Source organism: Anser brachyrhynchus (assembly GCF_964034855.1).
Source record: "Anser brachyrhynchus genome assembly, contig: SCAFFOLD_188, whole genome shotgun sequence".
Lineage (NCBI taxonomy): Eukaryota > Metazoa > Chordata > Aves > Anseriformes > Anatidae > Anser > Anser brachyrhynchus.
Genome location: NW_027663707.1, coordinates 146,847 through 269,376, shown reverse-complemented (window position 1 = coordinate 269,376; position 122,530 = coordinate 146,847). Strand labels below are relative to the sequence as shown.

The window sequence follows — 122,530 nt, the reverse complement described above, 5'->3', positions numbered from 1 at the left end:
AAGCTTAAGGAAAATTCCCTTATCATAGAACCTGTACCAAAACAGATTTATTTATCGGACCCAGAACTTAAAAAAAGTATCAGGAGGAACTTAAAAAAAGTGAACAGGAGGCAGCGCCCAGACCAAAAAAACAACCCGTGAGAAGAGGCACGGACTTGAAGCCAAGGCTCTGAACAAGCACAGGAATACTTGAGCAAGGAGTGCATGCTCACTGCCCCAGCTGTGGTCTGACACTGGAGAAAACAATCCGCACCCCATTCTTCTTCATTTCCAGGAAGTTTAAAGCACATCGTGCTTTCTCAACACTCAGACATTAATAATGACTGTGGAAATGATTTAATTTGGGTGCCAAATGCCTCATTCAGCTGAGCAGAAGTGCATCAATTCATTGATCAATCAATGCAATTGTTGCTGCGTTTGTTTATTTAGCCAGGAAAACGCAGATACTTTGGCGGTTTTCTGAAAATGTTTTCCTTATTAATTGTTCTTGAAAGAATTACTTCATTGATCATTTAATCTTCAAAAAGAAAATGAATGCACTTCAGGGCAATAAGAGGGTACAACAGTAAAGAATTTGAGCAGCAATTATAATTTGTTTCTTAGCAACTAATAGCAAAAATTATGGGATTTGCTCGGGTGCAAGATATAACAGGAATTATTCCAGCAATGGGAATATGGAAAAAAATCCTTTTCAGTGTAATGTTGGGAGTAATTTTCTTTTTCTACCATCATAACGAAATTATTTTGGGACGGTAGGTCAAAGCCCCAAAGTATTCTCATTACAACCGCATTATTATTGTATTTTCTGCTACCATTTGCACTGCACAGTGCTGAGTCCTATCTGCTAATTCATGCATAACAATTATTTCCGCAGAAACACTTCTACTAAACAAATCCCTTTAATAAAGTGTGGGAAGAAACAGTTCTCAGAAACAATAGTTTGATTCCCTGCAGTTAAAGATGTATTCAGGGCAACAAAGAAAGTTAAAGCTTCTATAAACGATTTGAACGATTCAAGAGAAAAACGTATGAAGGCAGCGCTGGGGCTGCTGCCCCAGTCAGCACTGGGGGACGGCCACCTCCAAGCCCATCCCTGTAGGCACAGGGTAATCTTCAAACACAGGAGAACAGCCTGAGCTAAATTCCACACGCAAACTCAGCCTTCTTGCCTGACCTGGGGGAGGTGGCTGCTCCCTTTCCATTTTGTCTCCTCTCCCCTCTCTGCAGCCCGGGGAAAGCCCTGCGCCTGTGTGCTGCTGCTGGTCCAGTCCAGCACCCCCAGGGCAGGACTCGGCTGGCTGCTCCCCGGTCCTGGGGTCTCATTTCTGCTCCCCCCTGCACAATGCAATATTATTTTGCCAACTGCAGAAAATAGCTGCTGCATTAGGGTGGACCTGTGTAGTTACAGGATCAAAGGAAACTCCACGTTAGTAACTTCCTTGGAATAAAACCTCAGGTTTGATTAACATTTAAAATACAAAGTCCTATCAAAAAAGTTTCAACAACATGTCTGTCCCAACTGTAAAAAAAAAAAAAAAAAAAAAAGACTTTCAGAAAATTTCCTTGCAAGCTCCATTTCCAGGTAAGCTGAGAAGTAGTTCCTGTTTTCCTTCCCTAAGTGAAACAGGGATACCAGGCAAGTCACAAGCCACATGGAACTTGCAATTTTCCACGGTCGCTGACACACGGTGGTAGGTCAGGGACTTCTGCAAAGAGATTTCTGGTGGGAAGACACTGTGACTTGGTGTCCCAAGAGCACACTCCTCCGGACAGCTCTCACACGCAGTGGCCAAGAGAAGCAGGGAGGAACGGACTCAGAAGCCCTTAGGTCATTACCTGCACAGCGCATGGAGCACACGTGTCCTCCAGACAATCGGCAGTAGCTGCTCAGCAGGTAAGATGGGCAATGGTGGAGTCCACCAAAATAAATGAAATCTTAACGAGTATTCCTTTGCACAGTCTTCCAAACACATACGTCTGAGAATGGCCTGCAACTACCGCGCAGAACAAGCTCAGAGCTGCTCCGAGGAAGGCGTTGATGCTGCCTCACATCGGGATGGTCAAATCTTGCAGCCTTTCCCAGCAATTTATTTGTGAGTTCGTGTCTATGTAGATGTGGGCATAAATGCAACTTTCAGCACCTGTGTGCACTGATGTTCCATTCTGTAAATTATTTCACAGTCAGGAGAAATAATTTGGCAGGGACATTCACTGGGAGCACGTCCTGCCTACCACACACTGCTCTGCAAGCGGCTGCACCAGGCTCCTGCCCACAGCTAAGAGCTGCTCAGCACCTTCAAGCTGTGCCAGAGAAAATGAGGAACAACTTGCCCATTCATCACTTTCTGAGAGGTATGGTCCAACTCTGGTGCCACTAAAAATCAATACGAGTTTTATCTTCAACTTAAACGGAAGCAGGATCTGGGCCATAGTAAACAGCTTTAATCATGTGTCTGAACGAGCAGGTACGTCTCTGAAATGCAGCCTGAGAGCTGCACTTCTTCCCAGGCATAACTTCCTATTGATTTCAGTGTTATTTCCAAACAGAAACCACTGTACAGTGAATAAAATTGTCAAGCTAAGTTCCATACCCTAAAATAAAAAGCACATAATTTAATCTAGTTCAGCTGTGTTTTCGTGTATCATTTTGGAAAAGCCATTATTAGAATCCATACTCCGAGTATAAAGCTTTTTTTTTTTTTTTTTTTTTTTTTGTTGTGGTGAGAGCCTGTACTGGTATAAGCACAGCGTTTAGGGTATCATTAATCCATATTCTGTTACCGTGGCACAGCAGATTCCTCCCTTTTTCAAAATATGTTCTATTTCAGATGCAAATAACACTGGAGGAAAAAAAAAAAAAACAAATTTGAAATGTAAATGATATATCACAAAGCAAGTACTGGAGGAAAATATTAGCACTTTTATCGTAATGAGTTTGTAACCTAAATACATATTTCAGGGATTAAATTGCTGACCCTCTCTGACCTGCACACGAGGTTGAATAGCTGGATCACAGTTTAATCTTCAGTGAAGATGCCAGAGAAGAATAATATAGCCCTCGAAGAACGAACGAACATATATTAATGATGCCCCAGGACTGAGAATTTAACCCCCTGAGAGAAAAAAAAGAAAAAGCTCAAAACCCCAGACACCAGTCTCAGAAGAACCTGCAGCAACTTTCCTCAGGAACAAAACCGAGAAAACAAAAATCACACAATACACGGGTCAGGCTGGAAAATAACAGCTCACTCGGATGAATGGGGAAGCTACGGACTGGTAAAACACAGTCGTGAGTCTCTAACGAAATGGCTTTCCAGAGCTAAACCATAACGTGCAACAGAATGGGGATTACAAGACCCCAGCTGCAGTGCTGGAGCCAAAGGTGGGGCAGAGCCTGCGTGTGCAGCCACAGGCTTTCAGCAGATGCAGGTGCTGCACAAGGGGGCAAATTCAGAGAAAATAACTTGATAAAAGGGAAAAATCCTGAGAGAGCATCTGAGGGCAAACAGGCTTAACAGAGCTGTGCAGTGGCTAGAAAGGGTTTTCCCCACACACATTATTTTAGGTTGTTCCACCCAGAACCTACAAAAGGCAATGCAAAAATAGTAATATTTGGAATAAAAACACTCGGGCAAGCAGCTCTATCAAGCAGTGCTACTGCATCTAGATGTCTTGGATGTCAAGGCTGAAAAACAAGCATTACGAACACATGTGCCTAATTTTATTGGTTCTTAGAGGCAGAGCTTTTGGAATATGCTCTGCATATTTCATAATTCAGCTAATTCTGGCTGAAGTCCCTTTGATTACACACCTTAAAATGTCTAAGCTGTTTTGTCAAAGCATAGAATCTAGTTTGATAAATGCTATTTTATTTTTAATTTAATCCAAATGTTTCTAATCTGATTATAGTTTTAGTAACGTAAAAGAAATTTCAGGAATTGAACATTTATTGAGGTTTGCCATCATTATTTTAACTAGAAAAGAACAAGCTTTGTTTTTGAATTCAATCTTAATTAAGAATCAGTCAAACCAGATTTGGTTTTGGTCAACTAGAAAACTTGCAAGATTATTGCCAGATGTACCATTCATCAAGACAGATAAATTAATTGGAACTTAATAAACATTCTGTATCTGAAGCAAAGTTAAAATGTTGAAGGTTGATTTTCTTTCTCCCCCCCCCCCGGATCCTCTGTGTTTGCAAGCTCCTAGTTAATTAGTTCATTTAAGCATGCAAGGAAATTAATGTATTGCCACTGAGTCACACAGCGTCAGGATCCTCTCTCCTGGTCCCACACCCTGGACTTTGAAACCCATGACCAGGGTCTACAGAGCTGGAACCTGGTACCTGGCTTGTCCTTACATGACTGACTTTTTTTGAGAGTATGATCCCAGCAAAAGGGGTGCTGAAGTGCTTAGCTCTAAATGATGCTTCAAAAGCTTGCCCTGATAGCCAACAGAAGGCCACAATGAGCAAGAGGGGACCTGCCAAGAAAATGTAGTCTCTCGAGACGTAGACCAAGGCGGTATTTATGAAGCAATCACCTTGACATACTGAAATCTGGAGTTACCAGACTGGTATTGAGGAGGCTGTTCATTACCCACCCACAGTGAAAATGCATCTTCAGTCATGGACAAACACAAGCAGGTCAAAAGCAAACTGACAATATATTGTAAATTATGCGTGCAGACGGAGGACTTGACTTTATGCACTGTAATATTTCTTGTTACAAATCACTTTTCAATGTTGTGTGAATCTGGCGTTTATTGGCATCTTTATCCTTTTTTTTTTTTTTTTTTTTTTTTTGAGATGGAGCACATAAGCTCCTTTTACTAGTTCATCAAAACCATCTTTGGGATTAAACTCAACACCCAGTTCACCACCACTTTATGTCTGCAAGTGCATGCCTTGAACTCCTGCACTCTGAGCACAGATATTCCATAGTAGGTCCTGCTGTAACTATTGAGCTGCTGTGTATGCCCCACCCAGGACAATGGCACAGAGGCATCGCACAGATGACAGACGAATAAGCCCTTGTGTCTGTTCTCTGCCTTTCCTTTCATGACTAGGTGAGAAAAAAGATGGTTTTCATTTGCCCATTTTGCTATCATTTGCCCATTCTTATGGACTCTATCCTGTACCCCAAAACAGCTTTTCCTAATTTCATATAATGCTAATTCACATTAAGAACTATGTCTTTTGTTATCTTCAGCTTTTGGCGAGAAGGTGTAATGCTGAATTTAACCTCAAATAAATATGAAGCAGCCTCTGATATCCTTTTTACGTACACAGGTATAAATATCACTTGTACCTCCAAGTATTTGTACCAAACTACTAAAACTTAAAGAGTTATGAAAAATGTCACAGTGAATTTGTTCTTTACAAAGAGCACGCCCCTTTAAAACGTTTGAAGTATTAATTCTCCATGGAGTGAAAAATCAGTGGTGAAACCCCATTTACCAGCTACTTTGCCAGGTGGTCCCTTTCTCAAGAAATAAAGACACTGCACCCCGCATACTACAGCTAAGCAAGCATAAAACAAGACACCCATTCCTCACACACATTTACCCTCTCGATCCAGGTGTTTTCTGTTCCATGAACAGCTCAGAGCATAATACGTAACGGATCAGAACGGGTTAGAAAGGCAGGCATTGCTCTCATACTTCTTGTAGGAAGCCACAAGAACCGAGGCTGCGATGCAGTTGGTACTTACAGGCAAACTGCAGCTTTGCTTCTCTGCTAACGATCCTTCCAAATGGGTTTGTTGCTACACATTGGTACGTTCCACTGTCTTGGGTTTTGTTGGGATTATTGATCAACAGGTTGCCTTCCACTGCACTGTAGCGGTAATCCATACCGATGTCAATATTGGTCCCATTTAATTTCCACCTATAGTACAAAATGCCAAAGTTAAATCCTGCTAATATTAATGGGTACTCTTGTGTATTTGAAAATACCACATGTAGGAAATAAAGATTTAAAACATCTTTGACTACTCAAGGAAAAAAAAAGCATGAAAATTTAAGTTTCTTGCACAGTATTGAAATATTCTAGTATGTAACTGAAAAAGCAATATCCTCGACATATATTTCAGTCCCTGATATGATTAATGTTTCTGTAGTTATTGCAAGTGCTGCTGCTCTTTGGAATTAATCATTTTGCAAGAGGAAGTCCCAGAAACAGAATCTTTAAACTGTTCAAGCCCACAGAGGCTTCTTTCCCTCTCCTGACTTAAGCTGGCTGTTTGTTTTTAAATTTAAGAAAATTCACTCACAGCAGATGTTTTCACTAACTGGGGCACTGAGAATTTCTAACACCACATTGTCCCAATTACAGCAACTGTCATCCCCACTGCTTGCCGTGGAGCGTGCGAGGGAGCCGCAGCCTCGGAGCAGCTCCCTCTACCTGAACCTATGCAGAAAAAAATGGAATATTTTTGCATGAGCAAATCAACAGTCTGCTACATCAAGTAGTCACGGCAGAAGGCAGCAGGTGGGATGAGGTCTTATGACTCCCACAGGTTTCAAAGCGCCCTTTACTTTGGTTAAAAACGATAAGAAAGGTACCAAAGGGTGGGGGGGGGGGGGGGAAGGGGGGATCAACCAAAATGATTTACATCAGCCCAAGTGGATGTGTGGAACAAGAACAGCAGCATTGCCACAGAAATAGAACATCTTTTTTCATGAGGATCTCAAAGCAGTTAATAAAGCTGAAAAACTTTAAGAGCTTTGCCATGTGTGTGGACAAATGAAGAAGCCAACATGATTTATAATCCTTGCATAACCTTTTTGAACCAAATTTTGCAATTGCGTTGCAGCACATTCTGATTTCCTGGTGCCTTTTTCTTTGGTATCAGCACTGAGAGAACCCCAGGGGCACTGCTGAGTTAGACTGGGTGACATGTGCAGGAGAAAGGCTGCAGGGGGACACGACCGTAACGCGGTGATGGTGCTAAGGAACAGTAAAGCATTCAACAAACCCAACAGTTGGTCTGGGATTTCCTTTCACTTCACAGTTCAGCTTCACTTTCTTTTCCTCTGAATCCAACGGGAAGATCACGCTGCTGGGTTCCTGCAGGAAAACCGGCCCGTGCAGTGTGTTGTCGTCTGCATTAATGAGAAGAAAAACATGAGAGACTTGCAGGAATCTCCATGCATCAGAAGCTAAAACAGCACCTTGTCAGAAAGAGACCAGCTACCACTCACCCTAAAAAGAAGCTGTAACAACACTCGATTTTAGAGAAGCCAGATGTGTGTTTTGTTTTTTTTTCCTCAAAAGCCAATGAACATTGCATGGACTCAACATTCATGAAAACGTTTGCACACTAACTAGAGGACAGATTGGGATTCTACCCGAAGCTCAATGAATGGGAACAGGCACAATCTTATGGTTGTAACATAGCTCAAGTAAAATTGGAATGCTTAAGCTTCACTTTTAAAAATTGAAATTTTTTCTCTGTAAATTATAAAAAAAAAAAACAAAAAAAACCACATTATTAAATACAGCCACACAGCATATTATCTGGATGTTGACCAGCAGGTACAGCTCCCCAGAAACTCCCTCAGCGGGGCTGGATCTGCCATCCAAGAGCTGAGCGCTCTTTGCAGTCGGTGGCTGTAGCCGCACAGCAGCAGCTCAGAGGGGCCACGTGGCCTCGCTCAGCATCCTGGCTTTCGCCACCTCAAGCACACAGCTGCCACGTTACACAATGCTATTGATTTTATTCCTCCGGTCACCCAGTACAGCATTATTATAACCGTAAGTAACAAGAAGATAAGCAGCAGCACCAACAGGGTTTGTACCTGGCAATAGCGCTTGCACCGGGTTGCAGTGCAGCAGCCAAGCACCAGGTGGGCACGGCTCCTGCTTCTGCCCCCCTCCAATCTAAACAGTAACTGGAAGCACATAAAAGCTTCAAAATACTTTAATTTGTTTTTCATCTCCTGCTGTATTTGGCATCTCTGCTTCTGAGAGCAAAACTAGCACAGAAGAGGCAGAATCCAACTGTGGGAAGAAACCCAAGTAGTTGGTACTTCTGATTCCTCTGACACCAGAAAAAAAAAAAAAGCTCAACAAAACCCCTTTTCTTGTAAGACTTTCATGCCAAAAACGTTCTCTGACCTAAAAATGTATTGATAAAGGACTTGAAATGCATATCTGCATTTGAACTTATTTCCTAGGAATTACATTAGACAGAGATGAATAAAGCCCAGTGGGCCACACTCCAGATGCTGCTCGTTTCTCCTGCATATGCATCGAAGACCACCAGAAAGCCTGGCTCACAGCATACTCCACAAGTACAAATGATGATTGACATCAATCCACCCATGGTGCAAGGTAGCTGGAAAATGCCCACCCGTGCCATGATCCAACCTAACGCGGACTGGAGCGACCTGAGCCCATGGCACTACGGGCTGCTGTGGGGCCATGAGTCCGTCGGGATGGACATGCAGGGAATTTGTCCATATAGGAGGTCAGAGGAGAAAGAATAAATAAAATATAAAATAAAGATGATAGGATATACCAAAAAGTAAGAAAGAAAAGTGAAAGAACAGAAGAAGATGCGTCTTCCTGACCGAAGGAGGGTGAGGATGACTGGGAACAGCCCTCGCAGCCCTGCGATGCTCGGGGAGCCAGCCGGGTGTATCGGGAGATGGAACAACAGCTCTGCACTCCGGGGAGAAAATTCTGCCTTTTCCACAGAGTGATTTCAGAGAGACTCTGCCAGGAAGATTATAACAGAGCAACCTTTCCCATGTCTCCTCCCTCAGGTACTGCCACAAAACAATCCTTAATGCAACATAGGGACATCAAAGGGCAACAACTACCAAACAACGCAGTCCAAGGACAAAGCTGGGTTTCGTTGTTTATGGAGACTTCTGGATCCTCACCTGGAGGACAGCGACGCTCCAAACACAAGCACTACGCACAACGCAGCGACTGGTGATCAGCTACTTCAGACTAGACCTTGACCTGTTAGAAATAACATTTTCTCCACAATGGTTTGCCAACCAGCACCGCTGTGAGTGAGGGGTCGCGCTACCAAACCTCCCAAGGCCGTTCCACCACCGTGGTGCCATCCCAGGACTCGCAGGGGTGGCAGCAGCAGCACAGACACATCTCGGTGCTTCAGGAGGTTTGTGCGAGCCTGCGTGGTGCTCGCAGAGAAGTCGTCCCTCTGCACCGCGACACCCTGGGGCATTGCGGATAAACACGGAGTAATTGTGCCTCAGGAGATGAAATGGAGCTGGCTGCCTCCCCAGCCCCAGGAGGCTCTTGTTTTGATGCTAGACAAAGGACGTTAGGAAAAGCTCCGGAGAAGTGCACTACGATAAAACGATCGCAGAGATACCGAAAAAATAAATACCAATAAATATCATCAGTTGAATGGAAGGGAGATGAAGTGTTTTTCTTTCGGAGAAAGTCATCTGACTGAGGCCTATCACTTTACAATTATAAACAGATTTATTTCATTGTTCTACAAGAAATTATATGTGTTACTGTGGTGATGTGATCCAGTGCAGTAAATCAGTCACTATATAATATCTGCTTATGTTGAACCTGCAAGTCGCTAAAGCCTTTACAAAAGCCATAGGTCGGAACTCCAGTGCAAATTAATAAACGTTATACCTTGCTGTATTTTACTATAAATAACCCCAAACCTCAGGAAGGCACCAGGAGTTGATGCACATTACTTGTCTGGACGCTGTGACCATGTGCAGCACTCCAGCAACTGGAAGACAACTAATGCCAGGAGAGGTTTATTTTTAAATTATTATTATTATTATTATTTTTGTAATTTACCAAAAACAAAACAAAACAAGTTAGAAGTTAAAAGCATGAAAATCATCAAAACCCACATAATTTCATTCTAGTGGAGGGAGGGCTTAATGGGCAATCAAAATAATGTGCACTGCTTCAGCAATTTTTTCATTACAATTACAAAAAATAATGGGTTTCTTGGTTTTGAAAATTAAGGATTATGCTGGATTAAGAACTGCACTACAAAGAACCTACTGACTGGTTTGGTTAGCTGCCTCGCAGACAAATAAGGACTCCTGCAAGCAGGCTTTACTCTGGAAATAAGAGCTTGGCTTTTCACTTCAAGAAATATGCCACCGCACACCATAATGAAGAAGACGCAGACAAAGTAATTAAACTGCGAGTAACTTTCTGGGATGCTTTGGTAGCACTCTGCTGCCTCTGTCTCTGGGAGCAGCAAAAAATCAAAGCAGCGAAGGAAGTTTCTCTTGACCTGTTCGCTTCAACCTGCTGTGCTGAGAGTGCTTCAAGTGTGAAGTGCTTGAAGCCTTCGCTTGCAGGGCTTGGAGGGAGCACCTAGGAGGTGGCCAAAAATAGTTCATGACATAAATAGACATGAGAACGAACGCCTTTAAAAAAAAAAAAAAAACTATCTTTTAAATATGGAAGAGATGGAAATGATAATGCATAATTAATCCATCAGAGAACATACAACCAGAATAGTGCTGTCCTGTTTGCTGACGCACGTTAGTGGCAGCGTTACTGCCTAATAACAGGGGGGTGGGTGAAAAGGGAAGCACGCAGCCAGGTGCGTGAACAGGGTGGTTTCTGTCACCTGGGTTTGATACAGCAGCGGTTTCTTGGTACAAGCACATTTGTTACACCCTCAGACCTTAAAGATACACATCCTTCATTCTTCAATCACCATCCGTCTTAGGCAGTAAAAGATCTTTACAAATGCTGCAAAAACAAAGCATCGCTCACGCCCGGCCCTGCTTATTCTGCAGCATCCCAGAAGCCGGCCCCAGCCCCGCAGGCAGCAGCGTGCCCGCACCCCATGGTGCAGGGGGGCTTCAGAGCCTGCCCCCCACCAGGGCACCCACCGTGGGGGAGCCCAGGACCAGGAACTGGGCTCAGGGTCTTCAGCTGTGGGACTCGCACCTCTGCCACCCGTCAGAAGGCCAGCACGGACTCCAACCGCAACCAGCTCGTGGAGCGAAGGGCGCGCGACTCCAAGGGGGTTGTGCAATTCAAACAACATGCCCAAGCCGTGCAATGCAAAATGAAAAGAATGTATTTGATATCGAAATACAGCCACTTGCAGCCCAGTTACAACAGCGATGGCATGGTACAGTATGAATGAAAATACAGCCCTATAATTAGAACAGGAATTAACTGCACAACAGTCAAGCTGTTAAAGTCATGTGTTAAATGCTGACTTTGCTGGCACTTTAGCAGGTTTCTGGTCCTTGCAATTAACATCTTCTAATTAAGCAGATGTGTCCCTATATTAAATTAGCTACCAATTAATTACTATATCCTCCAACGAACAGACTTGGAAGCTGGTAAGATTTTTTTTGTTGTTGTTAGCACTGCTACAACTTTCTTTGTCCTTTGAACTTTTGCATAAACTTTTTCTCAACTTTTCATCCAGCAGGAATTTACCCGCAGCCTCTCCCGTGTAAGCAAAAGCGTGCTGCCTGATTGCCGAGGAGGCACGGCTCTGCCCACCTCCAGGCAAGAATTACAGGTCCAGGAACACCAAGGAACAAATGTGCCTATAGCAAAACCGCGCTAAGACTGGCACGGAGAGGTGCTGACCCCTTTCCCTAACACACAGGCCGTTTTTCCACCTGCTGGACTGGTCCCCACGCCTGCCCCTTGTCCCGCCATGGCTGGGGGCAGTCAGAGCCCCGGGAAGGCTGCTGCGCCCCTGCCCTTCCCTGCCGCCCCTCCCATGGCTGCTCTGGCTCCAATTCACAAAAGCAAAACCTCTTTAGAACCAAAATAAATACTAATCTTAAATTCAATGTACCCTGACAGCAAATAAGTTTGCTGTGCTTACTTCAGCATGAATAAAAAGCCCGCAAGGAGACTCCTACATAAGAGTATATTTACAAGTTCCATTACCCACTGGAGAGATTGATGTAATAAACCTATAATAAAAAGCCTGATGTTATGGATTTCTCTAATGTTTCTTATCAAACAGCCTGTATTATCTTGGCTTGTGTATTCAATTTAAAATAGGTTTTCAATAAGTGCCTTAGAGCTAGAGGTCATTCTCACTTAGTTTCCTGCCACGCAGGGATGTGTACTGTCTTTTCCTGCCCTCAGAAACTAAAAGCTGTTTGTAGCTTGCTCGAGTGCAGTTTACAAAGTAGGCAGACAGATTAGAGAGAACAAGAGAGGGAATATATTATCTGCACATCTATTCATATCGTGCAGCAACAGCCAAGGCTGGCAGGGCGCGGGCTCTGTGCCGGCATTTATTTTTATTACCGAGCAGTGAGGTGTAGTTGTTCCTCATGAGAAAACCAGTGCGCAGGAATTGTTTTGCCACCAGTTGTCTCCTCCTTTGTATTTTGTGGCTGCCACACAACGGAGGTGGTTCCCGTGACCTGCTGGCTGCCTGCAGCTTCTGCAGGAGTGGCTTCGCCTTTTAGGTAGGAACGGCACAGAACAGCGCTGCAAACGCAGTGTTTGGAGATGCAGGCCATAGCTAAGTACTTCTACCCATTTAATTTTTATTTCTTGGCACTGGGTTTAGCTAACAACCGATGGCTGCTACTTGGGACCCAATGCAATTTATCTTAGGACATATTTTAAATGAGTGCAACATAATTTAGCAGTATTCCCCTCATTTATTAAATCATTTAAATGCATTGTTTTTAATTTTGGGTCTCAAGCCCTCACTCTGCAACACCCCCTGCTCATTTTGCAGCCTCGTTGTGGATCTATGTCCACCAACTCCTTCGTAATCCCCTTCTCATGGACACAACAACTGCTAAAGCCACCTGAAGTCAAACACTGAGCGAAGGAAGCCCCCAGACAGTTTTCCAGGCTTTGTGCATCAACCCTTTGCCATGACTCTTTCCCTTTGTAATTAAATCCTTTCATTAACCATCCAATAATAATAAAAGACCATAACTCCAAGCCCTGCTTTTTACACCAAATGAATAAAGCAGTGTTTTTCTGGTAGCATTTCGTATATTCACTTGCAGTGATTTCCCGCAGACAGTTAACAATTTGCAGAACAAGCTGCTCAAAATGTTGGAATCAAATAAAAGCAGAGAGCTACTTCTAGGCAAACGTGCAATCAAGTGGTTGGAAATTAAATTGAAATCAAGGCCCTTAACTTTTAGGGGAGTGGCAGGTCCCTCTGCCACTGATCTCACTGTGACAAGGGCAAAGGGTACCCAGAGGCGAGCAGCAAGCTCATCATCAGGAAAGGGTGAAGATGGGTAGCTTATAGCACCAGCCCACTCGAGCTCATGCAGTGGGTGCTTCGGGACGTTTAATGCCAGCACTGTGGCACTTATCTTTTTAGATAGATTTGTCTACCCCTTTCTTTTTTCCTCTATGCCTAACAGATCTCTTTTCCCAAATTTCGGCATAATGAGCCATAAGGACAAGTGGGAAACAGGACTACGATCTGCACGCCTCACACGCACTGGGAACACGCTGCCTTCTGCACGTCTATATAAATACATCACTTGCTGACTTCTCAGCCCTGATAGAAGTTCCAGAGACACTTGCTGAGGGTTTGTAGCACTTAAAGAGCCTAAATTCCCAACACATTCGCTTTGGTCAGCTCAAATAGACCCTCATTGCTTCTGCACCAGAGGTTAGTTTTCTTTTGATTGCTTTTTTCCGTGGTATTTAGTGGCCTCTAAAAGGAAAAAAATACTGAGGACCATGCTTTAAAGCAACATCTCGCACAAATTATAGTAAAGGAAAATTTGAATCCTCGCTAATTTAAGTGTTATTTTTACTACTAATGTGAATCCAACCCTAACAAATTAAAACAGGAAGAATTAATTGGATATGCAAATGAGATTATTCAGTATATAAATCTAATTACATACCAATTTGCTTTAACAGCATGAAAAGTAAAAAAATGTTCTTTGTAAATTGATTGTTTTAAGTAACCACCTGTAGCAGCACCAAGCAGAACGGCTGCATCCTGAAGGTGCTCATTGTCAGCAGCAGCGAGACGACGACTTCCAAAGGCTGTCACAAGCCCCACGCTAACGGGCACCCTGCTTACTCCTCTGATTTACGATATTGCTTCATTAGTTCCCAAACGCACTAAACCAGACTTCATTTCTCTCCAGCAAGGGACAGATGCAAACAAACCAGGCTGATTTTAGGGAGCTGATGTGATTTCCATCACAAGCCCTGATTTCCCTGTGCTGGTGTAGTTTTATTTGTGCCGGGCCACAAAAAAACCCAGCAGCAGTAAGTGGGTGCACGGGGTGGTGCAGAGCAAGAGCAGCCGGGGCTGCATGGAGCACACCGAGCCCATTCAGGTGTCGCTGTCACCTTTAGGAAACAAAAGGGGACAAAGGCACAATTAGCAGAACAGCAAACTGCAGGGAGGAAAGATTTCTCCAGGGGAAAAAAACCCTGTTAATTTTGAACCTTTTGTGTCCAAGAACCAAATTACACAGATAGTCAATTTACTTCTTTGAATAACTACCCGTCGGTAAGAGCAAAAATTATAAATGAGATCGCTGAAATTGATTAAGATACAGAATAGCTGACACCGTAATTAGTGCCCACTGTGGCATCTCTGACAAAGGATCCCAATCACCTGCTTTCATTGACTGTACACCGAATTTTTTCATACAGCTCTGGCTCTGATTCACAAATTGAGTATCTGAAACCACCTGGAACAAATAGTATTAAAAATATCCTCCAAAAGAAAAGAATATATGGTGCTTTCGCTGGAACATCGAGCAGGTATCAAAACCACCTTCTCAAAAGCACGGCGTTATTACAGAAAACTAAATACAACCCATAGGAAATCTGTTCTCAGAAGGGTGTTTATACTACAAAATATTTACAAACATTAAAAAAAAATAACTTAAGGCCACAAATGGCCAAGGGAGCATGAGTTTTCATGAGAAAAAAACCCTTGGAAATGAGCAGGGGCAAGGGGCCAACTCACAAGCCCCTGTGAGCTTCCAGGCTGCTCTGCAGCACAGCATCTTCCAGCTTCCCGAGTGTTTTCCCAAGCACTGGGGTTTTGCTGTGTCCAGTTTAAGTCAGACGAGGTTCCCAGTACCTGGCTACCGGTGGGGAAGGCAGATAGTGTCGGCTGGCACCTGCAGGTTTTGGAAGCAGCAGCTGTATCCGCACACATTACGGGCATGTTGCAGAGGCAGCGTGTCAGGGCTCGTGGCTGGAAGTTGAAGAATCACCGCGCACACACGCTGCAGCCTTACTTATGTGGTCTGTAATATGTCTGATCCTCCCCTGAAGGATGCCCACCGCAGAGGATTACGTTTTATCACTATATCATAGCTTCTTTAGGGAAATCAAATGGCTTTCTAATTAAGCAGCCCGCACGCACACACCCCGACACTCCTGCTTTGGATGCACGTGCTGAACCACGAACACTTTGTTTACTGAGTGGCGTTATCAAGCCGGCTGCGGCTCTGCTTAGCCTCCCGTGCATTCTGGTTGTTCTCCAATACAACACAAAAAACAACGGCTTGCTGACATCCCCCTGCTTGCTGCTACCTGCTGCATCCTTTCTATGTGGGGTTTATTTGCAGCATTTATTGGATGTTTTAGATTGTATTAACAAGGAAGGATAGCTGAAGTCAAGCACTACAGAGTACAGGCACCCCGGTAATACGTTCCGATGGCTTAGCTACCACACTTTTCATTTAAGTACAGACTGGGTGCTAATACATTTGTATAGTGAAACCAATACATTTTTTATTACTTTAAATGCTATGTGGGCAGCTGCAGAGCACCTGATGAATTTACATGAGATCGTCTGAAGTCCTCAGAAAGAATGTAAATAGTTTTTAAACTACGATGCTCTCCTGTTCACCAGCTGCAACAATTTCAAGAGACAAAGTCCACCTCCTGCACAACAAGTGTCTTCCTTTGTGTCCCAAGTACAGCTAAGCAAAGAAGCCACAAACACTTTGTATTTTCTCCCATTTCCCCTCTTTCCCAGTGCAGAGCAGGCAGCGGGGACCAGCGGCCCCGTGCCCGCAGCCAGCTGCTGGGTGCTTCCTGTGGGACCTGCCTTCCTACAGGAGCCCATGTCCAAATCCCCATCCTGCAAACTATTAAGCACAGGAAGATCTTCCTTCTTGTAATTCCACTGGTTTGGACTGGCACATCTTACCAGCTGATACACGTTAAAAATGCACTCTCCTTCATTTTTTTTTTAAAGCTCTGTTATGATCTCCACCAAATTACATAAAATCCTTGCTAACTGCCGTGCTTCTAACTGTTGTATTTTCATGCATCCTCTCCTAAATACTTCTAGAAGCAGTAAAACACCAGAGAATATCTACACTTAAAAATAAGATGAGGTGGTTAAGTTTTACCAGTAATGGATGTGACAATAAGGAAAGTTAAATTAGAGAGGAACCATTAAAAGCCTCCAACATAATTTTAAACACAACACCTTGCAGGAGCTGTGAACTCTGCTGCTGACTCCAGCGTGTAAGACCTCACAGGCTAACAGCCTTCCACAAATCAATCTTGCAAAACACTGACAGGCACATTTAGCTTGTATCACCAAGAAAAACCAACACTATAAGCACATTTTATACACAGCAAGCATGTTTCAGAAACAGCACAGCCACAACCGAACAGAAACACCGAGCCTGACAGCTGCTGAAATGAACTGAAATGGCAACTTCAAGTAAAATTTTATAAGTTTGGTTTGACAACACTCAAAAAAATAATTAAGGAGAAACATTAATTGAGCTATTACTGACTGCAGTGATGCCACTGGAACATCCTTCATGATGGAGTATCTACCAGCACGCCAAGGCTAGGGTGAAGATTTCCCTTCCCCAAATCCACAGCTCAGGTCCTCACCTCCCATGCATTTTTTCAGTGTGGTTCAGAAGTTCTCGACCTTTTCAAGCTGTCCAAGCACTGCTCAGCACCAGGACTTCACCCTACAGATATGCGGCCGTCCACGGGCACATGCTACAGATGTTCCCAGCTGCGGACTTGCATGAAGTCAGTCACAAGCTCTTGCAGCCCTGTCCATGGTTTCTTTACTCTTATCTCTGGGCTGTGCTGAGTCCTGGATCTGCTGGGAATGGTCTAAACTCTAAATGCTACTGTAACCCGATGGCAAACTCCTCTGCCTTCCTCTTGCTCTAGGTTTGACCTGATTCCTGAGGTCACTCAGAGGGAGAAAGTATATTTTGCTTCTTTTTAAAGCAGTGTCTCACTGATTTTCAATGTCATTTCTGCTCCAAAATCAAATTCACTGTTTTTGGATAAGAAGACACAGAGTAGCTTGGCCCAGCAAATCAGCACCCAGCTACCAATAGGGACAATTCCCCGTGCCATCTCCTGCCAACAAAACCCTTTGGTTATACGAATAAGCTCTAAATCCTTCACTGACACAACATCCAAGTGCCCCATTTCTTGCACCCTGCAGGGGTTTAATTAACGTGACTAATGCCTGTCAAATGTTGTTCTTTCATGATGAGGGAGACAACCCTATGCTTTGCCTCACACAAAGATTTGCTGTCCTTAATATCTGCTTGCATGCTTTTACATTAAAAAAAGAGGCATTAGCCACGTGCTTTAAACATGCTCCGGATTATGAAGTTGCAGCTAAAACCAGGCACCGAATGCCTCTGGTCAGCGCTTTTTGGCCATGGGCATAACATTAAATAGTTCCACGCTTTCTTACCCAGATCACACTTCACATGTAGTAGCCCTAACTGTACCTTTTAATTCCACTTTGCTTTAAGTAGTTTTGGTCGGGTTTGCAGAGCTCCTCTTTGCATGCTGCATCAGCACTGACACCCACTCTGTGCCTCGTGCTCCCTGTCCCCAGGGCTCGCGGTGCAAGCCCTGCGCACTCCTGCTGCTTCGCTCTTGTTGCCGCTCCACAGGGGGAGAGCTCCTGTAATTTATCATTCATACACCGCTCCTGCAGCCGGAGCTGCAGAAAAGGACGTGTTTGTAAACAAACATCCATCACGGGGGTTTGCGCACGCCTGTATTTTCTTGCCCTTTCACCTTTGTTGCTCATTGTTCTTTTGATAAATATGACTGTGGCTGAGTAACCAACACCTAGCGCTGCACTGCCGCTGGCACCAAAAGGGGTGCTGACTAATTACAGAATTGCACGCTGATTCGCGCTCTGTAAAAAAGATTTAGCTAGTGGTGAAATACAGGAATCATACAAAAGATCAGTAGGACAGAGGGAATGAGGAGCAGGATGGCAGAACATGAAAATCCTGGGTCATTACAACAAAACGAGACAGCTCCTGGGATGATTTAAACTGGCGTTCTTTGACAGACGTCAGTGTAAGGACTCTAGCTATCGGAAGACCCCCGCTATTTGTCAAGAGGGACCAACCTTTGCTTTGTGGGGCAGCACAGAGGATGCAGCAGCACTGGCAGGGCTCTGTGCTGCTCAGCGTAACCAACGGTACCAACCCAGGGCTCTGCCCAAAGGCACTGTGATGACCAAATCTTTGTTCCATGCATTGGTGCTGATGCCACGCAGCAAACTCGGCATTTACCTACCTGGCTGGAGCTCTGACAAATTATAAATTCATATTACAAAGGCACTTCCTAGTTTTGGAGAGCTTGGGAGACAGGCGTATTAAATGAGCAATAAAATGCAACTTAATAGGGTCGATGTTAAATTAGTTTCAATTATCAAACCCCATTTTAACCAAATGAATGCCTGGCTTACATCCAGGATTCACATAATTTACACGGGGAAGTGCTAGGTTCTCTCCCTTCCTGCTAACTGATGACCTGTCACTGCTTTGCCTTCCATTAGGGAAGAAATTCCATATTCTCTACTAAGTACGGGAACGTACCAAAAAATAGAGATAAAACAAACATGCAAGTTCAAGAAGAAATGCAGTAAAAAACACACAATCAAGAAATGTAAGTCAACTGTTAAACTTTTTTTTTTGAAGAAAAGTCAATATTAATAAAGTTTGGAAAATTCTACGTAGATTGTTTTCCAATTAGATGTCTGAAGAGCACTATCATGAGGATATTCTGACAACTAAGAAAAGACATAGAGAACCTCTGTTATCACTAAGAAGCAGGACTTTATAACATATACTAAGTTATTTAGATCTTGAAAATAGGAAAATAGCTTGCATCTGTACCTTGCATATGCTGGAAATTAGCTATCATATTTTGAAATGAGGAGCTAACATTAGTGAGCACAGAGGAATGAACACCTGGAAGGGAGTTTTGCCAACTGGTAGCACAAGAGAGAAGTAGCCTTTACTGATAACTGTTCTTGGCCACAGTTGAGGAACATCTTTCATTAACAGATGATGTGCTGAATACTTCAGTGTTCCTAACCTGCAGGGACTGAAGGGAGGCAACAGAGGCAAACGTGCATGGCTGAAAAAGCAGCTTCCATCTTGCTCTTCCCGGGTGCCCTGGCTACGGCTGCACCCCACAGCCCCGTCAGAAAACCCAGACTCTGTGCTTTGGTGCACATAAGAGCTTTTTTAGGGTCTTCTGCAACTATTGTTTCAGCATGGTAGCCATCATTTCTATGCTCTGCCACTCAGCCTATGGTCTGGTCTCACACCTCCAACTCTTCCAAAGTCTTCTTCCCTAACTCAGGAGGAAAACAGCAAGAACAAAGTTTCTTCCTCCTTAAGCTGTTTGTCTTACTTTGCTGTTAACTGGCAGTGTCACCCCTCTCAGCAGCACTTCCCTATATTTACCTTCTCCGGGTATGGCCACCAGAATACCTGCGCATCAATCACAGAGGAGGCTGGAGACCTTTTCGCTGGCGTACTACAAGCATCAGACCTGTGATATGCGTTCAGGGGATCACAAACTCATGACAAATGTGCGAGGAGAAGGATCACAGTGCTTGAAGTTATTGCCAAATCACAACCGGGACTTCAGCAGTAGAGCTCAGAAATATGACAACGCCGTTATTTGTTCTAGATATAATTCCCCTTGCAAGGGACATTATAAAAGAAAAAAAAAATCTGAAGAGGATGATTTGACACCAAGAATTTTGCAGCAATTTTTCCGTGGCTGAGGAAGCGTGCTTCTCATCTTCATTCCACCCGTGCAGCTGACTGCCTCCAGCCCCTTTTTATCTTGCTGTCTTCTGCATCACTCCCTGGCTTCACATCTCAGACAGCCCAACCATCAACCTGCCTTCTTTCAAGTCCCTCTTCAAATGTTTGCCAGTAAAGCCACACAGTGTGAACCTAGAGAAAATGCCATTTCACATGGAGCATCCTAAAAACGGAAGGAGAGCGAGTGCTACAGGAATAAAGCTTGATCCGGCTCTCAGCGAGTGTTTCATCTTGTCTGTTTACAGACAGCAGGCTTGCAGGGGCAGAAATAATTTATTCTTCCAAGTCTCACAGAACACCCATTATCTTATTTGCTTTTCACAAGTAAAAACAACAATAGCATTTTGAACTTCGTTTGGGATCTTTTTAGCATCGATGAAATATTTAGATGGTACGAATCAAATAATGACGTGGCAGAAATTTCAGCCACAATAAAGAGGAAGCAATCTGAAACATGCTGCACTCCATATGTTCAAACAAAGCCTTCTAATACGTATGACTTTTTAGCTATGCAATACGGATAAGGGATGTTTTATAAATGACAATTTCTCTTAAAATTGATGCACTCTTCATCAGTTTCAACTCAGAAAAGTGGAAATAAGGTACATTAAGATAGATATATTTTTCATATTTTTACTGACACCTGGAAAGCTTAATTAAGTTGAAAGTCACCAACTTCAGCTGAAGATGTCGAGTGCTGGATGGTTAATTAGTTGCCTGTCTCATTGATTATCAACTTCAGCAGTACTTGATTATAAATGGTTGTAATGCTTGCCTTGCTTCGCAGCCTAATTAATGGGATATAGACTATTTAACAATTGTGTCTTGGTTTGATTATGAAGCTAAATACATACATTTTATTGCTAAATAAACATTCAAATACATAAGGAAAAATAAATTGAAGCACCATGGTGATAACATGCAAATTTTGATTTTTCAGCATAATACTGGGGAGAACTTCTCTAGAACTTGCAACAAGAAGTCTGTGCAGCCTGTCACGAGAACACCCTTGATTTCAGAGCACAGACCATCACAGCACTTCACAAACGCTCCGATAAACCAGCATTAAACAACGTGCAGATGAGCGAGCTGCAACACAACTTTCTGTGCTCTATCCAAAGCAGCACTTACTGGGAGCAGCGCCCACTTACTGGCCATGCACTGACCTGGAGCACAAACTCCCCTGCACACAAGCACCCGAAATGTTTCATGGCCCCAGTGCTGCACGACCCAGAGCCCTCGCAACAACCAGTGCCTAGGTGGCAGAAAGCAACACGCATTTCTGTCAGACCCTACCAAATCACGCAAACAGAAATAGTCTTACTTTCTGCTAGGGAGAGCATCAGCCAGCAATGCTCTGCCAGCCTGTTTACACACTTCGCTGTCACTAAAGGGTAATTCTGTTATTCCCCACACTTACAGTGCTATAATTATCAAAGTTTAATTGACCCTCTCCCCTTTTATTCCGTTTGGATGATCACCCTTGATTGCTGCTTAGCTGAAAGACCTTTATCCAAATAATAATGATCACCATCAACATCTTTTTCCATCAGCTAATGCTCAGCTGCATGAGATCAGGGCAGGAGGCAAAAGCAAGAGATTTAACCCCACCAGTCACAACTGGAAACTAATCGTTCCTCCAGCAACTCCTGCTGCTATTCTAAAGGAAGAAAATGCCCACAGAACTGTGGAGAAAAGGGATTTTTTTGTGTCTGTGCGAGGCAGTGTCAGGGGATGACAAGCTGACAGCGTCCACATGGATGCAGGTTTCTGCGTGCTTACGCCAGACTTTCCCCAGCAACTCAGGACGAACACAGCTCGTGAAATATGAGCTCCAACCCAAGATCTCAGAAGGTGTGCGAACTGTTTTACATGCAATGAATACATACATCATTATTTCTAGCTATGCACTGTAGCCCAGGATTGCAGCTCTCAGGCTGTGCAAAGGTGTCGTCTAAATCAAAGCCCAGAGATGGAGCCAGCCGACAGCCACGGGATGCAGTCAGCAGCAAACCCCAGCGCCCGACCTGGCAGCCTTCCTGCTGCATCTCTTACCTTCTCGTTCTTCTCAATGACCACATAAGAATTGCAAAACGAGGTCCCTTTCCAATAATGTTTAGATTTGCTAAGAAACATACAAGACATTGTACCTATAAAGCAATAGACTAAGCACCTCACTTTTTTCCATAAAACTTCATTCTTATTGGCAATAAAGAAGCATTTGGGGTCCATATTCTTCCTAATTTGATAGATGCTTGGAAAAGTAGGTATTTCTGTAACTCCCTGAGTGAGATTTAATTTCAATACGTACCTACTAATTTAAATGCAAAGAAGCTAAATTGAAAAGAGGCATCATATAAAATGCACAGGGGATCAATACACAGACAGATAGTCAGAACATCTGCTTATAAAAATGTCTGTGTATTCTCCGTTTTATTCAAAGTGCATCATGTTACCTCAGTAATTTTTCTTTGAGAAAGATGTAATTAAACTTGCCCAGATGGACTTGAGAGTTAAATAGAGAAAAAAATATAATGTACCTAATGATCTCCATGTAAAAAAAAAATGAGTGAATTGCATTGATACTGTCTCTAACTTTATAAATTGTAAAATTATGGCCTAGATCAGAGCCAGGTCACATCTAGCGAGGGCTTCGCTGCTGACAGATCAGGAGCATGAAATGGGTACAGACCCCTTGTGAGGCTGAGTCCAATCCTCTGCAATCACAGAAAAACTTGTCATATAATCCCTATACAAGAATACATTACACATAATCACATACATTTTCTAACCTCTCCTCTACAGCAACGCACAGCTGAGTGATACCACAGAATCCCATTTGGTGTCTAAAAGAGTTCTGGTTTCAATTTAAATTAATTGTTGCTCACTTCAGATTTAATTGTTCTTATCCCAGTGCCCTCTTAGCTCTTCCCCTCTCTCCTCTATTTTCCTAGTTTAAAATGAACCTTTTTTCATCTCCAGCTCTCCAGATTGCTGTAGCAGTTCCTCGTCCTGGCTTGAACACCTCCCTAACACAGTCAGGACTGCACATAGTACCCCATCTAAGACAGTATCAAGGTGTGAGCTTTCCCCATTTCTGTTGGACATCCCTCCCTGAAGCATGCTAGGACCCTGTTTCCTTTTTGACAGCCACATCACCTTGCTGGATCCAGGTCACGCGATGGCTACTGACAGGAGTAAATTACACTCAATTTTATTAAAAATATAATTCAGTCAAAGAAATTCCCAAAAGCCACTCATGAAACTGTTGTTCATCATATTGATGTACTGAAAAACACAATCTTGCTGGGCTCGCAGCCCCGGCGCACTGCAGCAATCACAGCTTCTGCCGTGGTGGTGGGTGCCCAGAGTTTTGTGAAGACCAGTGCACTCACAGCGCTAATCTCCAGTAATACATTTGCTCGGATGGAAAGGATATACGATAAATGCCAGTAAGTATTTAACCTTCAGTAGAAAACCCATGCTCACAGCTGGCACGCACGGCTCTGCGTGACTTCGTTCTAAACCATTTGAAAGTACAGGAGCTTTAAGTGTGCAACAAACCTCAAATAATTCAGAAAAAAAAACCCTGAAGTATTAAGTATAAGTATCAGATCTCATCTGTATAAACCTTCTCCCGTGAACTTCAGTGACATCTTACTGACAGCCACGAAGCCAAGGGCTCTGTCACAGTGGAGAAGCGATGATCTTAATAGGAGTCTTTCAGTGCTTTATCTATTCCAAGTGCTGTGCAAACAGTAATTAGGCAGCCGGGTACAGAAATGCAAAGTGTTGCAGAACTGACCAAAATATAAATTAATTAATTATAGAACTGCAACAGATTAATCGCTTTCTAGCTACCCACTAAAATCAAAGCACTAGGCATGGGAACTACAGAGCACCAGGAAAAAAAAAAAGCTGAACAAATTGAATTGCTGCATCATTTACAGAGGACCATCATTTAATATGTACTACTCTTCTTGGTTTAATTATTTATATTCAGACATGAAATTAGTAGAATTTCTTTTGTACATAACCTACATCTGTTTGGATAGAAGCTTGCATTTAAATTGGCCTGTGAATATTCATCTTTGTATGAATTTTGAATTTGTAACAGAGCTGGATGCCCAGATCTCATTGGAATTCAACGGGAGCTGGGAAAGAAATGTCCACATTTCTTGAAAAATCACCCTTCGTTTGATGTAGACTGCCATTACTGATTACGTTATTTTATGCTTCCTATTCATGTAGCAAATGTTCAGTGTTTAAACTAAGGCCTTGTATTATTCTGAAATTTCAAAGTCTAAAAATACAGTACTTTGTCAGTAAGACACCATGTGAATATGCAATATACAGTAAGTTTTCTTATACACAGATTTGCTCATTAAAGCCAGTTCTTTTCACAAGCTGCATTGATGTAAATTACCATCATTTTTGTGTAACAGTGGAACACACTTTATATATATATATATATATATTTTTTATTTTTTCCCAAGGAATTACATAACCATGCTTTAAATATTCTGCCCTGAACCACTGCTGAGCTATTTGGCTATGCTGTATCAGAATCTGACAAAAGGAGAAAGAATGTCAGGACAGGCATTTATGAGAATATTTTCCTATTAAAATACAGTTCTGAAAAAGTACATTGAAATTAAGCTCTGCAGAAATGTTTTTGTCTTCCCAACTTTTGCTCTCTTGTGCATATTTCTAGATTAGAAAATGGTATTTTCCAGTGGAAAATAGGTGAAACAATGCTTTTGTTTTGCTCCAATGAAAAATATGATAGAATTTGATATTGAAAAACATGATGCTGTGGCTGGATCTGCAGAACGAAGCTGGGTGTTGCTGGGCCACCCCGACACCATCTGAGAGCCAGCCAGGAGCCCATAGCAAACGCTGCTATATCTAATTCTGGATACCCAGAGAGTGGTGAAACTCCAGCTTTTCATGTAACAGAGCATAGCACAGAAATTTCAGAGTGACCCATAAACCACCCTGGAGGCAATGAAGAAATTTGTCCGTGTTCAGCATCAGCGTCAATGTCTTGTCGAGCTGCCAGCTCTCCCGGCGCAGCCCACGCGATCTGCTGCAAAACCAGGGCCTCCGCAGCATGAAGCCATGCTAGCAAGTACAGTGTTTACTTATGAATTCAAATAAATAAATAAAACAAACACTCCATCCTGTATTTTGGCTTTCTGAAGCCACTTCCATCGGCCCGGTCGGAGCAGACAGAGCTGCCACAGCACCTTCCCTTTGACAAAACAAACTTGTGGAAACAGAAGCATCATTACAGAGCTGCAGGATGAATTTGTTTATTGAAGCTATTGTGTTTATAAGGTGCTTGCTAAGGAGAAAGGAGGGCCGGCCTTGCTTGTTTTGAGCAGAGATCTTTTTGTTTAAAGGGCAAGAACAAGCACAAGGGCAGAAACCAGAGCCTGCGAGGCTGGGGGCAGGCGAGCAAGCCAGGTGAGCAAAGGAAAAGCACTGCTCAAGAGCTGCCAGCCTGCTCCATCCTTCTGCCAAAACCCGTACGGATCTTCAGAGGTTAAGTAACATTATAAAATATGCATATGCACATTCACACGGGTAATGCGACTAGGACTGCAGCTCATTAACATGCAAATAAGACTTCAACAGTGAAACTCATTGCCACAGGAAGGTAATGAGGCAAAGAATTGCGTAAGAGTCACGCAAACATGGGAAGGCTCCGTTCAGGCCTGCACGGCCTATCCCAGCCACCCCACTACAGGCCGTGGGCACCGCCATGCTGCTCCTCACGGCCTGTCCTGCCTCTCCGCCCACCCTCTGAACTTCAAAACTGTCACCATCACAACTGATACCTAAGGAATTTGACAGCCCTAACAAATCTGAGTTATCTGGGACCAAAGGAATAATTTGCAGTTGCTGCTTCCCAGAGCTGACACCTGAGGAAAAGACTCCTGAAAAGAAAACCAGAAACCCTGGTTTATACATCAGCTATCAAGTCAAAGCAAGCACGTTAGTTTTTATCAATGCATCTCCAAACAATGCAGAAAATTACCCAGAAAGACACAATCCCCAGTTGGGTGATGGATGAAAGGGGGCATCAAGCTCAGAAAGACCTTTAGCAATGCTGCCGCCTCTCCAAGTGCCAGATAGCTCCCAAAATTATGAGATTTGCACTTCTCCATAACTGGTTTAAGCTACGTCCTGGGATTGATCTAGCTTTCTTACCTTAGCCTGTTATCCTGCAGTGAATAACTAACGTCTGAGCCCCCAGCACATAAAATCAATAGCAGCATCCCTTGGAGTGCAGCAGCTCCAGCAGCTAGTAGCTGGTAGCTCCACAGCACGTTTGGGTACTCTGTGCCACAGATCTAACAGCTGTTTAATGACGCAAAAGAGAAGGGTTTGGAAGTTCTCGTGCCATTTTCAGGGAACAGATGTTAATTTTAGAAACACGCAGAAAGCCCAAGCGGCTGCTGGAGCCCTGCAGCAGTCCCCAATGTCCCTTGCCTCCACGGGGAGTTGGGACAGCGCAAAGCACAAAAAGCCCACCCTGAAACAACATTCACCTACTCTGGAACAGCACAAAAAGGTCTGTGGACAAACTGGAGGCTTTGAAAGAAAAAAAAAAAAAAAAGGAGGCTTTGCAAGAAAAGGAAAAAACAGATGTAAAAGATGAAGACAACCCCTGAACACATTCTGCTGAAACTTTCATTTTGCTGACCTTAGACTTTATGTAACAGGTGCCTTAAATATGGAAATCATGGTACAAAACTATTCTGTATGCTTTTGTTTTTCCAAAATTTTTCTTATTTGCTTATAATAAAGGATCCTATTTTCTTTACTCCTGCAGCATAACTTCTAGAGGGTTACAGTTCCTGACACAGGGACGGCACTGCATTGCAGAATCTCTCTGCATCCAATTTTCTGCCAGCTCAGAAACTGTCATAGCACATTTAGGAAGACTTGGAACCAAATTTCAAAAATAGGGACCAATAAGTACCGGAATAAAAGTGGCTTTGTGTTCAGTAGAGCTAAGCAGAAGAAAGTAAACACTATTTAAGCAGCTTGTTGTTACCTAATGCTTAAAAAGTACCCTGACAACGTACACATATAAAATAGAAGAAAGCACAAGTTACTAAACAAAACTGAGCACTGAGCAACAGATAAATTAGAGCAATCAAAAACACCAAGGTGACAAACAGCAATTAAAATCTAACAGCCCCCACCCAGAACAAAACACATGTTAGTGAACCATGCCGACTGCACAGTTTGCAGGAGCAGAGGCACTCGCTTGGTGCGAGCTTTTCTGGTCCTTTGTAAATGTGAAGGATCTTCAAGAACTGTTTTTGCTCCAGGAAAATGGTATACTCAGAAATTTCATTTTGCTCAAAACAGTGCAACTCTCAGAAAAAAAAAAAAGTTAAATAAGGACAGTTACAGAAGATGGTTTTATTACTGAAATATGTTATTCTAATTATTTGTTAAATGGAGCAGGGTCTTAGCTATAACACTCCTCATAACACCATTTTAATGGGATTTAAAGCTATATTCCACGTAGGTTTAATTGAGCATTGAAACACTTAGCACTGAGCATGGGAAAACAACGTTTGTCAACAGCAACTCAGAACAGGAGATGGGGAGAGCAGAGCTCTGAAACACGGAGCTTTTGCTGTGCTGATACCAATCAGCAGGAGAAGCAGCTTGCTAAGAGCATCAGTGTGATCTGCGCAGCAACCTTTGGTAACACCAGACATGGAGCAAGGGCTTATTTTGCTGTTTTATCATTAGCATATAAAACGCAGTACGCTTTTGCCTCGGTGTGAAATACAGCAGCATCCTTGAAACAAAAGTTTTGAAATGACACTTTACCTGCAAGGCACACCATGAACGATTGCAGCACGAGCAGCTCCCATAGCAACCTCATCTTTAGCTTCCCAGGTCAGAGGAGACAAATTCAGGAACTGCAGGAGAGAATGGGTCCTCCTTGGAAATTTTAGGCAACCTTTATTCTGCAAAAGAGAAAAAAGAGATTATAAGGAGATTTAGGATTGCTGCTCCTTCCATTTGTTGAAGGCTTACTTTTCTTTTCAGAGAAGTTGCATCTTAAAACCAAAAGAAAGTTTTTAAAACATTACATTTAAAATCATTCTGAGAAGTAGTAAGACTAAAGAGACTACATTGATCTGAAGAAGAGGAGAAGATGATTGTCAGGAGAGATGCACAGAAACTTGCAGAGGAAACCAAATCTGCAAAAGCAAGGCTCTATGTACGCTGGGAGCCAGCTCAGGATGATGATGTAGCCCCGGATCTGCATCTTTCACCAGGATGTGGTGAGATTTCTGCAGGCTCTCCATTTTCTCACCAGCAGACTTGCTCAGTGCCTCTCCAGGGTAATCTTACATGTAATTCATTAACTCTGTAAACTATGGTTAAGAAAAAAGCCATGAGAATTACTCTTGCTCCTCTCAACAAATGCCCTCCGTGGGTGAAAGATCACCTCTGCAAGGCACTGCTCTCTAGGAAGCGTTCTCACCCTGCTCGGGAGAGGGGGATGTGTTTCCCTTCTCACTCCCATTCTCATTGCCCTGGAAATCTTTTTTTTTTCTTTTTTTTTTCTTTCTTTTTTTCCTTAAAAAAAAAGGAAAATAACCTTTCAAACATCTCCAGGTGAAAAACAATCTTTTAATTGCAGTCTATATTACAATTTGTACGTAGTTAAAGTTTCCAAGCAGGCAATCTGAAGACACACTCTGCGTATCACTGCAGCATATCCCCCCCCAGTGAAATCCCAGGGTGAAAAAATGCCTCCTTTCATGAAAAAAAAACAAACAACACCCTTTTCCAGCATAGGAATTTAAATATTAAAAAATAAATATATCAAGTCAGACACACATTGTTATAATTTATTCATATCACTGAGGGCTGGAAGTTAAGGAGCCTTCGTGCTTGCAAGACAAACTGCATGACTAATAGCATGTGAAGGGCCATCATTAGAGGTCTCCGCTTGCTTTTGTGAGGTAAAATTGATAGGATTCTTCTAATAAAGTCAGGTTCGATGCACTGAGAAGACTAAGAATCTATCTTCCGATCTGAAGATGCAATTTTGAAGGGGGTAGAGATTAATTGAATATATTTATCTGCTCTCATGCAGACTGATTAGGCTAGCTGGGGTTAGCAGGAAGGCCTAATCAATGGAAACTAATAACACCTTAAGTGAGTGATTAGAGCATTAATTATTAATTTTTGTAGGAAAATGTCATCATAGACCTTTACATTGATTTACAAAGTTAAACAGTTTCTCTGTGTTTGTAGTGATCTCGAGAAATGTATTTGTTTCCACTGCGGGGCCTGCATACACAGACAAGCACTGGCTTTCCTCTCCGCACCAAATTCCGTTGGATATAATCGTACCCGGAGATTTCTGCCAAAGGCAAGGAGCTCTCGCTTTTACACTGGTTTAAGTGAGACGGGAGATAAATCCTATATTCACCAGCAGCTGCTGAAATTCTTTCATGCTCTTGTTTCCCCACGTATTAGTACCATCAATAAGACCATCGTGTCACTTATAAAGCTCCTCTTCATTACACTGCTGTGCAATGCTTTACAGTTACTCTCCTCACTGCAATAAGCTACGTGGGACTGAAACAGAACAATCACTTACAGCCACCGATACCTAATTAAAAACACAAGAGGTACGGCACTTATCAACTTAACCTACTGCCAGGAACCCGGAGCAAGCGGCCGCAGACCTGCCCGCGAGCTGCCGGCCTACAGGAGGGCCGCAGCACCCCCTCCGCCCTGGGGGTTAATAGCAGCACCAAGCTTCCCGCCTGCAAACAGTGCCAGTGGGGGGAAAAAAAGCATTATATCTGCCTCTTGGTTAAAACACTTGCAATATAAAGCCCTGGATCTGCCCAAAGTCAAGCAAAATGCCCCTGTTTATTCCATGGGCTTTGAGGATGGAGATGAGGAACCACTCTTCAGGGAGGGCCGCAGAGACGGCAGTCCTCTTTGCAGTTTCCTGACACTCCCTTCTCACTTTTATTCCCTATTTTTCAATAGATTCAATAAAATTCTCAGTCTTAACTCATTTCTCTTCCCTACTGCAGCTTCTCTTAGCAGAGCTCCCCCTAGCCCACCAGCCCTTCGGGAGAAGGCTGGAATATTCTGCTTACAATTTTTCTACTTACAGCTTTTTCATTTTTTTTCTTCTTCTACTCAGGAAATCATGCTTCTCTAAGCATTTTAAAAACTAATACATTTCAAAATTATTAATGTAAATTAGTTGTTAGCTTATAAGGGCATTAAAACCAGCAGGCTCTTTCTTTCCTACCATGATGATTTCACACAGTCATTGGGTCTTACTTTCAGCCAAAAATAAAAGCTACGTTAAAAATGTACCTTTTTAGTACTCAGAAGAGTTAATACTCAAGTCCAATGAAAAACCTGTAAGTCTTCCCTATCATTCAGCTATTCAATACATACTCCACAGAACCAGCAAGTATCAGAGGGTCATGGATGCCCTTTGAAGCAAAAACAAATCAGATATTTGAACGGAAACAAATGCCTCTGATAGTAACAAATTACCTGTCCACGGCAGCTGGACAGCCATTGGCATCTCCATCAGCGTTAATGGCTATAAGTGCGTGGAGTTTCCAAAGTCTATAGCCTGTAACAATTAGAATACATTCCTAGAAGAGGCTCTAGCATATTCAATTTTCTAAATATATGGAATAATACCACATCCTCTGGTCATTCCCAGGATTGCTACCACAGGATTACTGTTGAGGCTGAAGGGACACCAGCTCCCCAGAGCTAGGAGCAGCCTGCCAGGAGCAGCACTGGAAACCAGCACAGAGCCCTGCCTCTGCCCAGTATTCCCCAGCAAGAGCCCTGGCTTTTACTGATACATCTCATAACACACATAGCATGCCATGGAAAGTTTCCTGAAGAGAAACGATGCCTGTCCTATCATAAAAAAATAGTGAAAAGGAAATTAGATGATTACCATTACAAATATTTTCCTAGGGTTAAAATATGGTGGTATTCAAGATGCTGTTGCTTTTTCGTTTCTCATGATAGTTCCTTATTTCACATGTGAATGACTCCAATCTCAAAAATGTTTTCCTGTAAACATAGCTGCTATTCATATCAGTATGCCCATTGTTCAGAGCCGTGTAAAAATTGTTAAAACACGTTGATTTTTTTATGGCAACAACTTCAGGAAAGGCAACATTTGTGCATGAGCAAAAGATATATAATTGAACAGATCCTTCCCATTTCTAAATGTTTTCTGACTATAAAATCTCAGGGGGGGTTGCTCTGCTTCTAAAGTGCCTGGAATGGGCCTGAAAACTAGCAAAGTTTAATATTTTATTTCCAGAAGGGAGTGTGTGTAGTTTCAGCCCTGTTCAAGTTATTTTTTAAAAAGATGAAAATGAGATAGGGGTGCTGTAGTTTGGAAGTGCATCCCATTAGAAAGTATAATGCCAATACACAGGTGCAGATGTCTTTTTAACTTTACTTTTGACAATGTATCCACTGCAAATTCTTTTGAAAGGCATCTTTGTTTGTAATTGGATTTTGACGGAGAAAAGTTGACTCTAAGAGCTCTGAGTGTAACTGGGTGGGAAAAATGGATGCATGCAGTGGGAATACTTGTCGTTAACTCCTCTGAGTGGGCATGGCTTTTTATCAGCAATTTCATGTGGATTCTTAATGATTAGCACTTTTGAAAAAAATAAAATAGAAAAAAATAAGGCTAAGGTATATGAATACATTCAGCATGTGAAAAATGACTTTTTGGCTGGAACTCCCTTTTCTCACTCTTTTGTAGCCTTTAGTAGAAGCGTCAAAGCTCAGTTTGGACTAAATGAACTCCCAGAATGATCCGAAGGAAAATTTGCAAAACATGTCTCAGACCCCTAAGCATTGCAGCAACAGCAAGAAGCCTTAGCAATCATCTCACGTTTTCCTTCTGCACACCGGTGTGCTACACAGTGCCAATCCTGCTAAACTCCAAAATAAATCACTGTTAATGAAGCATGCTGCACATACAGACAGCAACAGGCATCTTTTAATCACCTAAACAAAGAAGAGCTAGAGGTAAGCACAAACCACTCTGAGCACGAGCGCGGGAGCTGTCAGGAGGTACAGCAGTGCCTGCCCCGTGATTCAGGGTGCAGAAACTTCCAAAGGATCACCTTTTTTTTTTTATTTTTTTTATTTTTTAAAACTGAAGTATAGTGTTGTAAAAATAACCTTGAGACTTGGGTGCAAAAGAGAGAGCAGAGCTATGGGTTGCCCCGACCGCTGTGGTGACAGACAGAGCCTGGGGCCACGCAGCTTCCCGGCAGCACCAAGCGTTGGAGATCCCAAGCAGACAGGCACACTCAGACGAGTGCAAGAGCGCCCACACTGAATGCATATTGCTGGTCAAGTCTCGAGAGACTAGTCTCAGCAAGACCCACGCACAAAGGCTGAATATAAAATCAAATTCATCTTGTCTACACAAGAAAAAAAAAAAAGGTAGAAAATAAGTCATAGAAAGCCGAGATCAAAATAAATAAATAAAAAACTCACCATCCAACCCTTCCCACTGAAATAAAAATACCTCCTTCTAATAAAAACATATAGCACCTATGTCCGCTAAAGACGTGTTTGCTTCGTGCTTTCCATGTCTTATGAACAGAACTAAAATTGATCAGTGAACCTACACCAAAATGCTGTTTTCCATTTCCTTCCCTTCAAATCCACCAGCACCTTCCATAAGTTTCCTGGCTTCACAGACCCAGCAGTGCAGGAGAATAAGTTTTTTTTGACAACTCTTCATTTAAGCAGACAGAATTATCTGTTTATTTTTAAAAACAGACACGTACACAGACCCCGCTGCATGCAAGTCCACATGTGCTCACAGCCCTATTCTCAGCACAGGTGTTTCATCTATTTAATCACAGGAAATTTTGAGTTTAGAGTTCACTGGAGTTACTGAAGGGCACGTATAACTGAGAAGTCATAGCTGGAGGGTAATTACTGGAAGCTCATTTTCACAGTGTGTCTGTCCTTGGTTTCATGTTTTCCAGCATTTTTGCTAATAGCAAGGATGGAAAAGGGGTGTGCTTATTCGGCCTGCTGGTGCCACAAAGATGAAGCAGATACCTGTGAGGATGTGAATGCAATTCAGGTTCATCTTGACCAACTGGACTAATTGCAGACCGAGACAGAAGGATGAAGTTGGGTAACAGACAAGTGCTGTGCACTGCGGTAAGCAGGATGCTGAGTCAAATAGCACAAACATGCCAGGGGGTAAGCAGCAAGGTGACAGCTCTGGACAGACCCACGCGTGGCTGGATGCCTGTGAACGATGCCACGTGGCTGCGAAAGCAGCAGAAACCCTGTCTGGGATGCACAAACCAGGCGTGCAGGTCCTCCTCATCTGCAACTCCCCGTTAGGTAGGAAACCTCCAGCACTGACAGGTCTCAGAGGCAGAACTGCCCCCAGGTTTGGTGCTGCCTGGCGAGGAAGGTTTGCCCCAAGCAGAAGCATGCAAAGGAGAATGCCACAAAGGCGTGAAGGTCTGCAAAACACCTCCTGCAAATAGGAAGCGAATGGAGCTGCTTAGCATAAAACATATTGAAGAGAAAAATGCTAATGGTGCTAAAATCTGTAAAAGACTGCTGGAAGTAGAAGAAAATAACGTTCTCACGTGCAAAAGGGATGCAACAAGAATCAATATGCACAAGGGATTAAGGTTTAGACTTTAAGAATTTTGGTGATGTTAGGGCCAGCTCAAGCACAGCAATGGGCTGAGTAGGGTGCAGAATATCCATTGCTGATGTTCCTTAACAATTTGTAAGATAAACTTATGAATGATGTAGATCTTGAGGAGAGACAGAGTATGTATTTTGCCTTCAGAGACACCAGTATCTGGAAGGGGAAGGGGAGAATTCCAGTCCGGGTCCCTGAGCCTCTGACTCCTCCAAGGCACCGTTGGGAGACGGCACAGGCTCACTTTAACAGATGCAGCCAGTGACCTACAAAATTGAGTGTCCCAAAATAGAAGGCGCCTTAAAGATGTGTCTGCAAAAGTCCAAATCTTCACAGTAAGACTGTTTTTTTCATGTACGCATCCCTGATTTTTTTCAGCACTCAGGACACCGTTCTTTTCTGCTGTGGGAGCTGCTGTTATGAGTCCTGAGATTAATGTTGGCCTTCCAAAAGCAGCCCTTTTGCATCGACAAAAGAAAAGGGAATTCAAAAGGACGTCTGGGGGAGATGAAGGGTAGCGGGAGCGTGCCAGTGGCATCTCTCACCGAGCACTCCTCAAGTCACAGCACGTCTGTCAGATCCTGATCCATCTCAAGCTTCTTTGCTGAAATTATCCCTTCTGGAGTTGTGCTTATACACAATTCATATATTATGAAATATATATAGGCGCATTGTGCCTGATAAAACAAATGACACACACACCATGTTTCTGAGACGTGCTTATGATGAATGGGAATGAAACGCTTCAAAAAATTAATTATCTAAAAAAAAAAAGAATGAGAAGAGCAATGTCACTTGTTACATTTTGTTTCTTCCTTTGGGCATTCATTCCCACTCACGCGATAGAGATTTCATTTCACTCTATCACGGAAGCTACAGCACCTCAACAGATGCAAGTTCCCAACTCACTCCTGTCGTTTGTATCTGTCAGGCTCGTCGGGGCGCGCTGTGCCTGAGCCTTCAGCTCCCAGGTAGGCGCCTGCCAAAGCTCAGCTGTCACCTGGGGAAGGTGACAAGGCGTGGGGAAGCAGTACAGTTATACAAACACCTGCCAGACCTAGCCAGGCCACTCACGGGTGCTTGTACACGGCAATCGGATTACATCAACTGGACTCTGACAGTAAACGTAGTGCTAACCACGTTAGCAAAGATCACTGAAGAAATAACTCAGTAATCGGCCACTGCAGCGAATCGTGACCTCTAGCATTTAAATACAGCTTCTGCTGCCTTGCCAGGACATCAGTGCTCCTCGACTCCTGCTGATGCTGTATCCCCAGGGAGCTGGCTGCTGGGCAGCTCTGCCAGGCATGGGGCAGAGGGAAGCCCTCCCCACTCACACAGCAGAAGGTGCAGACAGACACCCATCACTGCCACCACCCCTTTCCCACCAGCTACCTTACAAACTCTTAGAAGCTATATGCCTCCTGTCCTTATGCAGAGATGCATAACGTGGCTTGCATGTTGTTTAGGAACTCTGGATTATACTAAAACAGACAATAATTCAGACACTCTCAACATTTTACTGTGCTACAGCATTCCTGTACACCCCTAGCATGAGCAGCAGCAACGTTACAGATGCAATGATCCATGCCCAACGCTGGTGTTCCCAGCTGCACAGCACCTCCGTCCCCTGCTGCTCCAGCCAACCAGAGTGCAAATCACCACTGAAGAAAAAAAATGACAGTAATTAAAGCCTTTTAATTACTACCTACTAACTACCACACATGACGCTCTTAGAGCCCTCGCTATTTGTCCCTTGCCCCCGCGCATTGCCCTGTAAAACCTGAATCATTTGTAAGCACAAATCACTTCAAGCTAAGGAGATCTGGGTGACTAAAGGCAAGCCTAAATTAAAGCTATCGGTGTTAATTAGGGGTCACTTTGTATTGTTCTGCCTTTACCATGGAAGTGATATACCAAAACCACCCACCAGGTGAACAGGCAGTACCGTTCCTGGACAGTGCCTCACTCAGTGACCTTGCAGCTCACCAACCTAAAAACCCCTCCTGACCTCATGCAGGGTAAGATTTTCAATGCAGGATTCGGCAAGTTCAAAAGGAATGGCTATCTTCTGCACCCAAGGAATAAATAATCAGCTCTGCATAGGATGCCAGCTTTAGGGATGGCAACACTTTGGTTTTATACCTCGAAGAGCAGAAGAAACTTGGCTTTGTATTCAGCAAGCCCAGCTCATCTCTCCTGGCCACATCAGTACAAGTGGTACGAAGCCTATGACACATTCAGCTTTTGTTGCTGATAGCAGAAGACTGTGGGTGAGAGACCTGAGCGCCGCACAGCCTCCTCCTGGTCCCTCTGCAGCTTCCAGGAGAGAACGGGGACGCTCTGCCCAGCTCCGGGATGTAGCACCACAAAGATACACTGGTAGGCCAAGTGAGGTGTTCACCTCCATCTGACTTTTTATCATAAATTTCCCAAGGGAATAAGGGTTAATTTATTACTACCTCAGCTAGACAGAACATTGCCCCGAAGAAACAGGGCTCAGGGGACTCCGCCTGACAATGAAAAGCTTTTTATCCCTAGGTGACTGCGCCGCGGTAATGAATCAAGGCAGTCACTCTCTGAACAAAGACAGACAAGTAACGTTCAAAGTTAAATCCAAGCATATTGTTCACTTTTGAATGAGTCCACTTCAAAATAGACTTTATAAGAGAGCATAATCTGGTCTAGAACATAAAAAACAATGTAAAAATATTAAAAGATCTTTCTATGATGTTTCTAAAATCAGCATCTTAATGACATCTTATTTTTGACTTCTGGAGCTTGTAGAATAATCTATTTTATTTTAAAAACTAAAAAACCCTGTGTCTGTAGGAATTCCAGGAGGGGAATCAAGCACACTGGACATGCACACACAATGATGCGTGCTTTGCCTGGCGTGCCGCCCACCTGATTGCTTGGGGTGCTTTTTACAATATCAAATCCCGGTGATTTTATTTTCATGTTTCCAAACGCAGTGCTGATGCCCCTGCCCTGTGTGTTTGGGCTGCTCTCAGCGGTTCCCATCAGCGCATGGCTGCAGCCTATTTTCAGTGCTCAATTTCTCACCATGGTTGCGTAAGAAGGCACAGTTCATGGTGCAAAGCCAAATGCTCGGCTGTTTATACAAAATTAAGGAACCCATGCAAGGAGGTAATACAGAAAAATATGTGTATTTAGAATTCCAACCAATTTTCCTCCTGGTACCAGTGCGGTATTCCTAGCAGTGAGGACCGCATGCAGGATGTCCAGCAAAGGCACAGCGCCCCTGTTGCATGCCCTTTAGGGCTTTTCTTACTGCAGAAATAAATGGTGGTGCCACCATTTCCCTTTGAAATCTAAAGATGCTTCTGAGTCAAAACCTTGTTTGTGGTATTTTGCTATCAAATAGTCTGCTTTTACACCTAAACATGTTTGTTTCTAAATAAGAGCAAATCCCCCAAACCAACCAACCAAGCATCCAAGAGAAGACAACTGAAGGCTGGAAGGAGCCATTCACCACGGTGGCACTACCATCTGGGAGCAGCTCGGGAAGCAGAGATTCAAGAACCATGACTGAGCCCTGGGCGACTTGCCATCAGGTAAAGGGAGGGCAGCAGAGCTCGGCCACTGGGCGAGTTGACCCTCCCCAGAGCTGGCCCAGGCGCTGGCAGCCCCAGCCCAGCCAAGCAACACGAGGTGGCTCCGACGACACCTCCGTGTAATCGCTGCTGTTAGTTGGTACACTCCGCAACACAATCCTTTTGCTCTGATTTAATTACTAAACATAAAAGGAAATAAACTTCAGAATGAAAACAACGAAATTGCACTGCATGTAATTTATGGGAGCTATTCTTCAGCTGAATGCCATAAAACCCTGCATGTTTATGATACCCTATTAGAGGGCTGAAAACACGCTTGCATTTGCCTATATTGACTATGCAGATTATGTGATATTACTGCCTTTTTCTGCCTCTGCTATTTTTCATAGAAGCAGTGTATTTGTTTAAAGACATCCTTGCACTAAGTATTGGCTGCTGCTAGGAAAAAAAAAAAAGACTGGCTGCATGCTCCCTCGTAGCCACAGGCTATCAAGCTGGGAAGCGGCGAGCAGCTGGCGGAGGTACACAGAGGAAGAGGGCATTGCACATGGTTTTGTTCTCAATCTGGAATATCAATTACTGAGGAAGCAACCCCACGGCCAGACAAAACAAGAACCATCTCCGCAGTGGATAAGTATGTCAAATGATCTGAGCTGCGTGGCATTTCAGGAATGGCGGGATGGTAGCATGAGGATTTATTGAGATATCACATTAATCCCCTGGTTTTCTTGTCATAAGAAACAGATGAAAGGAAATAAGGTTTGCAAACTTGACTGGAGCATTGATTTATGTATAACAGCTTCAAAACACATGGACAGAAAAGCGTGTTCCTGTTATCCTCAGCTTAGGGCTCTGTGCAGCCTTCACTCTGCAGCGGAAGAGCTGGGGATTGTGCCTGCCGGCAGCAGGGCTGGCTCCTGGCTCCTCTCCTGAGCTTCTTTCCCCTTCCCCAGCCACCAAACAGCCCTGGAGGAGCTGTCCTCAGCTGTGCTCCTCGCCTGGGGACAGAGCACAGAACCAAGGGGAGGACCCATGAGAAAAGCAAGGGGCTGGGGGATGTCGAGACCAGGTTTCAATGCATACACAACAGTTTTTGACGCTGAAGACGTCTCTAGTGTAGAGATTTTCAAGCCATTCCCTGAACAGCAGATTCTTCTTCCACCTTGCACAGATGGAGTCAGAATGAAAAACAGGATGAATTCACACCAAATTTAGTCTATTCTCTGAAGAGGTGGCAAGAGTTCATCTCTTGCCAGCTTGCAGATAGTCCCAACTATCTATTGATTTAAATATAAGCCGTATATCCTAGTGCTGCAGTCACAACATTCCTTTTTACTGCCTATTAAACCCTCTTTTAATATCTCCTCAAGCACTAATTGTCAACATTTCAACCTTCATCTACGCCTTATCTTTACGTGCCAACTCTTTGCCAGCCGCAGTCAATATCTTCCACTTCTTGTTTTGCATAGATGGATCTGTCAACGCAAATTTAATACACTCAATATTTGACAACTTCTTAGGGGTTTCTGGGACAACTTCTCTTAACACATCTTGAATTGAAAATAAATAGTTCAAAAAACCAAGGAGGAGTATGAAATTAGAAAACTAAGACTGAGAAAGACATGAAAAACATGTCTGAGGAAAAATATCATCTACTTTAGCTTCATAGACTGGAAGTTAGGAATCCATCTTGCTGAAACTGTCATCTTAATCATTGCCCTGGATCACTTCTGAAGGGAGAGACAGATCCCCCAAAGCTCAGCCTACTGTTTAAGGCTTTTCCTATTTAGCCTTTTCAGAATATTACCATAACACCAGGACTGAAAGCGGGATGAAAAACAAGGGTAACAGCTCAGGGATGTTCTTTTTGGTTTTCCGGCCTGCAACCAAGGGTCCTAACGCGTGGCTTCAGTTCTGTCCTTCAAGGAGTCCTTCTGGAGAATGACATCTGGCACTGTGTCATAGCCCCTTGGCAAGCCTCAGCAAGGCGAGCAGTCCCTCGGCGACCTGGGGATGTCGATGTGTAAGAGAGCAGAACAGCCACAGCACCAGAGGCAAAACCACCCCTACAGCTGGTGGGAGACATCAAAAACAACAAGAGCCAGCTCAGAGGGGTGGGTTGGGCAAGGAGGACAGACGCGGATTTCATTAGGGCTCTCCTCTGCCACACAATTAAAGTGATCTTTGGAATAGCTAGATAAGAATTTAGTGCACACGATAAAACTTAAACTGTACAATTTCAGTTACAACAGTAGTATGTTAATTTATCTCCTGTTAAGACAGTTAAAACAATGACAAGTGGCCATAACCAGAGAGCAGAAATAGCCCATTTTACGGCCCGACTTACAGATCGTTGCTGTAATAGGAGCCTATTAGCTCCAATGGCTTTGGATAAGACCACACTGGAAATAAAAATGGTGCTGGACAAGAAATACTGCAATGTGATAAATACCCGCATCATAGACCCTGTCAGTTACATCAGTTCTATGTATAGGATAACTTGTGAGAAACTATTTACGTTATAAACCTTCACCAAAATTTAACAAGGAGCCCTTAATCATTTTTCTTTAATTAAAGCAACAGCTAAAGGCACAACCATTACATTCCCCGGTATTTTACAACAACCATATTGCCAAGGGAAACACTATGAAATACCCAAAGTGAGCTAGAAGTTGCAGATAAAACAGGAGAAAGATAAATATTTCAATCAAAGCGATGCTTGTAAGAGAACTCGCTCAATGGCACGACGTGAGCCAGACTCCGGGTGGCAGGAGATAAGCCAAGATACAGCTCAGGCTCACGGAGATGTTATAAGCAATGCACATATGCTGATTTTAGCCTCCACAGTGGAAGGATGAGTGCAAGAAAGCTGTAGTTTCCCTGAAAATATGAGACAGAAGGCAAAGTACCAGAGCTGATAGTTTCAAACACAGCGGGAAAAATCCTATTTCTTTTTTTTTTAATCACTATGCATGAGAAAAAATCAGAATAAAGGCACAGCAGGCACTGCTATTGAGTGCTAATCACAAGACTGAATTGCTTTGAGTTTGGAGATATAAAAATATTTAATTTCAGCTTATAAAGTTACTATTTTTAAATGTCCCTCGGTTTATCTGTCTGTGCCTTCTGTCTGCTCACTTCTGCAGAACTTCTCAAGCCAAGCACTCCTCAGACTTTTAAGGCTTGTAAGAATATTAAACTCTGTACAAAGAGCAATTAATACTACTGAGCTCTGCCTTCTTTTAAACTCAGATGGGAAATTACTGCTGTTTATGACGAACACGACTGTGGGTTCCTTTCACGTCTTCATTCACAGAAACATTCAGCTAAGAAGTTCAGAAAAACAATTTAAAAAAATCCACACAGAGGATAATATCAATGAGGATATTTAAAAAATCAGGCAACTCCTGAGCTGCAGTTTAAATTTATCACAAAGACTACCACCAGGAAAATCTTCTCCTGCGTGGAAGCGACGCTGATGTTTTGCGCCGTGACAAGGAGCGCGCTGGCTCCAAGCGGGGACCGAAGCGCGATGCTGCCCACAGTGCTGCTCGCCACCAGCACGCACTGCTAAAGAGTGCACGTACCAGACGGGGAAAGGAACTGAATTCATGGTGGCATTAAATACTTACGCATACTTGCACTGGGGGAGAGGCGGCTAACCTAAAATGCTGACCTTCCAATCAGTGCAGAAGTGTTTAAATATACTCAAACAACAACAAAACCAGCAACTGGCATGCTCGTATAAAATAGAAGAGCCAGGTTCATCTCCTAAGCTCACATCATTAAACAGCATTAATGTGTGCTCATTAACAACTCTAGCAAGCTATATTCCCTGACAGAGTACTCCTTCCTTGCAGGAAGGAATCATGTCACAGCTGGGACAGGACTGCATGAGCCGTGCAAGTTATTGCAACACTTCTCCCTCTAGTGTCTTCCTTTGGCCTACATTTCTATGGAACGAGTTTAAATATGATAAATGATAAGAATTTCACCCTTGGCTGGGAATTCAAATTATCATATTGATTAGCTTTGCCACATATAACGGAAAATATTCACAAAATTGGCAGGCTTTAAAGAATAAAAGTTGTCGCCTTGCAGATGCAGAACAGCAAGGCAGAGCAGAGCAGAGCTGAGTGGCAAAAACAACTTTCTTCTAACCAAGGAATAAAATCCCAACCTCAGATTATTCTACTGCAATACTTTGAGTATTGACCCATTTCCTGTGCGAAACGTGCCCTCAAATCTCATAGACAAAAAGTCAATTCCGCCGATTTCATTTTCTGAACCACAAGTGCATTTGTTAGGGACAAATTTTATTAGAGAGGAATCTCCAAGTAGCCTGGGAACAGGAGGTGCACAAGCAGGGAGAATTCAGAATGGCTAAACATTCGGTGGGATGTAAAGAACATTAGCTTTGTACAGCGTAACTGAACTCAAAAACCACTGAATTTTCCCCATCTGATAGGCACTGGCATCATACAGGGATAGTGGAGAAAAGCGGATGTCCTTCCCACAGCCGTCACTTGCAGCAAAGAAATGTGCAAAGCTGCGAAAGAAAAATAAGCCTTTTCTTGGGGGATATCCTCCTAGCAGTACCCAGTCAGCTCCCAAAAAACACGGTGCCAAGGAGAATATAGGTTCTGTTCCAGATGGAACGTCTGTGTAGAAGCAACTTGAAATCCAAAATTTTGTGTTTCCACCATGAAGTGGGAAAGTGCAGTTTTTTTCTGACCCCTCCAGTAAATCTAAGGGTGTACTGCAGCCTGAGGTCAGAGCGAATAATAAAGACTAGATGACTTCTAAAGACATCAACATTTGGAACATGAACCCAGTGGTTATGTTGGGCTTTTCAGCCACATTTCCCTTTACTTCTCTTTGAAGGACATCTTTCCTGCTGCCCCCAGGGCTGGAACGTGGCACGGAGGGCACGGGGCTGCACATACGGCAGGGGCAGGACGTGCAGGCTGTGCTCTGCACTGTTTCAGACCGACCCTCAACAGCAACACAAAATTCCTCACAACCAAAATTTTAGCTGATTAAATACAAATGGGAAATCTCCTTATTGCCTCCCTCAACATCAGCCTCCAACAACTCATTAAACTTAACTGTACAAAACTTTGGAGAAAGGAAATAGCTAATATATGTTGCTTACATGATGCTGAACTGCTGTAATACACAGAGCACATTAAATTTGACATCCTGGGAAAATGAAAATCTATACTCAGGTGTGCATAACTCAGCAAATTGATGAAAAACTTAATTCACAAAAATTATATCTTTAGCTATGATGGAACGTAAGAAAATATACCTCAACCCTGAGATTTTAAGACCAAATATTTTTTTCTGTGTCTCCAGCTAAGACAATTTATTTACTTGTCATCCTGTTGATTCATTCCTAAGAAATATCATATGCATATAGAGAGGAAATAGATTTTTTTTTTTTTTTTATTTCTAGTAGTATAAAAAATGTTTCAAGCTGTCCACAGACTTGGAACAGGGGAGGCAGCGTGTGATGGATTAGTGAGCAGAGTGCAGGTGAAATGGTCAAACTTGCATGCCAAAGACAATTTATCATGGGACTTCCACAGCTCTGCAGCACCTCTCTCTCACATGGCTCTTAGCCGTACACCGTTTGCAGTATTTGCTTTATCAATATTTTTCACTGCAAACTACCGCCTCTTTTCAAAATCAAAGGGCTGCTCAAGTCATTTTTTCTTTCCCGGTTTCTCTCGGTGCTTGCTCACCCCCGCCTGTCCTCTGGGCACTCCCAAGGATCCAGTGTAACGTTTTCACCCATCCCCATGCAGGATGGATTCTCCATGCGTCTCCCAAGAATGGTCATAGCCAATAAAAAGCAGTAATTAGACAGGGCCAAAATTAATTCATAGTGATTTTGATGACTTGCCTTAAATGTTACGTGTCATTTTGTGACAAGAACATGTCATTATGCTTATATATAGCTTAGCACATGTAATATCTAGGGAACACGTTGAAATAAACAGCAGTTAAGCGGTGCCTAATATCAAGTACGGAGATCAGTCTGTAGATTTCTTGTGGGAGCATTACACTAAACCCTAATATTGATGTAAGGTTAAAATATATTCTAAATCAATTGATATTTAAAGCTGCATCACTGTTAGTGTGTCTGGGTAATGCAAAAACCTTGTTAACCCTCATGTATGGATATTTAACTTGAAAACGTTACCTCAATTTGATACTAGGAGAAGACATTTAGTATTATCAGCAGTCTTTTAGGCTACTAAAAACCAGCCATATAGCGTATTTTCATCTTGAATAGCATGGGCTGGAACTCAACACAAACTAACCAACTTCTGTTATTTTCAGTGGAATATGTTAACATTGGCAGAGAACCTAACTCTATAGGGAACACAATAGTTTTGGGAAAAAAGGAAATAATTTTCTCTATTTCATTACGTTTTGTCTTGATTCTTCACTTAGATCACAAGAGTTCAGCTTCGCCTGGAAAGGTTAACCCTGACATAGCTGTAACCATAAAGGAGAAAATGCTGTGGCTCAGGCAATGGAAAGCCATGAGGGAAGGGCCGGTCTTAGTGGTTATCAGCACAGAAAGGGGCAGATGGTTTGGTTTCATTCTTTCTGCCCTCTCTTGTTCCACCCGTCCCCTTCCCTGTGATGAGCTGGGGGCAGCAAGGATGCTCACTGCCCTCAGCTGCCCCATCAGTCACTCCTTCTGCCACTCGTTTGCCCCTGGTACCTTTGATTTCTCCTCGGGGGAACAGCAGCCTACCTGCGGTTCTTGCTGATCCAGAGGGGGCTGGAAGGACTCAGAGGAGGAACAACTTCATTGTGCCACCCCAGTTTTCTTTCAAGGTCCCCAGCTATTTGCTATTTTCCCTCCCTGGCTGCGTTTGAGATCTGCAGCACACCCTACCTCCTCTGCTGCTTCACGTGGTGTTTACACTTCCCAGCCTCCGAAGAGGGTTTAAATTATTTCCTGTTTCTTCAGTCTGGGATGTGGTCACCCGGCTGTCTCCGATGCTTCCACTCCAGTAAATACCATTATGGTTTAATGACCCTCTACCATCCCTCTCTTGAGGGCAGATAGTGAGTCCGCACGCACGGAGACAGCTAAAGATACACAGCTTCATCAAATCTCCTCAAATCCATAATTTATACACAGGGAAAATCACCAGCCATCTAACCTGATTAGGTTCTCATGCCCCGCTTGCAGGAGACAGAGATATTTTGAGAACTATTCGTAAAAATCAGTGAGAGGTGAACCAGGCACCTGCCTTATAAAGGGGACTGTACCTGAAACAATCAGATGAGCCTTGAGGTGCTCGGGAATCTCAGAGCCGTGCCTAAATGTCTTTCTGTGGAAGAGCTAATATGGTGTGGAGCCTTTTGCTCTGTAACACAAACCTGATTTTATTAACTTTTTTTCTAAATTCAGTATTGAAAACATATCTCAAGCATTTTAGAAACAAATCCTTCGCTTTGAGGACGACTGGACCAAATGCTGAACTTCATAATTTAAGGCCTACAACAAACTCATCATTATGAAGGTACCATGATTCATTGGTGAAGCCAGGTCTCCTGCCCTTTTAACTAAGGATAGAAGCTTTGTGTGTAAACCAGAAACTGCATTTGTCAGGATAAGAAGATACGTGAAACTTTGCATGTTTAAATATACACACTGCGCTTGCAGTGTTTTTAAAATCAATACTGCTTGAGCTCCACAGTTCATGTCATTTTCAACTCAATTCATAACATTTTTTCAACACACAAGAAAACATTATTGCAGCTGAATACAGAATACCGTACGTTTGACTTACTTTGTACTATGCTCTTAAAGACATCATCTTGCATGAAAGGGAAAGCCCTGCAATATTGCTAGCACCAGTGCAAGGCACGCTGCTGATTCTGCACAGCTCAGCAACTCTCCTGTCGCCTTCCCTCCAATGTCATTTCTGAACGCTCCCAGACAGTTGTGGGACTTGGCATTAACTGCAACTGCAGTTGCTCCATTTTACTTGAACAAAGAATTAGAAAACTCTTTGTAGGCTTTATCCGGTCTTTCACACATTAGACCAGTTCTGTCCCATGAACAACTTGCAGGTGACTACATCAGACAGTCTCAAGTCAATGTTCCTGATAGAAATCTAGGTCTGTGTATTAGCTTCATCCCATATTTCACGCTATAGCCCATAAAGATGAAAACTGCAGAAAACCAAGTTTTATAACACCTGCTATCACAAATGCAACATCTGACACATCCACTCAAATTTAGTTATTGACTAGTATCTCATAGTCCAGAAGATCTGAAAGGGAATAGTTTTATCATCACTACAGCTAACTAGTAGCCTTGCTTAGTATTAACCTTGCATACAGCAACCAGAGACATTTTGTTAACTACCTGCAACACTGAGACACTGCTTGGGCTCCGATTCCTCAGCTGGGAGTCGGAAGCCCAAGGTGTGGTGCAAAGAAAGGTCTCCGCTCAACACATCTACCTACCTATGGCCATGCAGTCATGATCTGTGCACAGAGATGTCCTTGTTTGTTAGGACCCCACTTTTCCCTTATCGCCATAAGGGTAAGTTGCCATGCCAAACCTACTTTGTGTATGTAATTTCATGTCATGTACTGAAATCTACCAAGCAAATAACTCCACAGAAAAAAAGCAAAGATCAGTACCATCCTAGTACCCTTCCAGGCTGAACATTGCCACTTACTACAAAACTATTTTTTTTTAGCTTATGCAGAGATTTTATTAACATGCTTAGGCATCAACAGCAGATAAATGCGACTTTTAAATCTCTCTTCGTGCTATGAACTACTCAAGTTCCATAATCATTCATACAGTAACTTACCGGTGCATGTGACAGCTGCTCCCAAATTCCTCCCCGTGGTCTTACACTTGATATTTTTCCACGTCCAGCACATCTTCCCTCCTCAGCATGAAGCTGTTTCTCTATTTGACCACAGTCCTCTTAGACATCTACTGCCTTATTTACATTTCTTTTGCAGAGCACTTGAATTTCATTCCCCTGATATAGGGTTTCCTTCTGGCAAGCCTTAAATTTGTCTTCTTTAGTCCGTTTGCCAACTGCCTGGGCTAGTCAGCTTCTGTAAATTCTGCCATCTCCTTTAAAGTCTACAACACTGCATTTTATACCTTGCCATAAGACATACTTTATTTCTTTGGTATCCTTCTGACGCTACCCTTTCAACATTAAATCACTGGTTTTCCCTACCCAAAACCAGGCTGATACTGGTGCAGCCCGTGGCTTTATAGGCAAAACTACTTTATAGGTTCCTTGAGAATACGTATCTTTTAATTGTAGTGAAACAGAGCTCTAACAAAGGCTTTCTGTGCAATAAATACAGGCAGGGCTTACCTGTGATTTACAGCTTGCCTCCTACCATACAATAAAGCTGTCTGGTGCACCATCAGAACTATTAACTAAGCAGCATTGAGCTGAACATTCAAAAATCCTCTGATTCATTGGTTCAAAGCCAAATGTATGATGTCGAAGTCAATACATAAAATTGCAGCTAAGGAATTAACAGCTTACAGAAATCAAAGATCCCTGTCACCTCCACACTCCGCACAGCAGAGCCCGGGTAGCTGAAGGTATGCTTTGCTTTAACACGGATATACATTTCTTAGGGAAAAAGACTGCAGTAAAATAGGGCAGATCTTGCATCAGTGCTTTCTCTTAGCTGAGTCCTTCAGCTCATTTATTGATACTTTGAAACCCAAAAGCAATAGGACTTTCATTCAGCTCATAAAAACTTAACTATTTCATGGTTCAGCGTTATTCCATATAAGCTTAATCAGAAGTGACATCAAAAGTAAACTAAAGCAAAGCAAACTTGAAACGATATCTGTCGCTGGACAGTAAAAGATTCAAATGATGTGCAATAAAGCCTTTAAAGCACACAGAAAACACTGCTTCCCTATTACGTTCCTCAGTAGCTCAAGAGTACCAGTGATTACTCCGTGCATTCTTTAAAGAAACCTCTCGTTAAATCATTCTTACTTTGAGTACAAAACCGATCATTTCACACTTCATTCCACCTGTTGGGTGCTCCCACCCAACTCTCTCCCCTTCTCAATTTCTGCACCTGTAGAAGAAGAGCACCAGCACGACGAACCCCACACCAGGCATCGGAGACGTGTGACCGCTCACTGGAGACGACAGAGCTTTACGCAATGAATGCTGAAGCATTCACTGAACTCCAGGCCTGTAAAAGCATTTTCTTTCAGGAAAAAGGAGCCATGTGCCTACATCACACTCACATTTCCATACTTTACCTAATTTGGTGTCTCGCTCTATGTAACAGCAGACAAGCCACTCCTTCGCTGGATCTTGCCATGCTGCCAGCAAGAGCAGTTGTGGTCTTGTTGCTAACAGCACTGCTGTCACCGGGTTTCTCTCCCAATTCCTCATTGTCCCTAGCACACTTTTATGCAGTTTCAGATCCAACCCAAACTGGCTTTCAAATGTGCTTGTACGTGCTGGGTTTGCTAAGAGCTTCGTGAGCCACCATGTGCTCAGCACATGGAGCACTGTCAAGGGATTCAACTGGTGTTTTCAATAAAGCCAGGCTGTTTTACAAGGGGCTTGCAACTGCTTTACTCCAAGGTTTTCAATCATCTTTAAACTTTTTCCTCCACACACAATAGCACAAGGCTACAACAATTCACTATTTTTGTTCTTTAGCTAACTAGGAAGGGAGGAGATACTACCCTATAGCTCATTCTAGCATCAAAACCAACTTGGATTCCCTGTTGAAAGTAAAGCAAGGTGAAGTGATGGATAGAAAAAGAGTATTCAGAACTCAAACTATTTATAGTGGCAAAATGATACCAGTAATTCTGCTAGATAAGTTTGGCAATGGGGTCATTTCACTATCAAAATGAGAAACTTATAACGTAAAAGCAAGACCTCTGCATGAGTTTATTTTTGTGCTATTAAAGGGAAATGTACATACTTTCCAAAGCCTGACACATTACTAAGTATGCTGTTTCTTTTGTTAATGTGATGCATGTTGAAGCAGTACCACATTTTTTTTTCCTGCATCTGCTTATAATCGTTACAGAAATGCTGAAATTACAACATTCCTAAGGAAATACATTATCATCATAATGTTCACATCAGCCCTTTCACAACTGGCACTCATCGGGGATGCCTTTTATTCTGAAATGAGGGCAAGTTCTTCTTTCAATTAAGAAAAAATGCTGAAAACAAGAAACCTAAACATATTTATTGCACATGCTTAATTCGAGCTTACATTTTCCCATGAAAGCAGGAAGATCCATAATGAAACCCCAGCGTACCTTCGAAGGGTAAGATGCTAATTCCTTGGGGTATGGACCTAATATGCACTGATATTTCATCATCTCTTCTTGCTGTATGTTACACTTGTCTTATTCTTCTCCCTTTTACTCCTTGGCTGCAGAAATACCCCGAGTACCTGGGTAATCCACTATTGCTGATTTTTCCTATGCTGTTCTCCTCCGACAAACCTAGTGAGAATATCCTCTGTCCTCGCTAGTGAGACACTTCCATAGTTCACAGCCTGTGGTTTTCTCTGCTTTGGGACTTTTTGCTTATTCAGGAAAAAAAAAAGGTAGTTGTTTTTTTGTACGTACCACCCGCACCACAGAACATGCGACTCCTGCAGCTGCTCTGGCCCTCAAATAACAGCAGTTCTTTGTGACTTCAGAGCACTCCGGGGCTTTGAGCTCTAACCCAAAAAAAAACAAAGTCCAAGGACAGCACATTTAAACCAGTGTGCTACAAAAGCATATGCAACTAGAGTGGCATTTCCTAACGTGCTACAATGCCCTCAAATCCATACACCTGGATACAGGCTGTTGTCAATCTAAAATGTCACTATGACTCGGAAAATGCTTGGCCTTGCAAAAATCACAGCAGTACCCAAATGTGAGGTTAGTATTCGAGGTATTATTGACTCCTGCTCTTGGCCAAACATACTTCGGCAGAGCGAGGTGAGGATCAGTGCAAATCTGAAGTAAGCAGATGGGAACAGCCCAGCCCTCAGCCACTGCAGAAGTGCAGTGCCAACTCCTTCTGCACAGCATTAGCTTAACGCATCTTTATAAAGAATTTAAGTCGCTCCGAGTTTACAGTGATAGTAAGTGTTTGCAAGAAGTATTTGTAAGACCAAAAGCAAATAGCTAATTTTTCATGCAACTCTAATTTCAGTCTTTGTAATCCTCCTAGAAAGCACAGTGAGGTCTCCCTGAGCAAAGCGCAGGCTTCTCTTAACTCACTTCTCAACATTTAAATGAAGTAAATCAATGCTGCTGACAGTCTGTCAATGAGCCACAGACAAACCAAAAAGTTTTAAGCCCAGTGCAAGGTATCAGATGCTTTGCTTTCCCACACCCTCCGTCCCAGCTCCGTGCAGATCACACAGCTGATGGCTGCAGCAAACAGCTGTTATGTCAACAAGTAATTTCTACATCCTAGCACAGCATGCAACAGACAAAAATTCTGCTTGTACTAAATAATTTTTGTCCTACTTTTCTCCCTGATACACCTGGCTGAATGGCTCAGGCTTCCTCTTAGAGAGTTTTATTGACGCTTGGCTCTGAGGCCACGCAGCGCTACGCTATGCAACAAGATCTTTAACTTTTACAGAAAGCATTTGGTCTAAAGAACAGATACCATGCTTAAATTAATCAATTATATGCCTGGAAGAAAAAAAAAAGGCAAAGGAAAGAGCAAGCTCTGAGCACTGCTCCATCTCACCAGTTTGATCCGTCGGCGAGCAGCAGGACAGAGGCTGGAGGCAGCCGGCAGAGCCACATCCAGGACAGCCCGCGCCGGCAGGACCACGCAGCGCACCGCCGTGCCGCCCGCTCCTGCTGCAGCACAGCTGAACCGGGCTCCGCAGCACCAGCAGGGACACAGCCTCACGGCTCTGTCCCTGGGGACCCCAAGGAGCAGCTCATGGTGCCAGCTGCACCCTGCGAGCCAGCCCCATCCGCTGCTCTCCACCTTTTAAAATTCAGAGGGGGAAAAAAAAACAACCACACACAACACACGTACTTGGTCACAGGCCGCAGCGAGGGCTATAGCCTGCTGTGCCAACAGCGAGATGATTATAGAAACCCCTAAAATTGACTGAGATGCAGGCCAGCAAGCCCAAGCCACAGCTCTGCCACCCATTCGTCATGCCCAGGCTGCACCCGCTGGCTCATCGCCCCGCTGCCCTCTGCCCAGCTCCTTCCCTTCTCTGCTGGGTTAATTTTTGGGGAGCAGCCTTCCTGAAGTCTCCCTCTCAAAGGCACTAACAGAAAATACCTTCATGTATCATTACAATAATTCATTTCTCTCTTTTTTTCCTTTTTTTTAAATTTCAGTAAGGGCAGCTATGTAGCTGCATCTTTCTCCTGTATCTACTGCAGGTTTATTGCTTCATACATGTTTTATTTAAGCATCAAATCCAGTAGCTCATAAGGTCAATGTAACAAGCATGTAATTTCCACATTTATTATTAAGTAAACAGATTCCTTCCCCATGGCCACTTATGAATCAGTAAAGACTGCAATTGAACCTTCTAAACACAGTCCACGGCACAAACCGCTGTATTAGAAGTGTAATAACTGCGCAAACACATACAACAAATGGATGCTGAGAAATATTTACAGAAAAGTAGGAAGTAGATTTGCTGCAGGGCAATACCTGGAGGACACCTGCAGCACTTGACCCCAGGTCTGTGGATGCCCAAGGACGCAGATCCCAAGCTCCATCCAACCCCTCCCTGGTGGCTGGTGGAAGCAGGGCCATCCGTGTTTATGGAAACAACTTCCAGGGCTTGAGCAAAAGCTGTATTTCCTTAATGCAATATTTACTACAGTAAACCAGAGCCTTGAGATACAGGAAAAGATTGGGACTAAGACTGTCAAAAGAAATGGGCAATGGACCAACATCTAGCTTCCGTACAATATGCATAGCCAGCGTGTTGCCTGGGATTTATTGCATATCGCATATCAAATTCTTTGTAATGGAGACTAGAATACGTTTCAATTTTGTTTGCATGTCAATTATATATTTCTGCATTCAGTTATTATAAAGTAAAAATTATATTATTCCATTAAAAAAAAAATTTTGCTGTTAGTCTGCAAGGACTAGTAAACAGAGCCTTCAGCTGGTCTACCTTGACTGCTGGGATGAAAATACCATAGGCATAAATCTGGGCTCTCAGAAAGCTGCTTTACAGAAAAGGCCACTATCCTTAGATATTTATTTTTAAAATTTACTTATGAATTTATTTATTCACCCATTTTCTTATCACAGCCCACCCCAGGGAATTACTGTACTGTCTATATGAGGTGATGGCTCATTTCATCCTGGTCCCATCCTGTATAAGACAAGAAGGTAAAGACATAGAGCATGCAAACAGGAGGATAAGATACTTGCAGAATATTGAGCACTTTTTATGGCAATAATGGATTTAAAATCAGATTTTAAAAGCAAAAGGAGACAAAAGCTTTTTGCAATGCTATGATACACAAGCACCTTATGATATATAAATATATTTTCTAAGTGAAGAATCTACCACGTATCACTTCACCTTGGTGAAGCTGAGGATGCGGAAAAAGGAACAACTCAAGTGTCAGATTCCCTTCTAGAATTTTTTTTTTGTATATGCCATTAAGGAATTACTTGTTAGGAGCACCATATGCAGAAAAAACATTCGAAGTACAATCCTTATTGTTTTTATGGTTTAGCTAAGTCATCCCCAGTAAACAAGAGAAGTAAAGAATAACTTTAATTACTCAACTTCAGCAAGTTCTCCCATAAAAGATGAGAGCTATCAACTGAAAGTATAAGCTGTATGATTAAAAAAAATCATACTGCAAGATCCACAGAAAAGCACTTAGGTTTAGAATAAGTAGGAAAATTACCCTATGTGTTATTTCAGACTCTATAAAGATGACGGTCATGAAAGGGTAGATTTATTTTCTCTTACATCTTTGATGACTTACCAAATGGATCAAAGTCATCAAAGACAGAATAGTGATGCTTGGCAACACTCGTTCTTTTAATGCTATCCATATTTTTCTTCCATTAAGACTTGAACAAACAACATTTCTAAGATTATCAGTAAATATTGAACAGTTAGGATAACCTGTTCATCATCCCACCAAGACAGAAGTGTATATTTTCAATCTGCAGTTGATATGCAGAATGTTCCATTCGTTAACTGGAAAATAATCTGCAAACCAAAACAAAGCTGCATGCCAAACAAAAGCTAATGTAAGTCAGCAAGCCTCAAGATGTCAATGCTAAGATGAATAGCTTGTCCCTTTTTTATTTATTGTCTTTTTTTTTTTTTTATCTACAGTTTCCAAACTACTAACAGAGATGGTGCCCACACTCAATTTAAACAATATTGTGACAGTGAGTTGTTTCCATCATTCCTAAAAGCCACTTCTACTGAAGCTGAAGTTAATGAGCTCATATCAAAGGTAGGTTTTATGCTGCCTCCCACATACTCTGTAATTGTGTATGAAAGGAATGTCACTATGCTATGGAATTACTCTTGCTCATTTTCTCAAGCAAACAAGACCTTGAATTGCTAATTGTTAAGACCATGCATTTTAGATAATTGCTGATTACGGTATTTGAAGTATAAGTGATTGTTAAATGTGCTGTTTGGCTAATGCCCAGAAAGCCAATGTGATATCATGGATAATTATAGACAGTTTAATTGCTTTGGGTCTTTTAATTGTCGAAGTACACGGATGATGAGAGATCAGATGAAACTGAAAGGGTCAGCTGAGCCAAGGTGGTGTCCAAAACTGAATGCCATGAGCTGACCCTCTGTGTTTTGCATTCACTGTTTAGGGAAGAAAGTAGAATAAAAGGACAATGTCATTTTAAATAGAAAGATCTAACCAGTCCTACCTGTACAGTTAGTCTTCACTTGTGAGAAATTCCTCTGTTACCTGCCAAAAGCTGCCTCCTATTTTCTTTTCAGCCACATATGTGTTCTGCAGACATGCATTCCTGATGAGACATTGCCACTTGTATTACCTAACTTTCTTTTGGTGAGCTCTCATTTATTCTGGTAGGAAGGGTTCCTAAGAAGAACGGGTTTGAGTCATGGCTGTGGTTAGATGTAGAAAAGCAAGAACTCACCGTTTTCGTACATCCAAATTTTCCTAGATGGTAATGAGATTTGAGTAAGAATTACAGATTTTGGCTCATGAAGCAACTCAAGCCAGCAGATGGAGTGAAACAGCCTTTGTGATGTGGAGAACTTGATTCCAGCATTCATGACAATTCATGAATCTCCACCCCCCAAAATGTAAAATGTAGTGTTTATGAAATAAGTCATGTTGGCAGCTGTGAAAATACAAGTCCTCCTTTTACCCACAGAGAGGTAACAGTGCAAAATTAAGCCATGCAAATGTTGGCAGACATCAGATATTTAGTTTTTAAAACTTCACAATGACATTTTTATTTAAGGAATAAGTGGTCAAATTACATCATCCCTGATGACATTAAAAATGATTGTGTTACTCAGAATGAGTCCATTGGAAGTTCTTGCTACTGCTAGTTCCAATCTTGCAATATTTTTGCTGTAACATACCTGTAATCACTTCATTATAGGTGTTACTTTTTAGGAAGATAGTGAAAAGATGTTGCATTTTCAGGTCTTGAAGTTTGAAGAATCTGTGCTTTTTAGATGTCAGAACTCCCTGTGACTTCGTTTCTACTCGTAAAAGATAGACTCACCCACCTTTACTACTACCAGATTTAATTCTAGCATCTCTAAATTCAAGATGTTAGCAGTACTGCAGTAAATGTACCCAACAGGACGCATGCAAAAAGACAACTGAAGTATTCTAGCCTAGCATCCAGCCAAGATGTCCTCACATGGGTTAAAGGATCACTAAGTGGGGGCTTGGTGCTCTGCTGCTCAGGGACACATTCCCCCCAGGCATTCCTGCTGGAACGTTCCTTCCTTTGGCATTTCTTATCGCACTGCATGTCTGATAAGTCAAGGAACTTTGGAATATTGTGTTCTGGGAAGAAAACATCAAAGAAAGGGGAACAAAGAGTTGTCCTACTTCAAAAAATCCTAGGAGAGTTTAAAGTACAGTAAACGTATGACTTTTTAAAATCACTGTTTCCCAAATGCCTGAATTATCTCCAGCTATGATGAATTATGTCTTCTTGCCACCCTTTCACTGAAAATATCCAAGCAACAGACCTGTCACCACCCCCTCGAGATAACATCCTTCAGTTCTGCAAATCCTCCTCAGAAAACTTTATCCATTGTCATGTTTTCTTAATTACGTTTTCACCTCTCGCTCAGTTATACTCCTCTTTGTATGAGCCTAAATGGCTGTTTTTCCATCTAGCAGCTTTTCTCTGATGGTTCTTGTCCTTTTGATTCTCAAAGGGGCTGCTATTCCCTGCTTAGTTTTGCCTATGAAATCCTGGAAGATCGTGGGGTTTCGCAGGTGTAACTAAGAAGAATTCATCCTGCGGATTCTTTATTACTGATGGAAATGTACAAGCCAGAAAGATCACAGCTTGAGCTTCAGAGCTCATGTAGTGTTGGCAAAGCTAGCAGCTAGGAGAATGAAAAATACCTTTTCCTTGTAAACTGAACAGATTGAGGAACAATAAAGCATGAAATCACACACTGTACCACTTACAGAAAATCCTTAGAAGCACATTTTGATATAAAATACAATATAGCTATTTTTCAATTGTCCTGGCTTGGACATTTTGTTTACAGCCGATGATACATAAAAGACTCTGAGCCTTGTTTACTTTGCCTGCAACAGTCTGTGGCAAAGCTAAAATTCTCTTCTTCATATTAAAGCAGATTTCCTATGGAAGCACTGGTGCTTCAAGCCTGATGACGGAAAGACAGGCTCCATACAGTTGTTAGAAACATTATTTGGAGATGAAAAGAAGGTATGGTCAACGCTGTAGGCTTGGGTCGACCTTGACCCACCTGTATCTGAATTGCTCAGTTCTCAGACCCAGACCTCAGCCTCTTGACTCTGAATTTTGAAAACCCTTTGCCACCCCAGGATCAGCAGCTTGTCTGTACAAGTTGAAAGCTTAAACGTAGCATATTTCAGGTATCTCCAAGCTGCTTTTGCTGTGAATTTTCACAGCTTTTTTCCAAATACACTTACCCTTAGACACCACCTACTTCCCAACCTCAGCAGAGCTCATCTTCCACTTTGCAGGTTGTCAAGTGACTGCTCAGAGACTTGGAAAAAACAGTCTCTGCAGAGTTTTAATATAAATGTTAGTGGGTAGCTAAGAATTAGTAATGGTCTATGGTTATGCAAAAGAATGAGAATTAACCCCTTACTGAGACTGCAAGCCTCCTAAAACCTTGCTCCTCTAGGTCGTTTCCTGTTCACTGCTACTTACCTAGCCATAGTTCCTACAGGCACTGTGTCTGTTAAAACAGCAATTCGTTATAAAAATGGGCAGAACTGATGCTACATGTGGGCAGAGTTGGTGAACGGGACTCTGTGACAATATCTGGACAGTAAGTCTACTTCTACCATCCACTACTAGTAGTACTGGTCTATTCCATAAACAGTCACCCAACCTGTGTGTGTCTTCAACGCTGTTTTTTTCAAGCCTGAAGTTGAATACAGGACCACAAATTTATTTTTTTTTTTTCAATTCATAAAGCTGAATGCAACATCTCTGGATATAAACAGGCTGATGAGAGGAATTTAAAAAAATACCATAACAAGCAAACATACAATATAGAACCAGAGAAGCAACATGAAAAGCTTGCGTTAATTTACTACAAAGGAAAGAATGTAGGAGCTGAGTACTACTGTTTGGGTAGGTCAAATGCAATGTAATTAGCACAGAAGTTAACATAAATACTGTGACCTATGTGACACTTCAAATTAATGTATTTAATCTGCATTTAGGTAAAGAAATGATTAAGAGATCTATTCTTCACAGTGTACTGAATAGGAATAAAAACAGTCAGTGGAAAAAATGGGTTTGGCAGAAAGTGTCTATCACTGGCAGCAGAAAGATGGGAGGGAAGGTAATATCAGAGCAAATGGAAAGCAGAAAAATACATCTTCTAGAAAAAACATGTGGGGCAAGCAAACCAACCACCCAAATCCTAAACAATGCACAACCTAAAAACCTAACTTATTTTGAGATCTTACTTAAAAATACTTTCTGTAATGTCACAAAGTCCCCGAATGGCAATATGTACCTAATTAATCGAAAAAAAAAAATCACTGAAAACATTTAAGTTCATCAAGTGACTAATGCCCATTTGATAGGAGCATGGCACACCTGCAATAATTACCAGGAAGATATTAGCGAGCCTTTTCTATGCTCTGATGGCTTCATGGAGCATCAGTTTAGTGCACCAAAGTGCGTGTAATAGAGTGAATTCCCCAGTGTTTTTTGCAGACAGCCAATTACAAGCTACCTGCACACTCGATGTTTTTGACCTTGCCCATAAGAACGCCTGAACTGATGCACCGAGCCACTTCCAAGGGAGAAAATTTTTCAACAACCCACCCAACACTCAGCCCTCGAAAGAGCATGCAAACATTAATATTGTAAGGAGCATTAGGAAATTTAGACTAGAATATTTTAATTAATCCCTTAAACCTATACTCTTTAATTTAAATCCTTCTATCCCATTTACCCTCACTGTACTAGAAATTAAGAATGGGAAGGTATCAAGTAATTTCTTTAAATGCAAAAAACCCCTGCAGAGTGAAATTTACTTCTTTGGAGCCAAAATGTTAGCATTTCCAAATAGCTACGTTCATACTCAGTGCCAAATTATACCTATGGCTTCAGCACAAACTAGACCAAAATAGACTCACTTTACCCACAGTCACACATTTCTGTGGGTTATTACCGTCTGATGCAGACTGCGCTTCTTTTTAGAAGCAGATGGGAGCTATGTGGGTCGCTAACATTTCTTTCAGCATATTGTCTTCAGAAAGCCTTCATTAGCTTTAAGACTGAGTACTGAAAGCCAGGCTTTCAGACAGTACTCAAAGAAAACACTATTTTTGTTTTATCCAAGTTGGCGTGTTTGACTGCCGTACCTGCATACAATTTCTGTTCTGGTCATATGTAGGAAAATGAATTGCAATACATTTATTCAGAAACATTCCCTTCCCTCCTCATTTTTCATTTTCCTCCTGTCAAATGTCTTCTAAATGGGAGTTATTATTGCCTTTATAATTTGTGACTTCTAAGATCCCTCAAGGTTAAACAGGAAAATTTATTTTCCGGTTATTATTATTGTGCCTTAGCTATTGTGCCTTTTGAGAACAATATTTCCTAAAGATGACTGCCTAAAATAAAAATAAGTAATAAAAATAAATAAAAGTACAAATAAAAAATAAGTCCTTCAATGGACAACCCAGTTATGCAGTCAGACTGGGCGATTGCTACGGTAGGGCTTTACGCAAAAGCAGGTTTGTGATACCTTACTGGGTGCCTTATATTCCTTAAAATCACACAGTGCAAGGTGGCGGCACTTTTACCCATCTGCACATATTGATTTGAGGGTTAGTCCTCTAAATTCTGTACTTACCTGCTATTACGTTTCTTTTTAGGAAAAGGAGCAGGACCAGAACCTCAGCAGAGCTGCCCACAGGGAGCATTGGTCTAGGCAGTGGCCCCGGCTCTCCCACTCGGCCGCCCCAGGTCCCCAAAAACAAATGTCCAATTTTGCTTTCCCTTGCAGGGGCCCCACACCCTCAGGGGAGTCTGCACCACTGCTCTCAGACCCAGACAAGCTGCCCCTGTGGGCGATGTGTCCCTAGCAAGCCCACTGTACTGCCAGTTTTGGCTGGGCTACCCTAAATTTCTTTACCAGAGTCATCGCTGGATCCTCACACGTGTCCATCAAAAGCCAGTGGGCATCCCATTTGTAGCCTGTGAAAACACTGTGCACACAACAAGTACCCAAGAAAAGAAGTGACATCACTGAGCACTACCCTGACACTTTCCACATTTTGGGATCAGAATCTTTCCGAGTTTTTCCTGTTTTGCCTACAATTAAGAAAAAAGCCAACAAAACTACTTTTTTCACCCCTTCCCTGTTTGGTTTCTCCAGCAGGTAACAATGCTTAACATTAAAGCAACAAATTCTTTTATGTTTGAACCTGTCTTAAAAATGACTTTTGTATTGTGCCTTTCTCCAAAGGCACAGCACCACACAGCCTCCAAAGCCTTCACAGGGAATTACACTGGCTGCTGCAATGAATTTGGTCTGCAGCACGCAGCACAGCCTTTGTTCAAGGTTCACTTTCTTAAAAACCACAGCGCACAAACACTCTTGTTAACAGCTGAAACCCTAAAAGCCCACGGCAGCGAGCCAGGGGCTTACTGCATCCAGCATCCACGTGCTACACAGCTGATGAACTCCTGGAAAAACAAAAGAGCCAACATAGGCCACTCTTCCAAATATTTCCCACTCCTACTAACTGGACAGAGCCAGCACAGGGCTCTCCCAGGGCGCAAACACATCAGGCACGATGCATGCTTGCAGGTCCGGAAGGTCGAATGAACGCAGCAGTAAGTGTCAAACTTTCTTATTTTTCACTTGAAAATAATGACATGGCCTTGGTGATGTGGCAAATGCAGTAACAGGGTGCCTTGAGAATGAATTGCATTTGAATGGAGATCACAATTACTGAAATTAACATCCAGACCCATGTAAACATGAGTACTTCTGGTATCCAAATTTTGTTAAAACTGCACGGACTAGCACAGTTTTACCTATATTAATTTATTTAAACAAGCACATTCTTAAGAGCTACACCAGAAGTTACCTGGTGTGGGATTTCAAACCTCTGTAAATACATGGAGACACTGAAGACAACTCCCTCCCACTGCAGGTGAAAGGAAAGCGTTAATGCACCTTTTTCCTTGAACGATAATCCCGCTCCTTTTAGGCTCTTTTGCTGAGATTGCAACTCACTTGCCTTAGGTACTAAGCCTATGTAATTTTCTTAACCATGGGGTATCCATTTATCAGATTTGATGCTGATACCTTTTAGTTGTTTCAGCCGGAAAAAAGCGTTCTTTTCCAGAAAGGTTATTTAAATGTGACTAGGAATAACCAGAAAAAAAGCCACCTAAAGCTATCAATAGATCTAATGCAATAAAATTGGGTGACAACTGGAAAGACAATAGCCTAAACCAAGGCATTATTAGCTGGATTTGGCAATTTGTGCTCGTCCCCATGAGTTTATTTGCAATCAGTTAGTAGAGCCTCTAACGAAAAAGGCCACAAGAAAAGTACTTTTAATTCCACAAAATAAAGTCAAGGAAGTTATGCTTTCTTTTAGTCCTAGTCCTCATAAGATAATTACTAGTACTTATTGATGCTGTTTTAGTGGGAAAAAAAAAATGTGGAAAATTCATTAACAAACTTCATTGGTTTGCTAGCATGGCCACAGCAAATGGCCACAGACTGCTAGGAAGAAGAGAAAAGGACAACAGCCAAATTTTTATTTATCCTCTTTTTTTTTTTTTATCCTTAGTTTTAATGAAACCAGCACATCAAGGCCATGCTTGACTATTAAGTTTTAAAAAATTATTTTAATTATAAAATAAATAGCATAGTAGACTTAAAGGAAAGATCTCCTTATAATGAAAAGCGTGCATTGCTGGACTGCTGGCCAGCTCAGCCTGGGTGTAATTCCACTACCCTGAACTTTATTTTAATAAACATATACAGTCAGCAATATATTATGTAAATCAAATTCTTGATATTAAAAAGGCATTGCACGTTTCAGTGCATCAGCTCGCACAGGTTAATTACCTGTCTACAATTTGTACGGTTAGATCACCATGGATACACAAGCACTACCAATCCCCAGGACAGCACCTCCGTCATTTGTTTGTCTTAAAAGAACCTTGGGTCCTCCTCGGCTGGAGGTGCCATGGTGGTAAGGGAAGGTGCTCAGGAGCCCTGCCCAGCTTCCCAGTCCAGTTACAGAGCTGGCAGAAGACAGAGCAAGAGATCTTATTGTCTGAATAGTCCTTGCACTGGGCCCGGGTCCCAGAATAAATGCATGCTCTCATTCAGGAGAACATCAACACTCTTCGTTTTATCCCAGTCAGATCTCTAGGACAGGCATAAACAATACCTCTGGTATAGATTCAGTTATTTACACTTTAAGGAAAGTGATATTTCACATTTGCTGTGAATATTAGTTATAGTGTTAAGAGCAATTCCCTTCAAGATCTTCCCTGACATTATTTTCTATGCATAATGTGTGATTTATGTCTATTAACATAAATAGGCACTGGAAATGCATTTTGACATTACACTTTGCAGAAAGGAATTTCCAATGCATTTTCAGCATGCATTCCTGCCAAAGGTTTTGCGTGTGTGTTTTTAAACTGGATTTGAGATTACTCAATTAGCAAAGAAATCATGAATGATAACCAATAGGAACTGTGCAATGCTATGAAAAATTGAATCAAGAATAAGTGATATAGAGAGGTCACTGAGTCATTTTGAATAAGTACATTTGAGATAATTATGTGCTTTAAAGACTTTTTGAGAAAGAGGCAAAATTAATCAGATACATTAAATTATGAATTATTAACTCAGCTCTATTAAATATCAAATAGAAAAGCTTTTTAGGATTAACCATGTTTTTAGACATTCTACTAACTACAGAGTAGATTTCTTTGATTTAAAAATGATTTTTATTTAGACTTGAAGCACAGAGGAGTCCCTCTAGGGTGAGCGAAGCTTTCCAGAAGTGGCAGATCCCTGCTGGGACTGGGGCTTACTCTGAAGCTACGTAGATAACGACCTTAATCCTGCCACACCGAACCTCTTCAGGTTATGAATGGCAAAAGCACACAGAAAACAAAGTTTAGGAGTACCTGAGAACATGGGCAGACAGGCTCACAATCTCGCAAGTGCTGAAGAACTATTTTGAATAAGACTTTTGCTGAATCTGCCGACCCCTAAGTGAGCAGTGGCAGCTCAAGTATTGCTGTATTCATCTCAAAATACCTGCGGGACTTGTTTCACATCTCCCATACTGCTGCGGGTATTTCCACCAGCAGATGCATGGTGGTTTTTTTATTTTTATTTTTTTTTTTTCCAAATAACAGATTCCTTGGCAAAGCTTCACATGGAATTGTGCCAAAACTACTCATGAAACAAGTAGCCGTGGCCTTCAGTGAAATCAATAGCATTGAAGGAATAGTGGTTGTCACTGGATGCTGACTTTTCCTGGCTAATAAATACCTGAGCCACCAGAGCAGCTCCAGCATAACGAAAGGCAAAATTCGTTCCTCCAGCTGAACAGCCTGCTTCAGGTCCTTCGTTGTGCCACAGCCTCTCGCTTCCATGCCATCTATCAATGAGGTTGGCTTCTGTTTCTGCAACTGCCAGCAGATGCAAGGCAGATAATGTTGAGCAGTGCAGCCACTCTTAGATATCTATGGTGAAATGCACTGAAAACTACCCGCCTGTCCATTTCTAAATGGTTTACAGAATTACAACAATAGCAAATTTTGACCAAAGTTCAGCAGTACTGTTTTTGTTAGTTATTTAAAGGTGGTATTTCTATAAGAAGGAAATTCCTGGTGGTTAAATGCCTCGTCTCTCAATTATTTTGGTTTCTCCCTGCCTGTGACACGGAAAGGCAGGCTGAGCAACAGCACACCGTGGTGTCAGCTACCCGGAGTGTTCTCAGCCACCCGGCTCCTCCCTAGCATCGGCCCCGCTCCGCCCACCCCTCACCATATGGAAACCCTTCAGCCAACGCACCCTTCATCCTTCTCCTTCAAAGCTTAGAAATAACTTCTTACACATCAGACACTTTCCTCGCCCATTCTCCAGTTAGCACTGACATTAAATAATTAGGCTGTTGCCCTCTGAATTTTCATCTTAATTTTCAGCACTGAATTCCTGCGTGGAGTTTGATGGAGGCAGTAAGAGTATTTTCACAGCACTCCAGACACTATTGCAAAACTTGCAGCAATTTTTTATATTGTTTGATGATTCTGACACAACTGATTCTCAGTGAGTTAATCATATAATTACATATTAGTGAATTATTCTGTACTAGAAAATTGTTTCATAAATTAGGTCACTGTCATTTATCATTATAATTTCTTTAACACATCTTATCCTTTGATCCGTTAACATTGCTGCTCTGCCACATCAATACATGCTCTCAGTCATCACCATGACGCAGCGAAGAAGTAAGCTCAGGGTTTACCAAGCCAGCAAAATGCACTTTGCCTTCCTTCTGAGCAGGCACATGAGAACAGGCAACAGTCAGCACCAAACGTTTCCAAATCTAACCCCGAGAAACCACAGGTTTTACCCTGCGACTGCAGCTCCCCCTGCCTGGTACCTCTCCTCCTACCCATCAGCTCATCATCAGATTTTTGATCATCCCCACTCCTCCCCTCCATCTGCTTTCAAATTTCTCTGTGTCTTTCCTTGTTCCACACCCTTCACCTCTGAGTCACGTCCCAGCAGCAGAAACCTTGTTTGAAAGCTGCACTCCTCCAGCCAAAGACACCTTGCCTTAAAAGACAGCCCTGGCCGGATCCACATGCCCAGTGCAAAGTAACCACCCATAGCTACGCTCTTAAAAATCAAGGGTAATTTACAGATTTACAGGTTGAGACCTATTCTATATTTATTTAGGGAAGACTTACGAAGCTCATTCATGCATAATTAAAAAATAATTGAATCAACAAGTCAGGGAGGTTTACCTGCTGTACATGACAGAAAATACAAGAATTTCTGTCAAAGTACTGAAGACACTGGAAGTTGTATGCATGCAGATGAAAACCAGATGTAGAACGAAATACCTCAGACACTTAAAATTATTTCCTATTGCTTTTCCATGCATAAAATTATCATATCTCTCAGAGAGAAGGTAAGGTGGTCACACGAATGGAGATTTGCACACAATTTCAGTGAGCATATCCGAGTACACAAACCAACTCCAGCCTGAGCAATGCCAAAGTGTGCAGCTCTTCATTTGTCCTTCACACAATGCAAACTACAGATATCAGCCTATAACTTGTAATTAAAAAAAAGTGTATTTTGCAAGGATATCTTGGAAACATGTCACCAATGTGCCAAATTTCTGTCAGTGGCTTATTCTGGATAGCCTCTTGTACACGCCAGATAGAAGACAGACATCCCTGGCATGGGTGTTACATCTCTATTGTTTGACCCTGCTTAGTCTGAATTAAATTAGTCTGGGGATATTATCTCTACACTTCTCAGCTGAGATTTGTTTCAATGCCTGATACTGGATGAACTCCAATGCCTTTATTCCAGCCCCACCACAGCTGGTTCTTCAGAAAGTTCTGCTGAAGAAAATGAAAAAACACTGCTCCTAGTGAATTTCTACTTACATTTTTGACAGACAGGACAATAAAAAACCCACTACTTCTCTTTTACAATGGAAACAAAACAGTAGGACCCACTTTCCTGCAGTGGCACAGAGATGCACCGGGTGTGCAGCAGGTGGCTGTGAGCTGGCGAGGGGAGGTGGGACAGAGGCTGCCTGGATTGACCTGAGAAAGGGCTTCTTTCACATCATAACTGACTCCAAGTGTTTGGTCCAAAGCTTGTCTAACAAATGGAGAAACAAACATCCTAATCCTAAAAAGCTTTTAAAAATATTTTCAAGAAAACATTTTTCTCCCCGTGATTTAGCATGTGACAAACTGCATGACAACGGGCAGCTGCGATGGCATTTATTTATCCTATGAGAACGGCTCACGAGTTCGAGATAGCATTGTAGACAAAAATACCTCATTTCAGTTTGTTTTCAGAGCCTACTGAAATGAAATGGATGAAGCTTGCTGACGTTGCCACTGAATTATATAATCCTAGAGAAGACATTAATGGCTGCTCTAAAAATCTAATTAAATTTTAGGGCACTAGTAATGCAGCCATAAGGCCCATGTAAGCCATTATCTACATTAATAAAAATTAAAGTCAAACAGTATCTATACAGTAATAATGTACCTGGATTCAAGGTCACTTAATTCGCTTACTCCCATCTTTTTCTTTAGTGTTGCTATAAATATTATTATTTAATCAAGACTTCAAATTTATGTACGTTTGTTACCCCGAATGCTCTCTTAATACATAGTATTAAGACAGGAATCAATCTAATCGTTTTTCTCAATTGTTTATTTTCTTGCCTTCTACATAATATAACTCTTGCCTTCAACCTTTTAAGCAGTTGGCATACCTGGGCACAGGTTCAGTGCCAGGGGCTGTCTGTCAGAGACAGTGGGGATGAGCAGGGGGGCGATGGGGATAACAGCTATTCACTGAGCCCTGCTGAAAGAAAGGAGAGAGAACAATAGCTTTTTACCCGGGATAAATACTGAGAAAGTTTTTCTCATATCGCTTACTTACTTCCAATTCTAATCTTGGCTGGCACCAAGGGAAATTAAAAAAACTCCCTCACATTTATTCACTAGGAACCTCGCCTTGTGCAGCTGCAGTCCTGAGGGTAAATACTCCAGGGAAGGAGCGAAGAGCAAGGGGAAGACAGAGCTGAAGGACAGTGTGCTACTTTCTGCAATAGTTCATTCATTTCCGGCAAACATGTCACTTTCTACATTGCTTTATAACTATTTCTAAGCTATGGATAAAATTCAGTTTACACATCGGAATGATCTATGCCTTGCATATATTCTTATTGTTTGCTTTTTCAGAAGTGACACTGCAGAAACTCATGCCCAACCAGAAATATCAGCTCACCAGGGAAAAGGCATTCTCTGCTTTGAATTTCTCTCTAGCTTAAATAAATTAGTTAACTGCACAACAGCTTTTTATTTTTAATGAATGCAGCCCAAAGACCTTTCCCATTTGAAGAGAAAAATTCTGCCAGTGTTATTTCCTTCAGGCAATCGTTTCACCACAGGGTGTGTTAGGGAGGCAAGTTTTTTCTGCTATCAGTGACAAAGTATGTTTTCTAAGCTTCAACTCTTAGAAAAGATGCTGTGAAATTTATATTTAGAAATTTTTAGAATTGTTCTTTTGGCCCAAAATGTTTTGGCTGATGAACATGAAGTTTAATTTTGGTTTCTAACATCTCATTTATGGCTGGCCCTGGTGTGTGTGGGGGGATGCAGGGGATGAACAGGTCCCACCCGCACCGGCAGCATCGCAATGCTCCTACAGGTACGGCCCAGGAGCGATGATGTGAGAAACACTGAAACTGCAGACACAGTTTAGAGTGCATCCATCGTGAATTCTTACTTGCCTAATTGTCCTGAGTTTTGTCTGAAATGTACCACTAGCATGAATCCATAAACATTTAAGATAAAGAATTACTTTTAGAAGTTTCACGTGAAGCAATCTCTGTGATGCACTATTGTATTTCTAAGCTCAAACCCCACTGAAGCACTCTTTGTTACACAGGGAGCTTTTTAAAATTATCATTCACCTTTTATTTTTCCCTCACTTAATTCCTCATCCTTCATCCTTGCAGACCTCGGCCGGCTGCCAGCAGCACAGGGGACACAGTGGGGACCGAGAGCAGAGGAACCCCGCAGGTGGTCGTTGTTATTCCCTGCATTGCGCCATCTCATCCTGCCTTCGGGATGGGCTGCTGGTAGCTAGAAAAGAGCCTATAAATCAACTGCAGTGAATGGAGAGGTCCCCAAATAACATTTCCTTTGCATTGCACCAGCAGGGATTGGCCACTCGTTATTTATGTTCCTACTTCAAGCTATGTTACAACTTAGGCGAATAAATTGCTTCAGTAACTTTTTGGAAGAAAGCATTTAACTAAAACCCATACCTCCCGTGGTGCTGCACTTCTCAGTCTCCTTTCAGCCTCGCTGGAGGTTGGTTTTGAATCCCACTTTGGGATTTTAAAAAATAAAGGTAACAAAATAAATCCTGTGTGGTTGTGTTGTGAACTTCAGAGACGCAGACCTAAGCACCTGGGTACCTGAGGGGGCCTCCAAAATTGCGTGTGTGTGTGGGTTGAACTACGCTGCTGTGGGCTCCTGTGACTCTCAACTTCACAAAGGGGCTGGCTGGAAGCAGCAGGTATTTTCAGGCACACACGTTATTACGGGTCTTTAGTAAATTAGCAAATTTCAGGGTAATGATGGAAGAGTGCCTTAGTCACAACAGGTAATGCCTTTGATCCAGAATGTCCTCAAACTGCTTCCAGCTATTTCAGACCAATTTCATTATCATCTCAGGCTCAACCCTATGTTTTTGGCTATTATAACATGAATCTGTCAATACAAAAGTGACCAGCATTGAACCCCAGCTGGCAAAGACCTGGGAGGGAAACAGACAAATAAACCCATGGTCAACGTTGGGTCTTGCTGGAAGCCACAGCAGCCATCAGGTCACCCCTGCGGGGACAGGAGGGACCTCGTGGCAGGGCAGGACGGTGGCACAGCCCATGGCACTGCCACCACAGTCCGTGGCACCACAGAGCCTCACCGGGGCCAGCCGGGAGCGGGCAGCACAGCCTCCATCTCCCTCCTCTCTCCAGCAGCCCAACGAGCCCTGCCTCGAGCCACAGAACAGTGCTGAAGTGTCAAGGGATTCCCTGTTCGTTTGTAGCTGAGGTATAAAACCAAATCGGAGATCAGGAGATTACCTCAAACCTGTCTTCAGTGCTATTCATGACAGAATAAAATTAGCATAATTTCACCTGAAAAGAAAATTCTGAATTACCTCCAAATGAGCTGTTAAAGAAAAGAGATTGAAAGATCTCCTAAAGCTGCACTGTAACTCCTCGACAAGCTGCACCTCGGAGCCACCACCAACCCCATGGTGCCCATGTGGGCACTAAAGCTAACACGCTGAGGACACAACTGTGACCTGGCAATTTATTTTTATTAAATAAGTTTCCAACTTTATATCTGACAGGCTCCCTGTAATATTCCCTATTTGAAATAGATAGTAATGTACCAAAGGCATTTCGAGCACTCCAGATATAGGCTATTTTCCCTTTAGCAAATGTAAAACTCTTTGAAAAATAGGGAAAAATACCTTCAGCTGTTTCAAGATGCGTGCTTCTGTACCTGAGATCCAGATTGGGGAATAGTTACGTTATTCCCCAGAGACTACAAAAACAGAGCAAGGTTTATTTCTGAGCAATCATCCTCCTTGCCCCCACCAACACTCCTACGTGAGCTGAGCCCAGGCCTGCTTTCAAAGCAGGGCTCAGAGCCGAGGGCGGTTTGCAGGAGGCCAGACCCGCTCCCGCAGGCCGAGGACCGACCCGTGCAGGCTCCGAGCACTCCTGCAGGACGGTCCCACATCTTCCACCACAAGAACTGCCCCACATCGCTCCCTGTGCCTTGGTTCTGCCATGAGCCGCCAGCAGGGCCTGAGAGCCAGGTTAGGCGCTGGCAGCGCGTGAGAGAAATGCTCGGCGTGACTCGCTCTGTAAAACTCGTGTTTCTGGGAAGACATGCTACGCTTCGTCTGCCACATCAGCGGGGCTATTTGCATTTCAGGCCTCTCTCTCAGCCCTCTATTAGTCAGATAAGAAATGGAACATGTAATGTATTACACACACACCACACATCTTTCGATAATTTGCTCCTCAGCTCTCCCCGAGACTCCTGAAATTCTCACACAGAAAGACGACACTGGAACTTTTCTTCTTCAAAGCCCTTGCTGTAAATGCTGTTCAGCAGCAGGTGAGCAGGTTCTGCACGCTGCAAAATCTCAGATTACAACAGCTGACCAAAATTTTTTAGAAACTAAACATGAATAAAACCCTCAAGAATCAAATATTATTTAATATTTGAGTATTATTGTATTCATAATCAATAATTTCATTTACTTGCTGCTGGAGGCTCTTCCTCTCACTTAGCACACAGAGGAAGAGGTTAGCCTCCTCCACAGGCTCGTTCCTGTACACCTGTTTCCCACAAATGAACACATGGCATTAAGGAGTGCGTGTAAGGTCTGAGCTGTCTCTGGGCTGCAGATGAACCAGGAGCCTCCGGCTGCAGAAATTGAAGATTATAAGTAGAAGCCTCTAAGAATCAAAATATTTTAATATTTGTGTGCTTTATTGCCTTCTCACTTGACTTGACAGTCTCATCTACCCGCTGCCATGGGCTATCTTTATCAATGATTGATCTTTGCCTCCCCCCCAACCTTATGGGGAAAACTGGACAGAATACACACTTTTATTTTATATAATAACCAGGCTTACTGTAAAAGAGACTGCCGTGTGTTGAACACTCCATATGTGACTTGACTCACTTATAGACATTTAATATTCCTCTCTGCCTCTCGCCATAAGCACTGGAGGGACCCGGGCCTGCAGAGGAGCAGAATACAAAAGCACCCAGCCACCAGCAGCCTGAGCCCGGGGGGCTTCTGTGGTGACAAAATCGCTAATCAGCTCCGCTAACGCAGGAGACAAAACCCATCTATCTTCCCCAGCTGTCCAGCTAGCGAGGTTTTCCTTGAACCAGTGCCTTGGAAAATCTCTGTTAAATAACGCTTCTAAAAGATCACTTTAATTTGCAAATACCGCTTTAATTTTTAAATCCTGCAATGAGAGACCATGAAGTGACCGCTGAAGGAGTTATCCCGTGTAAAGCAGCACAGAGACAAGAGCGTGGAGCTGCTGTGTGCACAGCTTCACTCGGGGCTGCCTTGCTTCGGAAGACCTGGAATACATCAGGAGGTTAAACACCATCAAGCAGTGGGAGAGGAATACAAAAGAACGAAGAATATACGAAAATAAGGAAACAGCAGCAAGAAATTCCACATCCCTGAGAAAGTGCCGTCCTCTCCCTGCTTGCTGGCTTATTTCACCGGCATTTTAACTGAAGGGCCAAAACAGAAGGTGCTGTTTACACCAGGACCTGTGCTGGAGCTAGCGCACATTCAGAGTCCTGCCCTGCAGAGGGGACTGTGCTCCCAGGCTTCAGTGAAAACATTTTGGTCTCAAACCACAATTATTTTAAGTAAAATATTAGAACACATTTACTGCTTTAAGTTGTCTTATGTGTAAAGTATAAGCAGCAAAGACTACAGAAGGAGGAGGACTCCTTTGGATTTTTTGTTAAATAAAAAGCCAAAACCACCTCAAAAAAAAGGCAATTCTTCATCCTTCCTGTCCTTTAACCTAAATACAATGCACTGTAAAATAATTCAAAACTACAGAAAAGCCGAAATTAATTTTTGAAGAACCTTTTTGAAGAGCTCTTAGGGGGAAAAAAAAACAAACTTGCTGGCTATCAGCTTTCAGCCTTACACCATACTGCAGCATTTTAAAGAGGAGAATATCTGTGGGTAGATTTCAAGTTTTATAAACTACAAGGATCATAGAAATATTTATTCTCACTTTAAAATCGTCAGGAATTTTCACTGAATAAATTATTTGCTGATTTGCTCCCTGGAGAGCAAGTTAGCTCACAAAAAAAAAAGCCTAAAAACCCATTTCTTCAAAGGAAAAGGACAAAATTTGACAAAATTCTGGTCATGGCTCTGACCCTATCAGAGTATAAATGCACTAGATACTGCCAGTATGAAGTTAGATAATTAGGATTATCATCTGATTGCCATTAGATATTCCATCTTCTGCAAATTCCAAGCCAGCTCAAATTCAAAAGGTTACTGTTAAAATGATTTGGGAAAAAAATAGGAAAAAAGCTTAAAGCATCACATTCAACTCTTAGTCCCTGAATAAAGGAAACCACCTATAAGTTTTCTACCCTCAAACACACAAGTCAGTTATGAAAGCTCAGCACCTTACAAGATCATTATGTAAATAACATTTAAGAGTGACTCCTAAGCTAATAGTATTAGCTTTATTCTTGCTGTAATGACCTATGGATTTCTTTTTAATATGGCCATCACAAATGCAGAGCCTGCAGATCAATTTATTTGGCTACAGACTTCACTTGAGCCCCTGGCTTAAAACAAACATTGGAAAGTTTTTATTAAGATCAACCTATAAAACATTTTTCCCACTTCTGCAGACATGCAGTTTCTTTCAGTTACACAACTTGCAATAAATTCATTTAAAAAGATTTATTTATGGGCTTTTCTTTTCCGTGACTGCAATACAATAAAGAATGCAAGCTTCCACAATATATTCTGCCATATCTACATCTATTTTAAGTATTTTCTCTGAAACAGCCCAAGCAGAAATGGATAATGAAGCAGGCTTTAGGAAAGGAGCACAGCAGTTTTAGACCCCATAATAGACTCCTTCCTGTGGGATTCCTGAAAATTATTTGTTGATTATGGGTTTCCCAAAAGACCGCACATTATCTTCATCACCACGCCATGGTTTCTGATGTATGCCTTACAGAATATGTGCAAACCCTGCCATACAGAGGAGGGAAGATCTCTTAAAGGAGGACCCAGCTGTGGGGCTTTCTCGCTGGATGCCCACCAGCCTGCTCCCAGCGCTCCAGGGCACGGGCTCTGCTGATCCAGCAGTCTTGGCTCGAATTTGGCTATGCAACATTTCTATGCTCTGCATTTTCTACCACTTAGAACAGTTTTAAGCAGCAAAAGAAATCCGGATGGCCAAAGCATTCGCTCAAAGAATCAGAGATAAGCATTATTTCCCCAATTACACTGCAAAGTTCTGCAAGAAGAGCCGAAGAGCATGTTTGTTTGTGAAAAATGTTTGTTTTCCTCAAGGTATAAAAGGGATTGCTTAAAGAAAAAGATGTATTATTGAGGATAAGGTCTCTGGAACTAAATTTCTTACATGATTTTAAAAAAGTTATAGTATGCTGATAAAAAAGTTTAAATCGATCTTTGTGAGATGACCGAAGCGAATGTGCAAATCCCTTTTCCACTGAGCAATAATTCTTCAGAGATGGGAATTATTGGAAGCTATACATACTGCTCACTGGAAAGGATAAGTCTCTTAAGATTCATCCTAATACTGCAAAAAAAAACAAAACTTCGCACTGTTTTCAAAAAATTACTTTGCATTCACTTTATTCAAATAAACATCTGGATGAACGTGATCAGCGTTCATTAAAAGCTCCGAAGTGACAGGTACACAACCAACACTCGACATTTGCACAGCTAAGCTTTCACAGCTGTAATGAATAAATGGAGCATGTGCTCCCACATGCAGCTGACACCATCCATAACTTGTTTGACACTTGACTGCCCTTAGGAGGGATCTGTTTTTCAAAAAGAGTTTATTTAGAGAAAAAAAAAATCATCAGAATAACCTCCTCAGTAAGAAGGCTTTGAAATGCAGTTATAAAGAAATGTCAGAAGGAAAATCCTTCCAAGTGGTAATATTTATGTGAGCTGAAACTATTGCTTAGCACACACACTGCCATTTAATACCAGACAAGTTATTTTAAATATTATGAAGATGCAAGCATTGTTTGGGTGGGAGAGCATCCTTCACAAAGCCCCTGCACACGCCTGTGCAAGCTGCTTCAAGATCTCCCCCAGCCAACAGCCTTGGGGCAGGAGGTAAAACAATTCCTGGTCATCCCCTGTTGGGTATCGTTTTTCTCGTTTCTGATATCCAAAGCATAGCGAAAAGCCAGGTAGGAAAATCTTAGCAGTTGGCAACTGGCACAGCCTAGAAGAACTAGAATATCAGCTCCAAATATCTCATCAAGTTTCATTTCAGGAAAACAGAATGAATGAAAGCAAGGGAAAACACATACCAACAAATCTCTTCTCGCTACTCCTACATGATCAACCAACTCCAACTGCCATGAAATCTAGCTACAGTTTCTAATTGCAGGAAACCAAACAAGCATACAGAAAACAACCAATGTTTTGGATTTGTGAAGAAATCCCAAAGCAGAGGGGAAAAAAAAATTGTAATTTAACAGTCTTTTCTTGCCCCAGGCATATTATTGAAAACAGTAGCATGAAGCTCCAAAGCACGTCTCTCCCCGTCTCTGCAGGGAAAGCACTAAAATGGAATAGGGTTTATTTGCTGTTTTCTGTCCTTTTGAGGTTTATTTGTCCATTTTACTCACAAAATCTCTTTTGAGGCACTTATCTGCACAAATTTGCCTTCCCCCTTAGCTGTGCCCAGCCGTGGGACACCCTTTGCTGTATCCCATCTCATTACATCGATCAGCAACTGAAGACAGTAATCGTTTGTGATGGACACCCCCTGTGGGCCCAGCTGGAGCCAAAGTTAGCCGAACCCCTCCGGGTTTGAATGTCATGAAATTGGACTCCTTGGAGATTTCACCATTTTGTCGAGGTTTGGCAGCCCCGGGCAGCAAGACAGACAATTGTCTGTCTGTCATTCCACAGCAGCCGTGTGCTCAGGCACTCTCCCACCAAGATACACCTCATTGGGAAGCAGATGACGAAGTCTGCCAGGGACAGAGGCTGAGTAGCATGATGTTCAGTCCCAGGCTTTTAAAGAGAAAAATAAATAAATAAAAATCAATTTCCTTGTTTTGCATTTTATTTCTGCATTTTCTGGATATGACAAACATGGGCCAAAAAAAGAAGACAAATACTTAACTGTGAGCTAGGGTTTTTGCTCCTTTGAAAATCCTTGGAGAGGGATCTCCAACGTTTTTGAGAAATGAGAAACTCAGGAATATTTAAGTGGTTGATATCTCTGTAGAAACTGAGCAAACTGAACAATTATTGCAAGCTACTGTAAAACTCAGTCTAAACTGTAATCAGATGTAGCGGCCAAGAGGCAGCACAACATCTTTTGCTGTCTCCACTCGATCTGTATTTCAGTTTGAGCAGAATATTTATCAAGGGGCCATTATAAAGAAACTTCAAAGCACCAATACACCGCAGTTTTTCTCCTTTAAACAGATGTGAGCAGTTGCTCAAAACACCCACCTGTATAAATTTGATTATACCTAATTCAAACTATTTTTGGAAACTACTTAATACTGTCTGAAAAGCCACCATGTTCTTGCCATTAAGCCTGTTGACAAACCTGAAAAATGCACGCTGAGAGCAGGAGTGGATGGGTTCAAGCACAGGAGGCCGGGCAGGAGGACAGGGACGTAAGGGCTAGGTGCCAGAGCTACGCCAGATAAATCTGACACCATTTCATCCTGGTTCATCTGGAATTTATTGCTACCATGCCGCAATGGGGAACCTCCCAGGAAAGTACAAACACTTCACACAACTCCTCAACCTCCCCACACATTTCTCAGCAGGGGTCTATGTAAAATAATTATGCATTTTGCCACACACGCAGAAAAACATTTTTTCATATTCAGACCCACAGAGTCACGAAACAATTGGCTGGGGAGCTGAGGCACTGCTCAGCTGATCAATGCCGTGCTTTTTATATGCGCAAAGACGATCCAAGCCAGCCCGGATCTGAACGAGACCCAGTTCCCCTATGTGGGTAATGCCGAGCCTCCCGATGCCTCTGCTGCTGCCGGGGATAAGAGGTGAGCTGCCTCCCGCTGCAGCCGGCCGCTATAAATACCAGAAGACAGTTTTGTAATTCTAAATCTTAATGCAAGAACACACAAATATTTCACATCACACAGTAAATGGTCTGAAGATTGCAGACAAAGTCAGGCTATGAATAACTGGCAAGAAAGTCTCAGATAAGCATACAAAATTAATTATGCCATACCCAGAAATAAATAAAACCACATCTCCAATGCTAACACAACAGTTGGTAATAAATAACATGCAAACATTTCAATGTACTTATTTTGGTAAAATTAAAATCAATGTTCCTGTAGCAATAACTACTGAGTAATACTTACTCTGGAACAAACTGAGAAGGCTAAAATCCAGCAATTTGAGCATCAGAAAACACCACACAGTGAGAAACAGCTGGAGCTCATCTTTTATACCATTTCAAGGTCTTGAGGAAAACGACAGCCAAAAAAAAGCAGCCTATGTACAGATCTTTGGGGCAAATTGATCTCAAAAAAAAAAAAAGGATTAGTGGGTATGAGGGCAATCAAATTCTTCAGGTTGTTTGCAGAATCAAATTTACTGTTATCTGCTAGTATACCATACTCCTTCTGTAGCACCTACTGACATAAATTACACTGAAGCAATTATCAGTATGAATTCAGCTCTGTGCATACCACTGTTTTCAAATTATTAATGCTGCTGCTCAGAAAAAAAGCACAAATCTGCAGTTAATTGGTCCTTTCTGTAGGATGTTCTGAGCATGTTTTTTTGAAGAAAAAAAGACACTAAACATTCCTCCTGAACAGATAAGAACATTATCTACCTACTTGTTCTGCATGAATTAAGAGTTTTTTTCCCCTGTTAAGGTATTATATGTACACAAAGAAATGTCAAAATAAATTTCAAGGATTTGCAAAACCCCCCAAAAGTTAGAAGTTTTGCCTTTATGACTTTATTTCAGTTGCAGTACATTTGTGCAAAATGGTATCTTTAATGCCATATTTTCCACAGACTTCTCACTTCATACAGTCCTGTCCTGGCTGTGGGTGACTTCTGCAGGTTTCTGCAGTGGAGACAGGTGAGCCCTGCTCTCCCAGACACGTATTAAGCCCCTCACCTCTTGCTTTTCTTCATTCTGATGCTGTCACACTTCTACATGTTTTATTTGCACCTGTTTTTGAAGAATGCAGAGGAAAGAAAATCCTAGTGGGAGGAAGTGGGGCTGAAGGCTGTGCAGCGTGTCAGGTTGCAGAAGGTTGCTGTGGGTCGGAGCTGTGACACGGCTGCACAGGGTGTAGGAGCTGGGGCTCGAGGAGCAGAGACTCCTGGTCAGGGCAGCCCTCATGAGTGCCTCAAGGGCTCGAAGAGCCTCGAGCCTCAACGAACTCACTCGAGTTTTGATTGTACCTCCTTAGGATCTGGTTTTGAAAAAGCCCACTGTGAAACTAAACCCAAAAGCTCCAGTTTGGCCCCAAGTCCAGGTAGGAAAAAAGAAACAAGCACAAGCAAATTGTCTGCATTGGGCTGCTTGTGATGCCTAGTTACACTAATGAATTTCCTCAGCATAACGAAGAGCACCTTCTTGCCAGCATTCACTCCAAGCTTTCCACCAACCCCCCACGGGACTTCTTGCCTCCGTAGGTGGCCGTGGGAGACTGGGGCACAGCCGGCTCCAGGGATCACCATGCTCCTACAATTTGGCCCCTTTGGACCAAGCGGCTTGGGAAATTTTAAGGTCTTCCCCTGGAAGCATAGCACCAGTGCTTCGTTGTGCCTTGGCATTATGCAGCATAGACAGTAATGGATTAAAGCAAGCAGCCCTGTGGAAAGGGAAGTTAAAGGTCCCAGTACGGAAATTTCACAGTCCTGGTGGGACGTGCTATCCTCCTGCTCTCGTGTGTACCAAATTGTTGTCGTGTGCTGGTACATCCCAGCTGCTGTGGGTTTGCCTTAATAAGAATTCAGTGTAAATGCTAAGCTCCTCACAGCAGTTTGTTGTTCACACTGTAGTGTCCCTGGCTTCTTATGCGCTCCTGCACAGGGCGCTGCTAACCACGTCCTTGGATCAAAGGAGCTTTTCATGCCTTGTAGTTTCTAATACAGTATTGCTTTCTTGATGAAGTATTTAATAGCCATTGGGCTTTCCCTCTGTTTCAATAGGAAATAGTGAAGATAAGCCCGTCGGAGAAGTCCCTTCTGGCACTTCCCCACTAAGACTTTCAGCCAAATTCTGAGTAGCTGAGATCGCCTGGTTAGATGTAACTTGCTGATTTTGGACTCAGGTAGAAATATTTTTTTTTTAAAGTCTGGTTTAGTTAGATTTAAGCTGCTTCAGATAAAGAAATCTCAACGTTTTCTGTGGGAGAAAATTCAGATGCAGGTGGTGCCAAGAGCTCTATTTATGGCTCTACTGATTTCTACAAAAGCCTTTTTGAAGTTGGTGTTGCTCTATCTTGCCATTGTCTGGGGATAATGTTCACTGCTTAATCTTGTACTAATGCTTGGAATCTTTCAGAGAGAAGTTGTGGCTTATCTGTTACGAGAATTTTAGATTAATATGGTTTGCAAATAACTTTCATTTCTAGATCATAAGCTGAATCTGTGTAAGTGGAAAAGTAATTAACTTCAATAATTTTTGTATATTTTTTTCTGTAAAAACAAATCTGCTGCTACAGTCTGTCATCCAGCTTTCAGAGAAGTGGTTCTGGTAGCTCTAGTGTTTACGGTGGTGTTCTCTGGGAATCTGCTCAAAGAAAACTGTGCATGCTGTACGCTTAATTCTGCCTTGGAGTCCCTTGTGATTTTGAAGGTATCTCTACAAAGAATCATATGAAAGGAAATAATTTGATTTTTTTTAATTAAAAACATTTTCCATCTCTTTCAACCTAAACGATTCTCTGAGGCTCACTTGACCCTTTCAATGTGGCATGAGGTCTGTTGGTTGACCAAGAAGCCCGTTCTGACCAACTCTGAGTGCTGCTAGTACTTTAGGAGCTGACCAGCACATTTGGGGAGTGGAGCCTATATAAAGGTCAATGTCTTCTAGTATCTTTTTGTGTTTCTTTTGTTAGTAGCTGTAACTGTCCTTTGGAGGTTTTCTACTGGTATGAGAAAATTGAAAGAAAACCACATTGTGGCTGTGAACCATTAACCTCCGGTTAAAGCTGTTCAGGTGTTCGTACCCTAATAATGTCTCTAAGAGGCAGGTTGTTTGCTGCTGTACTGTTGGGGCTGGAGAGTAGGCACTTGGGTGTTGAAGGCTTTCATTCTGAATATGAGCTTTCTGCAGGTCTCCATGATGGCAGCATCAAGCTGCACTCTTTGAGGACTTCTAGACCATGTGTGGGTACTGGCAGAGATGCTGCTGGTCTCTTTAACTGGGTCTTGAGCAAAAAAAAATAGCATGAGGTGGCATTTTTAAGCTTTATTTCAAAGCTAAAATGTTTCTATTTTATATTCCTGTTCAAATATTTCTATCCAAATATGGAACTTCTCATTGGTACTAGACTTCATTCAATATGGTAGCTGTCTGTACCTACTGAGCCATTTACTTTGACTGGGAAACAAACCCATGCTATGTATTTTCTAATTCTTCTCTCCCCTTTATGAAGTGCAGAACAGCACAGAGCTGCAGGAGGGAAGAAACTGGTACTGATGAAATAAGTTGCTATTCATAGTTTCCTGATAAAGCCCCTGATCTTGTGAAGAATACAGAAGACTTCTGATATGATTTTTTTAGAGCATTTATTATATGTGGAGTTGTGGAAAAGTTTACTGCATGAAGGAGATCCTGGCTATATTTCTCTTGGAAACCATGTTGCCTGCTTCATTCCTTTCTTGATTCATCTAAGACACTAAATGGTATTTGCAAATGCAGCTATGGACTTTTGTGCTCTTATAAATCAGGTGCTGTGATTATGATGTTTGTGTATTGTTGCAGAGAACTCATTTGATGTCTATGCAGACAGCCCTGTTAAAATGCTACAAATCCCAAGATGTTCTTAAAAAAAAAAAAAAAAAAGATCCAAAATTAATATATTAGTGGAAATTAATTCAGCACAGAAGGAGTTGTTACACATCTTGGGGCCTGCTCACTCTTTTACAGCTGTGACATGGCTTCCCAGATGGCACAATTATCTTTCTAAAATATTGTGGAAAACTTTAATTTGTCATTTGGATTAGTGCGGTGAGCTTTCTATAAACAAAGGCAGAGTTCTGCCTCTCTGTGTTCTTCATGGCAGCAATTAGCAGTAATTCACTTGGAATCACGAAAATGTTTTACAGGAACAGGGAACAAGCCAACTTCTTCGGCTCCACTTTTGAAATTGCTGCTCTGCGTGGGTGTATCTCAGGTCTTTGAAATACAACCAGAGTTCTGTATCATGCACTTTTTCTAAAGAATACTTTGTGTTCTAATTGAACTCCAAAGATTCTCACATTGTGGCAAAGTATAGTGTGCATGTTTTCAATGAGAACTAGACTAAAATTTACGGAAATGTTGAATACAGCATGTTGGATGGCAGAAGAATTGTGCTGCTGATTGATTCCTCTGTCGATGAGGAATAAAGCTACAGTAGGTGACATACATTCTTCAGTACAACCAGCATCAAACCCATTTTGTATACTGCATATGAATTTTCAGAGATGTTTCTGGCTAATCTTAAGTATAAATGATGTCCCACTTCTAAAACATAAATGCTCTAGGATTATAAAAAATTGCTTTTGGATTATGAGAAAAAAAAATCAAAGGTTTATTAGACTTGTTTACCAGATCTTTGTCTATGTTTTTGGGCTAAATCTGGGTAGCCTGAATTTGAGTAAGAGAAGTAATCTGTAATGGAGAACTGAATGGTCTCATTCAGAATGGAAATCTGGCTGGTGCTCCTTGAGAGCAGTTTGAGCTTTACTTAAGCTTGCTGGTTGTGGGAAACCTACAAAAAGCTAGCTATTTGTAACATGATAGGGTGGGCGGATACCTGCAGAATTATGTTCCCACTTCACAGTATCTCTGTATCGTGTGCAGTGACACCTTAATCAGCAGTGGTGTGACACAGGTGTGGGAAAAATCAGATGCAATGTGACAGATTTTTCTTAGAGGCATTCTGCACTGCTGGTGAACAAAGCCCTGTTTGTTTCTTTTCCATGTTTTCAGAGAAGAGCCGTTTCCCTGGAGCTGCAGAGGGGATGTCCTTTTGGTTGACGGGATAACTGTTGGGAACAAATACAAATAAAATCAAGCACTTATAACTAAAAATAATACCACTTTAATCATACCAATTCAGTAGACTGGAGCTCCGGGAAGGGAATAACACCCTCAAGGAGAAAAGGAGCGGGCATTTCTCTGCAGGTACCTTCGTGCCTTTGGTGCACACAGAGGTATGAGTCCAAGTGCTCTCAAGTGCTTACAGGAGAAAATTATGATGCAAAAACCTCTTGTCCAGATAGATACACTTGACATTTTGCTGAGCGAAATAGGTTTGGTAGAACAAAACAGAAGTGACTGTGTGGAAGTTATCCAGTACTTAAACTTGATTTGATTCTGGCAAGAAACTGGAGGCAGTGAATTAGGCCATCTTTCTATTAGTGCCCGTAGGTGAGCCCGGTAACAGGTGGGGAAAGTCTAATCCTGCCCGAATGCTTCCCACTATGCTTAAATGCCTGTGTTGGGGATTCTTTGGCAATGTTTTTCGTTTAAAATGAGAAATTAGTCAAAACCCGAACACTTTTCCATGTGAACATTCTTGTTTTTTTCTTTATTAGGAATAATCTTTACATCCCCTCACCAGGCATTTACATGTGATGCCCCTGAGCCTCCCCATCCCAGCCCCATCTCTCCCAGCCTTTCCTCCTACGAGATGCTCCAATCCCCCAGCCCACTGTAATGTGCCCTCGCAGGTCTTGCTCCAGTATGTTCCTGTCTCCAGTACTGGGAAATATTCTCTATGCCAGTTTTTTTTGGCAAAGCATCATTAGCGTAGCTTAAAGCATCTGATGGAGTGGCTATTCTGGAACAGATGACCTTCATTCACTCGCAGCAAATTTGCTGGGGGAGGAGGTTATCCCAAAACAGACTGGCTTTATTTTTGGAGCTGGGAGTGTGTTGGCAGGAGCTGGGTTTCCTTTCAGAACTGAGGCTGTGTTGGCAGGAGAGGAAAACCACTCCACGTACAGTCTTATCTATGTCCTTATTACAAGGGGGTTGAGAGATTCCACTCTTCTTCCAAAGGCCTCTAGGGGCAAATACAGCCATAATATTTGTGAGAACTTTTTGCCTTGTTCACAAGACTTGCCTGTTGTCTGGATTTTTTTGGTGGGCGCATAAAATTTCATATTCCCTGGAAGCAGTTGCACCTCAGTCAAGGGAGCTGATGGGAAGGATGTGAAATGATGTGCTGGCTCCTTGTGGGTGTCCCAGGTTGTGGGTGTCCCAGGTGGTTTTAGCTTAAGGGTAGCCAAGGGGCCAGCCTGGCACCTAGCTGGTCGCCTCGAGCCAGTGCCACGAAATGAACCGCTCAGCTGCCAGCTCCATCCTCCGGAACAATAAATTCATGTTTTCATCCCAGTAATGAGTCTTCTACAGCCGTGTCAAAACTCCAGGGTTTCTTGTTATCAGAAGATAATCATATTCAGGCAGCGGTACTTACTGTGCCCAGTAAATGTCCCAAGGATGCGATTATCTCTGGATATCTCTCTTGCCTGTTAAGCTTTGTTTACTTACAGTGGAGGAAGCATTTGTAGTCTCTGGGGTTGATTTTATTCATTGTGGTAATGATAGGAATAAAGTGACCATTTGCTTGCTGGTATCAGACAGCCGGATTAAAGCCCAAAACGTATTAAATCAGTTATTGAAGAAAAGAGAATGTATTTAAATGACATCTCCTTCCTTTTGTATTTCAATAGCTTTTACTGTGCAGCTGGTCTTAAGGCAAAGTTAACAGGATTCTGGAAACAAACACTTTCATATCCAGATAACCTTTCCTTCCCTTACAAAATTTAGGTTGGTTCTTTTAACACCTATATAATGCCGCTGAACTTTCTGAAGCTGCCTGGAACTGGAGGTGACAATACACTGTTTTAGCAATGTTAAAGGTACCCAAGCTAGGGCATCGCACCAGGCAGGGTTTTGTAGGACCTGCAGAGGAAAATGATTTGTGTTCAGACTTTACAAAATGTAATGTAGAAAGATCTTGAATGTAAATGCGTTATCCTACTGTTATAACGCAATATTTGTCAGTATTGACAAATTGCTGGCATTGCTGAGGATCTGGTAAATACCTCTACCTGAGTAACAAACTGCACTTCCAAACATGTTGTATAAGAAAATTTCTCATCCTCAAGGAGGTTATGACTGGTGACAGCTTCTTAATTATTGTATGATGAACAGGATCTATAAAATAATTTGGTTGATTAATGACTTAAGTATGAATGTTGCTGCTTATATAGCTTTAAGTGAACCTTTTAAGGAGACTTGTAATTTGTTCGGAAGTACTTTTATAGACATTGTATTTGCTGATGCATAGTTAAATACTGTAGGTCAAATTCTGCTTTTGTATGAAATTCTCGTTCCCTGCAAATTCAGTTAACTCATCTCCTATCCTTGGATTTTAATTGTATGTTTTGTTACCCCATTACTTAATTTTTCTTGTGCGAAGCTAAATTGGATTAAATATTTCATGTCTAACCTAACGCTGGGGGAGACCTTGGCTGAAGTCAGGAAGAGCTGGTACCCTCAGAAGCAGAGAGAAAATAGGCTAATTGCCGTCTGTAGGCCAGGTACAGTAGGAGCTGCAGCCTTGGATGTTTTTGAGAGCAAATTAGACACGCATTTCAGAAGAAAGACTGTGCACAATAAGTAGTGGTATTGTGTGCCTGTTGGGGTGATTGGGGCCTTTTGAACTTAAATTAATTGACAATGAAAAAACCTACCTGAGCACAAATTGAGGGAAGTCTTTTCCTTTTATTTCTGTCAGACCAGTCCTTAGGTAGGAAATGTGCGACACCGTGCTGATATGAGCCTGTCTGCTGCCTGTGCTGTGCTCACTGCTCAGAGCCCAGTGGAAGCTTTATCTGACAAACACCAGGAAGATTGAGTATGAAATATTGTTTCAAATAATGTCTAAGCAAAATTGTGATATATGTATTCATGGAGGCTTCATAGATTTATTTCTTTGGAACAACTTTGGGTTCAAATCATAACATCTACTGGGAGTGATTAAATTTTCTATTAATATTTCAGATATGAAGGATGTTGTAAGTAGTGCTGCACAAGCAAATACTGAAAATACACACACGAGGTGAACGTGCAACATAAGAATGCACTGGTTAGCAGTGTGAAAACTGAGTGATATTTTGAAGGTATGGAGGAAGGCCCAAACTACTTTGGGAGAGTAAAAAAGGAAAAAGTCCTGACATTTCTACAGTAATTAGAAGCTTTTAATTAAGTTTCAATGCATATATGATTATATGCATTATGCATTAATGAATAATTGTTGATGCATCAAGTTATGAATGCTTTTGAATAATGATAAATATGCCAGCGCTGTAGAATGACACATGACAAACTGACATCTGTGTTTGTTTTTAGGAGTTACCTGTTAGTGATTTTGCTCAGTAGATTAATACATATATATACATATGTCAAGCATGCAAAGTACTAGCAGATCATGGAGAAGTAAGCAGGCTGTGTTAAAATGTAAGCTGCACCCCCACGATGAGGTTAGTAGAAAGTTTAGATATGAGACATTCCTATATATACATATCTGTTCTGTGCACTGTGCACCTATTTATAGCGCATGGAGGCAACGCAGAAAGTTTAACCCACAGTGTATGTATTTGAACAACACAATTCTGAAATGAAATAGTCAGAGGGTGTATTACTTAGAGAACTCCTTCTGATGGAGAAAAGTGCAGCAGTAATTTCGTTTTATTCACTGCTCTAAAAATAATTTTCATACCTATCCCGTAAGCATTCTGTGCATGATTTCAAAAATTTCCCTAAAGTATTATTTTTCAAATGTTTTAATAGGAGGTTTGACTCCTGATGTAAAGGTAGCCACCACCACTGTCAGTTATCCAGCAAACAGAAGTTCTCTTCTACACAATAATTTTTGGTTCGGGCCGTTCACGTAATGTTAGCACATTACCTGATGAACCGCAGGTCTGTGGCACACACTGCTCCTGGAGTCTTACATGAAGGTTAGCTCACAGTGGAAAATGTTGTACGCGTGCCATCCCCTGTTATCAGGTAGGGAAATGTCAGCTGCTGCCCTGGGGTCCATCCCACAGGGGTTGGGGAGCTCCAGCATCCCAGGTAACAGCACTGCCCTTCCTGCAGCTACAGCAGAGAGCAGTGGCTGGAGAACGGGGCCGTAGCATGCAAACATACCTGTGCTGTGCTCAAAGCGAAATGTCTGCTTGACTTGTGGAAGTAAAACGCAACTGGACAAAATCAAATGGCACAACACAAGTGAATTTTAGCTTGAAGGTCCTGTGAGGCCCTACCAAGTAGGATGTCTTAATAACAAAAACAGTGTGTACAGACCCGATTGGGACCTAAAAGATCAAAGTGGCAAGGTTTTGTCAGCAATACAGAAGGTGCCTTCATTAACCAAAGTGATGGAGATGAGCTTTTGGAGGTAATGCTTGTGCTCCTGCTTCATGAGTGCAAATTCAAAACCATTTTCCTTCTGAGAGGAGACAACTTGGAATGTGAAAGTAGATGCTACGCGTGTATGAAGTGGTGAAAGAGCACTGTTGGGTACTTGGTTTTAAGAAAACCTCTCTTCCCATCAAGGAAAGATGTCTCTTCTTTGGCACAGTGGTTCTTGTTACTGAAGGTGCGATGGATCAGAAGTTTGGTGCAGGCAGGGCAGATGACGCGGGACTGTCAGATGAGACCTTGTGCTTTTAAGCTTCAATTCTGTTATTGATTACAGCATCACTGTAATACATCAGGTACGAGCTTGCATTTAATTTTCAAAGGCTTCAAGTTCCTTTTGTACTACACCTCGTCAGTGGCATAAATCTTTTAATGAATTTTAAAAAGATATTTTCTCACATAGTAAGCAGTCATTCATAATTGTCCAAGGAATTCACTTGTCTTTAAAATGTATCATGTGTTGGATGAATGGGAATTTCTCAGTTGTCAACATGTTGTGATTTTTTTTCCCAGTTCCTTTTTGTCTTTTCTTGAGTTGTAGAAAAAACAATTCAAAGTTTTATTAAGTACTTATTTGTCATAGTGGATACCTTATCCTCGTATTGTTTTATAGACTGCAGTGATTTACAGAACAGTCAGCCTGGATTTCCAAGCTGTCTGTCAAGAGGAGTTATCTGCTCGCATTTGATAGAGAGAAAAAAGACTGTTTCTTCCTACCCCAAACGCACACTTTGACTACCTGTGCATTTTGTTTGACCCTGTGTTAATAACACAGACTTCATCCTTACAGATACCAAGTGATCAAAAGTAATGCCCCCCGCTGTCATTTTCTCTGTGGCTGCATAAAAATCTAGGGAGAAACGAGAAGTTATTTCACAGTGAATTCTCCTGGAACATGCCCGTATCCCAGAGATCCCACGTAACAGGCTTGCGTCGTATTTCAATCCAGCATATTTGGTTGCAGTGTATGGAGGCACCAGAGAATTTCCTAAAGTGGAAAACATGACCAGAGCTGCCTGGGCTGTGCGGGATGCTGTGCCCGGGAGCTCCCAGGCGCTGCGGCTGTGCGACGTGATGGGTGCCGGAGCTTTGTGCACCAGGTACCGTCTTCTCCATGTTTAAGCTGGCTGGAGTGCAATGTGCATAAACATCCCAAGGGCGCTGTAATTACGCTTCTGTTCATTATTTACCCTGACTTGTTACCTTTTACAACTGCATAAATCCATTTTAAGTTTTCATTATTACTTTTCTTCACCAGGTTTCTACTCTCTCTGCTAAACCAGTGGGTATTGTGAGGTTCTTCAGAAGCAGCTCATAACATAAACTGTGGAGCTGGAGCGTTACGTTCCCATTTGTTGCGCAGCTGTCTAGTTCAGGCAAAGCCAAATGTCCATCCTATTTAATTAAATGCTGCCTTTGCCCCTGCAGTGAGTGCTTCAACTGGATTTTGTTTGTCACTAAAAAAGCATCGTATTAAAAAAGTCTGATGTGATAGCGGAGCCTTTTTTAATGAGTCCCACTTAACAGGGTGAATCAGTTTGGGCTAGGCATGATTAAGTTTGTGATCAAGAGCTTGACTAAGAATTTTATACTTGAAGTTGATGAAGAATATTGGATGATAATTAATGCATAACTCCTGTCTTCTACGTGTCTGGAGAATCAAAATTACCGAGAGTAGTTGTAGAAAACAGTGGGATTACCAGCTTATTTGGAGCATTTAGGTGTAGCAGTTATTTCCAATTCACAGGTAGCTTGTGGACAACAGGGAGAAAGGTGTCTTCCAGTGGAAGTCCATCTCTTTGTTAATTATCACAGGGATCAGAAATCCCATGAGGTTGAAGCTCAAATGTGTCTAGGATTCAGTTTTTCTTGAACAAATACTATAACACTTCAAAGTCTGCCTATTTCCTGGATTTCCAGGACTGAAGAAGCAGAAGTTTGGAATCACAGTGGAGCTCGTGTCATTTCCAGTTTGTGGACATACCTGATGTGTAATTAAACCGTAGTCGGCTCAGATTCTTCAGTTCATTTCAAAGAGGACCTTGCTCAGCATCCATGTACGTAGGTGAAAATAGCTCTTTGACTTCAGAGGGTTTGGATAAGGTTACTTTTGTCATTTCTTTTTGTCTATTCTTTGAGAAACATTATCTCACTACTATTAACGTAAGGTATTTTTACTACAGAAGTCAGAGGATAACAAGATGAAACGTACAGTAATACTGAACAAACAGACTTCAGGTTACTATTTGCCCTAGAAAAAATATTAAATTGTTATCTGAAAAATCAGACTTCTATTTTTCTGCTAAATGAAACCAAACCTGAAATTACTCTTAACAAAGGTTCTCCAAGCTACTGCAGAATCTTTGTATTTTTTTCCATTTAGATAATAAAGCTTTATTTTAAATTGTACTAAAGAGGAATCCAAACTATATCTTATGCAAATGAAGTTGACATAATTGAAACAAAACTAAAAATATGAATTTTACTCAGTTTTAGTTTCGTAGAAATCACACTTCTAAAACTTGCACTTGGAAACAATGGAAACCTTCTCTATCAAAATAAAACAAACAGCTTTTACACCCCACTAAGTAACTTGATTTGGCTCCAACACTAGGAGTCCATATATGATTTTTAAAAATGGTTTCTTTCTCTATTCAGAACCTGTAGAGAGCTGTTGGGTTTTTAAGGAGACAGGAATCAGTCTGCAGAGGTCTTTTAAAGCATTCTACAAACGTGGGAGAAGTGGTTTCTGTTCGCTTTGTTTGTGGCTAAATAAATCTGCAGTTTGCCAAACAATTTGGATGAAATGATCTGAAACTTCATTAAAAAATAATACAGAAATGGTGCAATAGGATCATGTGTGGTTGTCCCCCACATGTAGACTGTTGTCCAAGAGGCTGCACTATGGGGATGGGGACAAGCTGCCAGGGCAGAGGTCTCTATTGGTGTGATTATGTCCCTGTGGGACCTTCAGTATTTCAAATGAAATCTGTTTTGTATTCTAAATCCTTGTTTCAAGTTTCATATTTTTCTCTCGATAGGTAGAGACTGTATAAACTGCAATATTGAATACATAAAGGGTCAGAATGGTATCACTACATCACAAGGCAGTACTGAAGGTGATGGGACTTGGGATCCTTGCCCTTAATTCGGTATTTTTGTATAGCCAGTTCACATACAAAGGCTTTTAAAGAAGATAAGGACTGGAAAAAAAAAATAAAAGGGCAATTTGTTCAGGTGTAAGTTCAAATCTTTGAAGAGTTCTATATATTCATGAGTATTTGGAAACATGAAATCATGTTGGAAGTGTAAGAACTTGAGCTTTATATAGCCTAATCAACAGATGTGTATTCCCCCTCCCCTTATTTTCCTTTCTCCCTTTAGGCTTATGAATTAGTTTTCCCCTTCAGCAGATTTGTTTTTTCTTTATTTCTCCTACTTAGATACTGTAAAAAGTAATTAAGATAATCTTATCAAAGGAACATGAAACAAATTTAACTGATTAAATTTCAGACCAATTAGTCATACAGAAGCTTTTGTGTAGACCTTCTGTGGATTCTGCACTGCTTGTACTTTCCATTCCCCATTTTATGACTGCATGAAGTTAGGAAATTGCATTCCATGGAGATGGTAATTAACTTTGGTAATTAAAATACCACCTTCGTAGCAGATAACCAGTCAGCTTCAGGTCAATGACAATTTTTGATGTGACGCATCTAATCTTACAGAGGATTGAAATGTAAGAAATTACGTGCATAATTATTTTTTTTGGAGGGTGGGGGCTGAATCTGTGGTGAAATGCAGTGAAGCTGCATTGGGGGGGAGGAAGTGAAACTGAATTTCTGTGTTAGGACGTAATGTAAAATAGATATAGAATAGTGCATTTTAGTTTATCAAATTGTCTTGCTCTGCATATGGATTAGATGGTTTTCTTACTGCTTTATTTCACACCTTTGCTTCTAAAAATTCATTTTGGGGGTGGGAGATGGCCTTCAGACAGTATGTACACTGTGTGCTTGTCAGGCGCTGTAACTATAAGAAGTCTCTTGAAATCTATTTCTTTGGAGTTAGAATAATTAAATTCTGTATAACCTACACATGGTTTTAAGATGTAATTAGTGCACATAGTCTACAGATTATTTTTCCATGTGAAAAAGAGAGCCAATGTAGTTATTATCCCTATGTTTCACCAGGGTGGACCTAGGTATTTTTGAGGTATTAAAGAGGATAGGAGGAAAAAGCAGCTACCGAATGTCAATTCTACCTCTAGAGACTTTGACTAGATTGAAAACCAGGATAAGAAAAATATTTTTGTTGTCAGAAGGGATGCCCTTTGGCCATAAATTGATGATTTGCCTTGTGGAAGCAGAACATTTTTAAGGAAAAAAAAAAAAAAGGCCAGCAAATTAACTGCATTACACTTTCTTACATCTGATTTGGACATGGACTTGAGGAAAGTTGAGCGATGAAAAAACTGATGCTGTCTTCCATGTGAAGATCAACCCAAAACCTGAACCAAAGTTCTGTCCCAATAGCACGAGTTCTGTAACCTGAGAAGTGGTTGTCGTTGACCTGGAACAGTCCATGGGAATGCAGTAGAGAAGAAAAAAAAAAACAAGTGAAATCTGTGGGAGAAAAAGATGGGATCTTTCAGCACTAGGATATAAAAGCATTTTTGGTCTGCAAACAGAAAGAAACAAGAGGGGGAGATGAGTGAAATGAAGGGTCTGCTAAACACTAGCATCAGGATAAAGCTATAGTTATTTGGAAGTCATCTTTTTTTATACTAAAAAAGCAATTAAATATTTTTCACAGATGCCATTATTTTCCGCAGATGTCATTGTTCATTCTCTAACTTTAGAGTCTCCTTTGAAATACAGGGAAGATTAGTAATGAGATGAAAGTTGACTTTAACTAAAAAGAAATTAGACCTTAAAAGGAGATCAGTAATTACAGCTATCTTCAAATAAGATGGAAACAAGCCTTGAGGAAGTAGAAGATTATCAGTGTTTGTAATAACTGAGCCCAAGGTATGTGTACAAAGTATTAAAAGCCCTGAAAGCCAGGGATCAGAAGAGCAGGTGGTAGGATGCAGCTACTGAATAATCCTCTTAACCTCATCGATGCTCAACCAGGGCAAAACAGGGAGCAGGCTGGGGGGCTGCACTGCTAATGGCAATGAAACAAAGGGAGATCAAAGCCATCGAAGCGGTGCTGCTGAAAGTTAACTATGCCCTCTGCTAACAACTTTGTTACAGAAATTTCCTGTGTGCTTCTCTGAAATCTCTTGATCAGTACAGAATAATGAATTAGGGGATTATTAAATATTTTAAGGACAAAATATTTAGACCATTTTTCAAAGCATTCTTTTCGATATGAAATCACCACAGACTTGGTGGCATTCAGAGTGTGCTGTGCCATCTAAAAAGCAGCTGAGCTTAATTCTGTTGCTGCTCCACTCATTTGATAGACGCCCAGAAATAAAGATGGCTTGGGAAGAAACAGGTATTAGTCTGTTGTGCAGCATCCTTGCCCCTAGGGTCAGTCGGGAAGAGCAGCCCGAGGGTGCGCAGCATCCCCACGGTTTTTGCTCTCATCCTGCTGCAGCTCACGCCGGCTGTCCCGCTGCCCTGCTCTGAAGGCAGGAGTTCCTGTGGCTGCTTCTGTATCATGCACAGCAGGTTCAGGACAGGCAAGTAAATAAGTATTTTAAAGCTAGCTTTAGCAAATGTAGGAAACTGCTGGGATGTGCCAGTTTCTTTCCTCCGAGCCCAAATTATTTTTTTCTAATCTTAAGCAGCAAAACTCTTCAGCTCACAAAAATATCCTTTTCACACTTCAAGGAGGCATCTCAGTGATACGTGTTCACATCTGCTTTTTACCTCCCTTCAAAAGCTTGTGACCTGCTTAAATGGGATATTTAATCCAGGAAACTCTTTTCTGGCTCTTTTCTTTACCCTGGGCTTGCACAGTGAGGAGCCCCCTGGGGCTGGGGGTGTCTGCACCACGTTGTGGGGGAGAGATGCCGCTGTTGGCAGCGCTGCCTGGGCTGGCAAAGGGGCCCTGCGTCAAGGGCAGCTCTTCAATTTACGTGCAGGGCTGTTTTCCTCCCTGTCACTGATTCCCAGAGGAATAACTGGAGTGGGTACAATCCCAGGCTGGTGGGAAAGGCTGGAACAGCCGGCCTCTAATTCACTTTTTCTACTGTTAAAGGTTTTTGTTGATTTTTTTTTGAGGGGTGAAAGAAAGGTATGGCATTATATCTGAAAAGTTCCCAAAAAGTACTTCCATGCCACTTCTCTCCTGTCCCAGGTTTCTGCTCTACTCAGAGGTTCTGTTATAAATAATAGACAAAGAATCACAATTAGTGAAATAATGAATAAGGGACTTGACTGGTGCTTATTGCCCAGACAAGGCTCAGGGTAAATGATGTAGCCCAAGACAAGTAGAAACGTTAGCCTGAATACAATTCATTGTGACAAAATCAAGAGGTTTTAGAAAATTATTAAACCTTTCTGAAAGTAGATGTTCAGGACTGTCGGTGTGAATATTAATGTCTTCCATGAAAGAGGCTTTTGTTCGTGAAGTCCAGGATCATACAATCAGCAGAAATTCAAAATTAATCTTTACTGTATGATAAAGGACCAAGACAGGATAAAAGGAAAGATGTACCTGAAGGGAAAAGTCAACCGGGGAGATGTTAGTATCGTATAAAAATACTCAAACAACTGTAGTCCCCTCTGAAATTGGCTGTCCTTTTTTAGTACCACAGTGATGAAAGAGTGTTGGGTAGGGGGGAAAAAACAAAAACATTAAAAACATTTTTATAAAGCAATTAGAGCATTCCAATACACCAGTCAAAGCCCAGCGAAGCAAATGGGAGTTTTCCTATTAATTTCAGGGGGTTTGATTCATATCCTCTAATTTATTTTCAGAAACAAGGTAATAAGTTAGTGAGCCACTGCATAAACATGTATTATTACTGTATTAAAGCAGGTTTTTCATTTTTGCATTCTAGATGCTCCCCTTATGTGGAATAAGGTGTGACTTAACTGTGTTTTTTTCTTTTTTGCTTGATAAATGGGAATGCCAGGGAACCCTTAACAGTATGAAGTATGAGATGGTTTTCCTCTTTGTCCTCGTATGTGGCCGTAACCCGTATGTGGGGAGCCAATGAAACTGAAAAGCTGTGCAGTGTAATTTGGGGCTCTCACAAAATCAAATGTTATTAAATAGCAAAGGCATTCTGGGGTCCAGAGCCCTAATAAAGTACTGAGTAAGGGAAAGAAACCTCAGGATGTTTCCGTGGCTTCATGCTCTCTCCAAGCCATGCCAGCTGGTTGTCCTTGTAGTCCACAGAGGGTCTTATTTCTGGCTGTAGGAAAAGTGCTCAGTGCTCGCCTGCCTGCCTCCGTGACTAGGGCTCATCCTGCTTGGCCTGCTGGTCCCTCTCCTGGTTTGTAACTTCGTCTGTCCTAGACGAGCTGCAGTTGAGCGGCAGTGCCACTGATCTCATTGCTTTCTTCCTTGGAGCTGTTTGAGCTCCTCTGAGGAGGACGATCACAGCAATTAGCCATGGTAAGTGACTGGCACCGTTTTCAGGGATGTGTCACGCAGCCCTGGCACCCAGCGTGCCAGGCTGAGGTCACTGTTAACAGTGAGAAGATCCAGGAGGTCCTCATCTTCTGGAAGCAGCAAAGGCACTCGTACTTCCTGTGTTTGAGATGTCAAGCTCGGTAACACCAGGGCCTATTTTTTGCAGCACTGCGCGATCCATCCATTGCAGCCTGTCCTGACAAGCAGGAGTGAGGCTGAGCAGCAGCGCAGAGTCGGGTGCTGCACACAGAAGCAATCTGTTCTGTACCATTTAATTTGGTAATAACCAGTAATTTACAGTGATGCTCTGTTGTCTTAATAGGAATACTAATGGAATCCAGTCCCTTCTGTCTGAATTTCGGAAGGTCACTGTTAATACTTTTACTGTTTCTACTGTAGAGTCAAGTGTCTATGATGTGTTGTTGGTGGGGATAAGAGGATGCTAATAAACCTAGTGTGGACTTTTTATTAGTCTAGTCTGAAGCTGAAAGGAATGCAGTTTTTATATTTCATATATTGCTTGTTAAGCTCCTTAGGAAGCACGTGGACAAAACTACTAAACAGATGTGAAATGTTTTGAATAAATTTGTCACGTAAGTGGCTTGTGGAAGTCTTAGCTGTGGACTTAGTAGCCTTGGATCTGGCCTTAGCTTTTGGTTGCCTTTCCTCTACTTGCTTGCACCAGCTGAAAATCCGGCCTGAATTTGGGTGCAACTGAAACAGAACTTAGTAATAAACCTTTCAGACCATAATGTTTTTGCATTTGAACTTCAGTGACAGATGGTCTGTATTTGGCAACCTGATCGTTTTAAAAGTCTAGCAGTGTTTTGCTTCTCTAACTATTTGAATTTAGGGCTCTTCCAAAAGCAATGGGGCGTTTTTGAGGTCTTTGAGAGAAGTAGAGAGGCATAAGTAGCCTGAGAAATACCAACTTAAACCATCATCTGTACAGATGAAAACATTTCTTGGAACTCTAAAAGCAGATTTTTTTCATGTATTCATGGCTTGTAGAAATGTTCTAGTGGGTGTAGTACAGAAAATAAGATACAGCTCTAGTCCCACAGTGATGTAGTCATGTTTCTCGAGCGAAAACAGCTGTGATGTTGCAAATAACTTTGAGAATTTTGCCCTCCCACATCTTCATCTAAAACACATGCAAGGATCTGAGTAGTACCAAGCAACTCAACAGTGCTCTGTCTGTGCTTTAAGGAAACCACGTGAAAGTGCTTGCTGGGCTGGGACTATGGGAGGCAAAGAGCATGTGAATGAACTGAAGAGCTTCCAGTCTTTATTCAGCAGCAGGTCCCTGCAGCTGCAGGGCTCCAGGAGGGCCTAGCTGGAGAAAAACAGCAGTGTGTAATTCTTGCTGACAATGGGAGGGTGGAGTACGAGAAGCTGATCACCGGAGCATCCTCTGGGCCAGCGATTTGCCACCACAGTGCAGAGGAGAGCAAAGGGCGCTTTTTATTCTCCTTGGACAGTTCTATCTGGGATTTTTTATGTGAGTAGTAGGTGAGGGAATTATTACTGGAGCAATAATAATCCAGCCGGATGTGTGGTTAATGAAGTACATCGCTCTATGCTGCTTACGTAGCTGATGGCTTGTGGATTCATCTCGTGTTGCAATGCCCGTGTGTGTTATTTGAGTAACACGGCCTTTTGAGAGGCAGTGTTCAGCCAGCCTTTACTCGCTATTTGGGAAAGTCTCTTGAGCAAACAAGTAATTGAGATGTACGCATCTCTAACGTGTGGGACAAAGCAGATACACAGAGCGTTGTTTTGTGTAAGTTGCCAAGACTTTCTTAGTACAATTCCAGTTCCCAGTAAAAGAAATTCATAGCTGCTGTAGCCAAGTTTCTGCGGAGTAGATATCATCTCCACCCCTCTATCTGGAACCAAGCCCAATGGGGAATCTGTATGGCATGCCTTCTTTGTAGTTTTGTTCAGAGCTCTTAAATATAATGTCAGAGAATTAAACTTGTTGTTGTTAAACATTTTCTATTTAGTGAACATTGTGCTTTGTAATAGGTCTGTCGCGTAAGTCTGCCTGACCTATGTTTGATGAGTCTGTATGAATACAGGTAAAATATGCCTTTGGCCCAAAGACATTTTCATCAGGAGGGGACTCCTTGCGTGCTACTCAGGAGGTGAAGTCTCGTAGTTTGGCACAGATATATTTAGCAGTCAGTAACTTAATGAAAACTCACTCAGTTGGAGGTGGCAGGTGCAAAGGTGGAAGTATTAAATTAATTTTGATAAGACGTGAGCCAAAACCTTAAGCTAGAGATCTCGACCCAGATTCTGTACCCTGTGCTGGGATGGTCTGCAGCTGTTTTCAGTATTGTACTAGGTGCTGAAAGGATTCATTTCACCTAAAGTCTGATGTGCATGACCAATTCACCTGGGAAATTTAACTCTCCATCTCATTGCTTGCTTTTTTGGTGATATGGATTGGTAATGTGGAGCAGAGGATGATGTCTTTAAAATAAACCCGAAGTTTTCCCGTGTAATTGTACTGCTCTGTTGCTGGTGGGTTTGTGCAGGGTTTCAGTGTTTGCCTGAGCCGAATGTAGGCTTTGATAGCAAACTGCTATTAGAGCACCACGAAGCTGTAGATCATTAGTCCGTGCTGTAATAATCCTTATGTGAAAACAAGCATCAAGGAGTCAGTGTAAGAATGAGCACGTGGATTTCCCTTCATTTTCTAAAACCTCCGGGATCGCATATTCTCGAATCTCAGCTGAACTTCCTGAAGTTCAGAGCACTGTGGGAGGAAGAATGAAGTCAGAGTGATGTTTGGTGACCTTGCAGTGGAAATGCTGGGCTCCTAGCCTGCAAAGTGCGAGCTGAAGTGCCCACAGTGTGGCAGGTACAGGTGTGTCACGCCTTGGGGACAGGCCACAGTGATGTGGATGTTCTGGATGATTTAGGACCCAGCGAGTCCAGAATAGATCTCATGCAACTGTCCATAAGAGCAATAGTACAGCAGTTTTCCTTTAGGCTTTGCACAGGTTTCAGCCCATAGACTTGTTTAAAAGCCTTGCAGAAAAATAGGTGTGGTAACAGTGTTACAAGTACTTCTTAACTGTTTATTAATATGGGAAAATGTACGGTAGCATTAATGATAGCATAGGTCTTACGTTTCTGTTGGCTTCAGTGAGAAGTTAAAGAAGTTGTGTGGGAAAAGGCTTCTTTTTTATTCAGTGCAGGGCAGACCTTAGAAGTTGCTGAGTATCTTCATCACTGTAAGGCTGATGGGAGCTGAGGGCTGTCATCACCTCGCAGGACTGTCTTGCATATCTGCTCGTGGAGCGTGTGCCTGCTCTTTTATAGCATCTTGGTGAAATCCTTTTATAGACGGAAATATCATGGGTCAGGAGCACCACAGATGCAGTGATCTTAAGGCATTTTTCAATACAGTCAGTTTTAATGACATTTGAAAGAGCTAACTGGTCTGAGGATAAGTATGATGGGGTGGCATATGGCAAAGCAGATAGGGGCTTACCTCCTCCTGCTTGTCTGCACATTTAACCTGAGAGGAGTTGAAGGGAAGCCCCCTGCTGAGATTATTTGACTCTGCCATTTGCATGTTTATTTCACCTGGGGACAGCATTCTCTTACTGGGTGCTTCTCCTGGCTGAAAATTAGTATTTCTAATGACATTGAGAAGCAGCAGTCTGGAGAGATGACCTCAGTGTATGAATGAGTGTGTGTGCAGGGGCTCTGCACCTTTCCTTACCTGGAGGCTTGAAACTGAGCTGATGCCAGAGCATGGAAAGGTTGCAGGGGCTGGGAGATGAGCAGCGCTGCCTGCGTTGCCATTAAGTGATCCAAGTTATGAGGGGGGTTCTCGTCTTGTGTCTTTAATCTTATTGTCACATTGTGAACCCGTTGCAAGGAAGAAGTAATGGAAATCAGAAGCAGGAGCGCTGGCTGCTGGGCAGGCAGCTGTCTCACAGCTGCGCACTCGGTTTGGTAGGCTGGCCCAGAAGTTTTGCTAGCTAACTTCTGCAGACCGTTGCCCTGTCTCTTGCAGTGAGGTTCTCCTGACATGGGCTCTGGGCACCTGGAAAGGGGCCGCAAGGGATGTGGCTCACGGCTGCTGTTCAGGGGCTGCGAGCATGGGGCATCATCCTCCCAGCAGGAGAGGTACTGTCAACTAAATGGGACTTCTTCTTGCACCTACACTTTATTTTCTTTCCCACTGGAAAGGCTTAGAAGTAAAATTTAGAAAGAGTGGTTTTCCTTGATACTTTTTGTCAGAGTATTTTCTTGGTTGAGGAATGGAAATCCTGGTGGGGTGGGGGGAGGCCTGGAGGTTTTCAGTTCCTCACCGAACCTGTAAACTATGTATGCCTTCACAAAATTGTTCCCCCTTCCCCAACTCCCTTTTCATTAAGAAAAGCTGTACCAACCTGATGGAAAAGCTAGGTGACAGAAGGGAACCGATTCTCTATCGCTTTACGTAGCAGTAACGCCCAAGTGCAGAAGGAGCTGTGTAAACACCTAGGAAACCACAATCTGCCTTGAAAAGCTTACGAGTGAAAGAAGATTTTCAAAGACATAAAAGGCAGATTGGTGTCTTGCTTTTGCTGAAAATCACTGAGCACCTAAATCCTCTGAGCATTGTTGAAAATCCCACCCAAAGCCCCTCTCTGTTAGCATGAAACAATACGAATAAGCAGGAAAAGATTCAACAGTGTCTTTCTACCGACCACTTCCTTTGTAAGCCACTAATCTTTCTTCTTAAAGATTATATGTGATACTGAAAATATATTAGTAGGTGGGTCACAGACCAGAGGACTCGTAAAAAAGGGAAAAGGCTGCAGATGGCTGGTTTCCATCTCCTCCCCGGCTGAATTAAGAAAGATGTTTTTCTCCCCACTACTCTATCTCCCTCCTTTCCATTTTCTGCATTATGTTTCCTCCTCCAGACTGTGGCGGTGGAGCTGAATGCTGATGAGACCATCGGCAGTCTGTCCCCAGACAGAACTTTTTAAGGTCATTTCTTCTGGTTCTCGATTGCTTGACCTGCTCACTTCTCTTCACCAGCTATGGTAGGCTACCCAATTAGACACAGTTATTTTTATGATACTTGCTTGTCCTTCCCAGCCTTAATCTTCCTTTATTGCCAGGAACATTCACAGTCTCTGTAGTCTAGTTAGAGCTAAAGTTCATAAGTGAAATGTTTTAAATTGACAGTTTCAAGCGAACAATCAGCGCACACTGTGATGAGGGAGAGCAGGCTGTCGGTGGACACAGGTAAGAGTTGTAACGGCGGATGCAGCGATGCTCTCGCTGTCGGTGAGCTGTGCTGGCACGGGTGAATCCTTAGGATACAAATTAGCTTTGAAGGGAAGATTGTACATACCTACACAGAGCAGGCAGGCTGGGCAGGATTGTCTTGGTTTTATAACAGTGTGCAGAAGCACTGGATACAAGTAATACATCCATGGATTTGACCCTCGTTTTCCTAGACCTTGGTAAAAACACATCCATCTTTTTCATTTCAGACAAAGTCTTTTTGTTTTAATTATATTTGTTTTTAGGCCAAATTCTACACCTATACATAGTCACTTGCTAAGAAAGATTATCTGACAGTTGTTCTGCTGGTCTCAAGCTTTGTGCAGTGGTCACTCAGAAGAAGAGATGGAAGGAGATGACATGTCCGAGCATCAAGACATGTGTTCTCTTACCCTCTGATGTGAGGTCCACTTCCTGTGAAACAGCCTCGTAAACCAGTGAAATAAATTTCCTGATAACAAACTCTCCTCATTCTAGCAGACATAAGCTCAGCGTCAATAAAAGCAAATTGCTCTTTTGAGACAGAATCTGCAAGTTCCCTGTGTGGGTGTGCGGGGTCGTCCCTGTGGGATTGTTCCCTAGTCAGCACAAAAACGATAAATAATCTGGACAGAATACAGAAATCTGAGCAGGAAGAGGCGCGGCGTAATTGGTATGCTCATGGTAAGCACTAGAAATCTTCTGAAGAGCATTCATGGTCTGTGGCAAATGGGCATGAACTGCCGTGCAGTCAGACGGGACCAAACCCATCCCCAGGCCCGACTGTCCGAATCACAGGAACGGGCTTAGGCTCCGTATTTTAAAGCTCTCGGTTTTGTCTGAGCAAACAGGAATGTGAATGAATCATACCGTTAAGTATTTACATTTCTCAAATGCCTAAGAAGCTTTTTAAAGGTCAATCTAATTAAGATAAAGTTTGTTTGTACCGATATAAAATAGTTACTATTATTGGAAATTCATTCCAATGCGATATATGGCATTTTACTTAGTTTAAAATTTAGTTTTGTATGCTTATTTTGGAAAGAGCAGAAATGATCTTTTGGTTCTGTAATGTCTTACTTAAAATGACATTTTAATCAATAATGAAATTTTTTGCTACAATTAAAACAAGATTCATTCTTCCTGATGCAAAATAATTAATCAAAGTTTTTGCAGAAGGAATCTTTTATGTTGGAAATAAAATTTCCTGATTGCCATCTTATGGGAACAAAAGCCTTTTTTCTCTAATTTCAGGATGCATTTAAATTCACTTTGAAAGAGTAAATTTCATGATGCATTGCCTTAAAGGCTATAAAATTAAAATCCATTTATGCATATCCATAAGAATATTAGTCATAAGTTTTTCTTAGTTTCTTTCTGCCTCTAAAATCATAAAGTGAGATGGCCCACTGCAAAGTAGAAGAAAAATCTTTCCTGCACCTGGGTTTCTTGAAAATATTCACTACATTGGGTTTGCTCCAGATGTTCATCTGGCTGGTACCTGTGCCTGACCTGGGTGCAGTTTGTCTTACGTAGTCAGAGATTTTCTCATGCAGGTTGTTGCCGGTCTTCTCTGCTGGCCTGTTTGGGGGTCACACAGCACCGATCCCCAAATATTTAACTAACTGGGCTGCAATAAGCTTGCGTTATCTTTTAGACAACATCTCTAAATGTAATGAGAATATGACCTACAGTAAGAATGGCACTGAAGAAGCACCCACATGTCAGTTGCAGAGATGAAAACAAATAATGCATAACAAGAAAAAGGTACTCTTGAATTTTTGGAATAAAGCAGAAACTTCTACCTACATCTTTCTACCTACATCTTCTTTCACACCCCCCCCCCATCTGTCAGCACGGCTCTATCCTTTCCTCTGTGCCTTGTTGGCATCTGACCAAAAGATTTGAAAGACTCAGGACTGCTTTGGAACCTGGTTGATTCAGACCAGTGTAGAGATGTTTTTTCCAGGAGTGTGTACTTCTGTCAATCACAAGAAAGTGAAGATGTTCTTATGCACAGTAAAAAAGTGTTTTAGCAGCAGCATAAAAAATAATTACTGTGTCAGTCAGGTGTAATTATCACAGGTGTGAGCAGAAATAGATACAGCATCGTGTCTCTGTAAATACTGAAAATACTTAGTGTCGATGGATAAAACAACCCTTGAGCCTTTTCCTTGGTGCAGCGAGGCTGTGCTCAGGGCTGCTGCTGTTCCAGGCGTTGCTGCCTTTCTCAGGGGGAGACATCGCTGCTGCTGTCCTACACGGCTGCTGAGTCGCTGCCTTTCCCTCTGCCCGCCTTCTGTGCCTCACCGGGGCATTGCCGTGTCCTGAAATAAAAAAAGGGCCGCCGGAAGGCTTGAATTCCAGACACTCTATCCAGCGGTGTGACATGAAGCAGATAAAGATTTCACACTGATAGCTCTGCCATCTGATAGGCACCAAATGGATGGGGCACCTCGCTATCTGAGCATCAGGGACATAAATACCCGCTTGTGCCTTAATGCAGATGACTCCAGTAGGATGCTCAGCAGTGCCTGCCTGTCCTGGCCATGCTCTGTCTCTGTTTTGCCCACGTTGCATGTCGTACTGGCCCGCCTGATGCCTTTAGCTGCACAGTGGGGCAGTTTTTGGCCTCAGCTGGGCGGCGTGTCTGGGGGGAGGTCAGGCAGGCGTCCTTGCTGCTCGTGCTGGTGCCTCATCTGACTGCTTTTAAGAGAAAGCAGCATTAAGGTTCTGCTTAGAGTGCACATGAATTGCATCAAAAAACATTTTCACAAGGGGAAGATAGTATTTTTTTTTCGAGGGGGGGAGATAGTCTTGTGAGTGGATAATGTATCAGCAGCTGTTCACAAGACCGCTTCTTTAACATGTCCGCATTTTGTTGGTGTGGGAACCTCGAGGAGACTCGGTCACAGCTGGGCTTCCTCCTTTCTGTTCTGAGCTCTTGGTCACGGAGCATCCTCTATGGTTCCTGCAGTGATGGGGCTGGGCAATCCCTAGGTATGGGAAGGTTTCGGTGCCACCAGCAGAACAGAATTCAGCCCCAAAAGCTGGCTGACGTGGCGTGTGCAGCTCAAACAGATGACAGCGAAAAACACATGAAAATAAGTACTTGTACTGCAAGAGTAAAATAGGTATTGAAAAGCTTTGTAGCTGCCGAACTGTCTGCTGATTTGCTTCTGTGCTAGACACGCAGTGAAGGCACATGCAAGGAACCCAACATCTGTGTCCCTGCCGCCCTGGTGGCACCTCAGCAAGGTGCGAGTGCGACTCACACGGATGTTTGCGTTTACATCCACAATGCTTTTTTTTTTTTTTTCCAAGGGATGCTAAAAAGGCTGATCCCATTTCAAACAGACTCCTGATGTGCCACATCCCTCAAAACCTGTGCCTGAGGCACCAGTTCCCCTCTCCCTTGCAGGGAAGGGAAAATCTGGTGCACAGGACAAGGTGTGACATTGTGGTGAGCAAAGAAAAAGGAGGCTGGCTTATTAGGTCCAGAAAAAATCTTCACGTATGAAGAATATATAAAATATGTTAATTATTAAAATAAATTTAACATGAACATGGGTTGAAGCCCTTTACTCCTGGAAAGAAAAGTCCAAAAATGCGTAATTTTCTCAGTATTTCAGTTTTCTAATCAAAAGATGTGCAATAAGCAAGGAATTGCTTTCTTGTAGCAGGGGTCCTGGCTTCCAAAACCCTGCAGTGGAGAAGATGAGAGGAATTGCTTTTGAGTTGTTCTGGTCATAATGACTGGAGATTAGATTATAATAAGGTCAGTCTCTGAAACATTTCACTTAAAAATCCACTTTTCTATTTGGACATACATTTTAGCTCTGTGGCATGGCATTTATGTGGAAAATGATACAAGGTAAGAGGTGGAGTGCTGTTTAGAGGAAACGTTGTAGATTATAAATAGATTAGATTCATCCGAGGGAGGAAACTTTCAGTCCCTGCTTCCAACCAGCCGTGGCTCTTTGCCAGGGCCCAGCGGCCGGACAGCCCTGCCCGTGCTGTGAGTTGGTCCTGGAGGCAGTACTGAGGTCTCATTTTCAGGCTTGCATCAAAAGAAAGGTTGAATGGAAGTTAACAGCAGTTCTAAAAAATGGTTTCCCATTTAAAAATAAAAGTTAGATGTAGCTCTGAACCACCCTGTTAGCACGTGTGCCCCTCACATGTCCTTAGTCAAGGAATAGGTAAATTTTTTTTGAGCTTGAGATTTACATCCTTTATTTGACTCTCACATTTAACTTGCATGTTGGTGGAAAGTTATGAATGAACGCTCATGTGCTTCAAGCATCCATTGGTATTTCCAACAAATGAATGCATTTAACTAATTTAAAACATATTTACAGGAGAGCACACTCGCTTTCCTGCAGCGCTGTGTGCTCACAGGTCCTGGATGGACGCGGTCCTTCAGCTTTGACAGCAAATGATTTTCCTGGTGGTAGGAGTACAGAACTGGGACTTCACCTGCAGCTTACAGGTGGAGCCGTACCTGCTGCGATGCTGGTATTTGTAAGGCTACCAGAGAGGGAAGTCATTTATTCCTGCTGCGCATTGCGTGGGTTTGAGCGGTGTGTGGAGCTTTATGGGCTGTGCAGGTTTCCCTCTGTGTTCTCCTGCGTGCTCTGCACCATGATGGCCTCAGAGCTGGAAAGCTACGGCAGCAGTTAAGATGGAGGAGAGACAAAACCAGCTTTAATTGGGTTTGAGAATGCTAGCTGCATTTTAAAATGTAAATCTGCAATTATCTTCTGTTCTCCACTTCGACTTGACTTCAATTTCTAACTGAAAAATTAATATCTTTGTTTTTGTTTACTGCACTGATCTATTTAGCTAATAGAAAAGAAAATTCTATTAGTGTAGGATTTTTGTTAATGTAAGGGAGCTTAAATAATTCTTATTATAATACAAAGAAATGTCATAACATTTTCAAAAATGACCAAGGTCTAGCTGCAGAAGTGCTTAACAGCGCCTCATGCTCCCTTGTAATGACAGTGTGACTGATGGCGGTAACTTCAAGCTAACTAGCTTGGTTAGGTGACTAGCTTATATATACGGTAGGTTATATTTAGGATGTTCTTCATGCTGAGAGCCTAATACATTTCTACTGCTGACTTTAGGATTTAGGAGTAAATTTAAGTAGATAATAGCGGGGGTGCTGCTGCAGGAGGTAGGGTGCTGTCACCAGGTGCCGCTGGGCTGCTCCAGTGATTGCTGGAGCTCACTGGGGTCCCAGCTGGCTTTGGCAAATGTGTCCTCAGCTATTGAAATGTTTATGGTGTATGGTCTCGTGCTTGGGTTAGAAATGTCAGGCTTTAGAAGTCTAACCGCTGGGAGAGCACGCTTTTATGTGGCTAGTGGGTTAAGAAATTTTGCACAGTATGGGTTGCTGGGTGTTTGTGCAGGCTGATCAAATTGAATGCTTATCAGAACTTAAAGCAAACATCTGCATCTTTCATCACCCTAAGTGGAGCTAAGTACAGTTGCAAAGCTTCTAATTACTGGTGTGTGTGAAGTGAGGAGCTACACTGCCCTCTGCACAAGCTAGATACAGCTCGTGTGGAGGAAGGAATGCTGTTAAATCTCTAAGAAAAGAAAAAAAAAGGCATAAACAAACTTGTTAGTGAAAAAGTCTTTGATAAACTTACACATCTAAATTCACCTTGAATTAGATGCTTTGAGGATAAGGTCACTGTTTCTCATAAGAGGTTTTCTGTAATGTTTCTGCTTTGCAAAAAGATGCAATACTTCTCCTGAGGTACCTCCTGCCATTTTCTCTATGTCACGATGGCTCAACAATTACATTGCACTTTGCGTTCATCTTCTGGAAAGACTCAAGGTTTCAGATTCCTCAGGAACTGATGGAGACGGAACTGGTTTTAAAACTGAATTGCGGTCAGTTCCCACTAACCCACTACCTCCCTGTGGTTGCTCTCCAACCAGACCCGTGCCAGCTGTGGGGCCAGGATTAAATATCAAAGCTTGCTTCAAGTTTGGGGAAGTGCCCCAGGGTGCTGAATATTTCCATGACCTGAACATAGACTTCTGTTTTATTTCCAATTCCAGAGAGTGCACTGGCACCACTGGGGATGCACTGCAGTGAGTCCAGAGAGTGCACTGGCACCACTGGGGATGCAGTGCAGTGAGTTCAGAGAGTGCACTGTCACCACTGGGGATGCAGTACAGTGAGTCCACAGACTGCACTGGCACCACTGGGGATGCAGTGCAGTGAGTCCAGAGAGTGCACTGGCACCACTGGGGATGCAGTGCAGTGAATCCAGTGAGTGCACTGGCACCACTGGGGATGCAGTGCAGTGAGTCCAGAGAGTGCACTGGCACCACTGGGGATGCAGTGCAGTAAGTCCAGAGAGTGCACTGGCACCACTGGGGATGCACTGCAGTGAGTCCAGAGAGTGCACTGTCACTACTGGGGATGCAGTGCAGTGAGTCCAGAGAGTGCACTGGCACCACTGAGGATGCAGTGCAGTGAGTCCTGAGAGTGCACTGGCACCACTGGGGATGCACTGCAGTGAGTCCAGAGAGTGCTCTGGCACCACTGGGGTTGCAGTACAGTGAGTCCACACAGTGCACTAGCGCCACTGGGGATGCAGTGCAGTGAGTCCAGAGAGTGCACTGGCACCACTGGTGATGCAGTGCAGTGAGTCCAGAGAGTGCACTGGCACCACTGGTGATGCACTGCTATGAGTCCAGAGAGTGCTCTTGCACCACAGGGGATGCAGTGCAGTGACTCAAGAGAGTGCACTGGCAGCACTGGGGATGCAGTGCAGTGAGTCCAGAGAGTGCACTGGCACCACTGGAGATGCAGTGCAGTGAGTCCAGAGAGTGCACTGGCACCACTGCGGATGCACTGCAGTGAGTCCAGAGAGTGCACTGGCACCACTGGGGATGCACTGCAGTGAGTCCAGAGTGTGCACTGGCACCACTGGGGATGCACTGCAGTGAGTCCAGAGAGTGCAGTGGCACCACTGGGGATGCAGTGCAGTGAGTCCAGAGAGTGCACTGTCACCGTTGGGGATGCACTGCAGTGTCTGCAGAGAGTGCCCTGGCACCACTAGGGATGCAGTGCAGTGAGACCAGAGAGTGCACTGGCACCACTGGTGATGCACTGCAGTGCGTCCAGAGAGTGCACTGGCACCACTGTGGATGCAGTGCAGTGAGTTCAGAGAGAGCCCTGGCAGCACAGGGGATGCAGTGCAGTGAGTCCAGAGAGTGCACTGGCACCACTAGGGATGCACTGCAGTGAGTCCAGAGAGTGCACTGGCACCACTCGGGATGCAGTGCAGTGAGTCCAGAGTGCATTAGCTCCTCTGGGGATGCATTGACGCGAGTCCAGAGAGTGCACTGGCACCACTGGGGATGCACTGCAGTCACTCCAGAGAGTGCACTGGCACCACTGGGGATGCGGTGCAGTGAGTCCAGAGAGTGCACTGGCACCACAGGGGATGCAGTGCAGTGAGTCCAGAGAGTGCACTGGAACCACTGGGGATGCGGTGGCGGGAGTCCAGAGAGTGCTTTGGCACCACTGGGGATGCAGTACAGTGAGTCCAGAGAGTGCACTGGCACCACTGGGGATGCAGCGCAGTGACTCTAGAGAGTGCACTGGCACCACTCAGGGTGCAGTGCGGTGAGTCCAGAGAGTGCACTGGCACCACTGGGGATGCAGTACAGTGAGTCCAGAGAGTGCACTGGCACCACTGGGTATGCAGTGCAGTGAGTCCAGAGAGTGCACTGGCACCACTGGGGATGCACTGCAGTGAGTCCAGAGTGCACTAGCACCACTGGGGATGCACTGCAGTGAGTCCAGAGAGTGCACTGGCACCACCGGGAATGCACTGCAGTGAGTCCAGGGAGTGCACTGGCACCACTGGGGATGCACTGCAGTGAGTCCAGAGTGCACTAGCACCACTGGGGATGCACTTCAGTGAGTCCAGAGAGTGCACTGGCACCACTGGGGATGCAGTGACGCGAGTCCAGAGAGTGCACTGGCACCACTGGGGATGCAGTGACGCGAGTCCAGAGAGTGCACTGGCACCGCTGGGGATGCAGTGCAGTCACTCCAGAGAGCGCACTGGCACAACTGGGGATGCAGCGCAGTGACTCTAGAGAGTGCACTGGCACCACTGCGGATGCGGTGCAGTGAGTCCAGAGAGTGCACTGGCACCACAGGTGATGCAGTGCAGTGAGTCCAGAGAGTGCACTGGCAGCACTGGGGATGCACTGCAGTGAGTCCAGAGAGTGCACTGGCACCACAGGTGATGCACTCCAGTGAGTCCAGAGAGTGCACTGGCACCACTGGGGATGCACTGCAGTGACTCGAAAGAGTGCACTGGCACCACTGGGGAAGCAGTGCAGTGAGTCCAGAGAGTGCACTGGCACCACTGGGGATGCACTGCAGTGAGTCCAGAGAGTGCATTGGCACCACTGGGGATGCACTTCAGTGAGTCCAGAGAGTGCCCTGGCACCACTGGGGATGCACTGCAGTGAGTCCAGAGATTGCACTGGCACCACTGGGGATGCAGTACAGTGAGTCCACACAGTGCACTAGCACCACTGGGGATGCAGTGCAGTGAGTCCAGAGAGTGCACTGGCACCACTGGTGATGCACTGCTGTGAGTCCAGAGAGTGCTCTTGCACCACAGGGGATGCAGTGCAGTGACTCAAGAGAGTGCACTGGCAGCACTGGGGATGCAGTGCAGTGAGTCCAGAGATTGCACTGGCACCACTGGGGATGCAGTGCAGTGAGTCCAGAGAGTGCAATGGCACCACTGCGGATGCACTGCAGTGAGTCCAGAGAGTGCACTGGCTCCACTGGGGATGCACTGCAGTGAGTCCAGAGAGTGCACTGGCACCACTGGGGATGCACTGCAATGAGTCCAGAGAGTGCACTGGCACCACTGGGGATGCAGTGCAGTGAGTCCAGAGAGTGCACTGGCACCACTGGGGATGCACTGCAGTGAGTCCAGAGAGTGCACTGGCACCACAGGGGATGCACTGCAGTGAGTCCACAGAGTGCACTAGCACTACTGGGGATGCAGTGCAGTGAGTCCAGAGAGTGCACTGGCAGCACTGGGGATGCAGTGCAGTGAGTCCAGAGAGTGCACTGGCACCACTGGGGATGCACTGCAGTGAGTCCAGAGAGTGCACTGTCACCGTTGGGGATGCACTGCAGTGTCTGCAGAGAGTGCCCTGGCACCACTAGGGATGCAGTGCAGTGAGTCCAGAGAGTGCACTGGCACCACTGGGGATGCAGTGCATTGAGTCCAGAGAGTGCACTGGCACCACTGGTGATGCACTGCTGTGAGTCCAGAGAGTGCTCTTGCACCACAGGGGATGCAGTGCAGTGACTAAAGAGAGTGCACTGGCAGCACTGGGGATGCAGTGCAGTGAGTCCAGAGAGTGCACTGGCACCACTGGGGATGCAGTGCAGTGAGTCCAGAGAGTGCAATGGCACCACTGCGGATGCACTGCAGTGAGTCCAGAGAGTGCACTGGCTCCACTGGGGATGCACTGCAGTGAGTCCAGAGAGTGCACTGGCACCACTGGGGATGCACTGCAGTGAGTCCAGAGAGTGCACTGGCACCACTGGGGATGCACTGCAGTGAGTCCACAGAGTGCACTAGCACTACTGGGGATGCAGTGCAGTGAGTCCAGAGAGTGCACTGGCAGCACTGGGGATGCAGTGCAGTTACTCCAGAGATTGCACTGGCACCACCGGGGATGCAGTGCAGTGAGTCCAGAGAGTGCACTGGCACCACTGGGGATGCAGTGCAGTGAGTCCAGAGAGTGCACTGGCACCACTGGGGATGCAGTGCTGTGACTCCAGAGAGCGAACTGGCACCACTGGGGATGCAGTGCAGTGAGTCCAGAGAGTGCACTGGCACCACTGGGGATGCACTGCAGTGAGCCCAGAGAGTGCACTGGCACCAGTGGGGATGCACTGCAGTGAGTCCAGAGAGTGCACTGGCACCACTGGGGAAGCAGTGCAGTGAGTCCAGAGAGTGCAGTGGCACCACTGGGGATGCACTGCAGTGAGTCCAGAGATTGCACTGGCACCACTGGGGATGCAGTGCAGTGAGTCCAGAGAGTGCACTGGCACCACTGGGGATGCACTGCAGTGAGTCCAGAGAGTGCACTGGCACCACTGAGAATGCATTTCAATGAGTCCAGAGAGTACACTGGCACCACTGGGGATGCACTGCAGTGAGTCCAGAGAGTGCACTGGCACCACTGGGGATGCACTGCAGTGAGTCCAGAGAGTGCACTGTCACTACTGGGGATGCAGTGCAGTGAGTCCAGAGAGTGCACTGGCACCACTGGGGATGCAGTGCAGTGAGTCCTGAGAGTGCACTGGCACCACTGGGGATGCAGTGCAGTGAGTCCAGAGATTGCACTGGCACCACTGGGGATGCAGTACAGTGAGTCCACACAGTGCACTAGCACCACTGGGGATGCAGTGCAGTGAGTCCAGAGAGTGCACTGGCACCACTGGGGATGCAGTGCAGTGAGTCCAGAGAGTGCACTGGCACCACTGGTGATGCACTGCAGTGAGTCCAGAGAGTGCACTGGCTCCACTGGGGATGCACTGCAGTGACTCCAGAGAGTGCACTGGCACCACTGGGGATGCACTGCAGTGAGTCCAGAGATTGCACTGGCACCACTGGGGATGCACTGAAGTGAGTCCAGAGAGTGCACTGGCACCACTGAGAATGCACTTCAGTGAGTCCAGAGAGTGCACTGGCACCACTGGGGATGCACTTCAGTGAGTCCAGAGAGTGCACTGGCACCACTGGGGATGCAGTGCTGTGACTCCAGAGAGTGCACTGGCACCACTGGGGATGCAGTGCAGTGAGTCCAGAGAGTGCACTGGCACCACTGGGGATGCGGTGCCGGGAGTCCAGAGAGTGCTTTGGCACCAGTGGGGATGCACTGCAGTTACTCCAGAGACTGCACTGGCACCACTGGGGATGCAGTGCAGTGAGTCCAGAGAGTGCACTGGCACCACTGGGGATGCACTGCAGTGAGTCCAGAGAGTGCACTGGCACCACTGCGGATGCACTGCAGTGAGTCCAGAGAGTGCACTGGCTCCACTGGGGATGCACTGCAGTGAGTCCAGAGAGTGCACTGGCACCACTGGGGATGCACTGCAGTGAGTCCAGAGAGTGCACTGGCACCACTGGGGATGCACTGCAGTGAGTCCACAGAGTGCACTAGCACTACTGGGGATGCAGTGCAGTGAGTCCAGAGAGTGCACTGGCAGCACTGGGGATGCAGTGCAGTTACTCCAGAGATTGCACTGGCACCACCGGGGATGCAGTGCAGTGAGTCCAGAGAGTGCACTGGCACCACTGGGGATGCAGTGCAGTGAGTCCAGAGAGTGCACTGGCACCACTGGGGATGCAGTGCTGTGACTCCAGAGAGCGAACTGGCACCACTGGGGATGCAGTGCAGTGAGTCCAGAGAGTGCACTGGCACCACTGGGGATGCACTGCAGTGAGCCCAGAGAGTGCACTGGCACCAGTGGGGATGCACTGCAGTGAGTCCAGAGAGTGCACTGGCACCACTGGGGAAGCAGTGCAGTGAGTCCAGAGAGTGCAGTGGCACCACTGGGGATGCACTGCAGTGAGTCCAGAGATTGCACTGGCACCACTGGGGATGCAGTGCAGTGAGTCCAGAGAGTGCACTGGCACCACTGGGGATGCACTGCAGTGAGTCCAGAGAGTGCACTGGCACCACTGAGAATGCATTTCAATGAGTCCAGAGAGTACACTGGCACCACTGGGGATGCACTGCAGTGAGTCCAGAGAGTGCACTGGCACCACTGGGGATGCACTGCAGTGAGTCCAGAGAGTGCACTGTCACTACTGGGGATGCAGTGCAGTGAGTCCAGAGAGTGCACTGGCACCACTGGGGATGCAGTGCAGTGAGTCCTGAGAGTGCACTGGCACCACTGGGGATGCAGTGCAGTGAGTCCAGAGATTGCACTGGCACCACTGGGGATGCAGTACAGTGAGTCCACACAGTGCACTAGCACCACTGGGGATGCAGTGCAGTGAGTCCAGAGAGTGCACTGGCACCACTGGGGATGCAGTGCAGTGAGTCCAGAGAGTGCACTGGCACCACTGGTGATGCACTGCAGTGAGTCCAGAGAGTGCACTGGCTCCACTGGGGATGCACTGCAGTGACTCCAGAGAGTGCACTGGCACCACTGGGGATGCACTGCAGTGAGTCCAGAGATTGCACTGGCACCACTGGGGATGCACTGAAGTGAGTCCAGAGAGTGCACTGGCACCACTGAGAATGCACTTCAGTGAGTCCAGAGAGTGCACTGGCACCACTGGGGATGCACTTCAGTGAGTCCAGAGAGTGCACTGGCACCACTGGGGATGCAGTGCTGTGACTCCAGAGAGTGCACTGGCACCACTGGGGATGCAGTGCAGTGAGTCCAGAGAGTGCACTGGCACCACTGGGGATGCGGTGCCGGGAGTCCAGAGAGTGCTTTGGCACCAGTGGGGATGCACTGCAGTTACTCCAGAGACTGCACTGGCACCACTGGGGATGCAGTGCAGTGAGTCCAGAGAGTGCACTGGCACCACTGGGGATGCACTGCAGTGAGTCCAGAGAGTGCACTGGCACCACTGGGGATGCACTGCAGTGAGTCCAGAGAGTGTACTGGCACCACTGGGGATGCACTGCAGTGAGTCCAGAGAGTGCACTGGCACCACTGGGGATGCACTGCAGTGAGTCCAGAGAGTGCACTGGCACCACTGGGGATGCACTGCAGTGAGTCCACAGAGTGCACTAGCACTACTGGGGATGCAGTGCAGTGAGTCCAGAGAGTGCACTGGCAGCACTGGGGATGCAGTGCAGTGAGTCCAGAGAGTGCACTGGCACCACTGGGGATGCACTTCAGTGAGTCCAGAGAGTGCACTGGCACCACTGGGGATGCACTGCAGTGAGCCCAGAGAGTGCACTGGCACCAGTGGGGATGCACTGCAGTAAGTCCAGTGAGTGCACTGGCACCACTGGGGATGCAGTGCAGTGGGTCCAGTGAGTGTACTGGCACCACTGAGAATGCACTTCAGTGAGTCCAGAGAGTGCACTGGCACCACTGGGGATGCACTGCAGTGAGTCCAGAGAGTGCACTGGCACCACTGGGGATGCAGTGCAGTGAGTCCAGAGAGTGCACTGGCACCACTGGGGATGCAGTGCAGTGAGTCCTGAGAGTGCACTGGCACCACTGGGGATGCAGTGCAGTGAGTCCAGAGATTGCACTGGCACCACTGGGGATGCAGTACAGTGAGTCCACACAGTGCACTAGCACCACTGGGGATGCAGTGCAGTGAGTCCAGAGAGTGCACTGGCACCACTGGGGATGCAGTGCAGTGAGTCCAGAGAGTGCACTGGCACCACTGGTGATGCACTGCAGTGAGTCCAGAGAGTGCACTGGCTCCACTGGGGATGCACTGCAGTGACTCCAGAGAGTGCACTGGCACCACTGGGGATGCACTGCAGTGAGTCCAGAGATTGCACTGGCACCACTGGGGATGCACTGAAGTGAGTCCAGAGAGTGCACTGGCACCACTGAGAATGCACTTCAGTGAGTCCAGAGAGTGCACTGGCACCACTGGGGATGCACTTCAGTGAGTCCAGAGAGTGCACTGGCACCACTGGGGATGCAGTGCTGTGACTCCAGAGAGTGCACTGGCACCACTGGGGATGCAGTGCAGTGAGTCCAGAGAGTGCACTGGCACCACTGGGGATGCGGTGCCGGGAGTCCAGAGAGTGCTTTGGCACCAGTGGGGATGCACTGCAGTTACTCCAGAGACTGCACTGGCACCACTGGGGATGCAGTGCAGTGAGTCCAGAGAGTGCACTGGCACCACTGGGGATGCACTGCAGTGAGTCCAGAGAGTGCACTGGCACCACTGGGGATGCACTGCAGTGAGTCCAGAGAGTGTACTGGCACCACTGGGGATGCACTGCAGTGAGTCCAGAGAGTGCACTGGCACCACTGGGGATGCACTGCAGTGAGTCCAGAGAGTGCACTGGCACCACTGGGGATGCACTGCAGTGAGTCCACAGAGTGCACTAGCACTACTGGGGATGCAGTGCAGTGAGTCCAGAGAGTGCACTGGCAGCACTGGGGATGCAGTGCAGTGAGTCCAGAGAGTGCACTGGCACCACTGGGGATGCACTTCAGTGAGTCCAGAGAGTGCACTGGCACCACTGGGGATGCACTGCAGTGAGCCCAGAGAGTGCACTGGCACCAGTGGGGATGCACTGCAGTAAGTCCAGTGAGTGCACTGGCACCACTGGGGATGCAGTGCAGTGGGTCCAGTGAGTGTACTGGCACCACTGAGAATGCACTTCAGTGAGTCCAGAGAGTGCACTGGCACCACTGGGGATGCACTGCAGTGAGTCCAGAGAGTGCACTGGCACCACTGGGGATGCAGTGCAGTGAGTCCAGAGAGTGCACTGGCACCACTGGGGATGCAGTGCAGTGAGTCCAGAGAGTGCACTGGCACCACTGGGGATGCGGTGCTGGGAGTTCAGAGAGTGCTTTGGTACCAGTGGGGATGCAGTGCAGTTACTCCAGAGACTGCACTGGCACCACCGGGGATGCAGTGCAGTGAGTCCAGAGAGTGCACTGGCACCACTGGGGATGCAGTGCAGTGAGTCCAGAGATTGCACTGGCACCACTGGGGATGCACTGCAGTGAGTCCAGAGAGTGCACTGTCACTACTGGGGATGCAGTGCAGTGAGTCCAGAGAGTGCACTGGCACCACTGGGGATGCAGTGCAGTGAGTCCTGAGAGTGCACTGGCAGCACTGGGGATGCAGTGCAGTGAGTCCAGAGATTGCACTGGCACCACTGGGGATGCAGTACAGTGAGTCCACACAGTGCACTAGCACCACTGGGGATGCAGTGCAGTGACTCAAGAGAGTGCACTGGCAGCACTGGGGATGCAGTGCAGTGAGTGTAGAGAGTGCACTGGCACCACTTGAGATGCAGTGCAGTGAGTCCAGAGAGTGCAATGGCACCACTGCGGATGCACTGCAGTGAGTCCAGAGAGTGCACTGGCTCCACTGGGGATGCACTGCAGTGAGTCCAGAGAGTGCACTGGCACCACTGGGGATGCACTGCAGTGAGTCCAGAGAGTGTACTGGCACCACTGGGGATGCACTGAAGTGAGTCCAGAGAGTGCACTGGCACCACTGAGAATGCACTTCAGTGAGTCCAGAGAGTGCACTGGCACCACTGGGGATGCACTTCAGTGAGTCCAGAGAGTGCACTGGCACCACTGGGGATGCAGTGCTGTGACTCCAGAGAGTGCACTGGCACCACTGGGGATGCAGTGCAGTGAGTCCAGAGAGTGCACTGGCACCACTGGGGATGCGGTGCCGGGAGTCCAGAGAGTGCTTTGGCACCAGTGGGGATGCACTGCAGTTACTCCAGAGACTGCCCTGGCACCACTGGGGATGCAGTGCAGTGAGTTCAGAGAGTGCACTGGCACCACTGGGGATGCAGTGCAGTGAGTCCAGAGAGTGCACTGGCACCACTGGGGATGCAGTGCTGTGACTCCGGAGAGTGCACTAGCACCACTGAGAATGCACTTCAGTGAGTCCAGAGAGTGCACTGGCACCACTGGGGATGCACTTCAGTGAGTCCAGAGAGTGCACTGGCACCACTGGGGATGCAGTGCTGTGACTCCAGAGAGTGCACTGGCACCACTGGGGATGCAGTTTAGTGAGTCCAGAGAGTGCACTGGCACCACTGGGGATGCGGTGCCGGGAGTCCAGAGAGTGCTTTGGCACCAGTGGGGATGCACTGCAGTTACTCCAGAGACTGCACTGGCACCACTGGGGATGCAGTGCAGTGAGTCCAGAGAGTGCACTGGCACCACTGGGGATGCACTGCAGTGAGTCCAGAGAGTGCACTGTCACCACTGGGGATGCACTGCAGTGAGTCCAGAGAGTGCACTGTCACCACTGGGGATGCACTGCAGTGAGTCCAGAGAGTGCACTGGCACCACTGGGGATGTGTCCAGTGAGTCCAGTGAGTGCACTGGCACCACTGGGGATGCAGTGCTGTGAGTCCAGACAGTGCACTGGCACCACTGGGGATGCCCTGCAGTGAGTCCAGAGAGTGCACTGGCACCACTGGGGATGCAGTGCAGTGAGTTCAGAGAGTGCACTGGCACCACTGGGGATGCACTGCAGTGAGTCCAGAGAGTGCACTGGCAACACTGGGGCTTCAGTGCAGTGAGTCAAGAGAGTGCACTGGCACCACTGGGGATGCACTGCAGTGAGTCCAGAGAGTGCACTGGCACCACTGGGGATGCACTGCAGTGAGTCCAGAGAGTGCACTGTCACCACTGGGGATGCAGTACAGTGAGTCCACAGAGTGCACTGGCACCAGTGGGTATGCAGTACAGTGAGTCCAGAGAGTGCACTGGCACCACTGGGGCATGCAGTGCAGTGAGTCCAGAGAGTGCACTGGCACCACGGGGGATGCGGTGCTGGGAGTCCAGAGAGTGCTTTGGCACCAGTGGGGATGCAGTGCAGTTACTCCAGAGACTGCACTGGCACCACTGGGGATGCAGTGCAGTGAGTCCAGAGAGTGCACTGGCACCACTGGGGATGCAGTGCAGTGAGTCCAGAGATTTGCACTGGCACCACTGGGGATGCAGTGCTGTGACTCCAGAGAGCGCACTGGCACCACTGGGGATGCAGTGCAGTGAGTCCAGAGAGTGCACTGGCACCACTGGGGATGCACTGCAGTGAGCCCAGAGAGTGCACTGGCACCAGCGGGGATGCACTGCAGTGAGTCCAGTGAGTGCACTGGCACCACTGGAGAAGCAGTGCAGTGAGTCCAGAGAGTTCAGAGGCACCACTGGTGATGCAGTTTAGTGAGTCCAGAGAGTGCACTGGCACCACTGGGGATGCAGTGCAGTGAGTCCAGTGAGTGTACTGGCACCACTGGGGATGCACTGCAGTGAGTCCAGAGAGTGCACTGGCACCACTGAGAATGCACTTCAATGAGTCTAGAGAGTGCACTGGCACCACTGGGGATGCACTGCAGTGAGTCCAGAGAGTGCAGTGGCACCACTGGGGATGCACTGCAGTGAGTCCAGAGAGTGCTTTGGCACCAGTGGGGATGCACTGCAGTTACTCCAGAGACTGCACTGGCACCACTGGGGATGCAGTGCAGTGAGTCCAGAGAGTGCACTGGCACCAGTGGGGATGCAGTGCAGTGAGTCCAGAGAGTGCACTGGCACCACTGGGGATGCACTGCAGTGAGTCCAGAGAGTGCACTGTCACCACTGGGGATGCAGTACAGTGAGTCCACAGAGTGCACTGGCACCACTGGGGATGCAGTGCCGTGAGTCCAGAGAGTGCACTGGCACCACCGGGGATGCAGTGCAGTGAGTCCAGAGAGTGCACTGGCACCACTGGGGATGCAGTGCAGTGAGTCCAGATATTTGCACTGGCACCACTGGGGATGCAGTGCTGTGACTCCAGAGAGCGCACTGGCACCACTGGGGATGCAGTGCAGTGAGTCCAGAGAGTGCACTGGCACCACTGGGGATGCAGTGCAGTGAGCCCAGAGAGTGCACTGGCACCAGCGGGGATGCACTGCAGTGAGTCCAGTGAGTGCACTGGCACCACTGGTGATGCACTGCAGTGAGTCCAGAGAGTGCAGTGGCACCACTGGTGATGCAGTTTAGTGAGTCCAGAGAGTGCACTGGCACCACTGGGGATGCAGTGCAGTGAGTCCAGTGAGTACACTGGCACCAGTGGGGATGCAGTGCAGTGAGTCCAGAGAGTGCAGTGGCACCACTGGTGATGCAGTTTAGTGAGTCCAGAGAGTGCACTGGCACCACTGGGGATGCACTGCAGTGAGTCCAGAGAGTGCACTGGCACCACTGAGAATGCACTTCAATGAGTCCAGAGAGTGCACTGGCACCACTGGGGATGCACTGCAGTGAGTCCAGAGAGTGCAGTGGCACCACTGGGGATGCACTGCAGTGAGTCCAGAGAGTGCTTTGGCACCAGTGGGGATGCACTGCAGTTACTCCAGAGACTGCACTGGCACCACTGGGGATGCAGTGCAGTGAGTCCAGAGAGTGCACTGGCACCAGTGGGGATGCACTGCAGTGAGTCCAGAGAGTGCACTGGCACCACTGGGGATGCAGTGCAGTGAGTTCAGAGAGTGCACTGTCACCACTGGGGATGCAGTACAGTGAGTCCACAGACTGCACTGGCACCACTGGGGATGCAGTGCAGTGAGTCCAGAGAGTGCACTGGCACCACTGGGGATGCAGTGCAGTGAATCCAGTGAGTGCACTGCACCACTGGGGATGCAGTGCAGTGAGTCCAGAGAGTGCACTGGCACCACTGGGGATGCAGTGCAGTAAGTCCAGAGAGTGCACTGGCACCACTGGGGATGCACTGCAGTGAGTCCAGAGAGTGCACTGTCACTACTGGGGATGCAGTGCAGTGAGTCCAGAGAGTGCACTGGCACCACTGAGGATGCAGTGCAGTGAGTCCTGAGAGTGCACTGGCACCACTGGGGATGCACTGCAGTGAGTCCAGAGAGTGCTCTGGCACCACTGGGGTTGCAGTACAGTGAGTCCACACAGTGCACTAGCGCCACTGGGGATGCAGTGCAGTGAGTCCAGAGAGTGCACTGGCACCACTGGTGATGCAGTGCAGTGAGTCCAGAGAGTGCACTGGCACCACTGGTGATGCACTGCTATGAGTCCAGAGAGTGCTCTTGCACCACAGGGGATGCAGTGCAGTGACTCAAGAGAGTGCACTGGCAGCACTGGGGATGCAGTGCAGTGAGTCCAGAGAGTGCACTGGCACCACTGGAGATGCAGTGCAGTGAGTCCAGAGAGTGCAATGGCACCACTGCGGATGCACTGCAGTGAGTCCAGAGAGTGCACTGGCTCCACTGGGGATGCACTGCAGTGAGTCCAGAGAGTGCACTGGCACCACTGGGGATGCACTTCAGTGAGTCCAGAGAGTGCACTGGCACCAGTGGGGATGCAGTGCAGTGAGTCCAGAGAGTGCACTGGCACCAGTGGGGATGCAGTGCAGTGAGTCCAGAGAGTGCACTGGCACCACTGGGGATGCACTGCAGTGAGTCCAGAGAGTACACTGGCACCACTGGGGATGCACTGCAGTGAGTCCAGAGAGTGCACTGGCACCACTGGGGATGCACTGCAGTGAGTCCAGAGAGTGCACTGGCACCACTGGGGATGTGTCCAGTGAGTCCAGTGAGTGCACTGGCACCACTGGGGATGCAGTACAGTGAGTCCACAGACTGCACTGGCACCACTGGGGATGCAGTGCAGTTACTCCAGAGACTGCACTGGCACCACCGGGGATGCAGTGCAGTGAGTCCAGAGAGTGCACTGGCACCACTGGGGATGCAGTGCAGTGAGTCCAGAGATTTGCACTGGTACCACTGGGGATGCAGTGCTGTGACTCCAGAGAGTGCACTGGCACCACTGGGGATGCACTGCAGTGAGCCCAGAGAGTGCACTGGCACCAGTGGGAATGCACTGCAGTGAGTCCAGTGAGTGCACTGGCACCACTGGGGAAGCAGTGCAGTGAGTCCAGAGAGTGCAGTGGCACCACTGGTGATGCAGTTTAGTGAGTCCAGAGAGTGCACTGGCACCACTGGGGATGCAGTGCAGTGAGTCCAGTGAGTGTACTGGCACCACTGGGGATGCACTGCAGTGAGTCCAGAGAGTGCACTGGCACCACTGAGAATGCACTTCAATGAGTCCAGAGAGTGCACTGGCACCACTGGGGATGCACTGCAGTGAGTCCAGAGAGTGCAGTGGCACCACTGGGGATGCACTACAGTGAGTCCAGAGAGTGCACTGGCACCACTGGGGATGCAGTGCAGTGAGTCCACAGAGTGCACTGGCACCACTGGGGATGCAGTGCAGTGAGTCCAGAGAGTGCACTGGCACCACTGGGGATGCAGTGCTGTGACTCCAGAGAGTGCACTGGCACCACTGGGGATGCAGTTTAGTGAGTCCAGAGAGTGCACTGGCACCACTGGGGATGCGGTGCCGGGAGTCCAGAGAGTGCTTTGGCACCAGTGGGGATGCACTGCAGTTACTCCAGAGACTGCACTGGCACCACTGGGGATGCAGTGCAGTGAGTTCAGAGAGTGCACTGGCACCACTGGGGATGCACTGCAGTGAGTCCAGAGAGTGCACTGTCACCACTGGGGATGCACTGCAGTGAGTCCAGAGAGTGCACTGTCACCACTGGGGATGCAGTGCAGTGAGTCCAGAGAGTGCACTGGCACCACTGGGGATGCAGTGCTGTGACTCCGGAGAGTGCACTGGCACCACTGAGAATGCACTTCAGTGAGTCCAGAGAGTGCACTGGCACCACTGGGGATGCACTTCAGTGAGTCCAGAGAGTGCACTGGCACCACTGGGGATGCAGTGCTGTGACTCCAGAGAGTGCACTGGCACCACTGGGGATGCAGTGCAGTGAGTCCAGAGAGTGCACTGGCACCACTGGGGATGCGGTGCCGGGAGTCCAGAGAGTGCTTTGGCACCAGTGGGGATGCACTGCAGTTACTCCAGAGACTGCACTGGCACCACTGGGGATGCAGTGCAGTGAGTCCAGAGAGTGCACTGGCACCACTGGGGATGCACTGCAGTGAGTCCAGAGAGTGCACTGTCACCACTGGGGATGCAGTGCAGTGAGTCCACAGAGTGCACTGGCACCACTGGGGATGCAGTGCAGTGAGTCCAGAGAGTGCACTGGCACCACTGGGGATGCACTGCAGTGAATCCAGTGAGTGCACTGGCACCACTGGGGATACAGTGCAGTGAGTCCAGAGAGTGCACTGGCACCACTGGGGATGCAGTGCAGTGAGTCCAGAGAGTGCACTGGCACCACTGGGGATGCAGTGCAGTGAGTCCAGAGAGTGCACTGGCACCACTGGTGATGCACTGCAGTGAGTCCAGAGATTGCACTGGCACCACTGTGGATGCAGTGCAGTGAGTCCAGAGACTTCACTGGCACCACTGGGAATGCAGAGAAGTGAGTGCAGAGAGTGCACTGGCACCACTGGGGATGCAGTGCAGTGAGTCCAGAGAGTGCACTGGCACCATTGGGGATGCAGTGCAGTGAGTCCAGAGAGTGCACTGGCACCACCTGTGATGCAGTGCAGTGAGTCCAGAGAATGCACTGGCACCAATGGGGCTGCAGTGCAGTGAGTCCAAAGAGTGCACTGGCACCACTGGGAATGCACTGCAGTGAGTCCAGAGAGTACACTGGCACCACTGGGGATGCACTGCAGTGAGTCCAGAGAGTGCACTGGCACCACTGGGGATGCACTACAGTGAATCCAGAGATTGCACTGGCACCACTGGGGATGCAGTGCAGTGAGTCCAGAGAGTGCACTGGCACCACTGGGGATGCAGTGCATTGAGTCCAGAGAGTGCACTGGCACAACTGGGGATGCACTTCAGTGAGTCCAGAGAGTGCACTGGCACCAGTGGGGATGCAGTGCAGTGAGTCCAGAGAGTGCACTGGCACCACTGGGGATGCACTGCAGTGAGTCCTGAGAGTACACTGGCACCACTGGGGATGCAGTGCAGTGAGTCCAGAGAGTGCACTGGCACCACTGGGGATGCACTGCAGTGAGTCCAGAGAGTGCACTGGCACCACTGGGGATGTGTCCAGTGAGTCCAGTGAGTGCACTGGCACCACTGGGGATGCAGTGCAGTGAGTCCAGAGAGTACACTGGCACCAGTGGGGATGCAGTGCAGTGAGTCCAGAGAGTGCACTGGCACCACTGGGGATGCAGTGCAGTCAGTCCAGTGAGTGCACTGGCACCACTGGGGGTGCAGTACAGTGAGTCCAGAGAGTGCACTGGCACCACTGGGGATGCACTGCAGTGAGTCCAGACAGTGCACTGGCACCACTGGGGATGCCCTGCAGTGAGTCCAGAGAGTGCACTGGCACCACTGGGGATGCAGTGCAGTGAGTCCAGAGAGTGCACTGGCACCACTGGGGATGCACTGCAGTGAGTCCAGAGAGTGCACTGGCACCACTGGGGCTTCAGTGCAGTGAGTCAAGAGAGTGCACTGGCACCACTGGGGATGCACTGCAGTGAGTCCAGAGAGTGCACTGGCACCACTGGGGATGCACTTCAGTGAGTCCAGAGAGTGCACTGGCACCACTGGGGATGCAGTACAGTGAGTCCACAGAGTGCACTGGCACCAGTGGGTATGCAGTACAGTGAGTCCAGAGAGTGCACTGGCACCACTGGGCATGCAGTGCAGTGAGTCCAGAGAGTGCACTGGCACCACGGGGGATGCGGTGCTGGGAGTCCAGAGAGTGCTTTGGCACCAGTGGGGATGCAGTGCAGTTACTCCAGAGACTGCACTGGCACCACTGGGGATGCAGTGCAGTGAGTCCAGAGAGTGCACTGGCACCACTGGGGATGCAGTGCAGTGAGTCCAGAGATTTGCACTGGCACCACTGGGGATGCAGTGCTGTGACTCCAGAGAGCGCACTGGCACCACTGGGGATGCAGTGCAGTGAGTCCAGAGAGTGCACTGGCACCACTGGGGATGCACTGCAGTGAGCCCAGAGAGTGCACTGGCACCAGCGGGGATGCACTGCAGTGAGTCCAGTGAGTGCACTGGCACCACTGGGGATGCAGTGCAGTGAGTCCAGTGAGTGTACTGGCACCACTGGGGATGCACTGCAGTGAGTCCAGAGAGTGCACTGGCACCACTGAGAATGCACTTCAATGAGTCCAGAGAGTGCACTGGCACCACTGGGGATGCACTGCAGTGAGACCAGAGAGTGCAGTGGCACCACTGGGGATGCACTGCAGTGAGTCCAGAGAGTGCTTTGGCACCAGTGGGGATGCACTGCAGTTACTCCAGAGACTGCACTGGCACCACTGGGGATGCAGTGCAGTGAGTCCAGAGAGTGTACTGGCACCAGTGGGGATGCACTGCAGTGAGTCCAGAGAGTGCACTGGCACCACTAGGGATGCACTGCAGTGAGTCCAGAGAGTGCACTGTCACCACTGGGGATGCAGTACAGTGAGTCCACAGAGTGCACTGGCACCACTGGGGATGCAGTGCAGTGAGTCCAGAGAGTGCACTGGCACCACCGGGGATGCAGTGCAGTGAGTCCAGAGAGTGCACTGGCACCACTGGGGATGCAGTGCAGTGAGTCCTGAGAGTGCACTGGCACCACTGGGGATGCAGTGCTGTGACTCCAGAGAGCGCACTGGCACCACTGGGGATGCAGTGCAGTGAGTCCAGAGAGTGCACTGGCACCACTGGGGATGCAGTGCAGTGAGCCCAGAGAGTGCACTGGCACCAGCGGGGATGCACTGCAGTGAGTCCAGTGAGTGCACTGGCACCACTGGTGATGCACTGCAGTGAGTCCAGAGAGTGCAGTGGCACCACTGGTGATGCAGTTTAGTGAGTCCAGAGAGTGCACTGGCACCACTGGGGATGCAGTGCAGTGAGTCCAGTGAGTGTACTGGCACCACTGGGGATGCAGTGCAGTGAGTCCAGAGAGTGCACTGGCACCACTGAGAATGCACTTCAATGAGTCCAGAGAGTGCACTGGCACCACTGGGGATGCACTGCAGTGAGTCCAGAGAGTGCAGTGGCACCACTGGGGATGCACTGCAGTGAGTCCAGAGAGTGCTCTTGCACCACAGGGGATGCAGTGCAGTGACTCAAGAGAGTGCACTGGCACCACTGGGGATGCAGTGCAGTGAGTCCAGAGAGTGCACTGGCACCAGTGGGGATGCACTGCAGTGAGTCCAGAGAGTGCACTGGCACCACTGGGGATGCACTGCAGTGAGTTCAGAGAGTGCACTGTCACCACTGGGGATGCAGTACAGTGAGTCCACAGACTGCACTGGCACCACTGGGGATGCAGTGCAGTGAGTCCAGAGAGTGCACTGGCACCACTGGGGATGCAGTGCAGTGAATCCAGTGAGTGCACTGGCACCACTGGGGATGCAGTGCAGTGAGTCCAGAGAGTGCACTGGCACTACTGGGGATGCAGTGCAGTAAGTCCAGAGAGTGCACTGGCACCACTGGGGATGCACTGCAGTGAGTCCAGAGAGTACACTGGCACCACTGGGGATGCACTGCAGTGAGTCCAGAGAGTGCACTGGCACCACTGGGGATGCACTGCAGTGAGTCCAGAGAGTGCACTGGCACCACTGGGGATGTGTCCAGTGAGTCCAGTGAGTGCACTGGCACCACTGGGGATGCAGTGCAGTGAGTCCAGAGAGTACACTGGCACCAGTGGGGATGCAGTGCAGTGAGTCCAGAGAGTGCACTGGCACCACTGGGGATGCAGTGCAGTCAGTCCAGTGAGTGCACTGGCACCACAGGGGGTGCAGTACAGTGAGTCCAGAGAGTGCACTGGCACCACTGGGGATACACTGCAGTGAGTCCAGACAGTGCACTGGCACCACTGGGGATGCCCTGCAGTGAGTCCAGAGAGTGCACTGGCACCACTGGGGATGCAGTGCAGTGAGTCCAGAGAGTGCACTGGCACCACTGGGGATGCACTGCAGTGAGTCCAGAGAGTGCACTGGCACCACTGGGTCTTCAGTGCAGTGAGTCAAGAGAGTGCACTGGCACCACTGGGGATGCAGTGCAGTGAGTCCAGAGAGTGCACTGGCACCACTGGGGATGCACTGCAGTGAGTCCAGAGAGTGCACTGTCACCACTGGGGATGCAGTACAGTGAGTCCACAGAGTGCACTGGCACCAGTGGGTATGCAGTACAGTGAGTCCAGAGAGTGCACTGGCACCACTGGGCATGCAGTGCAGTGAGTCCAGAGAGTGCACTGGCACCACTGGGGATGCGGTGCTGGGAGTCCAGAGAGTGCTTTGGCACCAGTGGGGATGCAGTGCAGTTACTCCAGAGACTGCACTGGCACCACTGGGGATGCAGTGCAGTGAGTCCAGAGAGTGCACTGGCACCACTGGGGATGCAGTGCAGTGAGTCCAGAGATTTGCACTGGTACCACTGGGGATGCAGTGCTGTGACTCCAGAGAGTGCACTGGCACCACTGGGGATGCACTGCAGTGAGCCCAGAGAGTGCACTGGCACCAGTGGGAATGCACTGCAGTGAGTCCAGTGAGTGCACTGGCACCACTGGGGAAGCAGTGCAGTGAGTCCAGAGAGTGCAGTGGCACCACTGGTGATGCAGTTTAGTGAGTCCAGAGAGTGCACTGGCACCACTGGGGATGCAGTGCAGTGAGTCCAGTAAGTGTACTGGCACCACTGGGGATGCACTGCAGTGAGTCCAGAGAGTGCACTGGCACCACTGAGAATGCACTTCAATGAGTCCAGAGAGTGCACTGGCACCACTGGGGATGCACTGCAGTGAGTCCAGAGAGTGCAGTGGCACCACTGGGGATGCACTGCAGTGAGTCCAGAGAGTGCTTTGGCACCAGTGGGGATGCACTGCAGTTACTCCAGAGACTGCACTGGCACCACTGGGGATGCAGTGCAGTGAGTCCAGAGAGTGCACTGGCACCAGTGGGGATGCACTGCAGTGAGTCCAGAGAGTGCACTGGCACCACTGGGGATGCAGTGCAGTGAGTCCACAGAGTGCACTGGCACCACTGGGGATGCAGTGCAGTGAGTCTAGAGAGTGCACTGGCACCACTGGGGATGCAGTGCTGTGACTCCAGAGAGTGCACTGGCACCAGTGGGGATGCAGTTTAGTGAGTCCAGAGAGTGCACTGGCACCACTGGGGATGCGGTGCCGGGAGTCCAGAGAGTGCTTTGGCACCAGTGGGGATGCACTGCAGTTACTCCAGAGACTGCACTGGCACCACTGGGGATGCAGTGCAGTGAGTTCAGAGAGTGCACTGGCACCACTGGGGATGCACTGCAGTGAGTCCAGAGAGTGCACTGTCACCACTGGGGATGCACTGCAGTGAGTCCAGAGAGTGCACTGTCACCACTGGGGATGCAGTGCAGTGAGTCCAGAGAGTGCACTGGCACCACTGGGGATGCAGTGCTGTGACTCCGGAGAGTGCACTGGCACCACTGAGAATGCACTTCAGTGAGTCCAGAGAGTGCACTGGCACCACTGGGGATGCAGTGCTGTGACTCCAGAG

At 45.0% G+C, this 122,530-nt stretch overlaps 2 long non-coding RNA genes across 5 annotated transcripts; one reads left to right on the top strand and one right to left on the bottom strand.

The window, feature by feature from the left end:
• Nucleotides 1-1,776: 1,776 nt before the first annotated feature.
• Nucleotides 1,777-64,894, bottom strand: LOC308186944. Of its 4 annotated transcripts, none has more exons than XR_013944400.1 (4): nucleotides 64,676-64,894; nucleotides 27,919-28,058; nucleotides 6,978-7,104; nucleotides 1,777-5,887 (listed from the first exon to the last, which is right to left on the bottom strand). It is a non-coding gene; the product is annotated as an uncharacterized lncRNA (long non-coding RNA). The 4 variants fall into 4 exon arrangements; XR_013944401.1 differs by lacking the exon at nucleotides 64,676-64,894 and adding an exon at nucleotides 61,690-61,813; XR_013944402.1 differs by lacking the exon at nucleotides 64,676-64,894 and adding an exon at nucleotides 47,512-47,642.
• LOC308186945 lies at nucleotides 48,639-67,979 on the top strand. The gene is made up of 3 exons (XR_013944404.1): nucleotides 48,639-48,736; nucleotides 52,771-52,894; nucleotides 65,927-67,979. It is a non-coding gene; the product is annotated as an uncharacterized lncRNA (long non-coding RNA).
• The last annotated feature ends 54,551 nt before the right edge of the window (nucleotides 67,980-122,530 follow it).